This window comes from Chamaea fasciata, unplaced genomic scaffold, assembly GCF_029207755.1.
Source record: "Chamaea fasciata isolate MVZ Bird 193981 ecotype frontalis unplaced genomic scaffold, bChaFas1.0.hap1 SCAF_27, whole genome shotgun sequence".
In the NCBI taxonomy this organism is placed as follows: domain Eukaryota; kingdom Metazoa; phylum Chordata; class Aves; order Passeriformes; family Sylviidae; genus Chamaea; species Chamaea fasciata.
Window position 1 is genome coordinate 653 of NW_027094112.1, and position 141,074 is coordinate 141,726.

The 141,074-nt window shown below is 48.7% G+C and overlaps 5 protein-coding genes and 1 long non-coding RNA gene across 19 annotated transcripts; 2 read left to right on the plus strand and 4 right to left on the minus strand.

Moving 5' to 3' along the window:
• Nucleotides 1-7,371: 7,371 nt before the first annotated feature.
• MRC2 (mannose receptor C-type 2) lies at nt 7,372-33,281 on the minus strand. The gene is made up of 30 exons (XM_066205120.1): nt 33,129-33,281; nt 22,036-22,434; nt 21,587-21,760; nt 21,235-21,399; nt 20,949-21,062; nt 20,134-20,277; nt 19,733-19,921; nt 18,821-18,975; nt 18,440-18,547; nt 16,030-16,145; nt 15,758-15,906; nt 15,424-15,641; nt 15,061-15,203; nt 14,485-14,587; nt 14,256-14,394; nt 13,982-14,017; nt 13,332-13,492; nt 12,953-13,020; nt 12,599-12,699; nt 12,352-12,497; nt 11,803-11,917; nt 11,559-11,722; nt 11,238-11,346; nt 10,540-10,778; nt 10,284-10,452; nt 9,961-10,110; nt 9,565-9,684; nt 8,895-9,074; nt 8,463-8,489; nt 7,372-7,601 (listed from the first exon to the last, which is right to left on the minus strand). The coding sequence occupies exons 1-30, from the start codon at nt 33,241-33,243 to the stop codon at nt 7,381-7,383; spliced, it is 4,437 nt and encodes a 1,478-aa protein (XP_066061217.1). The 5' UTR covers nt 33,244-33,281; the 3' UTR covers nt 7,372-7,380.
• A 6,683-nt stretch (nt 33,282-39,964) lies between these two features.
• On the minus strand, nt 39,965-82,554 carry TLK2 (tousled like kinase 2). 11 transcript variants are annotated; one of them, XM_066205128.1, is made up of 24 exons: nt 82,195-82,554; nt 80,751-80,828; nt 80,264-80,349; nt 78,444-78,509; nt 71,635-71,706; nt 69,190-69,259; nt 68,141-68,184; nt 66,970-67,110; nt 64,181-64,348; nt 63,525-63,620; nt 60,648-60,740; nt 58,997-59,107; nt 57,737-57,873; nt 56,200-56,352; nt 52,747-52,813; nt 50,867-50,964; nt 50,402-50,483; nt 48,652-48,743; nt 47,516-47,605; nt 46,876-47,045; nt 45,312-45,450; nt 44,119-44,230; nt 43,097-43,204; nt 39,965-42,624 (listed from the first exon to the last, which is right to left on the minus strand). In XM_066205128.1, the coding sequence occupies exons 3-24, from the start codon at nt 80,342-80,344 to the stop codon at nt 42,451-42,453; spliced, it is 2,364 nt and encodes a 787-aa protein (XP_066061225.1). In that variant the 5' UTR covers nt 80,345-80,349; nt 80,751-80,828; nt 82,195-82,554; the 3' UTR covers nt 39,965-42,450. The 11 variants fall into 11 exon arrangements, with proteins under 11 accessions (XP_066061225.1, XP_066061223.1, XP_066061224.1 ...); XM_066205126.1 differs by having other exon boundaries at nt 80,264-80,352; XM_066205127.1 differs by having other exon boundaries at nt 80,264-80,352; nt 80,751-80,825; nt 82,195-82,213.
• A 2,507-nt stretch (nt 82,555-85,061) lies between these two features.
• On the plus strand, nt 85,062-88,753 carry LOC136301899 (uncharacterized). Its single transcript, XR_010723955.1, has 3 exons — nt 85,062-85,923; nt 86,036-86,148; nt 87,832-88,753. It is a non-coding gene; the product is annotated as an uncharacterized lncRNA (long non-coding RNA).
• Nucleotides 88,754-94,026: 5,273 nt separating this feature from the next.
• LOC136301898 (tRNA N(3)-methylcytidine methyltransferase METTL2-like) lies at nt 94,027-107,859 on the minus strand. Its single transcript, XM_066205137.1, has 9 exons — nt 107,764-107,859; nt 106,142-106,233; nt 102,117-102,478; nt 100,807-100,856; nt 100,122-100,182; nt 98,855-98,994; nt 98,000-98,106; nt 97,739-97,804; nt 94,027-96,066 (listed from the first exon to the last, which is right to left on the minus strand). The coding sequence occupies exons 1-9, from the start codon at nt 107,850-107,852 to the stop codon at nt 95,915-95,917; spliced, it is 1,119 nt and encodes a 372-aa protein (XP_066061234.1). The 5' UTR covers nt 107,853-107,859; the 3' UTR covers nt 94,027-95,914.
• A 5,648-nt stretch (nt 107,860-113,507) lies between these two features.
• Nucleotides 113,508-135,487, minus strand: ITGB3 (integrin subunit beta 3). Of its 4 annotated transcripts, none has more exons than XM_066205026.1 (16): nt 135,204-135,485; nt 130,132-130,217; nt 125,786-125,978; nt 123,590-123,842; nt 122,750-122,912; nt 122,006-122,167; nt 121,747-121,842; nt 121,484-121,573; nt 120,964-121,098; nt 119,891-120,320; nt 117,494-117,716; nt 117,124-117,224; nt 116,883-117,002; nt 115,936-116,071; nt 115,695-115,819; nt 113,508-114,856 (listed from the first exon to the last, which is right to left on the minus strand). In XM_066205026.1, the coding sequence occupies exons 1-15, from the start codon at nt 135,259-135,261 to the stop codon at nt 115,726-115,728; spliced, it is 2,340 nt and encodes a 779-aa protein (XP_066061123.1). In that variant the 5' UTR covers nt 135,262-135,485; the 3' UTR covers nt 113,508-114,856; nt 115,695-115,725. The 4 variants fall into 4 exon arrangements, with proteins under 4 accessions (XP_066061123.1, XP_066061121.1, XP_066061122.1 ...); XM_066205027.1 differs by lacking the exon at nt 113,508-114,856 and adding an exon at nt 114,967-115,050 and having other exon boundaries at nt 135,204-135,487; XM_066205024.1 differs by lacking the exon at nt 115,936-116,071 and having other exon boundaries at nt 113,508-115,050; nt 115,695-115,861; nt 135,204-135,482.
• Nucleotides 135,488-139,362: 3,875 nt separating this feature from the next.
• RPRML (reprimo like) lies at nt 139,363-139,698 on the plus strand. Its single transcript, XM_066204740.1, has one exon. It carries the CDS (start codon nt 139,363-139,365, stop codon nt 139,696-139,698), a length of 336 nt encoding a protein of 111 aa, XP_066060837.1.
• Nucleotides 139,699-141,074: the final 1,376 nt, after the last annotated feature.

A 141,074-nucleotide genomic window follows, 5' to 3' on the forward strand; every position in this document is an offset into this window, starting at 1 on the left:
TTCTTCATTTACAGGTCCTGACTCCGAGAAAAACAATTAAAACTCTCATGACCTTGGAATTCTACCAAGAAGCCTTTGTATCAAGTACCTTTTTCATTGTTTTTTTATACTCCTACTTTCTTCTACTTTAACTAAAGCTAAAACAAGTGTGTTTATGTGTCATGGGTTTTGTAAAGAGCATATTATTCTATTCCATCTGGGTGGAGCAGAATTGCTTATCTTTGCCCAAATGGGTCAGTGTCACTTACCAGATGGTGGAGTGCTACTCATCTCTCTTCATTGTTTCACTCCTTCCATGGGAATGTCTTCTGCTAATGGACCATTAAGAGCTCATCAATGACATTGCACATTACAGTGCACTATTGTAAGCTGCTCCACACAGGGAGGAGGAGCCAAACCATCTTAACCTACATAAAAAGCAGCCACAGTCCCACTAGGGATCCAGTTTTTCCACCGGATCCCTGGTGGCAGACCGGACCCATCTCACCATTACTGGACCCCTTTTCTTCAAGGGGACCATCTCTACTCCAACAGAACCACATCTGCCAATCCAGGAGGGCTTCCTTTGGACTGCTTCCAACACCCTGACCAACAGGGCGTCAGGTTGTATTTCTGACTCTGTCAGGGTTTTCTAGGATTTCTTGTTTGTTTATTTGTCTGCTTATTCTTCTGTATTACAACATCTGTATTTTTATATCCCTAGTAAAGAACTGCTATACCTATTCCCAAAATTTTTGCCTGACAGCCTTTTAATTGCAAATTTATGATAATTTGGAAAAGGGGGGAGGGGCTTACATTTTAAGGGAGACTCCAACCCTCCCTGGCAGATACCTGTCTATCTAAATCAAGACATTATGTCACACCGTCCTTTTTGAACTCCTACTGTTGTCTTTTAAAGTCCAAATGCGGGCAGCTAATTAATTCCAAAGATCACAGGTATAGGTAACTAGTAGTGAGGTCAATGGCATTTCTATTGATTATGTCCCAAAACTGCCTCATCTAATTGGAAACCGTTGGCTAGTAAGTTGTGTCTTTAACTAACTTCCTTAAACCTTCAAAATCACAAGCTGTGGAGATGCCTGTAGTCCCCTGATGTGTGTCTGGAGTCACATTTAACACTGACATTTTTTGCTTCTGAGGTTTCTTCTGATTAGAGTTTGAGCTTATAAAATGATGTGATCCTGTCCACAGCTTCCAGCCAAGAGGACCAGAGCACACCAGTGCTTTCTCTCAGCTGGAGTGGGATGAACATTCAGGAAAGTTCTTGTATTTAACATTCTCCAACAACTACCATGGCCTCAACAAAGGGGAGATTTTCCTTTGTTTTCTAAGGGAGAATGTAGGCAGAAGGAAAACAATTGCTCAGATCTTGACTTGAATGCTGACACACAGAGCTGAATCCATGGGAAGCAACTATGAAGTACAGCTCTTGTTTGGAAGTGAAGCTAGAAAAGAGACTGAAGACTTCACTGCACTGTACAGTGAGAAGCCTGGAGCATTTGCATCTCAGCAAAAGGATTGATCGGTGTACAAATTTGCTGTATAAATTCCTATAAGCTTCTTTTTAAGGCTCAGATTTGTACATTAACTTTCTGAATTCTTGCCTGATTTACATATTTGCTCAATTACATGAACTTGAAACATATTGCTTGATACATTATAATTCTTTTTACTCTGTGATGAGATGGTATAATTTTGTAAATTTTAAGGGACTCAATATCCCCTATGCTCCTAGTTAACACCATAATGGTTTTTGTCCATCACTGGAAACCTGATCCATATGTGGGACTGTGCTCACCAGCATTCACATTGGGCCTTCCAAACTGTGTATTGACTGCATGAATTAGAAGTAGAAGGTAACAAGCATGAACTCTACATGATAATTTGACTGGTAACCATTCCAAATGAGGAGCATGCAGCGTATTTGATTATTCCTGAACAAAATTACTTACTATGCAGACACTGCATTCACGGAGCATTGGATTCCTCCTCTATCCCACACAGATTAATACCTTCTAATCAAGCTTATGCCTGGCTTGTGGGAATGAGGAAACAAAAGCCTTGTGGTGACTTGTTTTGCACAAACTGGTTGTTTTCAGAGTAGTGGTTTTTACCACAGAGTGAAATGAAAACAGCTGCCAAGTGCAATTTGATTCAAAATGGCAGTGGCCACTGGCCACAGCCCAGACATGTCGGTGGCTCTGCAAACTCCTGACCTCTGTTGTGCTGCAGCCCCTCAGCACATTCATGTTCCTTAACATTTAACACTGAATTGTGACCTTTACAAGCACCACTGTGTTGGATCTGAGCGGCAAAGAGCAGCTCAGCCAAGCAGGCTCTGTTGTGGTGCATTTTGGGTTTTGCCAAGTTCTGCATGTTTTTGTTCCTTGTTTTAAAAGGGTTTGTCCTATGTACCCTATGTTAAGTCCCTTTTTGGTCTTTCCTGAGTTATGAGTCCTGTCCATCACTCTGCAACCTTCCGCCCTGAAGCCTGGAAGATTCTAGTGGGAATGTCATGTGAGTCGGCAGGGTCTCGTTTCTTCCATCCCCTTTTTTTGTATAGAATTGTCTCACTGATTGTCCTTTTGTCCTGGGTCACTCCCCCCCACTTTGGGATTGGTTCCAGACCTGTATGTACCCTTCCCCTGTTCCCACCCCAGTACTTAAGGTGAAAGAGGAGAGGGAAACTCGCTTTTTGTGGGTTTCCACTGTGGTGAATAAACCCCAGCTGAAACCCACAGGAGTCCACTCTTCATTCCTTGCCATCGCCACATTTCTGCCCAAGGCAAAGACCCACTGGATCTGAAAGGTATCTTAGCCTACTGAACTGTACCTTTTAATGTGAGCTCGGTGCAAGAGCTAGCCGGAAAATGGGATGCGAGTTCCCCGAAGGCAGCACTGAACCCACGCAAGACTCCTCACCCTCTCTACAGTCTGCCAGCTACAGCTTGTAGAAAAACCCACCACATGCCTTTAGTAGAGCTGAGCATGGCATGGTGGATTCTGCACTGCCTGTGCTGTTGAGCTCACGAATATATTAGAGTGCTTCCCACACACTGTGGACATTGGGGCCATCTCAGTGCTTGGTTACAAGTATTCAATGCCCATGATTTGTAAGTCCTAAGCAGCTCAGGTCTGCTTTTACCTATCAAATTGAGGGATTTAACCTCTGAGGGCAGGATTCTGCGCACCTGCCATCAGGTGTGATGTAGACACTGCAGCTCACCAAGCTGCCCTAGTCTCCTGTTTTTATTCAGAACAGGGAACTTTAGGTCACTGTTCACCTGACCCAGTTTAGATCTGCCAGCACCCAGTGAGTGCACCAGAGCTGACACAATGGGAGGCTCAGGCTGTGCTAACGCCCTGAGCTCACTCAGGTTTGTCAGATGAAGCTCAGCCTGGGGTCTGCGTGTGGTATGCTGCACTTACATGTGCTACAAACTGCTTCTGAAAATAAAAGGGACATTCCCCTTCCACACCCTCACATTAGCCCATGATCCAGGGCTGATCTGTGGGCTGAGGGCAGCTCACCTGCCAGGGACTAATTCAGAATGTCCTAGTTGCCTGCTTTGGAGGTGCTGCCTTCTCTCTGTCTGATACCTTGGTATTCAGCAGGGAAATTAAAGGGGATTAAAAGAATGAGGCTATTTTGTATCCTTCTCCAGATGAACCCATTCTGAACCAGTTCTCATGGAATTTTCTAATGAGTCTTTTAAAATGATCATGCTCAGTTCAAGTTTAGAAGAGTTGATAAAAAGTGGACATTCTTCATGCCCAAGAGAAAGGGCCTCTGGTTACTACAAACTGTGCTTTTCCCCAAAGGTCACATTTCTTTTAGATTAAAATATAAATAAACAAACCACATTTTGATCTTCACTGTTTAACATCAGTAGTACAAGATTTGCTGAGCTTCCTTTGAAGAGAAAACATATACCTGAATTCAGGTCAGGTCACTCACTCTGAGAGGGTTTAAGCCCCAGAAGGAAGGTGACTCCAGTCTCCTTTTCCCTGCTGCAGTGCAGTGTCGTTCTGCGTTATTTCTGTTGCTGTTTGCAATTAAATGGAGCAGCCCCTCTGAGATTCTCTCATCTCTTTGGTGAAAAACAATAGAAGAGTAAAATAATTTCTTCCTTCAAAGCATCCTGAGAGTTTCTGCTCCAGGTGCCTGTCCTGTGCTCTTCACCCAAAGACAAAACCAAATTGCCTCAGTAAACACAAATGAAACCTCACTGAAATTTAAGAGCTGTGTGGATGAGGCAACTGGGGGACATGGGTTAGTGATGGGCTTGACAGTGCTGGGGGAACGGTCAAACTCAATGAGCTTAGAGAACTTTCCCAAACAAAAAAAATTCCGTGATTATGTGATTCAGTGATTATGAAATCGCATCTCTCCCCAGCACAGTGAGAGAGCAGGGACAGTGCTGGTTCTGACACTAGGGAAGGGAGCGGTGGGTGTGGACAGCCCCAGGCTACTGAAGGGATGGGGCAACCCCAAAGAAGAGGGAGGTGAAAAAACTGCACTGAATGATCAGTGCAAGCAGGGGAAGCCTGGTGTGTGGGAGTGCCCCAGCCAACACTTCCAAACAACCAGTGGAGCAGAGACATCATTATCCATGGGACATCCAACCAAAAAACACAAGGAATGAATACAACACCCCCCTCACCTGGGCACCTTGGAACCTCCTCTGCTGCAGGCAGCTAAGTGTAATTTCAGGTTTATATTCATTACTTGTTGAGGACATAGGGGAAGACAAGTTTTGCTTTTCCCAATTAAAAGAAAGAGGGAAAAAAAAAATGGAAGAAAGAAGTGGGGAAGGAAGTTTTATTTCCAAGCTTCTAAAAGGATCTTACAAACCACAGAGAGTAAAAAAGGTGTGTGTGTGTGTGTATATATATATATATATATATTTTTATATATATATATATATATATGTATGTATAAAATTGAAAAATTGACAGGGTCCTGTTAAGCAATTCTTCACATTATCTAATGGTGACAGGAAATAGCACGTAACCACATAAGCATTTCCCTGTAATCCTGATCACTGCCAACAGTTCACAAAACTGTTCTCAGACAACATTTCTTCTAGACTGTACAGACTTCTTTTATCAATAGCAAAGGAGAAGGAAAAAGTACAAAGTAATTTGTACCAGAAGAAAGATAAAAAGAACACTCTCTTAAGCAAGGTCTTCCAGATTGGGCTGGGTGAGAGCCAAGTTTAGCAGCTCCCGCATGGCTGTGGGAGCTCCTTCCCAGTTTCTCCATGGCACAGAATTTCCTCCAGCACCTATTACTCCTCACCATCCCACCCATAATGCCCCGTGTTACCCTGCTCCCACCCTGCCCAGGGTCTCATCACTTCAAAGGAGCCCCAACCCTTCCCAGTTGCACCCCCAGCACTGCTCCTCCCTCACACCTGCCCATCAATCCTAACCTCAATCTTTATTTGCTAGGACTTCCTAACACCTCTGCCCATTCAGATGGAGTTAATCCTAGACCTCCATCCCCAGCAGCAGCACAGCTTCCAGCTCAGCACGCTATTCCAAGCAGCTCTGCAGCAGGAATTCCAGCTGTGGGGGATAAGATGGAATTCACGCTTGGCTTTTTAGGATCTAGCTCCCACATCAGGAAGGCATGGGCCCATGGACAGAACTAACTGCTCCAAACCAGAAAGGACCTCAGGAAATAAGAGAAAGAGAAATGGAGCTGGGGCAGGTCCATGTGCTCCAGATTCTTCCTCACCCTGAAATGTCATGGCAGCTTTTGTAGGTTGCCAAAAAGTAAACAAAAACCCAGTGGTACCTGGATCCCCCACCCCCCAACAGTTTCTTAAACACTTTATTTCCAGCTTAAGTGAAATCAACAGATTTTAAAATCCACACAGATGTCAAAAATCAGACAAAAATTTGCTTGTTCCTGTTATTGCAGCAAAACAAACCCCAACTCAAGCCTCAGAGGCAGAGGGCTAAAGGCAACGTCTCTTGTAGGGCTGTGTCACCCCACTCCAGAGGTCCAAGGGGCTCTTTGGATCCCATTCCTAGCAGGGAACCCTTGTTGGGGATCTAACAACTCTCACCGCCACCAGGCATCCTTCATCCCAGGGATGTTGCTCCATGCAGTTGATGGAGCATGGCGCAGCCCTGAGAATGCCCACTCCTTCCTGCACAGCTCAAAAGCCAGACAGAGGATTAGTCATACACTGCCTTCCCCCTTCTCCACCTCATCTGCTACACCCTACATGGGAAACAGGCAACCACACACACCCCAGCCAGCTGTGTGAAAAACGTATATATTCAGCACGCACTCAGTACAGTATAGCAACAAAAGCTACCACCATTTCCTTAAAAAAACCAACAAAACACCAACTTCAAAACAACCACCAAAACCTCCAAATCCTCCCCACCCTGCAGCATTGATCCTTGGCCTTCTGGGCCCAATAAACCACCAGTGGCAAGTGGCCCCAGCCCCACGCCATTCCTGCCTGGCAAGGCACAGAGGGTGTCCCCAGATCTCTGGCAGCATCTCCTGCCTCAGCATCCAACTCCTCCTGTGGTTCTGACGGTGCTCACAACCAGAGGGGCTGGGCCAGCAGTTGGCTGCAGTGCTCTCCCGTGCAGTTATTTGGGGGACACACACACCTAAGAAAATGGGACAAGCTCTGGCTTACAGAACAGGGAAGCTGCCACAGACTCACTGGGGCTGGACACAGCCTTAGAAATGGTGCAAGGGGGGAGGAGGAGGAGGAGGAGATTCTGTTGCTGATTCTGGGGGTCCAATCCTGGGGGTCCACGCTGGGATCACTGCAACAGTATCTCTGCTGCTTTCTGCCAGAGGCAGGGGATGAGGCCGAAGAGAGAGAAGGATCAGCACAGTGGTGGGGCTGGAAGCTGGCAGGGTCCTTGCCACTGCACACAGAGGGGAGGTAGATCAGCTTTGGAGACCTCTTGCCTGGGATGATGTCAGACACCAGCTCAGTTCCTGGGTGGAAGAGCCTGTTTGCAGGGCCTGAATACCTGTGCTTGCCTTCTCCCAAGGCAAAGGTGTCTTGGAGCCTGTTCATGCTGCTGGAAAGCTCTCAAACTTGTGCAGCAACTTCCCTCAAAACTTTTCACCCCTGAAACTGCCTCCACAGCTGCTGCAGGCAAAACCCCAGCAGCTGCGGACAAGCCCAGAGCTGACGGCAGTGACTTGGGGCAGGAGGGACCCTGGCTCCCTCCTCTTGCCCACCTGGTTGGACCCTAACCCTGACCCCCGCCCCTCTCCCTGCCCTGCCACACCAGTCCCACCGCCACCCCTGCCCCATGCACCATGGGGATAGCGTGTGATGCTCTCCATCCTCCCCCCTCCCCAGGTCCCCACCCCCAGCATCCCCTCTGCTGTTAGTCTTGCTGCTCATTCATCTCCATGTCCGACACCAGGATGTTCTTCTCGGCAGATTCACTGGGGTTGGAGGTGGTGCGACTATAACGAGCGCTCTCAAAGGCGCTGCGCTCTGCACTCTGTCGACGCTTGTACAGGAAGAGGACGACCCCCAGCACGGCGCACAGCGCCAGCATCGACAGCACAACCACTGCTATGGCTGTCGTGTTCTCCGGTAGAGCTGCAGGGAGGAAAGGCTGCTGAGAGGCAGACAGATGGCTCCTGTTCCTTCCTCAGCCTGCAGGAGAGGCTGGGGCTGGTGGGGCTCCAGCCAAACCCATGTTTCTGGGCAGGGTCATTTAATCACAGAATGTCCTGAGTTGGAAGGAACCCACAAAGGCCATGAAGTCCAACTCCTGAACCTGCACAGGACACCCCAAGAATCCCACCCTGTGACTAAGAGTGCTGACCAAACACTTCTGGAGCTCTGGCAGTCTTGAGGCTGACCACTGCCCTGGGGAGCCTGTTTCCCTCATGGTGGGTCAGAGGAGGACAGGACTGGAATGCGATCAGCTCAGCTGGTTGAGCATGATGCTAATAACACCAAAGCTGTGGATTTGATTCCCATATAGATCATTCACTTAAAGAGCTGGACTCAATGATCCTTATGGGTCCCTTCCAACTCAGCATATTCTGTGACTCTGCAAATCTGCTTTGCTGCTTTGGGGACATCTTGCCCCTGGCAAACCTCCTGGAGCTGGGCAGATTCCCTACGTCTTTCCTGGTGCATATGAAGACTTAGCAGCTGCCTGGGATGGATCTTTGGGATCCTAACAGAACACATGTTGGTCATTCCCCAGACTGACCAGGCAATGTGGGCACAGGATCCAGTGTGGCAAGCAGCTGTGCAGACACACACCTTCGTGGAAGAAAGGTTCCTGCTGCTCAGAAGTCCTAAGCCAAGGCCAAAGTCACTTGGGAATAGCATTCCCCACCCACAAATCCCAATCCTTTGGTTATTTACACAAGCTGAGCTGTAGCACTGGCTCCCAGTCCTAGTTTCCAGTCCCAGTATTGTGCCCAGGCTCATGGCGCCACTCACCTGCCCTGGAAAAGCTGCTCTCCTCCACTGCAATGGCAACACAGACAGGTGAGCGCATAGCCATGACACCCTCCCATCTTCCCACCACCAGCACCAATGGACCCACACCCTGCACTGCTCCCAGTCCTGCACCACATAGGCATTGGGTGATAAACAGCTGGGGTGGTCCTCTGGCTCTGCTCCACCACTGTCCCACCAGCCTCATCCTGCCCCAAGGAGCTGACCCAGCCACTGAGACATGCACAGCCCATCACTGAGCCCAATGGAGACCTGCAGACCCTAACACCAACCCATACAAGCCCCTGCACTGAAATTACCCAAAACATGTGTTTGGTGCAGCCAGCATGACATCTCTGCCATGCAGCACCCTGCCCAGGCCCCCAGTTCACACTACATCAGCCCAGAAGCCTTGGGCAGCAGAGGGGGCCCTACCTCGAGGGATCTTGCAAATGACCCCCATGGTTACGTTTGTGCAGGAGCCTAGATGCCACATGCCATTGCTGCTCTGGATCCAGTAGCAGCTGTTCTGGCTAAGCATGCTGGGCCCCGTGTCATGCTGGCCCCAGTTGGAGTAGTTCACGGCAGTGTTGTCATGCCAAACCAAGATGCCACCTGGGAAATGGAAAAATTAGGCTTGAGGAGGCTGAAGAGAATACTCCACTTTTGCCCCAGTTCAGAAAGTACAAGGAGGTGTGACAGGGCTCTGGGCAACCTGGTCCAGTGGAAGACAGCACTGCCCATGGCAGGGGGTGGGACTGCACGGGTTTTAAGGTCTCTTCCAACTCAAACCAATCTGGGATTCTGTGATTCTATGGTGGGGATGTGTGATGGGGAGGACCAGGGGCTACAGTGCACCTTCCTGAATCTGCAGGCTCCAGTGCCTTGGAGAAGGCTTTGGGTTTCCTATCCCACCAAGCCAGAGGAGGACAGACACAGTATGTTGAGCACAGTATGTCGAGATACTGGTGCACCTGGTCACCCTACGGCATGAGCCCTCCTTAGTGGTGCCACCACCAAAGGCTTCCTCTGCTCACTGCAGACTTGGTGGGAATTCATGGAGGTGTCTGGGGGAGTATCTCAAACCTCATTCATTCCTTTGTACCTTTGGGGTTGAAGGTCATGCCCAGCCAGGCCCCCTTGGAAAGGCCCTCGTATGCCTGGAGATGCTCCCACACAAAGATGTTCTCCATCTCATCCTGGATGGACAACACTGTGCCGCCAACTGCAGAGGGAAGACTGTCATGGAGGAGCCCAGAACTGAGAGGACTGAGTTAGGGAGCAGCAGTGTCCAAGAGGACAAAGTTGAGGACCCACCCGTGAACCGCACGGTGACTGGGGAACCCTAACACGGAACAGCAAGGAGACAATGGCTGACCAAGGCTGGACACACGCACAGGGACAAGGGAGTTCTGCTGCACCCACAAACATCCTGGGGATCCCATTCTCAACCATTTCCAAGGATGCATCACCCTACTTTACCACCCCAACCCTCTCATACCTTTCTGGCACCTCCTCATGGCGTCCTTCTGCCCAAGGGTGATCTCCATGTGGAAGGTGTAGCAGTGGTCCCGGAAGGGGATCCAGGATGAGTCCTCCAGCGATTTGGGACAGCTGCCACTGGAGCTCCACTTGTGTGTGCGGGGGTGACCTGGGGAGCACATGATACATTTAAAGTGTGGTGGGGCACAGGATGTTGGGGTCCCACAGCACACTGGGGCACCCAGACCCACGAGGACATGCTCCATAAAGTCCCTGGGGGGATGCCATTTCCAATCCTTGGTCACACCCCACTCAGACTACCCCAGGCCCCCTGGCCAGCACCTCTTTGGAGCTGGCAGATGCCCCCCTGCAGCTTGGTGTCACAGCCAGCTGTGCGCCAGCTCCCGTCCGTGTCCATGTAGGAGCACCCAGTGATCTGCTGGGGCTCCCCGTCCTGCCAGTTAGTGTAGATGAGGTTCTCCTCCGTCAGCCATGAGTAGCTCCGGCCTCCCTGGAAGAGCACAGGGAGGAGATGCCTGAGGGGCTGCTGTGACCCCTCTGGGGACCAGTGTCCCAAGTGCCTGCCCCCTTCCCTCACCTCATTGTTGGCCAACCCAATCCAGAGCGGAGCCCGCAGGCTACTGACAGCCTGCGTGAGGAAGGCCTGGCTGTAGGGGTTGGGGATGGTGGCAAGGGTGGCATTGAGGGTCTCGCAGAGCAGCAGCGCCTCATGCCACCTGAGGGGTTTCTGCAGGATGCGGTAAGTGCTGTTGTGGTAAAAGAGGGTGCCGGTAGGAGAAGGGGGGAATGGTGCCTGCGCAGGGCTCAGGGACGGGTCTGGAGGAGCAAAGACACATGGTCAGAGGGCACAGAGGACACTCCTGTATCCCAGGTGGGTCACCTCCTTGTCCATCCCTACCCAGGCCAGGCTGTCCCTGGCGATATTGTGCTGGTTGCACCTGGTGACATCCTGGTGCAGCTGGGGAGGGCAGAGGGACATCCCTGGGGATCACAAGCCAGTGACACCCTAGCACCAACCCCATCTGGGAGCTCTCCACCAGGATGCATGTCCCTGTGGGACACACTAAGCCAGGCTGGTGTGCACAGGTTTGGGGCTGTCCCACAAAAGGCTGGGACCAGGGACCCACCTGCCCAAGTTAAGTCTGTCTCCCCAACTCTCCCCAGGCTAAACCCATTGCTCCAAGCTCCCCAGTCCCACCACAGCAAGGGGCACCAGGATGGCAGTGGCAGATCTCCAGCCAAGAGAGCTGGGGCTGTCCCTCATACCTCTCCTACCTATGCTTTGCTGGCAGACATAGCCATGCTTCTCCTCCAGGCAGCTCCGGTCATCCCAGCGTCCCGTGAAGAGTGGGGGTGGGCCATGCCACACCACAACACAGTTGGTCTGCACAGCCAAGCCACAAGGTCAGCACTGCTCTTAGCACTGTTGTGCTACACCACAGAGATCCCCATGACAGAAACCCCCACCCTGCAGGGCTGCATCCTGCGCTGCCCTTGGAGAGCCACCCCAACCCACTAAATCCTTCCTTTTCCAAGGCTGGGCCTGGCACTGAGACCTTCCTGGGGGATGGGGGTGCTATGGGGAATCTCCCTCACCGGCTTATCACGGGGGCTGGAAGAGCTGCAGCCTGAGGGCTCTCCAGGTGCCCAGCTCACATGCCGCAGCGGCTCCCCCTCCACCCACTGGAACTCCCCCTGGGCATCGTGCAGGCCAATCCAGAGGTCAAAGGAGATGTTGGGCAGCATGGATGTGATGAAGGCTGCAAGTGACAGGTGAGATGCTGAGGACCACCCCTGGCAGGTAGAACTCTGGTGGAGTGGTGGGGCAGAGTAGACCTACCCTGCTCCAGGGGGCTGGTAATGGTAGCCAGGATGGCGCCCTGGCTCTCGCACACCCGCTTCGCCTCTGGCCACTTCACTAGCTCGCCTTTGTTGTGGCCATTGAAGCTGAAACACTGCACAGGCAGGGGCACAGAATGAGCCAGAAGGTGCAGCTGCCCCCAACCCTGAGCCCTGCACCCTTCCCACCCAGCCACCCTCCGCAGCTCCGTTCTGCCCCAATGGTCCTTCTCCCCTGCACACCCTCATGCCCGCCACTCCCCAATCCCTCTGGCACTCCCACATCTCTCCTGGCAAACCTATGCATACACCTCACCTTCCCCATCTCACAGCACATCTCCCAGCATCCCTGTAAATGCATCCCCCAGCACTCCCCACAAAACATGTGCAAGCATCCCTCTCCATTCTGCCATTTTACAGCCAGCCCCTCTGTGCCTCTGGAGGGCTCATGGAAGACCAGGAAGTAGCCATCACCTCTCCATCCTGCCATCCCCTCTCCCATCCTGCCATGCCCTCTCCCATCCTGCTGTCCCCCTCCCTCCAGCAGTACCTTGCTGAGGAAGGGCAGCCAGCCTTGGGGACAGCCCCCACTCATGGCAGCAGGTATCGGGGAGAGGGAAGGCTTCACAGCTGTCCCGTTGCTCCGCTTGCAGATGTAAGGCAGCGCCATCATGCACTTCTGGTCCCCCCAGTCCTCTGTGGGGAAGGATAGGCTGGGCATGACGCCCCTCTGCACCAGTACCGCTGCCCCAGCCCCTCAGAAACCCATGCAGAGCCCTGCCCTGCCCTGCCCTCACCTCGGCTGGCTGTCATGTACACACACTTCCTGTCCTTGCTGATGGCCCGAGGCTTGCCCGGCGCCCAATAGACAAAGTTGAGGAGGGACCCATCAGACCACCTGGAACAGCATCAGGAGGAACATGAGGCTGAGCAGTGACTTGGTGAATGGGACCACTTGAATGCCCTAACTGGGAGCATGTCCCACCACTGCCCTCTTGGGTGAGGAACCTCCAGCCCAGCAGCCCAGGATGAGACCCCTGAGATGCAGTTGCTGAGTCAGCACTCTGAGAGGTGGGGACAATAGTGTAAGGACATGCAGGGACATAGTGGTGTGGGGACGTCCAAGGATACAGTGGCCGTCTGTGACTTACTTGAACCTCCCGTCGTTCTCGTAGGTGTGCAGCCCAATCCACCAGTGCTGCTCCTGGCCCCTGGAGAACTGCATGCCCAGACAGAACATATCAGTGCCCTTCAGGGACTGGGGGATCTTTGGGGGCAACTGAGGCTGCCATGGGTATCAGAGACCCTTCCCCAGCTTACAAAAGCAAGGCAAAAAATATCACTTTGCTGAACCCCCAAACTACCCCCAGGTATCAGGACCAGCCACCACACAAGTCCATCGTGACCCCAGCAAAGCCCAGCACCCCCAGATATTGTCCCTCCAGAAAAGGGTGAAAGAAGACAAGGAAGAGCAGCCCACAAGGCAGCAGAGCCCACTGGTGCTCCAGGAAGTTCCTGTCCCCCTGGTACCTTCTTCAAGTTCTGGCCCAGGAAGTGCAGCTCAGCCTCACTGTGCACGGACGTCAGCTCGGCCTGGAACCAGCTGCAGATGCGCTGTGCCTGCAGCCATGTTGAGTGGTGTTCAAAGAACTTGTACTCGGCCTCCTGGTACTTCACCCACTCTCTGCTGCCTGCAGGCAGGGACCAGTGTCACCCTGAGGCTGACACCCCTGCCATGGCCACCCTGACCCTTGGTCCCTGCTTGTTGGGCTGCTTTGCTTTTGTCCCTCTCCTGCAGTGGAGCTGCAGCAGGATGCCTGGGCTCCCCTCCCCGCCAAAACCCTGCCCAGGCCCCATCCTCCTCCGAATAACACTGCAGCAGACACCCATTGAAGACATCAGGTGGTCTATGCATGAAGTGAAGTTGAGTCAGGAGAGGTTGAGGTTGGATATCAGGAAAACATTCTTCCCCCAGAGTGTGGTCAGGCACTTAACAGGCTCCCCAGGGCAGTAACTATGGCTCGAAGGCTGCTAGAGCTCAAGGGGCATTTGGACAACACTCTCAAGAACAGGGTGGGATTGTTGGGGTGCCGGACCAGGAGCTGGACTCAATGGTCCTTGTGGGTCCCATCCAACACAGAATAGTCTGTGACTGTGTCAAAAGGCTGTGGCCAAGACACCTTGGGTCGTGATCTCCGGCTCCTTCACATCGGCACCTGGAGAAGGGGCAAGGAGAAGCTGTCAGTGAGATGCAGGCTGGGATGCTTCTCCACAGACCATCCATGGGCTACAACAGCAGGATGCCCCTCCTAAATTCCCCCAGAAGTGAGAGCACCTTTCCTAGTCCCTGAATTAGGAAACACCTTCCCTCCTCCAGAGGATTCTACCACCCTACAGCCCATACTCCTCCAGGTCAGTCACAGCTGATGAGTTTGGGGACCCCTTTGCCAGTACCTTTGGGTAGTTTGCAGATCCAGTCCAGCTGGGCTTCACACTGCATTGGCATCCACTGCAGGGAGGCCAGATCCAGCACTGCGCAGCTCCGGATATCATCATCATCATAGTTACTGCGGTCAAAGTTGTGGTAGAAGAACTGGGGGGGTTGAGAGAGATGGGCAGTGTTGGGCATCACCACCAGCACCAGATTTGTCCCTCTCACAACTCAAATGCCTCCTGGACTCACCCCCAGCCCGTCGCTCCACCTCCAGCTCTGGTCACCAGTGGGATCCCGCCGATTCAGGCCAATCCAGAACCAGTGCTGCTCATGAAGCTCTGGTTCTGACTCCCTATGGGGAGCCAGGGGGACAGATGAGTACACAACTCCCTTCAAACCAGAGGGGTTCATATTTATATCCAAATATATATTTATAATCAGAACATTTTCTGTTTGTTTTCAAAGCCTGCCATCCCCACATACCTGAAGGTAGGAACTGGGATAACAGGCATGCTGTTATCCAGAGCTGCTTTAAATCCAAGCTCCATCCCCAAATTACACTGAACTTCCTGCGCATCTCCCACATCAAACACACCAACTGATGCACCTTCTGTACACCAGTTTATGCTCAGAGAGATCCATCCATCCATCCATCCATCCATCCATGCATGCATCCATGCATGCATGCATGCATCCATCCATCCATCCATCCATCCATCCATCCATCCATCCATTCACATGTGCCAGAGCAAGTGCCAGGAGGGCTATGAGCTTGTGTCAAGCGCACTTCGACAGTGGGACACACTAAGGCTGCTAGCCTCTCACCCAAAAATCTTGTTGAGGGTATTAGCGACAAAATGCTCCTCCTCATAGCTTCCTAGGCTGAGCAACTGGGCCCCCAGCTCCCGGCAGAATTCCTGCGCAGCGATCCATGTCTTCTTCTCTTGCAGCTTTTCAAAGCTGAATACCTGGGAAAAGAAGAACCCACAGCATGGGGGGCTCAGCAGCAGAACAGGAGCAGAGCACTGTTCCCACCAGCAGCCAGCCACATCCCAGCGCACAGTTCTGCCATCCAGCCCCAGCCAGGGTTGTGAGATGTCTCTTGCAAGCACCAAAATGTGCCCCTTCACTCCCCTGCACTGGGAAGGCACATGCATCCCCACACCGACCTATCCAACCCCCCTTCACCTTGTAGCAGTGACGGAGTTTGGGGTCGGAGCTCCATCCTGGGGGACAGGTGGCAGTGAGGCTGGGCGTGGGGAAAGGACCGGGCAGTTCAGGATTGATGGGGGTGCCCATGTTCTGCCGACAGATGTACTTGGCCTTGAAGGTGCTGCAGTTCTTCACCTCCCATAAACCCATGGAGCTGCCGGTGGCCAGAGCCACGCAGCCACCCTTCTTGTAACCTGGAGCACTCACAAGAGCAGGGGAGATGGCAGCCTTAGGGTTGGACTGTGCTGGGGGACAGTGCCAGCCCCGCCCTGCATGAAGGGGAAGTCCCCATCCCACCCTCATCCCTTACCGGGCTGGTTGCGGTTCCAGTGAGTGTACATAACCTCATCACCGCTCAGCCAGTGGAACGCGCCTGTCTCATTGATGTCCTGCAGAGCTGTCCAAAAAAACTCCCCATCCCAGCCATAGATGAGGCTGCTCACGTATGCCTGCTCGAACCTGCAGGGACAGGGACAGTGGGCGATATAGCGAGCCAAGACCTTGAGCTGCCCACGATGCTCCAGCCCCCACCTTGCAGGGCTCTTTTTGGGGCAAACCCACCACCACTGGCATGGCTCTGACCTGTTGGTGATGGTAACCAGTGTGGAGCCATAGTCGGAGCACGTCTTGCGGGCATCACTGTAGGGAACACGGTCCTCGCCCAGCCAGAAGCAGGATGGGCTGTGCCACTTCCAGCCCTGGGGATGGGTGACAGGGAACATCCACCACTGCCCACATGGACCTCCCCAGAAGGATGGGAGCAATCCCAGGGCATGAGAGCAACATCCCACTACTGCCTCTGCCTTCTCCTGGGAAGTTTCCTGCCCCCAGCTGCCCCAGCTTGACCCTGCTCAGCTTTGAGTTCTAACAAGCCCCTGGCCCCAGAAGACATGGTTAGAGGCAAAACAAACACCCAGGCAGCTTCAAAGCTGGGCTAACATCTCTCCCTGCCAGCATCCAGCCCCAGCCAAGGCGCAGGCAGAGGAACACAATCCTCCTCTTTACGCTGCAGGGGTGAGTCCAAAGCGAGTACCACTGCAGCCAGCTTTAATCCCCGCCTTGTTGATGTTGGAGTCTCTCCGGGCTGGAGACACAACATCACCTGTTTTCTGCCAGAGCAGGGAGCAGGGTGGCCCTGGGGCTGGCAGCGGTGGTGGCAGAGTGGGGAGGGACATGGGGGCTCATCTGCAAGAGGGGACACACACCCTTCACAAGGGTGAAGTGGCTCAGTCAAGGAGCCAAGTGGCCCCAGGCTCAGTGACCCCCTGGAAGGGGAAGCATCACTAGGGTTCTACTCCTGGGTCCGCCGGGCATTGGATGGACAGTGGGGGCACATGCTATATGCAGTATCAACAGCACAGTGAGAAGGGAAACAGGAGAGCCACTTTGGGAAATGAAAACAACCCCAAATCCCAGTTTTTGCCCCAAATTCTTGCTCCTACAGCCTTTCTCCGAAGCTGGCCAATCCAGGTACAGACCCATAAGCTGGGTCCCTCTGGAACAGCATGGATGCAACTGAACAGCCAAGAAAGGGGCCTGTCCTGGGACAGTGCAATGTCCCCAACCAGTAGCAGCCTCAGCACCTCTAATACCTTGGGGGTGCACTCCCACACACTAAGCACTACAGCGAGTCCCTGCGATCCAAAAGGGGGCCAGGACATGATCCCAACCCCAACTGTAGCCTCCAGCTTCCAATCCCAGTGTGCCCTCACATCCCTCTTCTGATCTGTGTTTCCCATTGCCCAAACCTCTATCTGTCATTGCTTCCTTTAAGGCTGCTCCTGAAATAAAGGGGATTCTTAAAGAGGGGGAAAAGCAGCAATGCCACCATGAAAAACCAGCAGGGTGGCTGGAGTGGATAGGACCAAACCCTTGAGCAAGATGTGCCTCCTCTCCACCAGCTGCTTCCTCTGGGTGGCAAAGGTCCTCATTGAGAATAAGTAAAGGAAGGATGGTTCTTGCTTCATCTGTCCCTTGCATTGGTTCATTGCTTCATTTGTCCCTCACAGTTTGCTTCCCAGTGCATCTCTGCTGGGCACCCAGGACCAGGATAAGACTGTGGCTGGAGAGCCAGGAGGGAGTTAAATCTGCATAGGGAGTCCTCAGGATTGCTTTGGGGACACACAGATGCGTGGTAGCAGAGCTTTGCCACTGAGTGTCTCATCCCCAGCACCTGTGGAGACTGGGGCTCTTCCAGCTGTGTCTGGCAGCCCTCAAATCTGGCTCTGCATGGCAGCTCTCCTGGATGCTGTGTTCCCCCGAGTTCTGGCAGAGCCAAGCAGCGTCTGAATATGGGGCAAAGACATGGGGGGAGCCCAGCAGCACCTCTGGGAGCTGGCCTGGAGCGGCTCCTTGCTAGTCAGGGTGCAAGCAAACAGGCCAGCTCTGAAAGGCTGGGAGAAGTTCAAGAGCCACAGTGCTGCCAGGCTCAGTGCTTGGAGGCTTTGCAGAGAACCACAAAAGTCACTTTCCAGCAAGCGTGGGAACAGGGCGGCTTCAGCCCCATGTGACAGCTGGGGAAACTGAGGCAGGGCACAGGCTGAGTGAAAATCCGCTGGTTTGGTGTCCCCAAAATGCCCATGGCCTGCCTGCAGGAGGCAGCCTGTCATCATGTTAAGGCATAGGGCCAGCAGCCACCTCCATCCTGCTAGGCTTCCACGTGTTCCTGTGTTTTGCCACAAAGAGAGGCAAGGGGGGAAAAATAAACATCCCTGCTGGCAGCCAAGGCTGCCTGATGGGGTGGGTCTTGGACAATGTGCACAGACGCATGTGCTTTGTATCCCAATTTCTTCCCATGGACTTCACCATAGCAGTGAGGGGCTCAGCAGCTCCAGAGTGCTCCAGCTCAGCAGCTCTCAGAAACAGACCAGCTGCTCTGGGTGCTGCTCAGAGGGCTCCCCAAAATAGTCTTAGGGATAGGTCCCCTGAAGCCTTGGGCACTGTGAAGAGCCATGGAGCAGCCAGAGCCACTGCTGCCCCAGGTGGCCCTCACCTTTCGGCACCCATGGTCATCCTCCTCCTTCTCCTGGCTCACCCGACCAGGCTTTTTGCAGATGGATGGCAGCGTCTGGTTGCAGGGGCTGTCGTTCCACCTCCCTTCCTGCAGGGTGGGAAGAGGAGTGGCAATGAGCCCATCTGACAGCCTGGGGAATACCCCAGCCCCTTTGCCCCTACCTTGGGTCCAAAGACTTTCCTTCCCCACACCAAATCCCCAAGGATGATGAGATGGATTCCTCCCATCCCAATGGCTCAGATGAGCTAGGCTGAACCCAGTTGGAGGCACTCCCTAAGAAATGTCTTCCTCAGCAATGAGGATGCTGCGGTGCTCCTTACAGAGGTGCAGGATAACCCCCCATCCCCTCCAGGTTCTCACCGGTCCCCAGATGGTCACACAGTCCTCCAGACTGTTACGGAAGTTGTTGGGCTCGAAGGGGTGCCAGTACGTGAACCTCACAGGCGTCCCATCTGACCACTCAAAGTTCATCTGCAGCTTGAGGTCATTTAGGCCAATCCAGAGCTCCTCCACATCTGCCAGGACAAGAAGGGAGGGACTGAAATTCCCTCCTTGTGGCTGACCCTATGCAGAATCCCCTGGTGACCTCAGCCCTCGTGATGGGACTGGTCTCTGCACAGCACCCGCCAAAACCCACTCAGGGCTCAGCTCTGACCCCCTTGTGCCAGTGGGCAGGACAGAGCAGGACAGGGCAGGGCAGCTCCTGCCCGCAAGGATGGACCCCCGGAGTGGGAAATACAAGGACATAGACCCCCAGAGCGGGAACACAGGGACATCTGGCTGCAGCTTTCAGAGAAGGGCTTGAAGTATGGGAGTAGAAGGCCAGGTCTGTAGGCTCAGGTCCAGTGAACTACCGGTTTTCAACCACTCCTTCCCTGCAAATCGCAGTCTGCTACCAGCCTGGAGACAGCAGTGTTTCCTTTCCTTCCTCCACTTTCCTATACCTCCTTGCTGGCCTCCTCCAGAAAGTCCAGCAGAAATTTTTTTCCCACCTTTTCCTACACTAACCAGCCAGGACTAGCACCATTCCCAGCTGCAGCTGTGTAGCTTTGACTCAGCACTGCAGGCTCCGGGAACAGCTTTTACATTTGCTGGATGGAGGATGCATCCAGATTATGAGCTCCTCCAAGGAACACAGCACCTCCCACCCTGGGGCCTCCACCCCCTGCACAACCACAAAGTGAACTCTACAGCCTCTCCCTCATCCAGGGACTTTTCCATGGAGTCTATAAGACAAGAAAGGGGCTGCTGGCACAGCAAGCTCCTCCTTACCCTGCTTGATATCCTTGGTGACAAATTCCAGCTCAGAGAGGGTGTGGATGCTGACCAGATCACCCCCGCTCCGCAGGCAGGTCTTCTTCGCCTCCTGCCAGCTCTTCTTCTCTCCTACCAGCCGGTAGCAGTTGGACTGGAAGGGCTGCCAGCTGGGCTCACAGTCCACCTTAACCTCGGACCACAAGTCTGGCAGGATACAATGGCACAAAGCACTTCCTGGAAATGTTCCTTGGGGATGACTTTTCCTAAATCAAGCCCTGCTCTGCACACCTAGGACAGCAAGCTGAGGACACCATGGGCACCTATATGGACAGCACCCCCTGACCATGCTGGGTTGGGAGCACACCCAGATGGGTTACAGAGCTGCCCATTCCCAGTGCTGGTCATCCCCTGCTCACCCATCAGGAAGGGGTCAGCTGTGGCGTTGGGCTTCTTCTTGCAGATGTAGGGGAGGGCGATACCACAGTCACGGTTCTGCCATCCCCCAGATGACTCGGTGCGAATCACCCCGCAGTTCTCCTCACTGGGGTTGTCCGGCTGGTCTGGAGAGTGGGGTAAGGAGGGGACAGGCTACTGAGGAGCCAGGACACAGCCACCAATGCAGCTCTGCCTGCTTCAACACCAGTAAAACTTCTTTTGTTATTTTGCATGATGAAGACAAGTGACAACATGCTCACGATTATTTACAGTGCCTCAATGCAGAGGAACCCAAAGGGTCACTGTTTTACCTGGAAATGTCGAGAGCAGTCAGGGGGTCAAAGGACAAGACCTGAACTCCTTCCACCTGTCCTCAAACCTCCTTCAAGGGTTTCAGTGTAGTCCCCCCAATGCCTTTGGGTGATGCCACCAGGCATGACCAATGGGCCCTCTTCCCCTTGAGTACCCCAGGGTTAGGGATGAGTGTCTGCTGCTGGAGACTACTCCTATGCCACACTCCAGCACTAAGCAGGGATGCAGCAATATGCCAAACAAGGAATGTCAGCCCAAGTTATCCACAGGGTCAATGAGTGTTTGCAGAAGCCCAATTCCCCCTCAGCACCCTGTGTCCCTGCTCCAGCTCCAAAGATGTCTCAGGCCTCTAGGGCTCTCTGTCCCCATGCAGCAAGGGGATACTCTGCAGCAAGCAGGGCCACCTCCCTTGTCATGGGGCCATCTCTGGTGGTCACAGGGTGATCCTCAGGCCCCATCACCAACATAACCTCCCCTGTCTCACCATTCTCCCAGTTGAGGTACTTGAGGGGTGAGTTGTCTGACCACTGCCAGCCTCCATTGATGTCCAGGTCATTCAGCCCAATCCAGAGCGTGGAGCTGTACCCAGTCAACAGACCTGGCGCCAACACAGCCGGAGGGGCAGAATCAGTTCCCCAAGCCCAGCTCAGTCCCCAGCTTGTCACCCCCCAAACCTGGGGCAGGCAGAGCAAACTGGCAGTGGCAATGCCCACAGTGCCATCAGCTCTGCCCTAGATAAGGAGTGCACAGCCAGGCTGGCAGAATCTCACCATTGATATAAGTCTGCTCATGGATCTCTGTGATGCTCAGCAGGTTGGCCCCTTGCTGCTCACAGCTATTCCAGGCTTCCCGCCACGACAGTGTCGACTGGAAGTTGAACTGGTAGCAGCTGTTTGTGAGGTGGTCCTTGTCCCAAAAGGTCTCACAGTCATTGCCTGTGGAGATGAGCAGGGTGAGCACACAACAGACACACAAAACCTCCAAATAACCCAGTAAACCACAATAACTTGGTGCTCTGGCACTGCAGAATGCTCACAGGGGGAGAGGAGAAGCCTGAAAGTCCCCAAGAGGGATTGGCATGGAGGTTTTGCTTTTTCCCATGGGATGTGCCGCTCTACTTACTCTTTATGGGGCAGAAGCCCCACCGCTCGTCCTTGCCATAGTCCTGGGTGGTGGCACACCAGAGGTGCCCGTCCTCCCGCCCCGTGCTGGTGCACTCGTGAAACCACTGGTTGTCGTACTTGAAGGGGATGGTGCAGGGCTTCCCATGGGAGTTGCCCTGGATGGTGTAAATCTCTGAGGGAAAAGAGGAGCCTTTGCTTGAGGATGTGCCTATCGGGACTGAAGGGAGATTTGGGGTGAGGGGTGCAGGTTGGCCCAGTGTGGGAGGTTATGGGGTGCCCGAAGGCTTCCCACTCCCCATCGCCCTGATTCTGTTTGGTTCTGTAGCTCCAGGAAACTGGGACTGAGCTTCCCAGGCAGGACCCAATTGCTGTAGCACCACAGTCTCAGCTCACATTTTGGGGCTGGTTTGGGTTACAGGATAACACTAATGCCCAAGGAGGTGTTACCAGAGTAGGGTATGGAGCACAAATCCTCCTCGGTGCCATACGTCCTCCACTGTGAGTCATGCACCTGGTCCCCCCTGTCCATGGAGGAATTGCCCAGGCGGGCACCTAGATGCTGCGAGAGCTGCTCCCCGAGCCCACGGCAGCTCCAGCGCATGTTGACCGACTCACGGTCACACTCGTAGGTGGCCAAGAGGTGCAGCCCCACCGTGGCGTTGGCCCCATGCCATGACACCCCCAGGCACTGCATGGCCCCCACACTGAAGAGGCGATTTCGGGAGACCCATTTCCAATGCTGGGCTGGGGCACTGGCGTTGCAGCCCTTGGCCAGTCGCACCAGTGAGTCCTTGGTCTCCAGGCAGCCCTGCACAGCCGTGTTGTAGATGAGAAAGACTTTGGAGTCTGGGGAGAGAACAAACAGAAAGGGTGCTGGGGATTCAGTAAGTGCCATGAACAGCTCTGAGCCCTGACAGAACATCCTGGCTCTGTACAAAGCAAGTTTTGGCATGCATCCCTGGGTACAGCACCTGGGATGCCGGGGACCACCGCTTCCCTTCAGCACTGATTCAGGATTTGTGCCAGTGCCCATCCCTGGTGGTGGGCTCTGGGCAGAATGACACAGGTGGGTGTCTGTATCCAGTGTGGCACCACCAAGGGTGGCTGTTGGGTTGATACAGCCAGAGCAAAGTGCTTGCCCACTCTAACTGCATCGTTAGAGCTGTTCAAGACAGACCTCCCATGGGCAGCACTTGGCTGCAGCATTCCCAGGGATTGCAATGATGCCAGTGCTGGAGAAGCCAATGGCTTCAGCACCAGCCATCTGCTCTGGGCAGAGAAAAACAGAGCAGGGAAAAAGCACATGCGTCACTGCTGTGCATGTTTGGGAACCTGCTAGAAACTGTGGAGCAAACAGGAACTGGTGGGGAAGATCTCCCATCCTGTGAAGGAAAATGCCTTCACAGCCCCAGCAAATACAAAATGTCATACCAGGACCCTCTGGAATCCCAGCCGAGGCATTGGGAGGCAGAAGCCAAGTGAGGGGAATTGCTGCCAGCAGACAGAGGTGCAGCCGATAAGAGAAGACAGGCTAAGATCAACCCCAACTCCACACATGTCCCACAGTCCTGCCTGCTGCCATGGGCCAACCATGCATCCACAAGGAAATTCCCTGCACCCCAACATCACTGGGGGTCACCCCACCAGGTGACTTTATCCCAAAACCTGTATAAACCAGTAAATCCCAGACGTTATGCTGGGACACGCTGCTACAGCTGATGTGTTGCGTTTGAAAGACTATTTCTTCAAATGAATGTTTTTAAGCTAAAAAGCCACCTCAGGGCTTCTCACTGCCTCTTCTTGCCCCAACATCCCAGCAAGAATCTTCCGAAAGCACCACATCAACACCACCACTTTTGTTGTTCCTTTTTTGTTATAAAACATCCTATTTTTTTCCACCACATTCACCAGAAGTCCAAGTGAACTCACGGGCCCCACTATATTTTGCTTTGGTTGCTTTGGATTTTTGCCATTGTATACATTTTTTGGGCTGAAAAGGTTTTCATTTCTTATTTCCCCACAACCTCATCCTGTCCCACCTCTGTTGTTACAGGCAGCTCTGGCACATTCAAGCAACAAACATCTTGGCTCACAGAACTTCTCTGCCCTGTGTATGAAACAGAAGTGGAGGAAGACAGACATTCCCACTTCTTTTGTGAGTTCCAGCATCAACCCAGCTCTGGGACAGAAATTATGTCAGAAGTCCCTTCCCCAGCCCAGAGGACATTTATTTGATGATGTCAAATAAACAAAAGTGTAGCTTGTTTGCAGGGCTTTATTTAAATTAAGGGAAACATTTAATTTCACTGAAAATATTTTAAAAATCATGGCAAGTGAGAAAAATAAGCAAAAATATAGATAAAGGCTGATTCTGGCTGGCTGAAGCTCAGGTTCCTTAGGCTGGTGCTGGTGTTTCTCCAGCTGGATCTGGCCTGATCCTGACCTGGACAGTGGGAGACCAGCTCAACCCCCAGCAAACACCTTCTCCCCATGCCAGCACCACCCATGCCACACCCAGCCCATTGCTCTCCCCTTCCCACCTACAGTGAGGACAGTGCAGCCCCTCCAGCACCAGGGACATGGGGGTCTTTAAGCAGGTTTGGGTGATGTAGCATCAGTACTGTGATTCACTGAAGCAGGAAGAGGCCTCCCTGGGGCACAGCCTGATGCCACAGTGGCTCCCCTGAAAGGAGCCAAAGACCAGTGTTTTGCTCCTTAGAAGAGAAAAAACTGCTCTACCATGAGCATCACCACAGGGAGCATCAGCAACAGGGCACCCCTCACTGTTACCTGTGAGCCTGGTCTTGCAAGAAAAAAATAATATGGGGTTGGAAAAGCCCTGGAGCAGGAATTGGTGTCAGGGTGCTCAGTGTCACATCAGGGATGGCAGCACCATGCAAGGGTCACACTCACCAGTGGCCCTGCAGTGGCACCGTGTTCAAGGAAGCCATCCAGACTGGAGGGGGCAGGCCTGGGGCCAGAGAAGCACAAAATACCATTTTATTCTAAAAACAGAAGAGCTGGAGGTAGGAAATTATAGGCTATGGGATTTGGGCAGCCCCTGCATGCTGCAAGCAGCTCAGCCCCTTGGTTCAAAGAAGGCAGGAGAGGCCACGCAGTGTGTGTCCCCAGTGTCTGCTGGGCCTGGAGGAACGGAAAAGCTCCAGCACCAGCTCAGCCCTGGCACCCCCACAGCTCTTCCAGCAAAACTGCTGTGCAAAGCCACTTGCTGTGCACTGCTGGCGAGGAGCTGGGGGAATAACCCACAGGAGTTCAACACAAGGCAGCAAAGCTGTGCTTCACCAAAAATACACCTCCCTTTCCCTTATTTCTATGGAATTTGGGGTTGACTGGGTCCATGGCGTCCATGACATTAGCAGTGGTGCTTGGATAGGTTCCTGGGCACTGAGAGGAGCATCCAGCATTCCTGACCCCAGGATGGATATGTAGTTGGGTGGGAGGAGGCAAGTTTGGATCAATGAATTCCTTTTCCCAAGGCGGTATTCTGCAGAGCAAACCCAATCCTTGCAGGAGGCGACTCCAGAGGAGTATCCCAAAGGGACTGGGAATGTCCTCGTCCCTTCCAGGGCCCGCTCTCCTGCACTGCCCTCAGTAGCCATGGCACAGCTATGGCTGACTCCTTTCAGAGATGTTCCTCAGGTTTTGGTATCCACCTGTGGACCTGAAATTACACAGGCAGAGCTTTCCAATCACCCCCCAGTTATGGAAACCCACTGATGGCAACACCTGCAGATCCTTCCCAAAGAGGAGCTGTCCTCTGGCACAGGACAAAGAGCTCTGGAAAACCCAATCCTGCTGGATGCTCTGCCTGGAATCACCAAAATTAAATCAGGGCTGAGATTTACATACTTTGTCTCTCCCTCCTGCATCTTCCCCCTTTTGAGCAGGGCCAGCTCAGAGTAGCTCTGACCCATCACATCCTGGTCCTCCTCCTCTGCGGATGACTTGTGAAAGCAAAGCAAAATCACACACACACTTCCATCAAGGATAGTGTCTTGTCCCAGTTGTGCAGCCACTGCGATGCTGCCTTCAGCCTACTGGTGGGATCACAGAAGCAGCTGGTGCTACAAGGCAGTGTGATGGCAGGGACAGGGGGGAGCTGGGACTGAAAGCAGGACACTGGCTCTGCCAGCAGAAACACTCTCCCGTGTGAGAAATACTTGGATGCTCATACCCGAGCACCACAGGAGAAACTGGCCTTGGTACTGGTGGCTGAACACTGCAGGGATGGAGAAGCTGCCATCTTTTGAGGCAGACCTCAAGGGAGCTTTTACACCCTGTGCTGGCTCCAGATTCTTTTTTCTTAATCAAAAAAAGCAAGTTCTTGGCCAGCAGGAAGCCTGGACTGAAGGAACTCAGCTCAACCCTTCCCACAACAGCTTTACCGCCCTCAAGCAAATATGGAAAGCTTCACAACCAGCAATTTTGGGGACTGTGGGCAGCACTGGATGAGAGAGGCCACAGGGACAGTAGACAGAGAAAGCCCTGCAGCATGACGTGGATGGGCATCCTTGGTACCACCCAGCCCCAAACACATTCCAGCTCAGCCACCCACATCCCTGTGCCATTGCATTTGTCATCCTTCCATCACCAGCAACAAATGCAGGGAGCAAACTCAAAAAAGGACTGAAGCTAGACCCCAAATCCCAGTTATTGTGGACTGCACCAGCTCCAGGGCTCTGGCTGCAATTACAACTGAAAGCAAATGCTGTCCCAAACATGTCAGTGCAGTGAGGCTCTGTTACCACATGCCTGTCAGCTCCTGCCACCTCTTTGGCTCCTCTGTGAGGCTGATCATGGCATCGTGTGATGTCAGAGCCCCTGGCAAACCTCTGGAACTCAGCCCTGCCCTGCAGCTGCCCTACCAAAGGTGCTCCCTGCCCTTGTTCTCATTCAAGGTTCCCCTTTATGTGGGCTGTCTCAAAAAACACAGCTCCAGGTCACTTGCACAGGAGGCTGAGCACACCCAGAACCACAGGGGTGATCCCTCTCAGAGGTTCCTGTGCTGCAGACACACCATGGATATGGTTTGCTCCAAACCACCCGGTAAAGGCAGCAAAGCCTTGAAGCCCTACCAGGTGCCCCAGCCATGCCAGCAAACAGGCCTCCATTGGTGCTCCGAGACTCATGAGCTGCCTCAGGGGCTGCAGCCCCCTGTGCTAACACCTTCATCTGGATTTGTGAGCCCAGGAAAAAGTTTTACCTGTAATGTCTGGCAGCAAGAAATCCACCCTTCACTCGCACGGAGCAGAAAGGAATCCCTGTTTCAGCCTGAACCTCCTCATGTAATGTATCTCATCTGCCAGCAAACAGGGCACACATCTCCAAGCCACCTACTCCAAACCACCACCTTTTCAGCCCATTTTTGCAGCCCAAAGGTGAGCAGAGGCTCTGAAACCCACATGACACTGATGGGTGAGAAACTGCGGGAAGCAGGAACTCATTCACGATAAGCATGGTGGGGAAGCACCAAGTATGAGAAAAAGATCAGCAACAGAGAAGAAAAATTCTCCTGGAACAAAAAATAAATAAATAAATAGAAAAAGATGACACAAAAATACAGACATGCTGGGAGAGCTGAGGATGTTCAGCCAGGAGAAGTCTCCAGGGAGACCTCAGAGTCTCTTCCAGTGCCTAAAGGGGTTCCAAGAGAGGTGGACAGGACTTTGGACAAGGGCCTGGAGTGACAGAACAGTGGCTTTAAGCTGGAGGATGGCAAGGTTACACAGCATATTGGGAAAAAAATTTGTCCCTGTGAGGGTGGAGCGGCCCTGACACAGGGTGTCCAGAGAATCTGTGGCTGTCTCATCCCTGGGACTGTCTAAGGCCAGGCTGGACGGGGCTTGGAGCAGCCTGGTCTAGTGGAAGGTGTCCCTGCTCATGGCAGGGTGTGAAAGGAGATGGTCTTTAAGGACCCTTTCAATGCAAGCCATTTTGGGACTCCACAGAGAACCAAAAATAGTTGCTCATGGAACACAGGAGTTTCACCTGACAAAGCCTCAGCTGGGCTCAGCTTGCACAGCCCTGAGGAGGAGAAGGAACTGCTGGAATGGGGGACCAGCCTGATGATTCACCTTCCAGTGACATTTAGGAGAGCAGGACTCCAGGACTGCTCCCCCAACCATGCCCAGACAGCTCTGCTGAGGGATACAGCAGGGTCACAGAAAAGCCCCAACTCCTTCTTGAATTTCATATTACAGGACAAATTACTCCGCTGGAGGAAAATCTTCTTCCTGGAGAGAAGCTCCCAGCAAAGCCCAGCTCCAGCAGTCAGTCCAGGCACAGCTAATGCCAACCTTACGTTTTGATGTGGAGAAGAGCAAAAAAGCATAGCCATTGCCATGAAGAGCACCAATTTTTGGCCCGACGAAGGAGCCTGTGCATCCTTGTGCAGGCTGGGAATGGGAAATGGTGATAAAATCATCAGCTGTGTCCATGGGAGCTCCCAACAGCCTCCCAGCTGCCAGCAATCACACGACACAAGAGCATTCCCAGCCTGCGGGAAGGACGTCATGGTTCTACCTCGCCCAGATGTTCTTGGCATCGGTAAATCCATGCAACTCCTTAGAGAGGAACTTCAGACTAAAAACAGACCTCACGGAGTAAAGGACCTCTTGCTACAAAGAAGAAAGTGAAGTTTCGGACAGTCTGGTTGGGGGTATGGAGCAGTAGGATGTGCACTTGGAGCTGAGAAACTCCTCTTGGCTGGCCCAACAGTCAGAGAAAAGCTGTTGTTTTAATGGTGGGAGCTGTAAGAGATGAGCTCCTTACTTGGCTGCGACGATGATGGCTACCTACTACCCCACTCACCCCTGCTGTCCTGTAAAGGTTTTGGAAGGGTACCACATACTTTGTTTCAGCCTCTCTGCAGACATTAAGAAGTCCATTCTCCCAGCATCCTGCCTGGGACACAGACAAATGAATGCATTTCAGAAGGGATACTTGTCCCTGGGCAGCCCAAGGAACTCACCACAGCAGTGGCCACAAGGGTGACAAGAGCCCCAGAATCTGCCCTCTGGTACTCAGAAAAGGATAGAAGAATGGAAATTTTCCCCAGTTGCTCCCTAGACTTGACACAGGCTCCAGCCCTGCAGCAGCTGCATTCATCCAGAGGTTCTGACTCCCAAGGAATGCAGGCAGATGAAGGCAACACCATCCACTGAATGGGCTCCAGCCAGGATGGAAAAGTGCAATGGACACATCAAGAGCGCAGTGGGAGGGGTAAAGGCTCCCTCCCAGGACACAGTGCAGCAGTACCCCAGACCCCCTGGCCAGCAAACCGGCCAGTGGTGTGATGTGATGTGCAGGACAGCCCTGACATGTCCTCGTACACAAGGTGCTTCCAGCACAGTTGGCTTAAGACTTATCAAATGTTTCAAAACTACTAAAGAAACTCCCCCCAAATTGATGCAAGATCCATAGATTTCTCCTCCCTCGTTTCTCCAGTACCACTCCTTATGTTTTTTTCCATGAGCAGTGGTATCACTGTCATTGGACAGGGACCCCCCTATTCACCAAACCCAAGAACATTCACACTACCATGAGCAGCCTCCAGTGTCCCACATATAGATATATTTAATTAGAATGATATTGACCATGAAACTTCCCACCGGATGCCCTTCCCCTGCCTCATGCCCACCACTCCCAGACCAGGCATTACTGGGGTGATGGGGCCACTACTACAGAGCCCCAAGCTGCTGTGTCTGGATTCAGGTGGAGGAATGGGAAAAGCTCCATCTGTCCATTCCACCTCTGCACCATCCTGTAAACAAGGCAGTTTCACATAGAAAATCCCATGTGCATCCCTATTGCAACAGCACGAGGTGCAGTGCAGGACTGAGCAGTGGGATGGAGATATTGTGCCCTCTGAAACAGCCAAACCTTTGCTCCCAGACTAAAGAGTGCTCCCAGGAACTTGCAAGTCAATTCAATAATCATTTTCTAATCCTTAAGAAATTACAGATGGGTTCTTTAAGAACAGGAGCATCTGCGTGGGTCTCTTTTGGGCTCCAAGCAATCTAAGGAATGAGAAAAATGTCGATGCTCTGCGAGCTGTGCACAGTTCAGATTAATTAAAATCCTGCTTCTCACTGCACATGAAGAACCAAATTTTACAAATTGCCTCAACAACCCTTCAGGAAATGTGGGAACTGACAGTGGTCAGAAAATAGATTTTAAGGCTTCAGGCAGTAGCTTGAGGCTGTGTCCCACTCTGGCCTGGGAAATCATGAGGAACCAAAATAATCCTTGTAGATATCCCTTTTCCTGACACCTGGTGTTTTTCCTAACTTGTTTACTTGTGAGAAATGGTCAAGAGGTGTTGCTCCAAACGACCAATAATATTCATTGTACTGAAACACTGTATAAAAGGATGTGCCTCTCAATAAACTTTCACTGTAATGCCTTCCGAAGAAACCAGAGTTTATGTATCGTTATTTGAGCCGCCCCGAACTGTAACGATAAGGAAATGCTGGCTCAGGATGGGCTGGAGTGGGTGGGAGGGCAGCCACCACTCCCATTCCCACCCAAGATCCAACTGCATTCATGGAGCTGAGCAGGGCATGATGATCCAATGGATAACACTGGGACCTCTGGCAGAGCTGGACCAAAGCCTTCTCTTCCCTGCTCCAAGTACCCACCAAGGCAACGGGACCAGAGCCTCTTGTGATGGATTTACCATCTGGAAAAAATGATTTAGTACAGAGGGATGATAACATCCTCGGCACACATTTGCTTTGATTTGGGGGCAAAATATTTCCTTGGAAAATACTTAAGGAAGTAATACTTAAGGAGACTGCCTCTGCCTGCAGGGAAAGGTGCAAAATCTCGCCAGAGAGAAAATGAAGCCAGAGAGAAAAATCTGCAACGTGGCTTTAACCATCACAAAGACCTGAAAATGCCTTTGCACATGCTCGCAAGGAGCACCTCCCCATGGGAAACCTCCTGGGGTCCCCACATCAACTGGGTGGCTTTAGGGGAAGGGGACAGTTTTGCGTGGAAGGTTAAATTAAATCTCTTCCCACTCTTGTCATTCTTGCATAAGCACCATCCCCAGCCCTGCTGCCACGTCCCAGCAGCTGCCATGGCTGCAGACAGTGGGGAGGTGAGGTCTCCACAGTTCCTTGTGCCCTGCCACGCTCCAGCAGCAGAGCACCTCTGACCCCTTTTCCTGCTCCTAAACAGTCTGAGGAAGATCAAGATATAATTTCTTGGGGCTGCATTTGCCATGCAACAAGGTATTTACATTAGGAAGGGGAAAATGGCAGGGGGAAATTCATGCAAAGGCTGCTCTGTTTGCTGTACAGGCTGTAAATTCTTTCCAGATCCCTTTTGTGTTCTCTCTTGTCCCACAGCCAACATGGCAGCACCTACACTGACCACTGGATAGGTGGGAAGTTGATCCAACACGAAGTCCTGGCATTGAGACAAGGACCTTTTCCTGCCTGCAGCCTTGGCAGGATGGCAGCTGCTGCCTCAGTTTCCCTGGGAAGGCATGTAGGTACCCACATGATGCAGCACAGATGGGTTAGCTGGAGGAGATATCCCAGCAAGGAGTCCCAAACCTCCTGCCAAGAGCTCTTGCTCCACCTTTCTGGCTGTCCTGGAGGTGAGGGTTTGGCACAAACCTCACAAGTAAGCAAGAGTTCCCCAGGGGAATCAACACCTGTCTTCTGGGCTGGCCCCCACTGAAAGTGTCCTTGGTAACAAGGAACTCTCAGGACTACTCTACCCTGATCCCAAACTCTTAGTGAGGATCCTCTCTGAGCTGCAAACCAGCCTGGTGCTGGAAGATCCTGGATGTCGCTATACTCTGCCCTCTGCATTCACAGGGTCTCAGCCAGGACTGATGCAGGGCAGCAGCCGCTGAAAGTCAGGATGGGGAGGAGAAAGAGCCGAGGGTGCTCAGCACCAGGAAGGCACGAGTGACACAGCCCTGCAGGCTGGCGGCCGCTGAAAGCTGCCTTGTTCCTCGCCCAGGCCCGGCATGGGGTCGGCTGCCACCGCGCTCCCGCCCCACAGCCGGGACAGAGGTGCCTCTGTTCTCAGAATCGCCAGACCTGGATCCCACTGACATTTTTTGGGATGAAACAGCCAGAATTGGCCTGTAAAGGTAGCAAAACCTTGCTGAAATGAAATAACCCCCTTAAAACCCACAGAAGGAGGAATTCACAGCCCTCAAGTAAATTATGGGGAGGTCTAACAGGAATTCAGCTGTGGAAAGTCCAGCTGAGATGTCTACAAACAACAGCAAACTCTGACCGCTCTTCCAAATGCCCCAGGGTACAGGGGTCTCCTTTCCCATTGCTTCCTACTTTCTCCATCTCCCAGCCAAGCAGTTTCTCCTCTGATCCCCCAAAACTGATCCCTTGATTGGCATGGGATTGCTGCCCACTGTCCATGACCCCATGTCTGCCCCTGGAGTGAGGCGGCTCAGCCCCAGAACTGTGAGACTGGGGGGTGAGAGGAAAGCGAGGGGGCAAGGGGAGGTGGGGGCAGGGGACGAGTGTGTTGCTGTGCTGCCACTTCCAAATCTGCTTTGGATTTGCTAAATGTGCTCTGATAAAATAGGCCAAGGGTTTACAGTTGTTATTTTCACTCAAAAGTAGCCAATTTTGCGTTCTTTTTAAAATTTAAATTTTTATCGATAGGGCCAAAATAATTCAAGGAAGCCCCCACAGCAGTTCCTTAGTTCTAGGCTAGACTATCCAGGAATAAAAAAAGGTCTCAAACGGCAATTTCAGGGGCCGTGCAGAGGAGCCTCCAGTGTCTGGCTCATAGTGCCTTCAGAAGGTTAAAAAAAGAAAAAATACAACCCGTTGACTTTATTGTGAGGATATACCAAGAAAAAAAAGAAATTTGCAAATACCCAGTCGGGCCCCGATACCGGGGGGCACTTTTTCATAGGGGTAACACGTCGGGAGAAGGGAGGGGGTCAGGATGGGAGAGGGCCGCAAGCTCCAACAAACCCCTTCGGCCCCTTCCCGACCTCCCGCCCCGCGAACTGCCCTCCCCGGAGAGACAAAGGGCCGGAGCGGGGCTGCGGAGCGCAGCGGGTCGGCGGCCGCCCCCCGGCCCTGGCCCCCCTCGCGGCCGCGGAAGCGTTTCCGCTGGCATCGGCCGGCGCTGCGTGGCCGCTCTGCGCGGGGAGTTAAACTCGAGAGCGATAAAAGGGAGCGCAAATGCGGCCGATCGGGAAGAAAACACGGCGCGACAAAACTGGAGAAAAGAAAACGTGGCGGAAGGCACCACGACCGGAGAGGGATGGAGTAAAACAAACCGTAGTAAAAGCAAGCAATACATTCCGCGAGGAAATAAGCCACAGCGATGCGATCCGCGTTATAGCGAGGCGGCCCCCTCCGCCCTGCGCGCCGCCGGGGTCCCGCCACCCCCTCCCCAGGGGAGCCCGGCCGGGGGGGAGTCCCCCAGCCCTGGTCTGTCTACTCGACGTGGTTTAGCCCCCACTTTTCCTCCCGATAAGAAAACTCAGGAAAGTGGAGGGAGGGAGAGCGCGGTCCCACCTGGGTGCGCAGCGCCGAGCACCAGCTGGAGCCCCAGGAGGCAGCAGAGGGTGCGGCGGAGCGGGGAGCACAGAGGGGGGCAGACGGGCCGCGGTCCCGCTGAGCCGCGCCCCATCCCGGGAGCTGCCCGCTCCGCTCGGCTCCGCTCGTCTCCTCTCCACTCCGGCCCCTCCTGCCGCTCCTGCCGGGCCGGGGCCGCGGATGAGGAGGGGGGTGGGGAGAGGGAGGAGAAGGAGGAGGGACGCGAGCGGGACAGGGAGGGAAAGAAGGGGGGAGAAAAAGATGTTACAAAATGAAGTAAGAAAAAACCCAAAGCGTGCGCGCCGTGCTCAGACACTGCGTCAGCAAACCGACGCCCGCCCCAGCGGCGGCAAGAGAGCGGGGCGCGGCCCGAGCCCGGGGGGGCTCCGCCCGCTGCGGCGTATCGCTGGGGCGGAGGGTCCGGGGGTGAAGCCGGGGAGCGGCAGAAGCGAAGCGCAGCCTGGCCGGGGCATCCCTGCCGATGGCTGGCTCTGCCAGCAGAGTAGCCACGCAGCCCTCTCCGCACCCCGGGTGGTCGCGATGCCCCCCCGGTACGGGGCGGAGGGTGTGGGGGAGATGCCCGCGGTGCCGCCAGTCCCGCGTCGGGTCCCGCTGCGGGTGCTCAGGGTGCGACCCCACCTCGCCGGAGAGAGGAGACAAAGGCTACTGTGAGCTCCCAACACGTATCGTTGCATGCACCTCTGGGTGCCCGGCAAAGTTATCCCAAGCACAGCCAGCCCAACTGGATCCTCTTCTATCCATATCTGTGGCACAGAGCTGGGCAGCTCCCAGTCCAGCTGTGGATGCTGAAGTTGGACAGAGCTCACCGCACCTTCCACCACAAGCCCAGTCCCTCCAGCTGTGGGGGCTGGTGCAGCTCTCCAGCTTCTGGTGCTCTGCTGAGGGCACGGGGCAAAGAACATCCACAATATCTGATGTAGGAATATCCCACATCCAGGACCTGCACATAAAAGGCTTTTAAAAAACTTTAAAAGAACTTTTGAACTTTCATCTTCACACCTTCCCTCCAGCATGGCTTCCCATGGCCCCAAAAGCCATCCAAAGAAGGCAGTATACACAGAAAACACTGGAAGTTGGCACATTCCTGGCTTTCTACGTCTATTTGGTGCATTTGGGTGATACTCATGGTGCCCATTCTTATGGGAGCATCCCTGAGGGTGTGGAAGCCTCACCTCCTCGAGCTCTCCTGGGATTTGAACACTGCAGGGAGGGTCAGTTAGTCCTTGACACACAGACTCTGCCATACAAATTCAGGGGAGATGATGCTTTTGATGAGACCAAGCTCATGGCAGAGCTCCCTTGAGCAGGGAGCAGGATCTGGCCCCGAGACGGCACAAACCCCTGAGGGGGTGAGGAACGGCGTGAGCCAGCCATGGTTTGGCTGTTCTTCAGAAAACAAAGGAATCCATTGTTTCCCAGCAAGGCAGGAAGGACCTTCAGGCTGGTGCCAGGATGGGCTTTGGGGACGCAAACCTTCTGGGGGGGCTAATTAAGCACGTAAGTATCTGGGCTGTTGGTTTTTCTAAAGCAGGGATTATTTTTTAATTGCAACAGCACTGAGAGAAAGGCCTTGCTGGCCTCCATGGCTGACACAGGAAACAAGAACAGCAACTCAGAAGGGAGGAAGGAGTCATCCAGATCCTTGCTCCTATCCCGAAAACTTGGAGGCCACTCCAGGGGGATGCCACCCACTGAGACATGAGTGGCTGGACATGATGGGGCTATGGAATCCTGTGAGTGGGATCCTCCACCTGTCCTGGATAAACCTGATATCCCTTTCAAGAAAGTTGAACCCATCCGAAAGAAGGAACATAGCAGAGTCAAAAGTCTTTGGATCCCATGGAGCATTGCAGCTTTCTGGCCTGGTTCATCCTGTGTTTTGAAGGTCCCTATGCTGCATATGATTAGAAGATAATTAGCACTTCTTATTTAATTTCGTCAACACAGGCCAACAACTCCTTACCTACTCTCCTCCTAATCCAGTTTGGTACCAGTTGTGTTGCTATTCAACCGAGCGGATCGGGAGGAAATGTGTTTTTCCCTTGGGGTGTTTCCAGGCTGTCTGACCCCTCTGCACTTAATGAGTTGCTGCCAGACAAGGAAAAGGGCACATGGCTGCATGAAGGGCATGGCCAACTGCACCTCTGGCCACAATCACAGGAGAGCTCCTTGCCTGGAGAGATCAACTGGGAACAATGGGCATATCCCAGGATTACCCAGAACTTGAGATATGCAGTGTCAGTAGCTGATTCCCACAGTCGAAGCATCTGTATCTGTCATTTAATTGGAAAAATAAATTCTGGGTTTTGGCCAAAACAACATCCCATGTAGGGAGTAGTCACAGTGGAGGGACTGCAGTGGGATGGGGTGAAACAGCATTGGCTCAAGTGAAAGTCATTCTGCAGAAAGTTTGAAAAACTTTTCTGGAGATAGACCCAAGCCACTTGCCCACCTTTGGCTGGCAGTCTGACCTGGTCAGGAGCACTTGGGAGAAAAAGGGTCAGTCAGGATGCTCAGCAGGTTGTAAAATACATCATCAGCAGGGAGTGGGACCCAAGGATAGAGGTGGCGGAGAAACCCCAGATTTGGAGCTGGGGCGCTCAGTGCAGTGAGGCACCCCATGACTTACTAAGTTTGCGGCTGTCATGGGGCATGTTTGGTGTTTGCTTGGGCCAGAGTCATCAGAGAAAATTATTTGGGGACCTGTGGACAGCATCTGTACCCTTCAGATTTTCTGAAGGAAGGGTCTGGCCACTTCTGAGGGTCCTAAGGATCTATTTATTGGATGACCAGGGAGGCAGCATGTCCTGCTCTGTTGTACTCATCCAAGGGTGTTCCCCCCAGCCCATGGCTTTCTGTGGGACTGAGGGCTCCAGGAGAGCAAAGCCCTGCCTGTGGGCGGCAGCTGTTGGGGGACTCTGGTGTCAGGGGCTTTGCTTTGCTGGGGACCATAAGTACCTGACAGATTCTGCCAAGAGCTCAGTGCTGCCTCGGCCTCATCCTGGCCCCAAATAGGACTGGTTGGGCCAAGATCAACACCCACCTGGCAGGCGCTGTGCTCTGAGGTCACTGCTTGGGGAAGAGGCCGTTTTGGCGTCTGCTGGCTCCTTCTCCTTTGCGCCGGCAGCAGCAGCAAGGAATGGCCACGTTGCTCTCTCTGTTTGAGACAGGCAGGAACAGCCAGTCCAGCTCCCTCTCCAAGCTCCAGGCTTTGCATTGCAGGGAGTGAGGGTGATTGGTATCCTCTTACTGGGATGTGGGGTTTGGTGGGGAACCCAATGGGGGTGCAGCAAGGGACTCATCCCCAAGCTTTGCATTTGCACCCTTCCCTTTGGGGACAACCCTGGGGACACCATGCTCCACTCTTCCACAGCCCCAGTCATTTTGGTTGTCATTGGGACCCCATACTGATGCTCCTGAGAGTTTGGTTTTCTTGTTAGGGTTCAATACTGCGAGAGTGGTCTCAGTGCTGGTGGCTGAGACTCCACCAAGCAGGGGTTGTCAGGGAGGCACCTACTGTTTGTCCTGTGCTCCTCCCCCAGGAGCTGAAATGCAATGTTTAGGATCATCTGGGGCTCTGCTGAACACTCAACTGCGGGTAGGGGGATCCTGGCCAAAATGAAGGGACTTTTCCCTGCCTCCAGCCCAACTGTCCCTTCAGCTGTTGCAAAGAGCAGATGGAGCTTTGCCAGGGTCCTTTAACGTGCTTGGTCAGCCCCATTCCCCCTGATCGACTTCCCAACTTTGCTGTCTCCCAGCAGTGCAAAGGAGTTCCTTTTGTGGAAGCCCCACATAGCTGCTCTCAGAGCTCTTTGCTGCTCTGCCTTCTGCAGCCCTGAAAAGTCAGGCAAGTTCAAGCTGCAAATAATTTATTAAAACCAGATGTGCTCACTTAGAGCTGCCATGAAGAATTTCAGGGCGCTCCAGCCTTGTGAGGGCCAGTGCTGAGATCCTGGCCTTCCGCTGCGGGGGCGAGACAGGGCTGGGGGCTGCCCAAGGAGAAGTGCTGCCTTCTCAGCCTGTTGCCTCTCCTTCCTGCCTGGCCTCCCCTGGAGGGCCCCTGGAAAGGGACAGAGAGGGAATTCCAGACATTTACAAGAAATTTTTCTTTTAGAAAAACACTTTCTCTGCATGACTCAAGAGCAAATTGGTGGAACTGGGCTGCTGAGTAGGGAGGGAAAGCAGCTGGGGAGTAGTGGAGGACAGCACATCCTGAACTGCATCTTCCTTCTGCAGGAAGCGGGTATGGGACCACAGAGCAGAGATCTCACCCTGTTCCCGAGCCCTTTCGAGAAAGAGCATTGTTCAATTGACCCCAAGTGCTACATTTCCATCTCTGCCACTGCCTTACCTCATAGCCATGGGCATGGCCCCTTCCACTTCCATTCCTCACCAGTGCTTTTAGCCTGGAGTGGTTTTGGCATCAGTCCCAGCCACTCTTCTGGGTTTGGGTGTGACTGCATGGATTTTCAGGATTAGCGTGAGCTGGGATGAGCCAATGCTGAACAAAGCAGGTTTGGAGTCCTGATCCTGATGCAGAGCTGAGCCAAGAGCAAGGCAGTTGCCAACAGGGCAGCATGTGCTTGTGGCTCCTATGCAGCCAGTGCCTTCTGTTGGGAGAGGACAGGGCTGAGCAGAGCTCTGGATTTTTTCTTCCCCTGGATGCAAAGCAGGGCCAATCACCTTATAACTTTGCTGCTGGTGTTCCCCAGGGCAGCCCAGGTGGGAATGGGAGATCTGGCCTGAACATGAGGCTGAATCTCCCTGTCTTCATCCTGTTGCTGTTCACAGCATCCCTGCATTTTTATCTTCATTCCTGAGCTTTTTATCTCCATCCCTGTATTTTAACTCCTTTGGGACCATGGCACTGTTCTGCACCATCCCTGCAGCCCAAGCAACAGAGGATGGGAAAGCAGCTCCTGACCAGAGCTGCCTGGGGCCTGGTGAGGCTCATCCTACTCTGGCGGGGCAGGTGATGGATAACCTCAATGTTCAGGCTTTCCTGAATCAGCTCGAAGCACTTGAGCCTCCCCTTCACTGAATGTGTTTGGAAATGAGTAGCAACAGAGTGAGTGAAACACAAGCTACAGCCAAAGGTGGAGGGAGAAGAAAGATTACAGTAATTCATCCCAAGAGGAGATGCAGGCTAGGAGCACAGAGGAGCAAGGAAGAGCACAGGGAGCTGGTGGCAGCATGAAGCTCCTCACCATCAGCACATGCCAGCAGCTTCTCCTGGCCTTCACACCTCTATGCAGCTAAAGGATGGAACGGGAACATGTCTCAGGCCCACTTTCAGAACAGACAAGTGTCCTTTTGGCCAAGAGCCTGCTCCTGTGTGTGAATGTAGCGAGGGGAGGCTGAGCTGCTCTGCATTTGTTTGGCCTTTTGCACTCACCCAGGGTGATGGCCAGGGGGGTGCCTAGCTGCCCCTGAGGGCAGCGCTGGGGCCAGGGAGAAGCAGAGACCACAGACAGACCCAAGTGCAGCTGTGGAAAATCAGTATCTCAGTGCAAAGATGCATCAGCATGTAGTGGCAAAGGTTAGGTCCAGGCTGGGTGGGAGTCAGGGCTGTGCTTAACTATGTTCCCACTCACTCCCAAGTCTCTTCTTCTCCTCCATGCTGCGAGGAGGAAGGTTTAGGTTAAGGCTGTTTGAGCGAAGCTTATGTAGCACCCAGAAAACAACATCCTCCAGCAGCAGACCCCAGGCAGACACTGGCAGTGGTTGCAAAACTCACATTGTGGGTTTGCCAGGTCACGAAATAAACTGGGACTGGCCCATTTAAGCAGAGGGAAGTTCAGTTATAGCATGACTCCCAACGGCGAATGTAGGAGGTGACAGCCCCTTGGTGAATCTTGATCCTGCAGGTGTCAATGTGTGTCCCCTGCACACATCCCTGCACGTGTGGGCTCTCACCTACCTGCTGCAGGACAACGATGGTGTTGCTGATGCTACTGAAGGACCATTGCTGCCTCTCCTGGCCCAAATCTGTGTCACATCATCTGAACTGGAACAAGGGGCTGTAAAATGATCAATTGCAGCGGCAGGGAGGGAGCCAGGCTTGCTCAGTGTTTGGTTTCACTTGCACTCACTGAGTTGGACTTCAGGCACAGTGAAGGTCAGGTCAGGTTTGCAGAGTAACCTGGAGCCTGGTGGCTGTTCACCTGAGGAAGCAGCTCTGGAGGCAGGCACGGCCCTGGCTCCTGGAAGATGTCCAGCAGAGTGGCCCCACATACCTTTGGAGGAGCTGTATGTGCCAAGGGCCCCAGCACTCCCCACTCCAGATACAAACAGACTCAGCATCTTCAGCTGCCAAGGTCCTTTTTAATTTTCTGTTGTGTATTTTTGTAAAGCTGACAAGGCCCAGCCCCAAGAAATTAAAGGAGCTGAGTTTCATCACTGCTCACTGTGGGTGACTGAGAGGGGCAACTTGGGTGTTCATGGGCTGGGGAGTGGATGGGGGGGGTTGTGACCCACAGATTTTCATGAATAGAAAAGGTGTTTATTTATGTCCTCAACATATATGGCTTCTAAAGGCAGCTGGTACCCTACAGGAAATGAGGGACAAACCCACCTCAGCTTTCTAATTTATGTTCCAGGACAAGATCAACACCAGTAATTAAGTGACTCAGTAATTTTCAGCGATTCTCTGATGCAGAGATCTCACTGGTCTGAGCTATGGAATGCACCCTTCCTCCATCCTTCCTCCTCCTGTCTTGCGTCATCCCTGTGCAGCCACTGCGAGAGAGCTCATGCCAATGCCAAGATCAGAAAACCAGTAAAAGCCAAGCAAATCAGTTTCTTAAAACTTATTTTAATATCCATGTTTCATTTGTTGGGTAGAGCCAAAACAGTCTGGCCTGGTTTAAGTTACAAATTCTTCATACACTTTAAGTAAATGAACAGTGTGGCAATAGGGTCTGTTATTGGAAGTGAAACCCATCTTAACAAGGGAAGTGTTGCAGCCAGAATTCTACCAGGGTTCTTCCCTGCTAGCAGCCCCAAAAGGCTGTCACTGTCCCCAGCCCTGGATGGGTGTCACACAGCAGGGACAAATGCTTCTGACTTAAAATTAATCACACCCACAGAGATGCACACACTGGCTGGCCAAGAAACAATGAGACCAGGATAGAAAAAACCCTTTTAGAATTCTTGCCGATGTGAACAGATACCAAGTCACCAGTTTTGGCAAATGGGATGAAGCACCAACCCTGATTTTTCCTGACAGAGGCTGAATAAACATGTTGAAGCTGCTTGCTGGACAATTAACTTCTGGCTTAGAGCAGCAGGCATGGAAAGGGCTAAAAGAGGATGGCTGAGGATTTAAAGATGCAGTATTTCTGTTCTTTGAAACACTACAGCAGTTTAGACACCACCTTAATGCAGCTGCAAGGGAGTAAATCCAATTAAAAGCCCAAGAGTCACTACAAAAATAGTAAGAAAAAATCAAAGCAGCAGAGTTCTCCACTTCCCTGGCCTGTTACTTAATTCCAACAGACTGCTCCATTTCTCAGTTAACAAGTTCCTGATCAGGTTTAAGCACAGTATTTGCAGATGGTGGCTTACAATAAGATGGACAAGAGGCAGTTCAGAGTGCATGATGGAGAAAAGCACTTGCCAGGAGATGCCACTGGGGTAACAGAGCCACCCAAACACGGAAACAGCTGCCACAGCTGTGGGTACAATCCTGGAGTTGTCCCACCAAGGATCCCTCAGCCCACAGTGGTCTAGGGACTGGGCTGGGAAGTGCGCACAGGGTGGTTTTGTTTTTAACCACCATCCTGAATTGCAATAGCACTCGCTTCCCCCCCAGGACAAACCCTGCTCCTCAACACTGCATCTTTAAGTATTTCTGGCTAAGAACTCCTGCCACATGTTAGGAGCACTCCAACCTGGCTGCCACATGTCCAGTTGCTGGGCTTTTTGTGTTTTCAGCTTTCCTTCAATGAGGGAGGGAAAAGCAAGCAGAGTGGGAGGCTCCCATTTCACCACAGGCAGATCCAGCTGAAGGTACAAGACCTCTGTAGGCAGATTACAGGAGGGAGACAATAATTAGGGTGTTTGCTCCTTTCAAGAACATTATTTCATCCCCTGCCATCTGAAATTGGATGCACCAATGGCAGCAAGTTTCACAAGTCAGCAAGTTTGAAGAGTGTTAAGTGAGAGAGGAAGCTTTGCTGCCAAGTCACCCAATGGAGAGGAGCAGACAATAGCTCCTCGTTCCAAGGCTTCAGCTTTGGAATGCTCTAACATGAACCAGATCAGCAGAGAGCTGTGTGGGCACAGATCACACCTGTGACACCTGAGCTGTGCTCCAATCCCCGCCCACTCTCTGCTTGCCAGCCAAGATCAGGCTCACAAGTGTGGAGAGCTTGGTATGAGCATGAGGGGCTGGATCTGCAAAAACAACAGCACTTCAACACAGCAAAAAGGTGCAACCGTTTTGAGGGCGATGAAGCAGCAGCTGAGACCTTGTGGCAGCCTGAGATGTGGCCCACTCTGATCACAGAGTAACACAGGCCTGTTCTCCCAGGGCTTCACAACTCTCTTGGGAAGGTGAATCATTCCTTAGAGGCCACCCCAAAGGAGCAGAAAGCTGCACCAGCTGCAGAATGGACACTGCCACAGACCTGCTAATATGGGTTTCACCGAGACCAGAAAACTGTTTTCTTCCAAAAAAATTGTTATTTTTAAAAAATTGAAATTAATTAGGGGTAAAACACTAACTCTAGTGCCATGAACAGGCAGGATCAACTTTTTTCCCCTCCAAAGGGCAAAGAGTCATACACCATCCCCAGCTGAACCTTGGTGCTTCGAGCTTTTCAGGAGATGTTACCTAAACTTTATTAAAAGAAAAAGAACAATGTTTAAATATCAACACTGGACTAGCCCAGTCTTTTTTCCAAAGTCCACATTCTTCATATGAAGCACACACGGCATCCTGGATTCCCCAAGGCTGCATGTTCAGAAGTTCACAGTACATGGAACCATGTCCTTTCGTATTTTTTCTTGAGTTTCCCCTCCTTGCTCAGAGCAGCCACCTTTTTGTGGTCACTGACTAGATAAACCTCAAGCCATTTCCTATCCGCATGGCTTGGCCTAGATGCTGAAGGTTTTCTTGATGAGAGTTGATGTTGTCATGCTCTATGGATGGAAAAAAGCAAGAGAAAAAAGCACCTGGTACAGGTTTCTTGAGACCCTTGTGGATTCCTCTGTTCCAAAGGTGTTTCTGAAAGTTTTTTGCCGGTTTCTCAAACAGTTTTTGGCCTATTACTCTGTCTCAGTTTGAAGAGCTGTTAGTGGATGATCCAGAGGTTGATGCAATTGCAGCTCCAGCTGGGCTGCTTGTGGATACAGATTTGCGGATGTGAGGCAGCAAGTAGGGGTCACAGGCCAGCTGCTGGACATCTATCCGGTCCTCCTTTCGATAGGCCAGACACCGCCTGATGAATGCCTGCAGCGCCCCAAAGCCAAAGCAAGAATTAGTTTTTAACGACAGAAACAGGAAGCTTTTGACTCTGGGAGCAGGGCCAACGTGACAACCCCAGTGCTGAAATTCCTTCCCTAGACACAGCCCAGTTCTTGCACTAAAGCTCACCAGGAGAAGCATGGGCAGAGGCACACACTGTTCAGTGCTCAGCCTGACAGCTACAGTAATCATGGAATCACAGAATAGTTTGGGTTGGAAGGACCTTAAAGGTCATGTCATTCCAACCTCCCTGCCATCAGCAGGGACACCTTTCACTAGACCAGGCTGCTCAGAGCTCCATCCAGCCTGGCCTTGAACACCTCCAAGGATGGGACATGCAAAGCCACTGATCACTGTGAGAGAGATAGATGAGCATTAAACACAGGACTCCTGTTGGTTTTATGGAAATCAGGAGGCTAGAACTGCCTGTTGCTGCCTGACCCTCAAGCAGATTTACCTTTGCTTCTGGTGTGACTACTGGCTTTGGAGGGAACTGCACCTCAGTAGCTTTCAGGATTGTGTTCTCCTGCAAAATATCCTGTTGCGACTGGTTGTGACCGAAGGGCTACCAAAAGAAAGAAAAAAGTTGTTAAAGGTTGGTGACAGGCATAAAAAACCTGTAGCTCTACTGTTTGTCATCACCTGACAGCAGCATTTTTCCAGGCAAGCAGTCCACAACTGCTGGGAAGGTGCTGCAGATACCAGAGGACCAGGACACATTGCTCCCACACTCAACTGAACAAAAGGGATCAAGCTGGAACATGTCTGGCTTGGCCAGTAGGGACATCCACCTGCTTCCAAACCTTGTGGGTCTGTTACAGCATTTGTCATCCATCTGAGCTGGCAGAGATTCACCCACTCGTCTCTGCTAGGCTAGTTCCACATGTCTGATGGACAGCACTGAGCAGCACACATGTCAGCCCCAGCTTCCACAACACTTGGTTACCAGGGACTCCTGAAAATTAGAGCCCATGGAAACCTTTCCCTTCTCCATCCTCTCTCTCCTGTTGTCATAAAGCAAACTGCCTTTTCTCATGATACATCACCTTTTCCTGATCCACGCTCTTCCCTTCCAAAAGCCATCCTAAAGACTTCTAAAGTGGGTCTTTGTACCTACTTTTTTTCTCCTCTAAGCATCTGCAGCCATTAAGACCAACAAAGTGTCACAGACAAGACCAGACCAAAAACCTCAGACCACGAATGACACACCTGTCCTGCCCAAAAGAGCCTCAGTGGGAATATGCCCAGTGGAAAGGGATGTTCTACAGAATATCCTTTCTGAAGGAAATGATAAAGGTAGAGCACAACACAGCCTAGTCCATGCTCCCCACATCCATTAGCATGGACTCTGCCCTGGGACTGACGGCAAAGAGACAAGGGAGCACATTCTAAGTCTGCGGAAAAGGAAACAGACGCCTGGGTTACCTCCCAAAAGGTTTGGGAAACATCACTAAGAAAAGGAATTAAATGCCTTCTTACCTTTCTGCCATATAGACACTGATAGAAGATGACTCCCACTGACCAGACATCAACTTTATTTGAAATCTTTGGAGGTTCTTTCCCAACCACAAAACATTCTGGTGGCAAATACCTGATTAGAAGGAATTGTTAAGTTATTACTGGCAGCTTCAAGTATTTTCCATGATTCCTTTTACAGGAGAAAATTCTATGATGAGACACTGGCTTGGGACTCAAGGGTCCCATTTTATCCTGGTGCATCTCTGGGCCAAGATCACCAATACCTACTCCTTCTGGGAACAGTGATTGCAAGGACTCTCCAGACACTCGTATTCTGTGCTAGTCAACACTGTCAGTTTCTTTTCACCAGATCATGCAAAACAAGCCCATTTCTTTTATCTTCAGAACTGGTACTTGCTGTTGAAAGGGCTTGGCCAACAATTTCACAATGAAAGCACACAGCCAAAATACGTATTTTTAGAAATACAACCCCAGATGACATGTTCAGTTAAAGACACTCAGCTTCACTCAGGGTACAGCTAGTTTCATTTTTAGGAACAGAACAAAGCTGTAAAACACAGAATAGCCAAACAAATGTTCTGTTGCCCATGGTGACAGTTTGCAGCTTCACTGACATCTAAGAGTTACACTCGGTGGCACGCACCAAGGGTCTGCTCTCAGCCAATGGTGATACAGTGACACTTGGCACAGAAGATAAAGAATTGCTGAAAACACAACATCCAAGTGAAGCTCTGGCTGTAGACAACACCATGAGATTTACATCTATTTCAAGAGCTAACTATGGATCTTCACCTTCTCATTTCAGAGGAATACTCTTTTCATCTCCCTGATGCACCTGAATTTCCAAACAGGTACAGTATTTCCCTCGTTTATGTTTAAGATGCAAGACAGAGCCACTCTGGACTGTGAAAGAGCAGCCAAGCCCCACTCCAGAGCTCGCTATGTCAGCAGCATATGCAACTTTTCACCAGCCTTTTGAATATGAGCTAGTTTTCAAACACTGACCTATTGAACAGTGAAAAACTGCCAGCCTCAAAAGGAGCTGTGTGACAACAAGAACAGTTTCCAGGGTCTCAAACCTCCAGAGTCAAGCTGTCACAGCCAATGGCAGCATACACAGAGCTGACACACTTCCAAATGTTCTTATAAACTGTTCTTGATCTTAACTTGCAAGTGCCCCAGGCATCACTTACCAGTAAGTACCAGCCCCCTGTGATGTTAGTTCCATGCCATCAACAGAGTTGTAGCTGTCATCATCCATGATTTTGGAAAGTCCAAAATCTGTGATTTTTATCTCTCCACATGCAGTACCATTGACTAGAAGAATGTTACCTAGACAGAGGAAGGAAAACAGCACTTAGGATACACACTTAGCAAGTATAAAATTGCATTGAGCCCTGCACTGCACAAGGCCAATGGACCCAGAGTGAGCTGCACCAGATGTTTTAACTCTAAAACCCCAGAACTTCAGAGACAACTTGTGGACCACCAAGTGCTAGAGCTGATCTGCCCATCTTGAATGACCTAGTGACCTTATATTGCTTGGAGCCTCCAGATCCTGAGCCCTGTTAGCCAAATGAGCTTCAGGCCCAGGCTGTTTTTACCTCTCCCAAAGGTCCCATTGGAAGAGCAGGTCAAAAAGGAGGATTAAGGAGAGAAGTATACATATACACTTATGACTCATTCTGCCCAGAAGTTCTGACTTGCTCTGTCTTCTCAACATGCCAGAAACTCTCTCCTTCCTGACAGTGCTCCCCAGTGACTTTCTAAACTCAAAAAGGACAATTACTGCTTAGGCAAGAAACTTTCATAAACCCATCAAAAAGTCAGATCATCACTGTTTTTCTCCAAGCCTACAATAAAGTAGCAGAACTGTGTGTGATGGCAGTGGATGAATCACAGCTCTAGGCAGCTGCAGGCAGATCTCAGACAACTTGGGAACAGCCAGGGAGGAAACAGGGTCACTACAACCAGTGCAACAGCACCATCTCCCGTATACATTCCTCATGCTGATGCAACAAACCACAACACAAACCAGTTACACAATGCTGATGAGGCGCCACCAGCATCGGGAGACAAGCCAGGGATAACTGCCCAAAGAGATGGATGAATTTACTGGACTAGGAAAAAAGCTATGTAGCCAATATGCATCAACCCAAACCAGAATATTTCCATTTTCCCCCTTGTAGCTCTGCCCCAGTGGTAGAAGGAAAATATACAACACCATTTGGGGAGGTACTTCTCCGTGGCAGATGTAACTGAATTAACTCAAAGGCAAACCTGAGCAGTCTGACTGTGTGTCCTCAGCTTTGGGAGCTGACACACAATATGAAAAAATGAACAATTCAACATTAGCTTTTGCCATCAATTTTTCAGCCAGATGATTACAGAAAGAATAAGCCAGAAGAATGGGAACATGAAGCGCACCAGTAATTGTGGGAACCTTTACAAAGCAATTACAGAAGCTCTCAAAAGTAGAATACAAGCAGGACATTAAGAAAACAAACACAGCCACTTGGTGGTTCAAGGTCGCATTCTTGAAGATGTTACACCTCATTTTATGTTGCAATTCTGGGAGACTACACCCTTTACACATTTTCCATATGTTCTATGCATTTTATGTTTTTTTCTTATTACAAGTTAGCTTTCCCAGACAGCCCTGTCTTCTTTTTGCTGTCTGATCAAAGGAAACTTCCTTGTGTAACTGGCAACCCATTACATTTCCTTAGCATCCTTAAGCATGTCAGCACAGCATACCTGGTTTAAGGTCATAGTGTATGATGGGAGGTTTGATTTCATTTAAGTATTTTAAAGCATTCACAATCTGCATGATAATGGATCGTGCCTCTTTCTCCGACATTAGCTTGTGCTGTTTCAGGTAGAAGTCCAGATCATTCCCCTCACAGTATTCTAACACTGTACAAAACCTGAAAGAAAACCAGGAGTAGTTGCAATTAAGGCATCTGATAGAAACTAGAACACTTTGCTACTGCTTGTCTGTAACTCACCTATTTGGCCAATACATTAAATTAAGAATCCTGCAGTCTATTAATCCCTTTCTAAAAGTAAGCTACCAGGAGCACAGGCCTCAATGTGCAACAGTACATAGGTCAGAGATCCCCCATTAAAGACCAAGAGGCTGAAAGCTGTATCAGCTGTGGCATTTGCCCAGGGCCAATAGCAGGATTTACCAGTTAAAGCACCACATCTGACACCACACTGGTTTGTGAGCTGGAGTCTCTAGAAAACCAGTGTATGCTGCAAGTACACCTCTGTTATCTCTGCAGTAAAGTCTAACATTGGTGTGGACACCTTCTGGACTCTCCTGGAAAGTTTAAATACTTTGCCTTTAGTGCATAGGTCAAACCACGGGAAAGGACAGAGCAACAGAACTTACGAGTCAGTATCCAATGAGAAGTAGTCGTATAGTTTAACTATTCGAGGGTGATCCAGTTCTTTGTGAATTCTGTACTCTCTACATGCATGTCTGAAAACAGTAAAGTCTACGCATTAGTCATACAAGTGACTTAATTCTAATTTCTCCGGATAGTGAATCCAGACATACCACACATCACCCAGCTTGAATCAAACCCATGCATGTTTCTCAGACAGCTTCAGAAAATTCAAGTGAAGGAAGAACTGCACAGAACAGCTCTTGGGAACCACAGAACCCAAGTGCAGCTCCAACCCTGGCAATGCTACAAAATAACTCATCTTGATTAATGGTACTGCTTGCCAGAATAGAATAACCTCATAAATCCTTAAGAGATCCAAGACTACTGAATACAAAAATGATCAAGTTCTACAGGAATTCCATGATGCTGAACAGCCTAATTTCCAGGCTTCAAATTCAGCTAGTTTGTCCCAGTGACTTCTTGGGGAATTAAGAACATAGCTTTATCTTGGAAGTCCTATGGAGAAGGCTTGGCTGTCACTCTGCAGAGTTATCTAACCCATACCATTAGGGAGCAAGAGTTACCAATAACAAAAGGCTTCCGGTATAGAATTTCTTCCTAATATTTAATTTAACCCTGCTCTCTGTCAGGCTGAAGGCATTCTTCCCTTGTCCTGTCACTCCAGGCCCTTGGAAATAGCCTCTTTTCATCTTTTTTTGCAGGCTCCCTTCAGGTAGTGGAAAACCACAATGAGGATCACTTATTCTACGAAAAAAAGGGAAGGAGGAAGCTTCCATAGAGCAAAACACAGGTGTGTACCTGAAAGATGGGCAGGAAAAACAATTTCCCATGGAACTGCTTGAACATTTCAAAGACAAGCCACTTCAGCCCTTTCCTCAAAAAGCGCTGATACTTTAAAATGTGAAGTCACAGGGCTTATACAAAACTCCGTGTGTGTGTGCACACATTTAAAGCATTTCTAATCTGACCAGAACTTTTGCAAGTAGCTACATGGACAGGAGGTGGCTTTTGAAATGTGGCAAACACAGGAAAAATTGGCAGCCTGTTCACGGGCACTGGATAACCAAATGCAGGAGGGATTGGGAAACATGGCTGTCTGCTTTACAAACTCACTTACTTGTGATAGTTTTCTTTCTTCTCATCCCTCCAGTTTTTATTTAACTGGTGTATTTTCACAGCTACATATCTCTGTTCTGTTAAATCAAAAGCCTGCAGAGAGAAGAGCTGAAAATCAGTAGGAATCACAGGCTCAAGTTAATACTGCAAAAGCAGACAAGCTCAAACAAACCAACCACCCCACCCAGGAAATCCACATTAAAACATAGTGAGGGAAAAGCAAACTCACATTTTGATGTAATAAGTTGCACTAATGAATTCAAGCAACTCTGAAAACAATTGAATATTCTTTTCTTTGATCTGAGCTTCCCCATGGAATCTAACTCATGCTGCATTGATTTTGGCATTTTACTACCAGAATTACAAAGGGACCAGGAAGACCAAATTACCAAAATACAGACAGTTTTTATACTGGGAAAGACCCTGTTATTATTCCCCCAAGTCCAAAATTTATTTTCTACACTTGGGTTAACAAAAAACAACCACCAAAATACAGAAGATTTTTCAATGCTTTGTTTCACACTGGTAGCTTAGCTCTCCAGCTGAGAGCATAATGTTTCAGCACATATAAAAGCTGGAGAATTCAACAGCAGAGCTGTGTGATCTTGTGCTTTATCCTTCCCTCCACTTTTTTATTATTTAAACAGTCCTTAAAGAATGGACCTCTGAAATGGCACTCATGGAGCAATGCAGAAATCTTCTATCTTGCCTGAGAGCAGCAACAATAATATAATGATTTCCAGGACAGGACAAAATGCTGTGGTAAGCAAACAGGCATAATTTGTGTTCACCTCAAAAGTCGTCTACTTAATTCTTAAGGCTTAATAGATTGGCCAAGACCGTGGAAAAGAAGGGCTAAGCATTTCTTTTTTTAAATAAGTTACAACTCTTAAGATCAGGCAGGTAGGAAACATTCATACCATCTTGCTTTCATCTGTGGAGCCAAAACTTTCTGCTTAGTCAGCAAAGCAGCTCAAAGTACTTAACACACAGCTCACACTCTTTTTTTCCCCCCTATGTGAGCAGTCTAGTCCCCTTAGTTTAGGCACCTATTGTGCTGCATCAAAATAATAAAGCACCATGAAGTTTCCAATATTTGCGTTGGCACAATTATTTCCATTCTAGCCAATTTCAACATTAATTCCAAACTTCTGAGTACAAACGGGGAATATTGAGAACTGGAATAGCTCTAAGTGTAACAGTCAAATAGCAAGCACCAAAGTATCGCAGGTCTCGGCTGTTGAGTGCTGACACACCAGGAATCCTCAGCTCTAAGGAAGTCCTAAAACTACACACACACACTGTCCCCAATTTGCTACTTCAGGGGGTAAAATGAAGGCACAAGAAACAAAGTCTTATACCCTCAGGGTGTACAGGCTTTGCTCTTATTATTGAAGCTATTTTCTCTTATTTACGAAGATGTCCAGACTTACTGCGCCATCTCAGTAAGGCGCAGCCACTTACAGGTATTTGTGCACAGCATTTGAAGAAACAAGTGGCTTGCTTCTCTGTCCTAACAAAAACTGAAGACTTGGTGCAATGATTTTTGACACACATTTGAAGGAAATCAGACCCCTGAGGACAAGGCCAGCACCTGAAAATCTCAACTCTTATGTCCAGTGCAAGTCAGATGCACCATGAGCTTTGTCCTCCCTTCCTCCCTCCATAACTCAGACAGCATTGGGAAAACAAGTGTAAAAACTCTGCTTCCTGCAGATCCAGATTACACAAGATTGCCACTTCCAAGTTACCTTATATACTTCACTGAAGCCACCTCTACCCAGAAGATGTAGCAACAAATATCTATCATTTAGCGTTGGATGGTCTTTAAATCTGGTGAGAAAGACACAGTTTAAGAAGACAGAAATAATGATATCCCTCTGCACAATAAATTAACGCTACTACACCGCTAAGAAACAACATTTTCACTTTCAGAGAGAGAAATACAATCATGTTAATGACTAACAAATTTTATACTATTTGATCACTCTGCACCTATGAAAGACTATTTAATGGTACCCTGATGCACCTGGAAGCCTTTGTCATAAGTGAACTTCAAGCTATAACTGTACCACCCACAATCAAGTGACTATTGAGTTATAACATCAATTTAAAAAGGATTAAGTGTTGCCCATTATGAAAAGACTGTTTCTTGTTACGAAGAGAACAAATAAAAAATTACTTTAAGTTCTTATCCCTGAATCCCATGTGCTTACTGTGAATTATCTTCATTGTGTATCCTTTTCAATTCCCTGATGTGCAGATTTCTAACCCTCTCTAGCCGTTCCAGCTCTGCCTGGATCTCTGCTTCTTCCTAAACAAGGGAAAACCAAAAGGAAAACACAGCACTCTGTAAGGTACTGCAGGTAGCGTTTCCACCTGATTTATGGAAACACAAATGCAATTCCTCTTTCGAAGAGGTTATTGGCATACAACTTGTCTGGGAGATCAGAGATGGTCAGAGTCAATTTGCAGTCATGTGACATGTAACAGGAATGAAAAGTGACCGGACAATTCTGTTCACACCTACACAGACAGAGGGAGACATATCTTTACACCTCCTTGTTTATAATATTTTCTGTAATTAAGAAGTCTTTTTGTTGTGGTCTTGCTCCCTCCCTGAATAAGTGCTATGCGGCTGTTTTTGAAGGGATTTCAGCTCTGGTGGGACAAGAGAAAGAAGACAGCCCTCAGCAGTAAGAGCAGGGATGTCATGACGCCACATGGGATGGGGCAGCATCCGGACAGGATGCGAAGTGTGAGAGAATAACATTATGTTTCACTAGTGGTAACTGCTCAAACTGGTCAGAGTGTTCGTCAATTCCATCTGGAAGCTCTGACGTAGTGTTTGTCTAGCTGGAAATTCTGATGCCCTCAAAAACAACACAAGAATTAACATCACTGTGGCCAGGGCTGCAAACTTCAATTCAGATATGCTCCCTGAACAGTACACTTCGTGTATGTAGCTCAGGGGACATCGTTACCCATCTGTCTTGTGACTCTGCTCCTTCCCTTTCCAAATGGTTCTATTTTTAGACACAAAGAATAAGGCAGTTTCCAAAAGTGGAGACGGGTAAGCGCAGCTTCAGACAACGCCACAATCCCAACACATTACTTCATTTTCCATTAAGGTCCATTTCCAAATGGATTCCTCCATTCCAGGGTGAAAATGTTACGTGCCAAGATAGATGGACCCGCAGTTAATCCCCTGGAGCAATGTGGGAGCTGTAGAGCCAGCACACCTGCAGAATTCTCCTGCCCGTATCACTTCTCTTTGTTCACAGGTCAATAGAGCATAAGAGGCAGACTGCCAGCAGATTCTGGGTGTGCAGTAACCTTCCCTTTTTACAGGAAAAAAACTAGATGCAGAGCTTGAGCACCACCTGAGAAGGGAAGCGGCACTGGAGCAAGACATTTGCTTCCTCTTTGGTTCATTTCCAAAGGAAAACTCCTTGGCCTTAGCAGAGATTGCACGTAACCAGGAAATGGCAGAAGACATCTATTTTTTTCCCCCCTAGTATTTCATCTCTTGAAGTGTCCCAGAAAACTTATTTATAGGTCACTGCAATCACTTTCAAGGTAACCAACCACTTATCTAAATATAACCTCACTTGCAGGTACAGTTCCTACTGAGGCCAAGGTATTTGAGAACAAACTTGCATTGCAGCTGCCTGAACAGGACTGGTTTCCAACAGCCCAAGAGATTTTATTGGACTGATAATGTTGGTTACTCAATATTGTAGAAAACTAGAAAAGTCAATGACTTGCAGTTTTTTTTTGTTGTGTTCTTATAGTTTTCTTCCCTTGGTCCATTCCTTACTGTTCCCTCTGTTATACACATTCAGAATCCAGCACCAGGCAGGTCACAGTGACAAGAAGACGTATCAGAAAAGAACTCTGCATGAAAGCCTAACTGTAAGGACACAGAGATCTATTTATTGAAGCAAAAAACATCTTCTTCTGTGAACACCAAAATCCTGGCTTATCCCTTTCAAGCGCAAAAGCCTTGATTAACAAACGAGTAGTGATCTCTACAGAGAAATGCTCTTGTTCACAATATACTGCACAAAAAGTCGTTGCTGTGACTTGTTCTTACCTTTTTAAGATGACCTAGTCGGAGTTTGAAGATTTCCTCCTGTTCATGGTACTCTGCTAATGTTAACCTGCAAAAAAAAGAAAGACTCAACACACTAGGTTTCCAAACATGATAAAGTGAACAATCTGCAGAATGCACACAGCCAGTGGAAGTGACAACTCCACAGAGTACATCAACAGCCAACATGAAATTTTTTAGATAAAGTCTGCAACCTATATTTTTAAATAATCAGTCTAAAGGAGAACAAAACCTTAAATCTCAACAATATCCATTAATCTCAAATTCAAGTCCCTAATAACACCTATCCAGGCTACTGACTGACTTTTAACAAAGACAGCTAAACCATAATCTAAATATAGAAAAGTGAAGCCCAAATATTCCACATCTTATTTTTCCATGTAAAGTTTGCTTTACTGAGTAATTTTCAAATTTTTCTTTGTAATAAAAGCTGGATAATTCAACCCAGATATTCACTGAGACTAGAAGCACCTGGCCACACAGCCACTGTAAACAGAGCAATGACCTGGGATTCAGAATTTTTTCCTGTTTCAGGTTCTGCTAAGTGGTTTCCAGGGAAACTTTGGGAAATTCATTTTATCGTATTTTTGACGTCACATGTAGTTAGGAGAAGCAATGGGATAAGGGGAATAATCCCTGTTGTGTTGATAGAAAATGATGTGCAAAGTTTCTCCTCTAGGTGGTTGGTCAAAAGAAATTTCATAATGTTGTCAATGTCTTTTCCACGCCAAGTGTGCCACATAGATCAAAGCACAGTCTTACACTAAAACAGTGACAGAGCCCATCACTAGTGAACTGCAATGACACGCTGAGATCTTTAGGATTAGAAAAACGAATCACTACATTAACTGTTTCATTACTACCAACAAGGAATTTGGTAAAAAACATCACATGTGAACATAAAGCTATGACACTCTTTATCAACTGCATCTTTTCACTCTGTAAACAAGACCTGCATGTGACAGCATACAAATATCTATTTTTAAACCTAAATTGAGTTCAAAGCATATCCCAGGAGGATTACTGCAACAACAGTTATGCTCTACACAGTACTTCACACAAGGTTAGTGCAGGAGGCCTCTAGAGCATCAACATCCAAACTTCTTTCAAGGTGGGACCGAGTCCTACATCTGTACAGGGAGACCTCACTCAGTAAATTGAGAGGAGAGAGCATTTAGCTCATCCAGTGCTCATCTTGGTATGTCTCAGCTTCCCTCTGTTGATAATGGAGAGTCCAGGTACTTGAAACAAGGCCTAAAGCAGTTGCTACCTGATAAACTTAATGGAAAACTCATAAGCCAAGTTCCCTATAAAAGAACCTCTAGCAGAAGGAACTGCTTATTACAAATTAAACATAGATATAAAACAAAACCAGTACCAAAAATGGCCACATATTGTCTCATTTCATATAAAACTCCTGAGGGCCCTGAGCTGGACTTGATGATCCCTGGGAATCCCCTCCAACTCAGGATATTCTGTGATTTTATGATTCTAATTCACACACATAGCCTGAATTTTAATTAGATGCAGATAATCTAAAAGGCCATCCCAAGAGTTTAGGTCTTTGTCATTCTGTGATTGATTGGCTGCTGTTGCTGTTGCTGTGTAAGGAATAAAGAGAAACTTGAACAAACCAGCAACAAGGTTTGCACATGTGTTTGAGCACAAATAACAAACACCATCAGTCTACTCATTAGGGCAGAGAAGTAACCAGCGCCACCAGGCTAACACTGACAGAAATAATTGTCTGTCACAGCAACCATCACAAAAATTAAGGGGGCTCTGAGACAAACACTGCCCTGTTTCACAGAAACATGGTGGAAACACCCTACCTACCTCTAGCGCAGCTGAAGGCTGCCCAAGCTTCTCTAATGAATCTCAACCAGCGCCAGGGGATTAATCTTCCTGAATGAAAACTCTTTTCTCATTCACAGGCTAGAAAACTCATTTTGGGAGAGCTTGTGTTTAAATTTGCATCACGGGACCCTCCTCTCCTTTTTAAGACACAGCAACAACCATGAACCAAAAAGGAACCAAAAATCAAAAAGGAATTCGGCTGTCTGCTTCTCATTCAACTTCTAGAAACATTTCTATTTAAATTGCCTAGAAGTCAGCCTCTCGAAGAGTTCCACAACGAAAAGCCTCCCTCCAGAAGTAATAAAATTTTGTTCCTGATGCACAATGGTCCAAGAAATGCACTTACTGGATAACTAATGATTAAGCAAGTAGACAGTTGCTACAGCTGACTTGCAAAAACCCCAGCGTTTTCACATAAGCTACAATGCTCCACATGAACCATATCCATACCCTGGCAAGCAGTTTTTATCTGTATTTTATCAGTATTTTATCAAGCACACGACAAGAAGCTTTTTTAAACCACGAAGATATCACCCTAAAATGTATCAGTGAAGAATGATAAACCAGCAAGAAACAGAGGAAAAGACTTTGGAGCCCAAAAGGCTTCCTAGCAGAGCATGGTAAAGCTGGATTTATGCCAAGGCAGGCTCACAGCACAAGCAGAAGCATCATAGACATGACCAGGATTCCCAGGGCACATCAGGACCTGTGTTGCCATGTCTTGAGAATAAGCCACACTACAGCTGCACCAGACTGCTGGAGAAAAAGAATCCCACAAAAATGGGGAAAGCTCCTCCTGCCCTTCGGAAGTGAAAGGTTGCCACAGTGAATAGCAATGTTTCAAAATATCCATGTACAGACATTCCATTTGCTTCTCTCAGCTCAAACCTGGCAATACAAAAGGATGACTTTAAAGTTTTATTTAGCTCTTTTCAGGCTCTCTTGGCCAGAAGGAGGGGGAAATGTCTCCAAACAATGTAGTTATTTGCAGGACGCAAGTAACACAGTGCTCTCCAAGATAACCCACCTCATCTGCAGGCACCTGTATCCCATTTTGGGGGCACACCAAGGGAGCTGAGGGTACCCTGAACATCAGGATTCACCCAACCTTGTGCCATCTCTGCTGAGACTGTGAAGGCAGTTTCTGAATGTGTACAATTTTGTTTCCCATAAAAAAACCACCACGAACACCCTGATACTGAGATCAATTCTGAACTTGCAACACAGAAGTCAGAGCCCGCTTTTCAAACCTGACCACAACAGGAATACTGAAAAAATTACTGGACTCATTAAAAAAGAAAAAGGGGAAAAAAAAAAAAAAAAAAAAAAAAAAAAAAAAAAAAAAAGGAAAAAAACTCATACAAAGTCTGGACTCAGCACTGATCCTTGTTTTACTTCAATGAAAACTATTTAGAACTGGAGCCAGATGTTGTTGGATGCCAGGCTAATTCCACAACATTCATTTGTGCATGCAGTGAAGCCTGGAGGCAAGGGTAAGATTCCATTTCCCAGGAGATATTTTGTGCTCTAATCAAAGCATGTGGCTTTGCCATGCACCAGGAAGGCCATAGAACCTACGTTTCATTTTCTGCTCCGTTGGTCTTGTTCTTGCGCTGCTTCTGCTCGGTGCTTGCTGGAGGGGTCTGGCCCATCGCCGGTGGCTTCCGCTTTGCTAACATTTTTCGTTGTCTTTCTATTTCTTCCCGCTGGGAATTTATCCTTTCCTGTTGCCTGGAAAGCAGAGAGGAGAAAAAAAACACATCACAGATAACTAAGGGTGTGCACTTGGTTGTCTTCAACATCTGTTCTTACCAAACTGGAGCCATGAACTTCAAATCAGTTGTACTTGTAAGATTTGTAACAAAATATTTTTGTACAGAAAAGGGGGATGTGCCAAACACGATGAGTCAGAGCTTTAAAGGTATTTTTACATAAAACGAGATCCTTTTCCTGGCTCACAGAAATCTTTCAGTAAGTGAAAGGTTTAATTCATGCAAAGGACGTGCAAAGCAGTTGCTAACCCCATGGAAACCTAGGATCCATGGCAAGTCACTAACTTTCCACACACTTTTTCCTAGAAGCCTCTGTTTGAAATCCCAGATTTTCCTGTTAAAACTATTCCCGAAGTCTGGCACTGTCTGAGAAAGTATCTTTACACGTCAAAAGTACAGTTGAGTTATCCTAAATTCTCTGGAAAATAACCAACATCATTCCTGATTTCACTAAGGAACTGTCTCTACTCCAACAAAAAAAAAGACTATCTTGAAGCATTTTACAGTGATAAAAGCACTCTTGAAATTTCAAGTCTAAATGACCTAAGCACTTGCATACCTAATTCCCTTTTAAAAAGGGACTGCAACTGCAGGTAAGTTGTTGTAAAAATCCAGAAGTATTTTTACCATGTCCTTAAGTCTTTAATCTGTGCCTAACAGGAGCTGCACCTCCCTATCAGAGGGAGACTACAGAGAAGTGATGTGATTTTGAAGGATCACACATAGCTCCCTAGTGCAATTATTTTGCCAAGTCCTACTTAAAGGTCTAGGCCAGGTGGGAATTGACTGGGTGTTTCTATTAACATCTGGCATAAAGGGTCTCTAATCTCCATTTCCAGGTTTCTGCAGCCCCTTTGATCACTGTTACGAGAAGGCAAAACAAGTTAAATAGTATGGATTTTCTCTTTCAAGCATCTCCACTTTCTACTTAAGGGGAGGGGGGGGAAAAAAAAAGCTAGCTAATTAGCCTCCTTTGACTAATATATGCAAGGATGTAAATCAAATGGACTGACTCACGATACAGGCGATATTTTAGTCCACCCCTCCACCCCAAGCAGTACACAGTTGGGTGGACGCACTGAGAATTCCCAACATGTAACAACAGTTGGCCCAGAGGCCAACTCAAACCATTTCATTCCAGTTCAGGTCTCTGGAAGTTTCAGTGGAAATGGGTTTCTCACTACAGTGTGAAAAAGTTCCTCATTGTCAGGGGTTCCTATCTGATCCTTCCATGCATCAGTCACACCATTCTCACATTCTGACGTGCAAGACATCACACACAACTGTTAGGGTTTTTTTCCATTTCTGCCTCTGAAGGTAAAGACAATCCGTTTTGTCCTCACTTGATGAGGTTCTGGAAGGCATAGCCATCTGTCCACTGCTCAGTGAAGGATGCGCCGTGCCGCACTGTGGTGAAGTGCCCCAGCCTCAATCGATCCTGCATGCTCTTATCTCGGCATGCCATCTTCTCCTGCTTTGACTGAAAGCAAAATAAAGCCATGTAAAAATACAAGCCATAAATTACTAGCTAAAGGCTGTGCTGCATTTTAAATCACCACCAATTCTTACCACTTTCTATTATTTCAGTTCTGCTTATCTGAAACCCAGCTGAATATCACTGATTAAATTATTGCCGGTGCTACGCACTGGTCTGGCAGGCATTTGTTCACCTCCATCATGACGTTTCAACCTCACTCTTCCCTCCTGATGTCTGCCTGGACAGCTCACCCACCCTATGATCAGCTGAGATCAACCTGGCAGTAGGATTTAAACTACTCCTTTGTATCAGTAGCTTAGCTAGACTGCAGCCCCAGCTCTGACCAGGTCTTATTCAGGAGATGAAGAAAGAAAATGGACCTTGAATCATTAAGACTAAGATACAGTGACCAGCCAGTTCAGTCCTAGTCTTACACCATGTCCAGAAGTGACACCACTCTGGAGAGGGGAGCCCTGTTCAACCAGGAACAGTCAGCTCTGTGACAAAATCAACTCAAACAGACAGCATGTCCCAGCCAGCAGCTGGGTAGCTTAGACCATCCAGTGCCCACAAACAATGAGAGTAAATGGCCAACAGGTCAAAAAGCAAACAAACCCCCACCGTGTTTAACCACCAGGAAAGCTGGAAATCTTTCAACACTGAACCAGTCTGAATGCTGGTGAACCTGGCACTGTCCCCAGTGTGTTGTTTTCAGTGCCACACAAAGCAACGACCTCCAACTTTGTCACTTGAAAGACGGAAAATCACCTGTTCATGTTCCACAGCCCACAGTGTTTTTGCAATTCCACTGCACAATGCTCCTGCATTCCCAGAGCTGCACAGAGTTACTTTTCAAGTGTATGGGTTTCCAAATTAAGCAATGCCTGCTGCATTTAGAGCTCTTTCATTTAAGCAAGAGATCACTCTGTCACTGCAAAGTGACCAATTTTGAATATTCTGAACCACCTCACTCTTTGGATTACATTCCTGTTTGCTGAGAAATAATTCAAGACAGAATTCCAATTATCTTTTATCACTGAAACAACAGGAACAGGTTTTTACCACTAAGAAGATAGAGATGCTTTCAAGGATATGAACTGTGACTGCAGAGATGTCCCCTGCTCACCTTTTCTATAAGGAGCTTCTTGCTCATCGTTACACATCGATTCAATCGTTCCTTGTACTTCTCCAGCATCTTTTGCTGCTCATCTATCTGCCGTCTCAAATCACAGTTGGCCTAAAAGTGAACAGAGAACAAAGCCTGTGACTTTAAACTACTCAGAAGAGCCAAACTAAGCATCGCTTAGGAAGAAGTTTCTCCAGCTAGCTGTGGAGATCAGATTAAAGTCAGCAAACCAGCAGGATAAAAGAACAGCTTTTGTTTAACAAAACATCCAAGACGAACTCTTAAGTTTTTAACTCACTCGCATCTTAACATCCCTCTAGAACAGGGAAGTTCTGTCATCTTGGTTTACATGTACGGAATTAAGGTACAAAAGAGACTAAGGACATAAAAAAAGGTTTTTATTTTAGTGGGGGGTCTTTTTGTGAGTTTTTTTTTTTTTCTTTTTTTTTTTGGTTAAACATTTAAGACCTTGCCACAGCTATGAAGTCTCAAAACAGCTTAGTCATTGCTCGACTATCCTCCCTCCTTAGCCACAATATTGGCAGAGGAAAAGGATGGGGGAACTCTTAGTATTTTCAGTTAAATCATTGTTTGAGTCACTTTCCATCAGCCCTTCTACACAGACTGCTCCCAGGGGCAGCTGCTGCTTCACACCACCACAGCATGCAGCAGGATTGTATGTGCAACCACTTTCATTAACAGAGTTAAATGTAACCATTTTCCTTCCTGCTAACAGTCTGGTAAAAACCAAAATAATAATAATTAAAAAAAAAAAAATCTATTTCCTGCTTCATGGATTGTTTCCCACAAGCTCACATGTGCCCCATGTCTCCAATGAGCTTGACTGAGCTCTTTCAGCTGCTGAGACACGACACACACAAAGCCTTCCCTCTACTCCTTTTAATGTGCTTTCTAATGCTTTTCAACACTTCACAAGAACTGCCTCTCCAGCTGATGAAAGCTAAGTCAATTAGAACTCTTCCATTAAGACATGATTCTTGACTTTAAGGGATTTATCTTTTACTGAAGAATACTAATGGGTTAAGAGCTTTTGTCTTTTGGTTTGGCCAAAGGATGTTCTCATCTCTATACAGGTCTCTGATTCTCCTGAATGAGCATTTCAGAACATGGCTTCCCAGGCTACTGAGAGGCTTCTGGACATGCTCACAAACATAAGGCAGAGTCAGCTCGTCAGGACTTAGAAGAGGGGAGTAACTGGGTGGAGGGAAAAGGGAGTCACCATCCATGGAAATGTTAAAAAAATCACTTGAGGACATGGTTTTATGAGAACATGGTGGTGGTGCTACACTGATGGTTGGACTTTGTGATCTTCAAGGTCTTTTCCAACCTTAATGATTCCATGATTCTGTGAATAAATCAAAGGGAGGCCAGCACTGCTGAGGACACAAACAACTGAGCTACAACTCTGCACCTGTACAACCCCAGACACTGCTTAGGTTCAAGCAGCCTCAAACAGCATCCACAGGCCAGACAATTATCCTGCTGGTAAGGGACCACTGGATTTGTTTTACCTTGCAAGTATTGGTTCTACAGCTGGTACACAAGACCCTGCTCTGCAGCCTAGCTGGCACAAGCATTCTAAGTACCTTTAAATACCTTTTAAAAGAGTTGTCTCAATTTAAATACTTACTCTTAATAAGTCATCTATCCTCCCCTCCTTCTTCTCCAAGTCAGAGTTCTTACTGTTTTCTAGTGCAGATATTTTTTCCATTGTGAGGTCAGACTGTAGGGAAAAATCACCATAAACCATGTTTAAGACAAATGGATAATGTTTCGAATAGTCAGCACTAATGTTCCAGTGTAACTCCCTCTGATCAGAACTGCAGGGTCTCAGATGAACTGATCCCCCACATCCTGGCATTCAGGGGAAGAATATTCTCCATTATTCCTTTTGTTGCTGCATGGTGGGCTTCTCCAGCACAGGAGGTGCAGTGAGCCAGTAGCTCTGAAGAGCACAGACTGGTAACTCTCTACAGCCTAAAATATCCTCTGTGTCCTGTGAATTTTACACTTATAGTTGAGTTTTGCACACTCATTAGTGGTCTCTATGCAGGAGAGCTTTCACAGAAAAAAGGCTTAAGAAAAAAAAACCCACATCAAATCCCAGCCCTTAGTTGGAATATCAAATTTCTGATCTTTCATGAGCACAGACAGCCACCTGCAGACAAAGTCAACACCTGTGGACTCTAAAGTGGTCCTGACAGAAAACACAGGTAATTAATTTTAAAATACTGTAATAGACTGACAGCAAGAGTATTGGGTACAAGCTTTTGCTTCTGATAAACTGATGTATTAGTACCCAATGGGGACAGGAGCTTTATAGCTCGAGTGAAAACTATCCAGATAGTTTTATGGGGTGCAGAACATCTCAAATATCTTCAGTGAAGCAGTGAAGTGAGAGTTATATCCAGGAAGAGAAGACACACTATATTCTTTGAATATTTCAGATTCAGCACTCCAATCAAAGGGTGGGGAAGAAAAGGGAAAGGAGTCAGTATGTACATGAACACAGAATCTGTAACAGCCAAGTCAACACAGAGGAAACTCCAGGACTGCACATACCGATTTCACACTTGTGATTAGCAGGCACCTATTCCATTTCTGAGAAGAGATTGCAGAGACTTACCTGTGGAGTTATAGAACTGTTCTCCAAATTTCAAGCTTGCCTGGAAGCCAACACCATGGAATAACTGTCTGACTGTTGCTTCCTGACATATGCCCAGTATGGAAAAGCTTAAACAGGGCTCCAGCCAGCATGGCACATCAAGCAAGATGGGTCTAAATCCCAAGAGACAAAGAGGCAGCCTGGGCAGGTCACCTCACCTCTGACTCAACTTGGTTCATGCTTCCTTGCCTGCAGGAAAAGCTTTATCATGGGAGGCACCATGCAGGATGTCTGTGGAGAACCTGGTGCAGCTGCTGGTCAAACAGCAGAGTGTTTCTTTAGTAAGTGACTGTTATTTCACTTAGGTAAGTGCACAGACATGCTTGCCCTGTGTCAGATGAAATCAGAATACATACTCTTGCATGTGACTTCACCTCAAGTCACCTCAGAGCACTCGGGCCCTAGCACTAACTGAAAACGCTGAGGAAATCACACCATGCTGATTTGCTTTTGGCACTGCCACAAGTGATTCAAGCTGGGAATTGCTGAAGTTTATCTATTTTTTAACTCTACCAACTCCAAACAGGCTTAGAAGGGAAAAACCAAGAATGGGTACCAAGAGAGCGTTTTCATCATGCCACCAAACATCTTCCTAGATTCTTTCCTGCACATATATGCTCCACCTAGACCTCTGGGGAATATAATGAAGCTGAGCACGGGCTTGATCAGATAATGTCTTGCTAAGAACATGGACCTTTGTGGGCATGTTAAGCACAGAAGAAAATAAAAGCACCTTGTTTCCCTCCAGGCAGGACCACTGTTTTAAGCATGGGTGTTGGGAGAGCAAAGATTGACATAGTATCTGGCAGGTTCTTGAGTTGTGGCATTATTCTCACACACAGACCTCCCCATGCACTGTCAGGAAACAGGCATCTTCCCAGACCAGCATTTTAACAATACAGATAACAAATGCAACCCTAGTGACACAACAGAACCCAGACTTGAGCAAGTGAGTACTCCATAGGGGGGATTGCTGCTCTTGGTGAACAGAGAACTTGTATCACCTGCAGGGTTAATGGAGAATGGACCTTCCCAGCAACAAAATCATCTCTGACACAGACTGGTGTGAGGAAATGATTGTTTAAAAATTGCTCAAGGGAAGACACAGAGATCTGAGATGAAAATCCAAGGAAGATTAAAAGCAGGCTTGGAGAAGAAATAAACCAGGTGCATTGCAGATAAAGCTGGGTACCCTGGTAAGCAACAGAAGATGACACAGCTGAAATAATCTCAGTAATTTAAAAGGTACCAAAAAGTGCAGTCAGAAGAGCTACTCCTCTTCTTGACTCCAGGTCAGTGAAGTTGCTGGGAAGCACTTTCAGGAATACACCATGTTCCACCTTGACAGGACAAACTATTCCGTGAGTGGACTCTGCAGAGGTCAAAGAGCTTCCAGCCAGACTGTGACTATTTGTACTGTAAGCAATGTGATGGACCCATGACCCAGCGCTTGAACAGAGACATTCATAACTATCACTCAGGTTTCCTTCTCACCTTCACTTCAGAGTGAGGAAGAACATTGAGGATACAACAGAGCAGAGGTGTTCCTCTCCCAAGCACAATCATACACAGCTGATGAACTGCCCACAGCACTGACACAGAAAAGCCTCAGCAGCAGATTGGACAAACTCCAGCAGCAGCAACTGAAAATATTCTTTACAGGATGACGAACAAAGCTCAGAGCAATTAACTTCACTCAGTAGTTACAGATGGAGTTGGGAATACTGGCTCTTCTCACTGGAAACATCATGTGCACTACCAGTGGCACCCTCTAGCACAGCAGACAAGCTGCATCAAGCTTCAACCTCACATCCAAGAGCTATGTTGTCAAGTGAGCTATACCTGTGACTGTTTGTGCTGGATGGAAATCTGTTTTTGGGAGGTGCAGGAATGCTCAGTGTTCCCTGATCCGGTAGAAGATGGGCTGCCTTGCTGGGCCTGTAAAAGAAAGTTGTGTATTGTTACATGTCCCTCAGCACGACCACCAGTGCTCATGCAGAAACATCCACCTCCATATCAGAGCTGCAGCCTGGCCTGCACCACACTTCCATGCTCAGGTTTAAAGATTCTTTAGAGATTCAGTTCAGTAAAAGCAGAGTCAGCTTCCTCCAAGAAGCCTGGCCCAACCTGCTGAAGACAAAGCTTTTAAAAGCCTGATATAATTCACGGCAGCTGAGATTAAGCAAGGCCAAACCAAAAACTTCTCACAACAAGACTATACTTCAATCTTTTGCTTTTTCGCATCTATCACATTATCCTCTCAGATGACAACTTTTTGATCTACGTAAGATTTTGAGCTGTTAACTTAAAACTCACACCATTTTATTAAACAGCAAAAACCTGGGACCTAGAACTCTTCACAAGGAAGATGAACTTACCAGAAGGTGACAGACTGGGGTCAGCAAAAACGAGCCTGCACTTGGGCAGAAAAGCCTCAAATTCGCGATCCCTTAACTAGACACATGCCTTAGGATTCAAATCTTTTCAGAGCTGCTCACCGAGACAAAAGTAAAACAGAGGCCACCTCCCCTCTGTGCCAGCTGCTCATTCTCTAGCCGCTGCTTCGCCAGCATCACCGACATCAGCGTTGGCAGGGCAGAGTGTTCCTCCTGCGGCTCCTTGGCTGTGCTGCCGTCTACCCCATACAGCGGCTGCTCCACTCGCCGCTGTAACACAGTCAAAAAACAGACAATGAACTACTTTTTTTTTTTTTAATTAAAAAAAGCTATTCTCTGACTCTGCCAAAACTGTTGTCAGCGAAGCAGCAGCTCAGGAATGAGCAGGCAGCATGGTGAGGATCTGATAACTCAGATAGGACTCCTGCAGTGATTGTTCCAATGAAAAACAGCAACAAGGAAATAAAGTCAACAATTGAAAAAATCCCTAACAAATGAACACCCAGGACAGAAATCCTTGTCAGTTAACATGTCCTCTTCCTTTGTAAATACATGTGCTTCAGAGTCAGTGAAAGTCAGGGGCAAAATAGATTGCAGATCCAAAAATCTACACTGGGATTTTGGTCAATGCATTCACAATTTTTTTTTTTTACGTTTCTTAAGGGCTCATTTTCAAACTGCCAATTTCATGATACACTGCTATTCTGGTACACTGAGTCAGAACTGCTGAATGGCAGCAACCGAACCACGTCTAGGACCCAGACATCAGGGTAATCTCACTTCTGTCATTACAGCTGGGGCCTATCTCCCACAAGGTAAGCAAAGTACTGATTCATTCCCAAAATCCTTTAAAAGGTCTGTTACATCTCTTAAGGACCAGCTTCTTTCTCCTATAGTAGATCAGTTTTCCAACTGGTGGAGGAACAGGGTTTAATAACAAGAATCATCTGAGTTACACTGATTATGGCACACAGCAATTCAGTGCCCTGGATTCCAAAGCCACACCATCACTGCTGAAACTTTGCAATCTGGGTAATAATCATCCAAGTCCTTCCAAGCTGTAACTCCAGGCAAATGCCTCCGAGAAAGCAAACAGTCAGGTCAGGCTTCAGTTTTTCTTAAAAACCTGAACTGCAACCTGTTTTCTGGTTAAGATTACCAATATCAAGAGTTTGCTTCCTTCCCCAAAAGAACGCTTGTGCCTGAGAGCAGCCTTGTAAGAGTCTCAAGACCTGCAGACCATTCTAATCAAATGAGAAGCGAGGCAATTCAAATCAGCGAAGAGATTTGAAGAGAAGTAGTAACATCCTGAGGCCATTACAATTCCTCTGCAAGTTCTGACTGCAGAAATTTTCCAGTCCAGTACAGATTAACTCAGGTCTGGAGGAGGTTTGCTTCCTTCCAAGATCACACTGACACCTGTAAGACACTGTGTGTCCTCCAATTTTCACTCACCCCCCATTTTTTGGGGTATTAGATCAAATCATTGACATTCAGTTTGTAAGAAGAGAACAGATCTTGCAAAGACCCAGAATAGTTTGTTATGAATAAGTGAACATCACAGGTTTAGCTGCAAGAGTAAAGAACAGAAGATAAGCACCTGTGTAAGGAGAGGGACAAACTGACCTGGCTGAAACTAACTGCGACATCAATATTCACCGGAAACAGTTTGTTCAACTTTTACCAACTCAACATATACAAGGGTAGAAGAAAACCAAAGGAAGAATCCACTTGTCCCATTCTGGGTTATCTAACCTCCTGGATTAAGAATTGTCCCTAATCCCTCATACATCTGCAACATTGAGAAACGCTATTTCTTCATTAACTACTCTTTAACAAGATGTATTAGTGAATTGATACATGATAGGATGAAATTCCATTCAATTAATAAGATGCATTTTGATTTTTAGAAACATTAAAAAGTATCTAGAAGCATATGTGAATCTCTCCCTTCAAGCAGTATTACAAAGCTTCTGAAATCTAGCAACACATGGAATTCTGAGCCATGTTCAGTGTTGGGGTTTAGTTCAGTATGTTCAGGAACTGTGCAAAGGTCTCTGCAGAATAACCACCAAAGACTTCACATTTAGCTTTGGGAATATCAAACTTTCCCAAAATGTCTCTAGACTTCTGTGACACTCAACGAATGCTGAAAATCCTTAAAGAGGGGTCCAGCCAATGGTCAAAACTAAAGCTCAGGCAACAGAGCCTCTGAATACTGCTTTGCTAGTTGCAACAAATTTTTTTAGCTGCTCTGTCCTAAAATGGTTTAAAAACACTGGTTACCTCTTCACATCCAGACCCTGCAGAAATGCTGCAAGTAAAGTGGAATTACATGCCAAAAACAAGCACCAGCAGCGCATGTACACACACTTCTCTGCAAGCTTTTGCTAATACCCCTTGCAAGTCATGTGCATACGAACAAAAGTAAAAGACCTTCCCAAAATAACTGTGGTGGGCACATTGTTCAAGATACCCAAGGGGTCCAATCAAGATAAGAATATCCCTGACTAGTGGTGCACAAATACATGACATACTCCCAACTCCATGGAGAAGTTCATGTGCTACAGTAGAATACAGGGTAACTAACAGGTCAGTTCCACTGTCATTAAGGACTGGCATCTGTCTGTACCCACACAGCATGTTAGAAACATTCATCCTGTACAATTTAAACTCAGATATTTGTATCTGCTACAGATGGACTAGCCACTGTCCCAGGGTCCTAGAAATGGCTTTGCTCTCACAACCCAGTTTCAGATTTAAAATGGAGAACAAGCCAAATCACTCATCAAGAGACACTTCCCCATCCAGAACCTTGTATTACCTGTCTGAAGCATGGCCACCAAGTTAACTGATGCCAGGCCACCAGCTGTGTTCCCAAGAACACTCACCGGCAAGGGGTTGGACAGGGAATGCTGTGGAGAGGATCTGGCGACGGGCGGCACGCTTCTACCGGGACTGGTTCCTGGGCCACTGCCCCCAGCAAACTGGGCACGCAAACAGATTTGATCATCAGGAATTCCACAGAGATACTACATTTAACCAAATTTAACACAGACAGAAGAAACACATTTAACTTAAAAATGAAGCCTTATAGGCTGCAGGGAATAATTTACATAAACTGAACATAAATTAAGAGGAAAACCTTAACAGTTCATGAAGTTATCAAAATAACAGAAGTACCTAAGACAAACACTTGTATTTGCACCCAGCACATTTTCCTTTGTAACACATGAAGATATCAACCTGCACACTTGGCCACAGATCAGTTATTTACTCTCTGGAACTGCCCATACCCTGTGAGAAGATGTGTCTGATGGGCACCCAGGAGTGGTAGAGAATGTTCATCTCCACTGAAGCACCTGCACCAGTCACTGTTAAGAGCTGGGACAGGTAAGCAACTGGGCAACTGCTCCACTTGGTACAGAAACCCCTACAGTGTACTGCTCATAAAAAAATTTACCCAGGATAGAAGTAAACACTAATAAGCACTTAAATTTTGACTCTGAGTTACTCTGTAAAATAAAGAACAAACTTAAGAGAAAAGCTACCACTCTGGATTATGCAGACCTAGAAAAACTTCACATATTATGCAGAGCAAAAAGAACACTGATTTTTAGAATGTCTATCACTGTTTTGGGGAGGGGTTTGGCCCCTATGGTGCCAGCCTCCCATGGGAAGTTTTTCTTAAGAGGGAACCCTGTCACAACTTCCCACTCCAATCAGCAGGATTGTGCAGGTGAGCTCTTCTGCAACACAGGGCGCTTATCAAAATTGTTTGCAAACCTAGATGTATCCTGAACCGAGATACAGGTTCCAATGGAAATCAACCTCAAACCTATACTTAAGTGAAAAAAATGCCCTATCAACTGTTCAACTAATTGTTAATTTAAAAATCAACTTCCTCATATCCTCTGCCTAATCAGATCTGAGCATATCAGGTTGATATCATCAATCCATGATCCCAATGACGGATCAAGTAACACGTCACATGACAAACTTCCATCTACAGATTTAGCAAAATGTGAATTGAGGCAAATTTGCCAATGAAAAGATTCTTACCTCAAAATAATCACTAATTTTATGTCCTCTAGGAGTGCCTTTCCCTAAAAATGAAAGCAAAGGATTAAAAAAAGAATTGTACTTTTAAGAAGAGAAGTTACCATGCCATTCTAAAAACCTCCTCCTACATTTTGACACTCCTCTTCCTGTTCAATGCAACACCTATCAAAACAAAGCTTCTGCACAACAAAAGCCCACCCCAGGGTTACAGCCCCTGTGCTGTTTTTGGGAGGCTCTACAGTTGACAATTCAATTAACTCAATTCCAAACATGTCACATCCAAGCAAATACCATTTGCACTTGCCGAAGTACTCAGCAAACACTAAAGGTCTTGACTGTTGCAGAGGTTTTCCAAAATTTTCTTCAAGATAAGGAGAGAGCAAAGGGTATTTTTACTCCTCCGCCTTCACATAAATTACTGCATATTAGATCTCTCATAAGCATTCCTGTAAGAGTTTGAGAGATAATTAGCAGTGGCTTAACATCAGCTCATTAAAACCTAGTCCTTTTTTCTTATTATCAAAGCAGTTCTGTCAACACAATTCTCATTACTTTCTTGTTGAAGAATGAAAGAAATCAAAATCTGCCCCTCTGCCCATTTGTGAAAAAATCTGAACTTGGATTGAACATGCCAGGTTTTCCACAGCACTCAGGACAGCACTGCCTGCTTGGGCACAGCTTGTTCCTGATTTGTCATGGCGAGAACTTGCTCTAACAAGGCAGCACACATCTTGGAAAGCAAGGAATAGAGTACAGGCTGTATTTGTAGTGACACAGGACCAAAACAACAATTCAGAGCAGCACACAAAGCCTCTGGGCAGTCTGTCCCATAAAACTGCAAGAGTTTGTGCGAATAAGCCAAGTATTTTCTTGCCAATAAGGATAACAAGGATCCCAGAAGAGAATACACTATCATGGAGCAGTTTACAACAAGCTGCCTGACACACCCTTGGGAAGAGCCATTGGTTTCCTAGGACACTGCCTGTGCACGTTGTGCCCGAGTTACCAAGCATGAGGCAGTCCTGCAGCGGGGTCGGAGCACGGATTACCTTGACTGGTCTCGTAGGCTTCTGCTTTCCTCTTCCTATTCCGCTGGTCATTCTGCTTTTTCTCGGGAGTCTGTTAAACAATATTTCAAAATTAACGTTACTGCAGTTATTCCAAGATTTAAAGAAAATGCCTAAACACAATGATCTGTTCCATATCCCCAGTGGCCGCTTCATTTCTCTGGTGCATGTGTTTCTGCTGTTGGTACAACTGCTCTCAACGAGTTGCTACCTTTTCACAGATGTGCTGCAGGAGGAAGAGCATGTGGTTCACAAGGAGGTAAATTTATTTTTCTATTTCAGCTGCTGCAAGCCAGCCTCCACTATCCAGTGACCTCACAGGGTTAGCAGACCAAGCTCAAACATTTATAAAAACCTATGTAAATCCCTTCAAGGTGATCATAGTACTGGTACAAGGGGAATAATGATGAGAGGTTTAACTATTGACATCCAAATCTGCAGTCCAATCACAGTCTCTCAAGCCAATTCACTTTGCCTGCAGGTAATGCTTCTTTTCAAAGTCCACTGCAGTGGCTACAAGAACTATCCCAGGACATCGGCAAGGACAAAGCTGTTACAGATGCAGCAATTCACCTACACTTCTGTTTGCTCCTCACCTGCCCTCATTAAGGTCAAGGGTAAGTTGCATGTGCCATTTCTGTGAGCACCCAGAAACCTGATGGGCAGCTGATCAGTGGATTTCAACACAATCAATTTATTTATGCACAGGCACAATATAGAGCACAGTTGACGGGCCTGAGGGCTCCAGAAGCCTGTAGAAGGCTAACAAGCCTAAACATGTGAGAATGGAGAAGACCCTGGCATGGTGCCTTCCCCACCACCAGGGTCACATCTGTGGCCAAACCTGCCAAAGACATTGGGAAGCACTGCTGGAAGCAGCTCACTGAGGCTGCTGGAAAGAGATGTCTTGTCATTCCCATTACCACTGTCATTTTAAAAACACCTCTTATCGCAAACTGCCCCAAATAATTCCCAAGCTGTATGTTCTCCAATCACTGCAGCCACCACTGAACTACAGCCCAAGGGCACGGGAAAAAACCACTGTGCAGAACACAGCTCTGGCAGAGGGAAAGCCGTGGCCAGAGAGTCTGTGGTAAACCTAAGTTTCCTGCTCTTTAGAAACTCAGATGTCAAGTAGCCTCTTCAAAGATCTCTACCAAAAGACTTACACATACTAAGCACAGAAATCAATTTCCCTCCTTTAGCAGGATAAAAAGGATGAAGTTGAATCTAAACCTGGCTGTGACCCCAGCGGATGCTGGACATCTACAGCCCCATGTTACCAGCTGGACACTCACAGAGAGAGTGTTGTTTTCGTAAGAGGATGGAGGGGATGTTAAGACAAAGGTGGTTATTGCGTCTGCAAGGCACTTTTTCAGAATGAGGGGACCGAAAACTCCAAAGCTACCTAGAGACTTGCTGCTCCAGCCCCTGTATGTATAAAAGTCAGTGACATTGCCTCCTCCGTGTGTAGTGAAGAGCAGCTCCTGAATAGCGTTGGAGTGACTGCAACACCACAGGCTCCATTACAGCCTCCATGGAGCTGTGAGACTATTAATGAGAATCAGTTCAAGTTGTTTTTCCATTCAAGTACTTGCATAACAAAAATGACACACAACATTATCTGCTACAAGACTGCAAAAGTAAGGAATGGGAGATTCGAGCACGTCAGCTTGGTGAATTTATATCTCTCCACAAAAATTAATTTAAAAAACCAATTAGAAGAATGAATACAAAGATTTTCACTATTAACTACACTTACTTTATGGAGTTTAAGATACTGCATTCTCAAAAGCCCCTCACATCAGTACTGCCATATAATAGAGGGAAATACGATCCAAAACTTACCTGGTAACTATGGGGGAAATTCGTAAGAAATGCATTAAAAATGCACTTAAATCTGAGATTTTGGTTTATTAACATAGAATTTTAGAATAAAAATCCAAATACAATTCATTTTGCTGCTTTAATGAGCATTTTGAAATAGTTAATCCTAAAGAAGTGAGACTAACCAGGGACATAGCATCAATTTCATCTTCCCACACTTCCACAGAGCAACCCACAAGTGCTCCGCCTTGTACAGACTTAGGCAAACTCACATATTTGATAGATTCGGCAAACTTTTCCATTAATGCTATCTGCTTTTTTATGTGTATCCAAAAATGTATTCCAATGAACTGAAAAAATTTCCCAAGGTGAGCTTTAGAAATGCTGTGTTTGGGATCGAGTAAAACCTGCCTGGAATGGTGGGACGCTTCAAGGAGGAGCTTCAGAGAGAGGTCAAAAGCCTGCAGGGTCAAACTAAATACTTCCCTGGTCCCTTTCACTCTCCCAACTAAGACTCTGACTCACACAATTTCTTCCATGCTTTGCGATTGATCATGTTCACCCTTAACCCGACCACCCTGAGCAGTTGTGCCTGCTTACCTCCAATTCTTTATCACTCAGAGAGCCCACGCTGCACAAGCTCTGGTTGGAAGACTCGCTATTTAATGTACCCTAGTGAAAAGCAAGCAAAGACTGTTAGAAACAACTTCCCTACAAGGCAGACCCATCCTAACAAACACTTAGTCTCTGGGCTAACTATGGTTACAGCAGCACCATGGGTCAAACTCCCAGACACAGGATGGTACACTAAGAGGCTTCAGAAACCATTTGCAGCAGGACAGCTGGATTGTTCAACAATTTTTTCTCCAGATAATGATCCAGCCTTTGGAATATTTCTGCATCAGTTCATATCGTAGCTGGTCTATTGACCCACATCCACAAAACAGCCAAGGTGGTATTTATAGAAGCCTAAGGCTTAAGGAAGAAAACGTGGTTTGTTGAGTAGCAGGAGTTCCAAGATCAGCTCTCCATGCAAGCATCTGCTTGACCCTCAGCTAAGCATTCAGAGGCATCTTTATCTGGCAAGCCAGCTATTACTGTTATCAGATGCTGGCTGTACCACTGATTTAAATGTGTCATTTTATGCTTTTTTTAACACTAGGAAAGTGAACAAGTGAAACTTGTGTACACAGCAGTACCAACACAGTACAACTGGTACCCATAATACAACCTTTCCCACTTGGTTATTTTATGGACCCGTGTGTGACCTGCCCGCAGAGCAGCTGCTCCCACCAGACCAAAGCAGAAACTCAAGAGGCCAGAAGAGATTTATTAAAATTACAACCAGCTACCTCAAGAGTCTGCTGCATCTTTGCAGGCTCTGCTGGATACACAGCTGCATTTTTACATATCTAAGCAGTTTGAAAATTTTAAGATCTCTAATAAAATTGGTTTTAAAAGGAAAAAGTGAATCATGCAAAGTCACTGTGTTTTATCCTAACACAAAAGTATCCTCCTACAAATCTAACTTAAGAAATGAAGACAAATTTGACAAAGATGTAAAAACAAGATTCACAATTAATGATGGAACATATTAACAAGAAGAATGACATGATAAAACCAGTTCTCCATTAATAACTTGTGAGCATCTTTTCCCCAAGGTGCATTCTATTTTAGCATTTTTAACTTCGCAGTAACCACTTCCCACCAATCACTCCTCAAAGCAAAGCCACTTCTCATTATACACTTGAGCAGAAGACTCAAGTGGTCGCGTGGGGGAGAAGGCTTAACACCATAGAGAAATGCCACAGTAATTAATTTTTGAATAAACCAGTTCTCCTTGCCCTGTTTAAGGAACAAACACCACTATCAAACTGTAGTAACTGGCTATTACTAACCCCAATTCCCAAGCAGGCATGTGCTGAAAGTAGTTTACCTTCTGTGTTCACTCTGAATGTTAAATATCAAATTCGTTTCTCCTAAAACGACATGCTGAATTGCTTAAACAAAACAAAAAGTAAACCCCACCAAAAACCAAAAAACCAAAAACAACAAAAAAACCCAAACCACAAAACAAAACAAAAAAAAACCCAAAAAACCCAAAAAACAACAAAAACAACAACAAAAAAACCCCTCCACCAAAAAACAAACAAACAAACAAAAAAAAAAAATCCCAAAAAAGAAAACCCAACACCTGAATAGCTCAAGAAGCTAACCATTTAGGATTCCCTTAAGAAAAAAATTGCAGAAAAAATTCTTTAAGCCATACCATTATCCCTTCAAGGGATCACACATATAGCTCAGGACCAAAAAAACGTTTCACCTCATCTCTTCAGCAACAGTTTCTTTAAAGCAAAGCAACAACCTCCTCACTACCCAATGTGATGGCTCACAAATGTTATAGGTACAACTCTTGGTTATTCCAGGAATTTACTCCTGGGCCAACAGGACTTAACCGAAGTGCCAACACTAACCTTACCTACATCCACGTTAAAGTCTCACTGTTAAAAATATTGTAAAATTTTATGGCAAGTGGCAATAGAAAGTGAATCTTTTCACTCATAAAAAACCTGTTTATAAACTGCATAAATGCTGCCCTCCAAAATCTTTCCATTCTGTCAGGAATTCCAACCGCAACAGCACATCTGAGGCACCAATCAACCTCCAGGTGAGAACTTTGTGAGATACAGGATCATCTCTCCAAAACAGCATTTGCTGCTCTCGCACTGGGGTTCTGACATGATGAAGATGAAAGTGAAAGTTGTTTCCACATTTGCTTAAATCTCCCTGCCTCCATTTTGCAGATGGATAGCAAATGACAGGAGCAGCTGTTCCAAAAACAACACATTTGAACTTCCCATGAACATTATGATTGAAGGGGAATGCCAGTGGCTTACACAGGACAATTCTTCTGCAAGGCCCCTGTATTCTGGGATCACCTGGAGAATTAACTGATGGGGCCACTTACAGCTAGAAATGATACTAACATTTTTTGCAGAAATACAAGTTTATCTTATCCAGTACAAGAAATCCATGCAGTTTGTACCTGAGTGTAAAGTTCTGGGACGCAAGCAGCTGGAAAAATGCCTAATACAAAATCCACAATGTTTTTCTTAGTTTCAGTATTACAAGCACCTGTACTGACTACCCTGAGTGGGAAATTTTTAGCTCTACAAGCTGAAATCAAAACCATTTCTTGCATCAATAAAAGAGGAGTGTGATGCTGGTCAGATTCTTGAACAACAACAACAACAAAAAAATCCACTTTTTTTTTTCTTTATTTTAAACCTTCCTCTAGAGCCTACACTGATGACACGGTACAATTCAACTCAGTACAATAGTAGAAAGGATGAGAAGGAACCAACTTCTTCATTATGAAACTGGAACAGAACAGCTTGTCATTGTCTAAAGGTATCCAGTAATTTCACTGTCACGTGTATTGGTTTGTGAACAAATACATAATTAATTATTTGTACACGTTTTGACCCATGCAATGGATCAAATGCATGACTTTCCCTTTCCCCTGCTTACATTTGAGACGACCTTTCATTGACACTTTTCTTACTCTAAAGGATTAGACCTTTACAAACAAGCGCTGAACTTGGCAAAGTCAGCAAAAAGTCTTGTTTTGAGGCACTCTGGCTACGGAAACTCAAACTCTTCATAGAACGCACTGTACTCAAAGCAACAAAGATGCAATACCTAGGATGTTTCAGGAACGTGACCTTGTGCTCAGTTGTACCTCTTCTCATGTAGTGAGTCAAGAGAAAGGAAAATGTTCCTGATTATCCAGATAACACGAGGCTGTGTGTGAAATTAGGTATCAACTGCTCATGGCAATAAGTTTAGGCATGGATGTGGGAAACCATACATCTGAGTTTCTCCTCTCAGCTAACAGTCCGTGAGTATGTGTAAAAAAAAATGCTTCAAATTTATATTTTATCATTCCTGACTGTTTATATTTAACTCAGCAACTGACTTGGGATAAATGTTCAGTACTTAATTTAGCATACCATTTTAAAGTGGACTTGACACAAAAGGAATTAAAGGAACGAATGTGAATTTTGAGAAGAAAAACCCGAAGTAAGCAAAGAACATTAACATGAGTATATCGCCAGGGAAGTAGCAGTGCGGAATAATACACATGCAACAGTCTACACAGGAAGGGCTTATGAATTTTATTCCAGAAGTTATCTGACTTTTCTAGCATAGACCACTTTGGGACAATACTGCACTCTCTGCTTTCACTTCTAGCCATCCACTGTGCCCTGTCAAGGCAATTGGTGATGCGACTAAGCAAAAATTCAAAATACGTGGGTCATCTGAAACAAGCTAATAGTTCCTATAGTGTTTACCCAAATTACAAGCACAAGAACAACACACACTTCCTCCTCCACAAGGAATTTCTCTCCAAGATAAGCTGGCATGCTTTTTCCCTTGTGATTCACCTATCAACTGCTGCTTCGAAGTCTGTAACCTACCTATGCACAATAAAGCCTCCATATTGAGAACTGGATGCAACAGCAGCAGGCACTCTGATGACTCCTACTCAAGAGGCAAGAATTTAAAATCTGGCCACTCACAGGAGCTGGTTAGTCATTTCTTCCTTTGCCAGAGCCCCTGGAAAGCCCACAGTGAGGCGTCAATGGGTGAGACTTCAAAGGAAACAACTTATCTAGGTAATAGCTCCCACCAGATCATCTAGAACAACACCAAGCTGACTCAGCCCCCTTTACCATCTCCTGCCTCCCATGACTTGAGCATTTCCACAGCCTCCCCAAGTTCCCAGGCATGATCCATCACTCTACAACCCAAGCTGGGTAGTCTCCATTTTGGGCTCGCCAATTCTTCATACTGAAAGGGAGCTCTAGGAATTCCAGCTGCCTAGCCAGAGTCTCCTAGGCACTGCAAAATTCTCTTGCTGTTTAAATGAAGGAGACATGGAGATAGACATGCTTCATTACCTTAAGCCAGGATAACCCAAGTTCCTCTAAATTCTGTAGCAGATCAAGAGATTTCAAAGGCAAAGAGTCAATCCCTAGTTCCATTAAAGGTTAGTGCTGACTCCACGCAGGTTTACACTGAAGTGAAATTGTCGAATGGTTTTACAGTTACTCTGGTCCAGTGCTACTGTGTCAGGTTTAATTAACATATTCTTATCTCATTTCAAGCATCATGTAAGTATGAGAATTACAACCTGCTTCTTAACTGGACTTTTAGAAAAGCTCAGTATTACTGCTGATAATGAAATCCCTGAATCACTCAGGTCTTTTTGCCACGAGAAGTTAATCTACTCTCAGATGTTCACGAGTAAGCCCCACTCTATCAGATGGGCAAGGAGATTTGCAGCAGGATTTGCCTGGTTTCCATCATGCCTCAAGAGTTCACTCTGGTTGGAAATATGGTATTTTTATTTTACTGATGGCAAACTGGACAGAAGGGACACGTGACTCATCCTAACCCTCAGCTCAGGAGCAGAAATAGGACTGAGATCTGACAACTACTTCTGGGCTCCAGCAGCCAGACAACACATTTGAAGTAATGCTGCACACAGAAACATCCAAACAATTTTCAAGTATCTGGCATAAAGTCCTGGCACATTCTGCAGCAGCTGCTAAATTCAATTCTAAGTTTTAAAACTACTATTAACTGGTTCTTCTGATGGCCTATGACACCTGTTGGGGACCACCACTGTGCAGCATCACTTCTCTCCAAGGAGGACATGATTATCCTCAAACACAAATTCTCAACATGGTAGATTTGCTGCTAAAACTGTAGCTAAGTACATCACAGAACTGGGGTTGTTGAAGCGAGCAAAACTTCAAAAGTTACAGAGAATAAGTAAAAACCAAACTCATACAAGCAAATACTGTTCTTCATGAACAATTTTTTGGCAGCATATATTCTGCATCACTACCTCAAAGCAGGAGAAAAGGGAGCACTAGCTACCACCAAGACCAACACTCTTTCAATTCTGGTACAGTCAGATGGATCTACAAGATTCCTACCACTCAGCTACTCTCCCTAGAAGTACTTCAGCCATTTTAGCTTAACTATAAAGACAGCACACAGAGCTTGGTTCAGAGATCTTTTGAAAACCAAACTTGTAGAAGATACATGTGCTGCTGTGAGGACCCACCCTGGTTAAGCCTGAGACAGGCTGTGTGCAAATACAGACTCACCCATCACAACTACTAGTTCAAATTCTTATCCAGGAAAAGCCTGTGAAAATTACACAAATCCCTTCAAGTTAACCCACCTGATATGTTAAAGGCAGCATCCAAATAGGAAGAAGGGAGGTAGAAGATGAGAACAGACTAAATGAAACAATATTACCTAGATATCTACAGGAACAACTCATATTTTTTCTCCTGGGCCTCCTGACCCAAGGATGATGTCTAGTCAGGACAATGCCTAATGAGAATGCACTTAACTTTCCCCAGTAAGTAAATAAAACAGGAGCTAAATAAGCAAGAACAGTCTGTGTCAGAGTGTGATGTGTTAATTCAGGAACTTGCCCTGGGAATGTGGGGAAGAATGGCACTTTACCATATGGCAAGGATAGGTATCTAAAGCATCACCAGCTTTTTGAACCTATATAGTGGCATGGGTGAAGCACAGGAGTATAACAGTTGCCTAAAACATTCCATGCTCATAAATTTGATTCAATGAATTAACCCCAAGCTTCTAGTGAAATATATTCTTCAGCTACTAAGTAAGAAACTCCATCCTAGAGTTGCAACAGAATTTTGAGGCTTTTGGGGCTGCAAATGACCTCGGTCATAGGGTTGCGCCTTCAGCTACCAAAGGAGGTGACAAGCACACAGCTGTTTCCAAAACATTTTAGGATTTCTGTCCTCTACTGTTCTTACTGGAAAGCTCTTCCAGAATCCCATGACTCTGATGACTAGAAGCCTTTTTCTCATTTCTAGCCTGAAAGCTTATTCTAGATCAGCTTGCTCTCATTCATATCTCAAAACACCTAGAGTTGTTATTTAATAATGCAGAGGAACTGTGGGCTGGAAGCTGAAGTTGCATTAAGGTATAAACTACTACTTTCGTTTTATAGAGGTCCAAAGTATGCACTGTGTTTTACACATTAAAGAAAGAAGCCATACATAGCAAGATACACCCAGTGGGAGGAAGGCAGGAAGCTCAGTATAACTGCCTGCTGCCTTCACCCAATCACATCTGAGCATCTGAGATGACATTTCTTCCTTTTATGCAATAAACAGCACCAGATACCTTCCATCCCAGGAAGATGGGCCAGGCCCTGTCCCACTAGATGGCACTCACTTACTCCACAGTCTGTTCCTTAAACATTTTATTGGAGCCAGCTAAAAATCTTAGCTGAATCACACAAAATTGTATCACTTTCCCAATATATTCCCTTTAAGACAGTGACCTACCAATGCCAGTGCGGAGCATGACGGACGGAGACTTGGGGGGGTAGGGAGGGAATTTGAAGCACCAACCTGGGAGGGAATGTAGTAGCTGAAATTAATATTGCAACCAAGATTTGCTGCAACATAGTAGAGTCATGCTAATTTATATCAATGGTTGGCTGAACTATTGCAAATTAGCAAGAATGCAAGTAAATAAACAAATATATTGTTTGCAATAAGTGTAATGCACTTTAACAGTTTACTGACTAGTACAAGGTAAAACTGTATAACAACAGGTAAAAATAAAACTCCATAACAGAACAGCTTTGTTCCAAGTGAGGACTCCAACAAATGAGGCTTTTTTCCTTGGATTGCTTTAGAAATAAGTGTTCAATATTCACCCCTACAGAAAAGGGCATGTACTTTCTGCTCCAAACATATTGGAAACAAATTAAGATTTACTTTCCTGTATCTTTCAAAGGTTATTCCTTTAAAAGGAAGAGTTGCTAACATTCTTAGCGAACACTGAGTACATTGGCACTGCTTTAACGTTATACCAGTGTCTGTGCTCTTAACTATTCTAGTAAGATGTTTGGGCTATCTGTACTGGTACAGCTAAAGATTCTAAAGTGACAATATGGGGCAAAAGAGGCAAGAAACAGGTGATAAAGTACACGAAAAGTTGTAAAGTTGTATGAGACAAGATTACAGTACAGAAAAAGCCATCGAGTTTTATGCAAGAAAAAGACGTTAATATGTTAAAAGTCAAGTGTAGGGGAAAATATAAAAACATCCCCACACTCTTACTTCAGGAACCGAAATTGTTACCTCTTAACTTCTAGTGTTAATCTCCCTTACTACACTTTCTTAAAGCTGAGCATTTGGCTTCCTCATGCTCTCTTCTCAGACTCAACTTTGTCTGAGAGGCAGAGCAGAAAGAAAAGTGAGAACACAAACAAAACTCTTTCAAGTTCTGAATCACTTTGTGTTTTTCTGAGAAATGCTTCATCTACAATGTTTTTTCTCAAAATAATTTTAAGTGGCTTCAGAAAATCATCTAACCATGTGTTGCTTCACCGTCTACCTTGATGTCGTCCAAAACTCAGTATCTCCCTCAAAAACTAACTCATTATCCCTGATCTAGTTTAAAATGAGTTCTGTGACCATTTCATTGTTCAGAAAGACTGACATTAACAGTAGCAACACCTGGAGAACTCACAGCTTAATGCCAGGACACCAAGCAACCACACGACATTGTTACTCAGGTGCCTTGCTTTAGATAGCGCCTGACCAAGTGGAAGCTGTACATGAGGATGAAGATGGGATTTTATTGGTAGGTTGTGGATCAGACACAGGAGAACTGCCCTGCAAACACTTTTTGTGTGTGTTCCATGTGATGGCGTAGACAATTTTAGCTCTTGCACCCCCATGTTTCAGTCTGATTATGTTGCATCAAACATACAATACTTGAAACTGTATCCCACCAGCAGCCAAATTCAACTCTCAAAGGTATTCTTGGAGAAAGAGTGAGCCAGATGAGATTCCCACTTCTACAAAGTTGGCATGGAGTTTTTTGGGCGTACAAGCTGCCTTAAGATGTAACAACTCCTAAGAACTTAATCAGAGCCCAAAATCTTCTGTATAGCATGACATCTGCTCACAGAGATCCCATTTTCATTCCTCTCGAACATACTTCACACAAATTAACAGGTCAAAACACAACACGTGATGCAGAATCTGTTTGCAAAGCAAAGTTATCCATGTAGAAATTAAAAAACCCAACCAAAGTGCAAGGCAGGATGGCTGAGAAAGTCATACCTGTCACCACAGGTACTCACACTCACCTTGGCAACTCCAACCCCAGTGAACCTGGCCTCCAGGAGCTCCTGCCTGCGTGGGTCCAGGCTATGCAATTCTTCCATCATTTCTGCTGCTATGGAAGAATAACACTCAGATTATGCAATGCAAGGAAAGGAGAGAGAGATTTAATATTCCGTGCCACTGACAAGACTTAAAAGTGCCTGTTCTGCAGCATAACCACATACAGAGCATTTTCTTGCAAGAGAAATGCAAGATTACCATGTAGTAACAACATGACTTTGCCACACCATATTATAGTATTTAAACCATAACCCTGCTGGAGTTTCCTCTCCTCTCTTCTGTTGTACCAGCCATTTCAAGATCTCTAAATCCAAGAAACCAATTATGTCACATTCTCCCACTGGATGCTTTATTAAAGGGAAAACATGGGACAAGAGTGTTATGACTAAAAGCTTTAAAGCTTTTCATCTGTGCTGCATGACTAGGAGAAAAAAAAGCAACATTCTTTACCCCATAATTTATTTTTGGCCAATCCTGGAAATACTCGATCTCCACGAACTCCAGATTTCACTGATAACAGGTTTGCTTCTTCCAAGCACAGAGTGGGATTATAAGAAAAAAATAACGCATGATTAAACCTTTTAATTTACAAGGTAAAGCATCAGATAATTCTAAAATAACAGCAGCTTCTACATCCTGGATGTACCTGGGGTACCTCTTGGCAATCCAACACTGTGGATGCCTTATTTGAAGGGTTAAAAACCTACCCAGCATAACTGAGTAAACAGGTTAAAAATCGGGAAATACATAATTCAAATCCTGAAATGAGAAAAAATGGGACAAAATTCACTGTTCATTATAACTGTGAATCACATCTTCCCAACTGCACCAATCAAGTTCATTTCCAGAAATGTCTGTTCCAGTTTCATTTTCTGGACTAAGGTAGAAAAAAAAAAGGCCAGAAACAGAAGATAAAGATTTGCTGTGTAAAGAGCATATGCGATGAAGAAAGTTCTTGAAGGGCAGCAAGTGCCCTCTAGAACAGGCAGTGCACAATTGTTCCTTTTATGAACTATCCATTTTGTCCCTGTCGCTTCCTCCAAACGCTGCAGCTCCAAGTCACAGGGGCAAGGTAAAATCCATCCGGGGGCATTCTCAACTGCTCTAACAAATCAGTTCCAAGCCTCGAAAACTAATGGGATCCTAAACGTGGTTTAAATAACCATATTTCTGCCACGGGCTCTAAAAGCTCAACAAAGCTCTCAGCCCAGTTTTCAAAACAGGAAATCTGAGCAGCGAGGAAAATGACAGACAAGCCGCAAACGCCAAGATGTTCAAGTGCTCCCAGGGCTCTAGCCCATCATGGGGCGACCATCCGCAGGGAATCGCATCCCCACACCGGGACGCTCCTCTGGGGAAGAGGCTGACATAAGTTACCCCCGCCGGGGGCTGTCCCGGGACCCGTTACACCCCTCCAGGCAGGGCTGGCATTCCCTCCTGTCCTCCCGGGAGGGGATTTCCAGCACCACTCTCCTACCCACTCGGGAAGCAGAGGCACCAGCCTCCGAGCGAGCAGCCTTGCCTCGCTGCCAGCTGCTGCACCGCCTCGGCCTCTTCCTCCTCCCCTCCAGCACCGCCTCAACCCTCAGCCTGAACCTCCGCAGGCCGTGCCCACCCTCCACCGCCCCCGCGCTACCCCCAGCTCTCACCCCCGCCAGCCAGGCCGGGCCGGGCCGGGCCGGGCCGGGCCGCGGGGCCTGCGCTGCTCCGTGCCCGGCGAGGGGCCCAGGCCGCGCTGCCGCCGCCCTGGGGCTCAGGCCGCGGCCCTCTCGCCGTGACCCGGCCCGGGGTACCAGCCCCCGCCACCGCCTCCCCCGTGGCCGCCCCCACCCGCTCTCGGGCCAGGCGGGGACGAGGCGAGAGGTGTCCCCGCGCTGCCCCCGGGGGGTCTCACCTGGCGCTGCCGCTCCTGCCGCCGCCGCCCGGCCCAGCGTTCCCCGGGCACCGCGCGGATCCCGCCGCCGCCGGGGGCAGGAGCAGCAGCAGCAGCAGCAGCAGGAGGAGGAGGAGGAGGAGGGAGGGAGGGAACCTGCTGCGGCGGCGGCGGCGGCGGCACGGGCGGGAAGAGGAGGCCGGGGGCGGCTCCGCGGCCTCCGCCGCGGACACCGGGGCTGAGAAGGGCGGAGGGGAAGAGTTGAGGGAGGTGTGCAGAGGGAGGGCTCCTGGCTGGGGGTAGGCCGCGAATCCCCGGCCTCGCGTGAGCGGCCTGGCCGGGCCGGAGCGCGCACGGGCCGGCAGCGTCAGGACAAAGGCCTCGCGGGAGGACCCGGCGGCCAGGTGGGGCGGGGGGGGCGGGGGGTGCACGGGGCTGGCGGGCGCAGTGGGGCCGGGGCAGGTGCGGCCCCTCGTCCCTCCCGCCCCGCTGCGCTAGGCCCGGCCCGGCCGATGGGGGCACACGCGCTGGGGAAACCGCGCCGCGTCTCGCGAGACTTGCGCGGCGGGAGGGGGAGAGGGGGCGTGGCCTGAAGAGGGGTGGGGCCTAAGGGGGCGGAGGGAGGGGCAGGGGGCGGCAGGTGGGGGGGGTCAGTGGCGCCTGGGGGTCAGGGCAGGTCGGAGAGGGCGGGAGGAATGGGGGGGGGGTCACACCGGTCTGGGGGGGCAGCAGGGGGTCAACGGCCTATGAGATGGTGGGGGTTTGCCTGTCATTAGTACCTGGGGGTCAGGGCAGGTATCACACAGGTCTGGGGGAGCAGCAAGCGCTCACGATGGACCATGGGGTCATGGGGTTTGGGGGGGCTGAGGGAGCAGCAGGTTCAAAGGCAGGTCAGATCTAGTTTCAGGATGGGGACAGGTCTGGGAAGCACTGGGGAGGGTCACACACGTGTGGGGAAGAAGCAGAGGGTCAAAGTCCCGTGGGGTCGGGGGAGGTGGGAGTGGTAGGCACAAGGCGGGGTCAGAAGGGCCTGGGGGCCAGGGCAGGTCTGGGGGATGCAGGAGGTATGGAAGGTGGTCACAACAGGGCTGGGCGGCAACAGAAGGTCAAGGTGGACTATGGGGTTGTGGAGGGATGAGGGGGCAAGGCACAAGGGGCGGGGGGAATCGGATTCAGCGTTGGGTGAGGTCAGGGCTCACGGTCAGCTAGGCCGGGGCAGGGGGCGATCACAGGTGGTGAAGCAGCAAGGGTCAGGGTCCTAGGGGGGCCAGAGGGTGCTGGGGAGTGACAGGCACAAGAAGGGGGTCAGATCCAGCCAGGACATGGGGGCAGGGCAGGCCTAGGGAGATGTCACCACCAGGGGAACAGAGACTGACCTACCCCCTGCCCCAGAATACCACAGAGAGGGAGTGCAGGTATGACGTCCATGCACCCCCTCAATTCTTCTCCTCTCCGGTCTCCATCTTACATGCCCATGAGCAATCGCACACCCTCATTCCCCCGAGGGAGGGTGCAAGGGCACCTCAGCACCCCCAAGTCACCCCTACTCTATCCTTGCCCCTGGGGAGCACCACCTGGAACGGACCGGACCCCTGGTACAGGGCTGATCCAACATGTGTGAGACACCATGTGTGAGACACAACCCAGGTGCCTCAGCAGCCCCCATGACACACAGTCCACTGTTGCCTTTCCAAGGCCAAGCTGCCACCACAGTTGGGAAAACAGCCCCCCAAATTAACAAAGATCTGGTTTGTCCTGGCTGGAATGGAGCAATTCCATCCCAGTTCATTCGGCTCATTGCAGATGGTGGGGGCAGGACCCAAAGCACCGCGAGTGCTGCACCCGTTCGCTCCAAGGCTGAATCAGCTTTTAGAAAAGCAAACAAACAGGAGAGGGTTGTTGGGAAAGGAAGTGGCCAGGCCTGTCCAAGGGGAGGCAGGCGTGGATTAGCAATGGGAGTGGAGGTTCCTGGAGCTCGATAAAGGATTTGCCAGGGCTGAGTATGCTGAGGGGCATCCGTCACCTCCCCTTCACTGTGTGACATCGAACAATTTATGACCGAACTGGAACTGACTAGTTTGGCAAAAGCGATGTGGAAAGGAGCCGGTGTAGCACCATGGAAAAACTGCTCCTGCAAGGCAATAGGGGAAGTTGTGTTATTTTAAAATTGCTAGTTTATCGTACTTTGTTAAGTCAGTGCAGCAAATGGCTCTGGGAGTGCTGCCTGCTTGTGCAAGCTGCTTCTCCTGTACTTTAATCTGTTTCTTTTTCAGTACAAGAGCCACTCCAGCTCCTGCTCTGTAAGTCACATTTTCAGCATGACCGGTGGTAGAACTTTGTAAAATAAATAATTAAATAAATAGTGGTTTGTGTCTGTATTGGGTTGTGGGTTTTTTTAAAAGAAAAAATCCTCGAGTAAATATACCGTCAGCTAGTAGTTAATTAAAGCCATTTAGGGAACGTTAATTAGGACCACTTGCAGTGAACAGTGTTCAAGGAGGTTTAAATTTCATTTGTGCATTTCAGTTTGATTTTGGGTGGAGAGAAGTTGTGGGAGCTATTACACCCAATAAAGGGACTGACTTACTGAACCTCCCAGCTCTTCTGGACTCCACTGCCCTTAGAAACACCTCCAACCGCAAAGGGAGCAGTGCACTTCCTCAGAGTGCTAGGCAGGAATTGGACACCAGTAACACCCAATCTACGGTACTGTCCCCCACCTTTGTGCCTTAGGGGTGATGGAGGTCACTTTGGTCTAATTTTTTGGACAGCGCTTGATGGGGCACTTCCTTCTTCTTCTCCATGCATTGCCAGGGACTGCATTGCCAAGTATCACAATGCCATCAGTATTTCCATGTAGGCCACCAGAAGAAACTTTTGCTGTCACAGAATCACAGAATGGTTTATGTTGGAAGAGACCTCAAAGTTCATCCCACCCCACCCTCTACCATAGGCAGGGACATCTTCCACCAGACCAGGTTGCTCTAATCCCCATCCAACGTGGCCTTGGACACATCCAGGGATGGGGCAGCCTCTGTCACTTCCTGGTGGTCGTTTGCTCATTGTCATTTTCACTGAAATCACAGACCAATGCCCCTCTCTCCTCTCCAGCAGGACCAAATTCCCAGGGAGAGCCTTCTGGAGAATCCACTGCAGCCAGGGATGTTTTCCTTGATGGATCGCTGAGTTCCAGGCCTGACAGAGGACCCATGGCCACAGCCCTGGGCTCTGCTGGGTCAGGCTGGAACAGGAGGTGGTGACATCTGATAAGGAACAGATAAACTGAGGTTGCACCATCTTCCTCCTGTGACTCCTCCTCTCCTGCTCTGCATTCCTCTGAAATAACTGGGGTTTCTCTTCTCACTTTCACATTCAGGACTGGGGCACATCCCCTTCAGCACATTCTGGAAATGTAGCCCTTGTGTTTTGCAGTCCAAGGGCTCTGCTAGCTCAGCTCTGCTTCTGGATGTCCAGCAGCTCATCTTCTGCTGTAGTCATGTCCTTCCCAACGCCCCTCTGCTGCACACTCAGCTATGGTCCTCTCCACCTTCATCTTCCAAAAAGCAGCTCAGAGCAACTCTTCCAGCTGTAGTTTCTTTTCCAAGATGCCAAAATTGCACCTCACACCAGACATGGCAGTTTTGTGGCACAGAGAAGGAAAGAATCAACAAGTTGTAACTCTATTTCTGCCCGTAAGCAGTAATTTCAGAGCAGCCTTTAATAACCCCACTTGCTGTCAGTAGAGTACAGGTAGGTACAGGGGGTTTTTGACAAGTTTGTCAAGTAACAGTAGAAGCAAGTTACTGGATAAATTTCCCAGTGATCACTGATCTCAGAACTTCTTCCTCCTACACTCCATCAGGACACAGCTCTGAATGGGGAAGGACTGCACAGCCCAGACTGGTACAACCCTTTCAACTGTGCTGTGCCAGCACATCTGAGATTGGGCTCCCTGGAACAGCAAAGATCTCTCAGGTAAAAATTTAATTATCAGTGTTGCTACATCATGCTTGGACTATTTTTTATGACATCTTCTCTGCTGGGAGCTGATCCCCCAGGTTTGGACTCAGCAGATATTTGGTGGACTATTTGTTTTTTTAATTGTTTGTTTTTTGTTGTTGTTTTTGGTTTTTTTAAAATAAGAAAAGCCACCTTGTTGGAATGTGTTTCTGGTCAGAAAAGGTCAGTTTGTTTCTGTTCTTACAGGAAAAGGTTTGCTCTTCAAAGTGGCAGGAATATGTAAATAGTTCATCATTTCATACAGGAATTTTTTTGAATCAATTAAAAATTCTGTCAACTTCTAGGATATTACTTCTAAAAGCTTATAAAGCCTCAAAACTAAAGCAATGTAAGGTTAGAAATCAAGATTCTGTTGACCTCAATTTGATTCTCCCCATTGTATTACAGTTAGGGAGCAATTTTTGTGTGTTTCACATTCTGGCCCAGGAAGAGAAGAGACTATTTGGACCTTGAAGAATTCTCATGCAGGAAAACTCCTCCTTCCAGCCCACACCTGAGTGACACGTGAAACTATTCTGTTTTCCCTTCTTTTCATTAACTTTTTAAGAGCCCCTGAGCTCTGGTCCTTTCACAGGAGCTGGTTATGAGCAACAAAATATGTACATAGCTGACCAAACATTATCTCATCCATGAGGACAAGCCAGCTCTCCTCCACCATCAGCTCTGCCAGATCACTCCTGCGCACATCCTGCTCACCAGGTCTGCCATCAACCAGTGTTAGTGCCTCTGACTGCATTGCTGTGGTAGCTCTCCTCTTCTTGTCTCAGCCTCCTTGGACGCCAGCAATATCCCTAGTACACAGTACTTGTATCATGTTTTGAAGAACGACTCAGTTGCCACAGCCATTTTGTCACTGGATTCGACCAGAGCTTGGAGCTCCCCTCCACAGGCACAGCATGCTCAGCAAAACAGCAGCAAGCCTTGCCTTCCCACCATAGCCTCTCTGCTAACCCACAAGTTAGATTAGATCAAATTTAGGGAAGATTTTATACAGATTTTAACAGAGCACATAACAAGTTCCTTCTGCCTTCAGTTTTGAAAAGATGAAATGTCAGAAGTCAAGATTCATATTTTGAATGTGTTTTTGGTGACTTTTCTTTGCCTCTGCTTTCCAGGCTTGTGGAATACACTAAATGCATTTTCCCAAGCATTTTTGTACTGCAACAAGGTCTAGACATCTACTGATATAAGGTACACAAAAGAAGAGCTGAGATTCTTCAGTGATACTGGGACACAGGCAGCTGGGGATTAGGAAAAAACCAACAATTGGCCTGAACCTTTAGAACGTAAAAGCTGGCATGAGTGATCTCAAACCCAAAAGTTTTATAGCACTGGGAAAAAAAAAAAAACAAACACCAAAACCGCTAACCAAAACCCACAGGAGTACAACATTCAACAGGCTTTTTAATATTTTAGCACCAGGAGATATTGTCATCTCCAGGCATCACATCCTGAAGAGGCCAATCCTGGTCTGCACACCAGATTCTGTTAGACCTAATGAGGCATGAGCTGCCAGTGAAGATTTTTCTAGGTTTGGGGCATTCAGAACACGTCACCCTTGTGCAGATTCTTGTCTATTAGGGGTAGGGCTTCTGCCATACTATGAACACTAAAAGTGTCTTTCCTCATTTTCCTCAGGAAGAAAACTGGTATTTGAGCACCTCAAAGACAACATGCCACTGCCTGACTCCTTCCTGAGGCCATTCCAAGAGCCTCCACCCTCCCACACAACGGAGTTTATCTCTGAGGTTGTTCCTGCCCCTCCCTCTGTCTACACCTTCAGGTATCCCATCAGGGAGGCTTTGATACCCAAACCCAGTAGGAAAGCATCCAGGTCACTGCGCCTGCACAGAAGCAGCAAGCCATGAGCAGCCTCAAAGCCCTGATCCATGGCATCCCAAGGTGTGTCCTGCTGCTGGAGGAGGAAGGCACCTGTGTGCAGCCACCTGGAATCGTGCAGCCACCTGGAACTGCACAGCCATCATGGCCCAGGCAAGGGGAAACAAACCTCACAGGTAAGAAAGGAACACCTATGAGATCGGAAGGCACACAGTACTGGAAACATCCACTGGTTCTGCAAGCACCTGAAACAATGTGATTCTCCAGAATGTGCAGGCAAGTCCTTCCCTGTCCTTGCTCACTCCCCGATTCCCAGAATACAGGAGGACTTTATTCTCAACCTGGTTTGCCCACTGCTTCTCTTTCTCCTGCATAAAATGGGCATAATTGTGGGAAGAGATGGGATGGAGTTGAGCTGCAGGCTGTGGCATGCACCTGCGGAAGGACATCGGAGCACAAAGAAGCACATGGCCACACAGAGAGGCTTGTCTCCACCTGACCTTGGGGACAGGAGGTGCCACCAAGCAGAGCCCTGCAGAGAAGAGCCTGCCTGAAGCTGACAGGCAGGTGAACAGCACATATCACCCCATAGAAGGACATTAGAAAGCATGTTGCTGATGTGGTGATGTATGATAGGTCGCTTAGTGAGAATTACCATGTAAGGAAATACTGTGCCTTGAAACAGTGTATAAAACCAGCTCCTTTCTTTGAATAAACAATTCAGATTCCCTGCTGGTCTAAGTCCTTACCTTATTTGTTACACATAATAACACTACCTTACAGGGCTTTGGAAGGCCTTAATTAGATAAACTACCTCTGAGATTTGTGTAAGAGGAAAATTAAATCAACATCTCATTGTAAAGCCAGAGTTACTGCTCACACTTTTTTCCTAAATATATTCAGCCTCTTTGTGAATGTCTGCAAATACATTCCAACGTTCCCAAAGAGGGTCAACTCAGTAGGGAAGAAGTCACTTGCAGTTGTGGAAAAGCCAGATTTAGTTTTCTGTGTAACTTCCATTGATCTCTTCACATCCACCACTGGCACCATGAACGTGGAAAAAGCCACGTGGCTGTGTAATTACAGACTGCAGTGAGGTGGCTCTCCCCAGGTGAGGGGGATATTGCAGCATCCCTTGAGCCTGGTCCCAGGGATGAAGGAGGAGTCTGAGGGGAGATCAGGCAATTTAATTGCCAAATGAGGAAAGCCACATCCAGTGACCCCAGGGAAGGGTGGCACCTCCCTCCTTACACCTGAGCAGACCCCCTCGTATTCCACACAAAGCAAGTGTGAACCTGGCCCCCTGTGACCAGGGACTGCCAACAGCAGCTTCTCGCCTCTCAAGAGCTGAAAGTAAGTTTCGTATTCCAAAGATCTAGCAATCCCCAGAACTCCCTAACATACACATAACATGAAATTGCAAGAGCTACAAGGATCTTTTGGACAGCAAGACAACCTGAATACAGCAGTCAAACTCCACCCCAAAATCAAGATGCTGTTCCCGTGCTATGTTGGTGCTTGCAGTGAGGGTTTTTTGCGGTTAACACCGGAGAGCACAGTTTAGAACAGCAGGGTCCAAACATCCCTAGGATTTTCTTCTTTCCTGGAAACAGCCAACAGGCTGGGAGCTGCTGGCAGGTGCTGACATGTAAGGCTTGCCAGTGAGCTTTGCCATCACTGCTTTCCAACCACTGCCATTTCCTGCTCATCCCACTGCAGGTCAAAGACCAAGAACAAAAGCCTTCATTGGCATGACAACTGCCATGCCATGCAATCCCTGGGCAGGAGGAAAAAGCAGAAGCACACATGACTCAGATTCTCTTGCCTTTCCCTGCCTGTGTTCCAGCCAAGTGTCCAGGCCTGGCTCATGCTTTTATGGCTCATGCTGTACCCTATTTATTTCAGATCAGCACTCAGGCCTGCCTACAAAGGTAATTTCCTGCAATGTGTCCCACTTTTTAAGCAACACAAGCTCCCATTCAGCCAGGCAGTTATACACAGGAACTTACTGCCTTCAGTGAGAGCTAAAAGCATGAACTCCAGAGCTTTGCTGGTTAAGCAGAGCTGACGACAACTTTTCCTCCAGAGCACCTCACTTTGCAGGACAGTTCTCCAAAAAATTCCTCCTAATCCTTGTTTTTCTGGCAATTTCTATCTTGCCCTGAAACAGAGATAAAATCAGAACTTCTGTTAAAGTTAGTGTCTAGGGACGCTACACACAAGGATGTGTGCCAGGCACCCCTGTCAAGGAAGAGGAAGTTACAATAGCAAAATGATCCTGACTGTGTCATCCTCCTTCACGGACTTATTTTCCTCAATATGGCAACAAACGAAAAATGGTGGCACTTCCCTGACCGACAAATCAGATCCTGCTGACTAATCAGAACAAGGACTGCATGACTCAGTTTCCCTTCATCTGTGTTTACAGAGATGGAAGGATGGTCCCCAAATCCTGTAATAACTTGATCCCTGCAGCCCCATCCTCAATTCTAGGCAGTAAGACCTGTGCATCCTTTTGCAGTGCTCCAGAAAAATAGTTAAGTTCAGTCTGGGTCTGCAATTCCTGTGTAGAATCCAGTGGGGACAAGCCAGGGCTCATCCCAACACCAATGACAGCAAGAAGCTCTTCCAGCTTTTGTTACAATGCAGCGCCTCTCTCATATTGAAAATAATCAGGTCTCATTTATCCCAGAGTTCTAGAACTCACTGCAGATTACAAATGGTGGTGGCATACCTGAAGAAGGCAGAGCAGAATAATTTGGGAGAGAAGGCAATTGTGTCTGATCTCACAAGCCCCTGGTCAAAAGAATTTGATGACCACTGTTTTAAGAATCCAAATCACTATGGATGACTGCTGTTCTCACTTTGCTGTGCTGTCAGGAAGATCCTGTGGAAGCTGCGATTTCCAGTGGAATTTACAGTTTACTTAATTTTGAAGTGACAGCATCAGAAATACTCCCCAGCCCCTTGCTCACATCACCTCCCCTGTTCCCTCCTGCCTCCTAATTCATAGCCTGTCTGTGAAACCACAATGCTCTGAGAATAATTATATACCTGGGGAGGCAAAAGCTTCTTTGCCGTTCACTGGAGCCCTCAGCACCACGGCTGGATCAAAGTCCGTTCTGAAGGACTAGCTCCAAGTCCAAATCCAAGTCACAGGCTTGATGGCATTATCCCTGCATGAAAGGATTATGTGAGGGGTCACAATAGGTGATGATAAAGTTCCCTTCCAGCCAAAATGTTCTATGAATCTCCAAGGAAATTCACCATCTTCTGGCAAGAGCTAGGATCAGATTTTCTGAAGTGTAACAATGCCTGGCTCCAAGAGTGCCGGGGCAGTGCATGTGAAGAACTATGAAATCATCTCGTCTGCTTGGGAGGTTCATCAGGCCACGCTGGCATTGCCTGTAAGCCACAGACCACAAGACTTGGAATGCTGGGAACAAAACCAGAGCAAAAACGCCCAGCAAGGCTTAAGACTTGACGTTACTCTGCTAAGGAAGAGGAGGAAAAAAAAACCCCAAAACACTAATGGCACTTAACCTGTCTTTTCAGCATGGTAAAAGTCAATTTGGAGATCTCCTTTGAACATGCTGGGAAGCTGGAACAACCTGGCCTGCTGAGCAGGCCCAAGGTGGGAATGGCAGGAACTGCTGCAAGTCAGGACCAAGGCACTTGAGCAGAGCTGTGTGGGAGGCAAGGCCTGGAGTGGCAGGAGAGCAGCAGTTTCTGAGAGAACAGGAGCTGGCAGGGATTAGTTAAGGAAGCTCAACCAGCATCTGTAGGAGGCCTGGCTCAATTCAATGCCATTAACTTGTTGCTTTCTGAACACCACCAAGAGGACAGGAAAAAAAGCACATCTGTCCAGCATGGGCCCTGCTGAGTGACTGCTTAAATACCCCAGTAGAACTAAGAGCAATAAGAGAGGCAAAGAGCCACTTCAATGGCTCCAGACACACAGGACTACAATTTTTTGCTTCAAGCCCAAGTTAAAACCAGGCAACTGGAATATAACCTTGAAAACACAAACAAATAAGCCTTCATTTTCTCCCATTCAGGAGTTTGAATTTAAAGGGGAGTCCATCAACTTAACATAAATCATATTTATAATTAAAAACATATTTTTCTGCACTGCTCATAAGCCCTTGGATGATTAATAAGACATTTTTCAAATTACTTTAATTCATGCTAATTATGCTGATTGTGTACCCCAATAATTTTTCTTTCAGGGAAATAAAGCTATCCTGGGAGGAGGTCTTCCTTAAGGGACCAAGAGAGAAAGGATCCCAGGGAACTGCCTGAGGCCCCAGTTACACAAAGGAGGTCTGTCACGGTTACACGAGTTATGTTGGGTCCAATGCTCACAGGGCTTTAGCTAAGCCTGACTCTGTGCCTGGATAAGCAGCTTGCTCACCTGCTGCCAGAGGACTTGAGCTGTGTTTTGCCTAGACCTCGCCTGAGGCCTCAGCCTTGCCGGGGAACCAGATTTTGTAGGTTTAGCATGAAAACACAGCAGTGACTGCAGAGCTTCTGGGGTGGGTCAGGCTTGTGCTCAGCAGAAGACAAATGTGCTTCAGAAGAGACATGCTTTATCTCCTCCTGTTTCATTTGCAGATGCTGGAAAGGTTCTTGGCTCTTTAGAAAACACACTACAAACTGAACAAGAGTTCTCTTCCCAGTTATTTGACTTCCATTCCTCTCCCCCACCAAAATAATTTGATTTGATTCAACATTATTTAAAAGAAATATATACAAAAAAGCAACGGTGCATTTCCATTCCTAGATGATGTGAATGGATTCCCTGGGTTACCTTTCCCAGGGAGGGCTGAAATGTCCTGACCCAAAAGCCTTCAGGCAGCAGACAAAGCAATACCTGCAGGATGACACCGTGACATGGAACTTAGGAACTCATCATGCTGCCACAAGCCCAGCAGGAAGTACTGCCCAGTCCCTTCCAATACTTCCCAAATTAGGGAGCCCCTGGTCCATCTCTCCAGGGCTCCTGCAGGCTCTCCAAAACCAGCAATGACATTTCCTCAGCTTTTTACCCCTTGTCTTGGGTTACAATGCAGGATGTAATCAAAAGTATGTGTTCTATCACCATCTTCGTAAGCGGTTAAAACCAGGTAGGACAGCGTTCTTTATCTCTTCCATGACACATCCCTGATAACTCCCACTGGGGGATACCTCTCTGTTAATGAGCCTTCAAGGCCTTACTGCAGGACTCATAAAATTACAGCATCCCACTGTGAAATGCTCTGCCCAGGGGGAGGAACCAAGCATTCCTACCAGGATATAATCTGAGCTTTGGAACACCACAGGCAGTCCTTATCTACTGAATTGCCAGAGGACAAGAGCTCCATAACTACCATTGGACCTTCAGAGGAAGACCAGACCCTTCTACAGGATCACTGCTTCAGGAGAACCACATCTGTCACTTCAGGATGTGCAGCCACCATTTAATCGGATGGCTACCACCACCCTGACCAACAGGGTTAAGCCAGGTTAAACCAGTGTTTCCTGCCTTTATTTTAATTTTCCTATTAGATTGTAGTTCTGACCTGGGATCTCCCATTGGTTTGTTTTCAAACTAGCACACCTTCTCTCCTCTGGTTCAAGATCGCAGCTATTACATAACCTATGTGGTTCTAGAGGTGACAATATCAAGCTCCAAATACAAATGTCTGGCTAACAAAATACACAGGAACTGCACTTCAGCCAGCAGGACACACACAACACATTTTGATGCTTCATGAACTAAAAAAAGGCAAAAAATACCAGCCAAGGCTTTTTATTCTACAACTAAAGGGCAGGCACTAGTGAGACTTGTAATAGGAGAAGAAAACTGTAGTTCCCTAATGGTGACCCAGGCTCACACAAGCACCTGAGGTTTTTGCAAGCCTGATTTATATGAATCAAACCACCACTGAAAAGCACAAAACTTATTCTAATACCTGTCAAATCACTACCTGAAAATAAGAGAAGAAAACAAGCTGAGATAAAAGGTATTTACTGTCAGAGACACGGAAATGCCTTTCAAAAGCCACAGTGCTGGCTTCCTCTAAGAAATTAAACAAGAGTGCAACAATTAAACATCCTGCAGATTTCTGATCAAACAAAGTGTCTCATCTGCTTGGGTTTAGCACATCACCATGTCAGGGCAGTTTGTGACCCGAGAGCTGCAGCCAGTAGAAAAAGCAGGTAATTATTTATAAACCCTGGTCCTGTTAGCTGCTTTTGATCTGCTGCACTCAGAAGGTGCCCCAAAACTGGCATCAGCAAACTTTTGAAAACCTGAACCCTACCTGAGAGGAATTTACAGCACCTGAGCTATTGTGTACTGGTTCCCTGGAGGACATCCCTGTGGACAGTGAGGGCAGAGCAGCAGCATTTGCTTTCTCCACAGGTTTTATCTCCACACCTTGAGGCATCCAGGGAAAGCTGGAACAGAAAGACTCACATAGTCTCAGTTGCTGCCCTCAGATCAATGTATTTTAACTCATGGATTGGCACACACCTGAATGACTAGGAAATAGCTCCACAAGATAAGCTGGCCAAGGGATTCGTATCAGTAAGCAGCTGCAGAGAGGAACAGATTTGTCCTTCCTATGTATGTTCCCAAGACGAGAGTACACAAAACAGAGATAAAGTCAAGAGCTCTCCTGTTTCATGTGGAAATTTGGAGTATGAACAAGTTGCTACTCAAGTTGCTCACTTGCTGTAAGACATCATGCCTTAGGTTAAAACCATAAATAATTTTTAAAACTCAGACCAGTAGCATGACATTTACATGGCTCCCTTCTCAAGCCTGTGCTCTTCAACATCCACATTAATAACCTGAATGCAGGACTTGAAGGAATACTAAGTAGGTTTGCTGTCTGCAGTAAACTGGGAGGAGCTGTTGAGTCTCTCAGGGGCAGAGAGGGCCTGCAGAAAGACCTTGACAAATCAGAGAAATGGGCAATCACCAATCATGGGAAGTTCAAAAATGGAGAGTGCTGGATTCTGCATGTGGGAAGGGGCAACCCTAGATGTGTGGATGGACTGGGGAATGAGGCTGGCAAGCAGCTACAGGAAGGGACTCTGGAGTCCTGGTCCATGGCAAGCTCAACATGAGTCAGTAGTGCCCTGGCAGCCAGGAGGGACATCTGTTTCCTGGGAGCATTAGGTAAAGCATTCCTGAACAGGCAGGGGATTGTCCTCCTCCACTTTGGGGCAGCCTCACCTCAAGTGCTGGGGGGAGTTTTTGGCACCACAACACAAAAAAGACATTAAGCCACTAGAGAAGGGCCATGAGAACGGCGAAGGGCCTTGAGGGGAAGCCATATGAGGAGCAGCTGAGGACACTTGTTCTCTCCAGCTGGAGGAGACTGGGGTCAGACCTCAGTGGGATCTTCAACATCCTGAGGGACAGCAGAGGGGAAGGAACCAATCTCTTTACTCTCCTGAGCAGCAATAGGACTTGAGGAAATGGCTGGAGCTGTGTCCAGGGAGAGTTAGGCTGGATATCAGGAAAAGGTTCTTCACACAAAGGGTGGTTGGGCACTGAACAGGCTCCTCAGGGAATGGTCATGGCCCCAAAACTTTGAGAACTCAAGGAGGTTTGGACAACGCTCTCAGGCATGGGGTGGGATTGTTGGGATGTCCTGTGCAGAGCCAGGAGCTGGACTTGATCTTCATGTGTCTTTCCCAACTCAGTATGTTCTGTGATTCTGACATCTAAAATACCGCTTGTTCTACTCTCAGGGCATTTGTTCTTAGAAAAACTCAGTTGAAGTGATGCCAGGCATGGAACAAGGCACTGAGGTCCTAGGTGTGCAGAACTGCATCACACACGTCACCAGAAGGAGATGAAGAGGCTCTGGCCCAAAATCCACATGCCTCATGGCTGGAGGGCAGTGGGCTTGCAGTACTTGCACTGGATCCACACCCGATACATCGTCATCTGTTTCCCACGGTTCACTTGCAATCGCCGATCAACCAGATTCTGGATTTTCTCCAGCCCAGCTGTGGTGAACAGATTATCTAATTCATCTGGAAGCAGAGAGAAGGACACTGAGGAGACCATAGCTTTTCTCTAACTGATACCTGCTCACACTGAGGGCTAAGCTAAGCTGAAAATGAGCCAGAGGAAACCCATGGTCTCACCCTGGCAAGGAAATGATCAAACAAGACTCAACTACTTTATTGGGGAGTTTAACATCACAGTTTCTCAAGTTTGCCTTCTAGCAAAGAAGAAAATAATTATCTGGAGTACATCTAGAATTATAGAGACTTGACAAAGAAAACAGTAGCACTTTCAAATATGGGTACTGCTTCTAGTAACCAAATAAGGAGCATCTTCTGGCAAGCTGGACAGAGCCACTCCTTCCCCCCCGCCCAGAGGAATTTCAGAGTCTGCAAGGGCAAAGAATAGGATCAGACCTATGCTTTTAAACAGTGGCAGTAAGATCTGTGCTGCCAAGGCTGGAGGGGAATGGGATTCATTAAGGTTAAATTTGGGAAAGAAAAAAAAAAATCCTTAAAACCCACACCCTGTTGGGGCCCAATTAATGCACTAAGAGCCCTTGAGGCTTCAACAAGATCATTGGCAGGTATTCCTGACTAAGCAAATAAGTCTCACAGTGCCCCAGTCCTGCGGAGGAAGAGAGCTTACTCCCAAAGCACGTGGTTTGTCTGAAGTTTCTGTAGGAAAAGTATGACAGGTCTCAACTTGTGCTCCTTTATCGGGTGCTTTCCATGGTGAGGTGTTTGCCAAACATGCATTAAACATTAATTTTGTTGTGCCAAACAAAACTCGTGCAGTGGGGAACAATTCAGTTGTGCCACTGCTCTAGAACTGACTAGAAGCGCACAGAGGCCTGTAGTGGAGGGACTGGAGGTGCAGCTGGTGATAAACTGGGAGAATAACAACTGCTGCTTACAGCAAGCAGCAGCAGAACTGGAGGGGCTGCCTCAGCTCCATGCTGAACTGTGGATGCAGCTCCATGCTGAACTGACAGCCAGGTCAGAGAAGAGATTTTTAAATATCAGGCAGCAGCAGAGTTTGTGGGAAAGCAAGCCACATAACTTTCCCACACTGGAACTGTGAGAAGGAATTAAAACAATTTTTGCAACTGGTGTTTTGAACTAGCTGTTTACTTGCAAGATGTTTATGAAGAGACATTATTTATAATTAGCCAATAATGGTGAGGTGTTGGTTTGAGGACCAATCATGTCTTGCTCTCTCAAAGGATGTGATGTACAATAAACGAGGCCTAGGCTCCTGAGAAGCGTGTCATGTGTCGTTATTTAGCCAACCCTAATACAATAGCAACACTGAACCACACCATTTTGATTTCCTTAGAGGAGAGCAGGAAAATTAAGGGAAGTTCTACTAAGTGGTATCCATTTCCCTCCATCATCTGCAGCAAATATACAAGGAGAGCTCCTCCAATCCCACCCTTCCCAGGGTAGCAAACACACCTCTTAACAGACTCTTCCTCTTAAAGGATTTTCCACTAAGAAATTGACCATGCCATGCTTGTACCAGGAGCTGACAAACCCAAGCCACTGTTTAATTGGTAGATACTTAACATTTCACAGTGTTCCAAGAAAGAGGCTGGAAAGATCTAGTGGCCAAACTGGAGGGCACAGGGACAAGAAGCAGTGAGGAGAGTCAGAAGGATGTTTTTCGATGGTCAGAAGCATGTTTCTGGCCTCTTACCTTGTGTAAAGAAGTAGACTCTGGTGCCATCACCTCTCACATAGAAGTTATCAGACAGACATTGTCCTAAGGGCAAGACAGATATAAACAGTTACCAGTGATCACTTAAAAATCAACAATTGCCATCCAACAACAGGCGCTTCTCCAGCACACATTGTGCTTTGGGGAATTAATGACCTGCCTCCAAACAGGGCAGACACAGCTCCAGAGAAGCAGAATCTACTAGTGATAGGGCAAGAGTTCTCAGCGAAAAGGAAATACCTTTCTTAAACCGAAGTTGGGCGAGATCATAACGTCCGTAATCTCGTAACAAGATCATTCCCCCTGGTTTCAGAAGGCGACTCAGTCTGGTCACAATGCACTGCATCCTGAGAGAAGAACAAACCAGCAGTGCTCAATATGCTGCAAAATCATGCTTGTTTCCTTCCAAAAAGATGGAATAAAGTTCTACATGTTTCAGCTTCATATAGAGAGCTACCCAAAGTGAGCAGCATTCTGAGCTCTCCCAGAGCATGGTGGGTTGATTTTATTTTGCCTCTATTTTTTGACATTCCCCGATTTTGCTTTTTTTCCTACAAGGATAACATCCTGCCACAGCAGGGATTAACTGCTCTCTATTACTGATTACAAAAGATCTCCACTGGTTTCTGTAAACCAAGTAATAAGTGAGCTTCAAGAGAAGTGTTGTGAAGTAAAACTAAAGGGAACAAAAGAGACTAGTGCAGGTTGTAACAATTATCACACTAAGACCACAGCATTTTACTTACCTTTCTTCTGAACCTGAACCCTTCCGTCTTGCCACCTCACATGTGAGAAATTCAACTACCTTCTGAGCCTGAAAATCCAGCAGAATACTTTCCAAAGTGAGTGCTCAGTGTGGCTGGGACTCAGAACAGTGACCCCAGCAACAATCACCATTAGCCCCTTAAAGTCACCCTATCCTCTGCCAGAATTGGTTACAATAGCAAATACCTTCAAATTTCATTTTCTGAGGCTTCATGGAAAACTGGACCACAAATAGAACAAACTTTTAATTTTCCTTGATAGGAGACTATTAAAGAACTCCAGCTGTAGAAGAATTATCTTCTGCAATCAGAAGGAATTATTAAAACTTACTTCTCTGGGAGAATTGCTGAGAGGACAAAGATAAGAATAACAATGTCAAGACTCTCTTCTGGCATTGGGAAAGGACTTTGGTCATTGCACAGGTCATGGACAAATGCAAAGCAGCGAGAAGTATCATATTCTGAACTGTTCTGTATTTGAGGGAAAAAAATTAAGAACATTAGTAGCAGACCCTGATCTCAGTATTAGCTGGACTACATGATTAGTATTACATGGAGTATTTTAACTTTCACATTATCAAGAGGTGTGTCCAGAGATCTGGTTCAGCCTCACTGGACTTCTGTGTCAGGTGCGAAGTGTGAAAAAATATTTACACACAAGAAATTTACAAAGGGTTTTGGTCTCATTACAATCAGCATTGAAAAAAACCTGCCAAACTGATATTGCAATTTTAAGATCAGAATTTCCACTAACTCTCACTAAGAAGTGAGAGATTTATACCGATAAATTGGAAACTTTTACGTAAGTGAGAGCATCAGGGCACCTCTCTGCATCATTGAAATCAATATTCATTCTACCCAGAAGCAGATATTCCCTATACCCCAAAAATCAAACTTGGTTGCCTAAAGTTACAGTCTTAAAAATCAGATTTAGACATCTTTAACAAGTTGCATACTTTTCTAAAGCTGCTGCTACAGATTGCAGAAGCTTCTACAAACAGTGCTTGTGTCACATCCAGAGGAGGAAATGGATGCTGTCTTTGGTGCTGTGCTCCCCTCTCATCTCAGGAAGTGACTGATTGCATTTGATACTTCATATATTCTCAAGAACTGAGAATATTTGTCCTTTGACTATATTCCAGCCTCCTGCTTGACAAACATGACCTCTCTTCAGCTGCCTGTGCAGAAACAATCAGGTCATGTTCCCAGGACTGTGGTGACAGTAACACACACACACAAACCAAAAACAGCTTCAGTTAAAAAATAGCCTGAATGTTTTCAAGGTTCAAGTTTGTTTTCAAGTTACTCAGCTAAAAGAACACAGTATTGAGAAAAGTACTGCCAACCACAGGGGAAGAAAATCTGGCTGACTTGTTTGCTGCCAATGTGACATTTCGAGAATTTTACTTCCCTAATTTCTACAGTCTTTGATGGCTCATTTTCCAGATTTCCCAGTGCAAGGGTCAGCGACAGGGCTCGCTAAAACCAGAAAGTTGCCAGCGCAGCCAGAGAGTCACTGGCAGCTGGAATAGATTTGTGTTAATGGGTAATTGGCCCCAGATACTTCCCACATTTTCATAAGTCACCAGTGAGATTACCTGGACAAGATCCACAGCTGTTGTAGAAAAATCACAGCAATAAACAAACAGGCCTGGGTCACTGCAATAAATCAAAGAAACTCATCATTTGTATCAAGGAATTAAGGAGTGTTTCAAATGCACAGAGCCCAGAAATCCTGGGCTTTAGTTTCTGTGCAAAATCTGATGGATTCCATTGCTCCCTTATGCCCATTATTCTCATATGGAACAGACTGCTTCCTTTTCTTTCTGGATCCAAAACCAAGGGCTTCCAAGTTCAAAACACAATGACATGAAGCTGCAGATGGCAAAGATACCATTTGCATTTGGGTTTTCTGAGACTATCTAAACTAGGAACACATGGAACATTCTTCCAATTCTTTTTCAGAGGCTGGTATCTCATGCAGGTAAAAACCTACTGAGAATTACTTCACAGAATCCCAGAATGGTTTAGGGTGAGAGGAACATTAAAGATCATCCAGTCCCACCCCTGCCATGGGCAGGGACACCTTCCACTAGACCAAGGTGCTCCAAGCCCTGTCCAACCTGGCCTTGGACACTTCCAGGAAAGGGGCAGCCACAGCTTTTCTGGGCAACCCATGCCAGGCCCTCTCCACCCTCACAAGGAACAATTCTTCCCAATATCCCATTTAGCCCTGCCCTCTGGCAGTGGGAAGCCTTTTCCTCTTGTCTTGTCACTACTTACTTGTTGGTTTGTAAAATTGGGAAGACTGTATTCCCAGCCCCACAGCCAACCTGCATAAACAGAGCAGATGTATACAGTGAAAAAAATTCCTTCAGCACATCATGCAGGTAATTTTCAATCATCTGGCGACAGCCACAGAATGAAGAGGAATTCATGAGTAAAGCTGAGCATGGCAGTGACCATTCTTAAGTGTCCCTGCAAGATCCGAGCGTGTTAAGGTCTGAGGAACAAAATTACATGTGTTGGAAAACACTAAGCAAGCTCTTGTTGAAATCTTAATAACAAGCTACATATTATTACTCTTTTGGAAGCTGTTTTTGCTGGAAACCCAAGCATAACAACCAGTATGAGTCACTGAAGCACTGGCAAAGGCCATGGATGAGTTACATTCACCTCCACAGAAAATCAGAGCAACAGAGAAGTTAAGTTTGCTTAACTCTAATTACTCCTTCTGCTTATTCCCATTTGAAGAGATGATTGCTCATACAACTGGGTTTGGAGAACTTGCCTCTGAATATTTAAAAAATAAGTGAAACTGAAACAGACTGAGCAGGAAACACAACAGAAGATTTGCAATGACAAATATTAGTTAAACTGCTCAGGTGAGATAGGAAAGGCACATTGAGAATACCAAAGTCTGAGGAAATCTTAAGTGTCAGATTAAATTCAAAAATCAGAAGGACAATTCATACTAACTCTGCCTGGAAGGGCAGGACTTTCATATAATACTAAGTATTAAACAAATCCAGTAATATCTACAGTGAACAACTAGAGGTGGTAGAGCAAAAGGTCACAGCCAGCTGTCTGCAGTCCAAAATTAATAATTGCCACAAACTTCTCTGAGGTAAAGCCTGTATCAGTCTGGGATTTCCTGTTATCACAAGGCCCCTAAGGAACAAACCCAAGAGCATCTTTACACTTTTGGCTTCATTGCTTTGTTTCACACCTCCCAAGGCAAACAGGAGTCAGCACAAACATGCAAAAGATAAGTGACAAGGGAAAGCTTTATACAGAGTAGAAGAATGAACTTCTTCAAAAGATGACTTTAAAATGCTTGTTTGAACATCTGATAGCAATAGTTTGGCTTTTAAACTTGTAAACTTCTTATGGTCCTTGTGCTCTGCCAATTCAGCGTCTGAGCCAAAAGAATCCCAACAGATAAGTTCTAAACTATCCTCTGATTTTTGCATTTTACTGACTGAAGGCAATCATCTGCTCCCTTGTTGTTTGGCAGTGATACACATTTTTATGTCCCAGTCACACTGACACAAGGCAGGCTTTGATGTGTGACTTCAATTTACACCTCTTACCTCTAATATACGGTAAGATGCAGCTGCTCCTGGGTAATCCCCATCACTCTGACTCAGCTCACGGCCTTTCTGTGCAGCCAACTCCTCTGTGTGGCCTGCAGGTGGGCTTTTTATCAGGTTTAACTGACTCTGTGTCCTGGTTTCCAATGAGCAACGGCCATTTTCACAGCTTCCCAGCCCTTTATTCTTGGATTCTTCTGTGTTACTAAATCCTTGCACAGAATCTTCATTTTGGCTTGAGCTCCTGTTAGATGCCAGCTCAGGAAATTCAGTGAACAGCCAGTGCCTGTCCTTGAAGAAGCCATTTTCATGGATTTTATAGAAGTCATCCCAGTATTTCTTAGCATTCACCTCATATTCCTCTGTGAACACAAGCAAAAATAGGTCTCAGGGTTTAATCAGTTCAGAGAGTGAGGGATCACTGCAGATATCTATGCACCAACCTGTGTAATAAGTGAGATTATTGATTGGAAATCACCTTTTAAATTTGCAATCCCACATAAACACTCAGCCTCACGGTCACTTCATTAGGACTTAAAAAGTGAAAAGAGAGGAGACTGGTCTCCTGGTAGGATTCAAAGGAACCTGGCAACAGAAAATGTCTTTTTGAAAGAGACTGGAATGAAGAAATCTGGGGTTTACTTCCCTCTACAGCACTAACTTTTTCAGTTCATTGGAACAACTAATTTGGAGCCTGATGACATTAAGTGTCGAGCACAACTCCTGAGGAATTTTGTGAGAGCTGCCTGGTGCTGAAAGCTCCTATCTAACACACTGCTCCTATTTTCAGGTGGAGAAACACAAAAATTAGTCAACACTCCAGGCTTGGCAGGAAGCTCAGTTAGAATTTATAGAATTCTCCAGGTAACAGGACAGCATGTTTTCCACATTTTGCTGCAGTCCAGTCCACGTAACTTTGCTTTCCACAGTTCTTTGCATGTCAGAGCATCCCACATTTATGAACTAAAACAAAAGAATGGAGTCAACAGCGACCACTGCATTAAAGTACCAGTGGACAGGCTCAAGACGAACACAATTAATTTGAGCAGCAGCATTTTCATATCAAATCGGTCATTCCAGAAGTGAGATGAGTATTACAGGAAGCTGGAATAGCTCTTATAAAGCCATGTTCAAGTAAAATTTGAGTCACCTGCAAACTTATTTCCACACACTTCCACAGACTTCAGATCAAGTACAATCTTGGGGAACTATTTCTTCCATGGGAAGCTACAAATCCAAGCAACTTTCTATGACTTCACCAAAGTGATGAGTTTTCTGTCCTGGGAATTAACACCTAATTATAGCATCCTATGCTTGGAATCATCTAGAGACATTAACATCCATGGCCAGAAATCCCAACTGCATTCCAATAACAAGTAATTCCTCAACCACCTCTGCACGGCAACAAGTGCATCACTGAATAAAAATGATTGGAGGGCATTATTAGCTGAAGTTCTGCTTATTTTTTAGTCTTCATGAAGAACATAAAACTGTTTCAAAGTGAGACAGTAAAGTGAACCCTGGAAAAATATGTAGCATCAGCCAAATATAGACAAAAATGGCTTTAACAAAGAAGCACTAATCAGTCATACGTCTATTTTTAGTATGATCTATCCCTGCAGCACAAAGAACTATATATAAAAATAATCTCTTTACCTCAACTCCAAGGATTTTCTCCTTGTAAGAAGCCTAGTTCTTAAACCCCAAGCTGAAGGAAACTTTAATGTCTGATATTAGACACAAGCAGTAAGTTTGTAACATGATTTCACCTGAAGTCACAGTGAGCAGGGCCAGGTCAGTTCACTATTTGCATGGAAGAAGTCAATGACTGCTAATGCTGGAAGAAGTGCTATTGATCCAAACCTGGCATGCTCTGTCCTGAACTGCCTTTCTCCCATGTAGTAGCAATATGCAAGGCTTCTGGGGCTGAAACGCTCCTTCACCTAACAAAAATACAAATCCTGATTCCTGCCCACCTCCAACAATTCCACGACAGCCCGACTGCAGTGGAATACTTACCTGAGATGATGGGACAAAATTCCAGCTCAGCCATTTTGCCACATTACACTGGTGAACAAGACATTGGGTTCTTCCGTTTTTACATCAGTGTAAAATTCTGTTGGATGCTATTGAAGAGCTGTTATACTGCAAACCACATGTGGGGAAGCTTTATTTAAAGCTCATTTACCTTGGAGCCTGGTGTTTTCAAAGGCCTGAATAAAGGATCAGTAACAATATAAACACAAAAATTCAAGGGCCAGTGGACAAATATTATACAAGGAATGTATTTAAGTGAAAATATGACCATGTTAATTTTTCAGTAAGACTTCCAGCCAAAAAAGTTCACATCACACATGTTTCAGGCCCTTTTTGGGGTATTAACTCACAGTGCCAGCAGTGTGCAAGCCAGATTCCTCCAAAGACTTTCCTGAAAAGGACTCCTGAGTTTCTGCTCACCTTTGAAAGCACACCCCCAAAGCCAAGCCCAGACTCATACCTTCAGTTTGCAAAAGAAAAGCAAACAAAAGTAACTGTTCACAAAGACTGAAGAGAATCAGGGACCTCCTGAATTGCAAGAGGGGTAATTATGGAGCCTCAAAAGGAAACCAAGAAACTTGGACTTCTTTGTCTTTCTTTTCCCAGCCAGAAGACACATTTTCCACATACCCACAGAGTTTCCCTCCTTCTTCAGAACAAATCCTGACATCCCCAAGAAGTCCACAGAATAATACAGCCATAATGACCAATACTCTGCCTTTGTTCTCCTCTTCGGACATCCTGATTCTCAAACTACCAGACCCTTCAGGCACGTTTTCCTGGGCTGCTTTCCCTACTTTTCAGCCATCCCATTGTCTGCACATGCTTCCCAGTGAATAGCAACCATCAACAGTTGACTGGCCTCCATTGTTCAGTCTGGGAAATACATCATGGAGCTCTGACAAACTGCTCCAACAGCAAATTACTCCACAATTTCCTAGTTCCATATAGGTTCTCAACGCATGACAGACAGCACCCTTTAATGCTAACCAGATTTTAAAATGAACTCGACACAATGGGCATCACAATGGAAAACTGCTGGATACTTCAAGGAGTCCAAGAAATTAGGAGGGTTACTCTTTGGTGTAATTAAATTTCCTATTGTGAATACAACTGGAAGTGTCTCAATAGTTCCAGTAGTGCTCAGTATCGTCTTACGGGTGACACATGATTTAATTTGAACAAAAGGAGCAGATCCACCCTAGAGCTCGGCAGGGTATAACAAGATCATGATCAGACAGGTTTTTTACCATACCAAAGAACCATTTCACCATCATTTGAGGGATTGGATGATCTCTACCAGGTGTGGAGGAAATGCATTATTAACCATCTCAGAATGACTTCAGCCATGACTTAACTACAGCGCTGAGCACCTTGAGCCTGATTCAGAGACATGTAAACTGTACATTTTGGATTGATAAGTATCCTTTAAATCAAATAAAATAAAAACTTTGGAATCCCTTTGCTGTCTGTCTGAGGATAAACAAACAAGATAATTTTTCTTCCTCTGATGAAATAGTTCTCACGCAGTTTGTTTACTCTGTAGATACAGATATGGACACTATGTTATCAGACCCATTAAAGAGAAAATCAGCTCAAGGCTCACTCCACAACAAGCCAGCAAAAAGAGACTGCCTACCAGTAGTTAAGCTTTAAAGAGCAGAAATAAGCACAGGCAACAACTCTATGCTTGGAGGTTTGCTGACAAGAAAACTAACAAGTATTTAACATACCCAACATGACAAAGAAGCTCAACCCAATCTGACTGCACCCAGCCAGGAGGAGTGTCTAGTGAAGGTGGAAGAGGCACAGAGAGGTAAATTAAGAACAGAAAGGTTCTTCCTCCTCAATTTCCCATTATCAAACATGTGTTAATGCCTTCTGAGTGACTGGGAAAGGGGGAAGGGAGGAATAGATGATGCTCTGACCAGACTGTTCCATTCCTGGCACAAAGCCAAGACTTGCATGAAGACACTCTCCAAAGGTACCTTGTTTATCTTGTGGCAATAGTCGTGAGCTGTTCTCTTGAACTTTACTTCTGGCACTGGCTTCCTGCTCTTCTGACCATTCCACATTATCCCTGTTGTGAAAAATAAGATGAACTAGAGCTAAGAATGGTAGCACAAAGACACAGGGAAAGGTCTGGAGAGCCCTCCAAACGGACAGGGGTGCAGGTGTGGCCCCCAATTCCAGCCCAGCATCAGCACAGTCAGCACATGTGTGTCCTAGTCCTGAAAGAGCTCATGGAACTGCAAATAGAAGCGACCCTACATCTGTCCCATTTTGCATGCTCAGTCAAATTTAAAGGGAATAGATCCTTGCTAAAACCATGAGGGCACTCAGCACAAAACTACACAGCCTTTCCCAAGTTAAAACAAAAAAAGCAGTTGGGTTATTTGGAAGGTAAGTGTTAAATGAAATCAAATTATAAGAAAAATATGCAGGAAGCTTTAAAGCATAGATAATTATTAATTACTTCAATGCACATACACAGCTATGCAGTAATTAAAGTGATTTGCCTTTTTTCACTAAAACAAATGAATGGAAGGCAGAATACAAGGCCCACGAACCAGTTCTTGTCTCAGAAAGAATTAATCTTTTGATTTTAACTCATAAAACAAAGACTTAAATGGTAAGTCTGTGAAAAAACAGATGACTAAGAATTTCCACAGGAAAACAAAGGATATGCTTCTGTAACATACCTTTTGTATAGAATGGTCCCAGAAGGAATAACAGGCTGACACATATAAGTATCACTTAATTACAAATTAAATACACCTGATTCTTAACAAGGTATAGCAGCCAGAGACCAAAAGTGGATCTATTTACCCCAAAAATACAAAATACCTTCAGATCCCAAAAATAGAGAATATGGATGTTTAACTGACTTAAAACAACTTCTGTACCCCAGTAAAAAGCTCCTGTTCCAAGCACACACCTGGCACAACCTCCCTGAAGAAATGACAGGTTATGGATTTCTGACAGCATGTTATTTACCTTTATTAACCACAGCAATAAAACAATTGCTACAACCGCAGGAGCCTGAGAAAGCTACTGCTTCAGGAGAGGTTGAAAATGGCTCAGAAGTCCCTGTCGATCAGTCCAGAAGGCTCAGGACACCCTGGGGATCAATCCCAAAGGATAAGGAACTCCCAAAGGATCAGTTCCCAAGACTCAGAACCCCGCGGGGAGCAGTCCCAAGTGCTCAGGACCGCCTGGGGCTCATACCCGAGAGCTAGGAGGCCCTGGGACCAGCACTCCCGAGCACCGCAGAGGGCAGTGCCATGCCCTGGGATGCTGCTCCCCGTCCGGCCCGCAGTCGCTGTCGGGCCGCCAGCCCCACACCCGCGGCTCCCCCAGCCCGCTCCGCGCCCTGACGGTGTCTCTGGAGGCGCGTCCGGAGAGGAGGGCGGTCACCTCGGTCAGGACCCCGTGAGGCGGCGCGGATGGGCTCGGGCTGGCCCAGGTCCGGCAAACTGGAGAGGGGAGAGCGAACCCAGCCCGGCCACCCCCACCCCAGTGCCGGGCGCGGGGCGGCACCACGGGGCAGCAGCACCCCCGGACGGCTGATGGGGGTCCGGAGCGGGCAGTGGCGGCAGCCGTCACCCACCAGGCATTGTGCTGGAAAAGCCGGGCGGGGTCGGTGAGGAGCCGCCTCCCGAAAGGCCGCCGCTCTCGCGGCTCGATGGGCGCCGCCATGACAGGGCGGGCAACGCCGGAAGCGGAAGTGGCGCCGCGATCCGACCCGAAGGAAGACTGCGTGTGGCGATCACGTGGGAGAGGTGGTCAGGTGGGGCGGTGTCGCGGGAAAATGTCGAGAAAGGTCCCTGAAAAGGCCTTTCTGGAGTTTATCCCGCTTTTCAGGCTGTCCCGGAGTGGGACGGGCTGGAAGGGACCACAAGGGTCCGTCTGGTTCAGCCTTCCTGCTCCAGTAGGGTCATTCCAGAGTACAGGTCATTCCAAAGTACAGAATCGCAGAAAGGAAGGGACCTTAAAGCCCATCCTGTTCCACCCCCTGCCATGGCTGGGACACCTTCCATTAGCCCAGGTGTCTCCAAGTCCCGTCCAGCCTGGCCTTGGACATTTCCAGGGATCCAGGGGCAGCCACAGCTGCTTTGGGCAACCTGTGCCAGGGCCTCCTCACCCTCATGGGGAAGATTTTCTTCCCAATATCCCATTTAACCCTACTCTTTCAAATTGAACCCATTTTCGCTTGTCCTCTTGCAACAAGGCATAACAGGTTCAAATCCAAAAGATTTGAATGGATTGTCCAGGACTGCCTCCAGACAATTCTGGAGTATGTCCAGCAATGAAAGCCCAACACCCCTGCGCAATCTGCTCCAGTGCTTGGTCACTGCACAATGAAGAAGTTCTTCCTCGTGTTCAGATCCTGGGCATCAGTTTGTGCCTGTTGCCTCTTGTCCTATTGCTCAGCACCACCAAGCAGAGTCCAGCTCCATCTTCTCAGCAACCCTTAAGACATTTATTTATTTGGCCTTCTGGGAAGAGAGGGAAGATGAAGGAGGAAAGAAGGAAGTTGAGGAGGCCACTAAGGTGATCCAAAGGAGAGAGCACCACTTGTACAAGGAAAGGTTGGAAGAATTGGGATTGCTCAGCCTGGAGATGAAAAGCTCTGAGGTGACCTAATTGTGGCCCTTTCCAGTACCTGACAGAACCTGGGGGAGAGAGACTATTTACAAGGGCCTGGAGTGACAGGACAAGGGGGAATGGCTTCACACTGACAGGGGGCAGGGTTAGATGGGATATTGTAAGGAATTGTTCCTTGTGAGGGTGGAGAGGCCCTGGCAGAGAGTGTCCAGAGAAGCTGTGGCTGCCCCTGGATCCCTGGCAGTGTCCAAGGCCAGGCTGGATGCGGCTTGGAGCAGCCTGGTCTAGTGAAGATGCCCCTGCCCATGGGGGGACTGGATAGTCTTTAATGTCCCTTACAAACCATCCTGGAATTCTATAATTTTGTTCACAGTGTGCAAAGGGAAACACAGGGTGACCCACCTCTTTCCAAATTTTGTGGGGCTTCTTTCTGCAACACTTGAGGGAGCATCCATCCCTCCATCCATCCATCCATCCATCCATCCATCCATCCATCCATCCATCCATCCACAGTGGATGGTGTGGTCCCTGAGCTCCTGCGGGTGGCAACCGGAGGACGAAAGAGGGCGACATTGGCTCGTGAAACAGCCCAGCCCCGCTCAGCACCAGCCGCTGCACCCACGGCTTTGGAGGGACCTGCTACCCGGGGGGTTTAAACTGCACAGGACTGTGACATGACCGGGGTGGCACTCCCGGCAGTGCCTTTGCAAAGCAGATGGCAGCCGTGCAGATGCTTCTGGATGTGCAACCAGATATAAAGCTTTTCTGGAAATCTCATCTTGGGGCCCCTGTGTTTTGTGTATGTTGTTATGTAAGGCACAAATTCCTCAATAGAGAGGATCCCTTCCCTCTCTATCCCACAGAGGCAACTCACCTGATAGTCTGAAACAATTCTCTGGGGGAAGAGTTGCCAACTCCACCCATTCCCCAAATACTTTGAGGCAGAGGATTCCTCTGGTAATTGAAACTGCCTGAGCAATTTTTCCTACGGGCTGAAGAGGAGGAGAGTGGTCAGAGCTGTGACAGAGCCTTGTCCTGCTTTCACTGAGGTCAAAGGGAACAGAGATCCCAGCAGCCTTGAGAAGATCTGGACAAGTTATACCATGGGGATCCATCCCCATTTTTCACAGTGCTGGTTAGGTGTCTGGCAGGGAGGACAATTCACTGCCATTTATCATTAGCCAGAAAAGGTAAAGTTGACTCTTTCTCTGTCCCATCTGGTAAGAGAAGAGCTTGGCCTCTGCTCTTGTAGCCAGGAACATCTGAAACAAACTGGAAAAAGGGAAAAAGTGAGAATCTGGACTAAATCCGGGGGCAGAAATCCCTATCATAGCACGATGACTGTGGCACCTGGAGGTACAAAAAATAAGGTATTAGACTCTGCTGAGACAGGGGAGGACGATTTTACTGCTGCAGGACCCATCAGTCCCTCACCACCAGAGACTTGCTTCCATGTTTATCCCATGTGGGTGGGAACCACTGCAGTATTTTAAGGGAATTAGTTGCCTCATGTTAACATCACATTCTTGTCATCTGACAAATACCAGTACAGGCATGCAGGAGGCTTTTAACTAACCTGTTGGTTTCCAAAGATTTCTAGGTTTCCTCCAAGGAAAAAGACATTAGATATCTAGCCTTACCTTCTTCTGTCCTAAGGCTTCCAGCTTTCCTTGCTGGCCAGGTGAACCCTGCTGGCTGTGGAGCCTGGGATGGAGCTGAGGTCCTGGTTAGTGTCACTTTTGTGCCCTAGGGAAGCGCCCAGGCAATGTTTGAGTGCAGCAGGAAGTGTTGCCAGCAGCTGGAACAAGCTCTCCAGGGAGATTTCAGGCTTTGGGAGTGATGGCAAAAGGGCAGCTGGAGAGACTCCATCCACAGAATCCAGACTTCACACCTCCCTTGGCACTGGGGTCAAGTGAATGTCCTCTGTGATGAGGTCAAAGCCCAGATTATCCACAATGGTTTTGCTCTCTGTAACAAGAAAATGTTGGGAAACTCCTCTGCCTGCTGGCAGTCAGCACAGAGAAACTTGCCAAAAAGAGGTTGTTAATAATAATAATAGTAACTCCTTTGCCTTTCACCCACTTTTCCATCTCAGGATCTGAAGAAATGTAACCATAATAATGCAATGAAACTCTGTCTCTCCCAGAAGGGTTGGATGCTGAGGCCAAGGCGGATTAAAGTACCTTTCCATGGCCACTCATCACCCATCACCTCCTTCAATGCTCCCCCAAATGTACAGACACAGCCCCTTCTCCAGTGCCTGGCTGAGACACACCGAGTTCACACTTTGCCTCTCTGCTGTGTAATGCAAAGCAAAGATTCAAGCCAAGCTTAAGGGGAGAGCAGAAATGGAGAGAATTTAAGCCGTGCTGAGTGCATGGTGTGTCCCATGCCAGAGTGATCCAAAGAGCATTGCAGAGACCCAGCAGCCTCCCTGTGCTTCTGTCATTGGGCTGCTTAAGGACAGGCCAGGTACAAGCAGGGAGCAAGGGGAAGGCCAGTCCCCTCCTGTGGTGTGTCCTGAGCTTCCTGGAGCTGGCTAAGGGGATAGCTGGATATTGTGGATGTCAACTATGTCCCCAGGGCTATGGGGGAAGGTGGAGTTAGTCAGTGGGGTGATATCATAGAGTCATGGAATGGTTGGGGGTGGAAGGGATCTTAAAGACCATCTCATTCCACCCCCTGCCATGGGCAGGGACATCTTCCACTAGACCAGGTTTCTCCATGCCCTGCCAAACCTGGCCTTGAACCCTTCCAGGGATGGGGCAGCCACAGCTTGTGTGGGCACCCTGTGCCAGGGCCACCCCACCCTCACAGGGAACAATTTCTTCCCAATATCCCATTTAACCCTGCCCTCTGACAGTGGGCAGCCGTTCCCCCTTGTCCTGTGACTCCAGGTCCTTGTAAAAGAGTCTCCCTCCATCTTTCCTGTTAACTCCTTCAGGTCCTGCAAAGCCACGATTAGGTCACTCTGAAGCTTTGTTTCTCCAGGCTGAACAATTCCAATTCTCTCAGCAAATACATTTGAGGAAGGGGAGCCCATAATACAACCTAAATTATTCTTTGATTTTGTGCTGAGAGAAATACAGCATTTTGTTTTTGGATTCTAATTCCAGCTCTTTCTTCTCTTCTTCTCCAAATCATAGGTTTTCTGCTCAGCGGATGCTCCAGATCCTGAACTATCGTGAAGTGCCGATGTACTCACCATCCACAGCCATATCCTTCAGTACCTTCTGAAGATTTTGTTCTGGAAAGTGGATTTCCATTGAGAGTGTTGGGACTTCAGCACTCCAACATTGACCTGCTTCCCTAGATTGAATGGGGAGATGTATTTCATTTCAGAATATTCCCTAGAGACCTAGAAAACCCCGTTCTGGTTTATAAATCAGAAAAAACACACATTTTGTCATCTTCTGGCTGCATTAGAAGTGCTTTGCTTATTTTTGGCGTTCATTAAGAGAAAACAGTTTACAACAGGAGCTGATGTGGTCCAAGGAAAGAGAGCATTTCAGCACTTCCACGAATTAAAGCAGCAGTAAGAAGAATCCCGGCCTTAAGTGTTGCTGTAGGAGCTGTGTAAATGGGATGGGTTTCAGGGTGTCCCCACTCCCTGGAAACCTCTGTGGGGCAAATGCCCCTGTCCAGTGTGGGAGATGATCACTCAGCAGCCCAGAAGGTGGAAAGCTTGGGCCGAGCACATACAGACACCACCACCTAGTGGTGCCGGGCTCCAACGGCCTCCATGCAGCCCGGAACTGGCATGTTCCACAGGGTTGGAGCTACTACCACTCGCAAGTGGCTTCTCCCAGCAAGCTGAGAGCAACCACGAAGTCCACGCCCTGCCCCAGGAGGGACCTCCGGCTGCTGCCTCTCCTCTACTCTGGCAGGCACAGCAACACTGCCTTGATTTTGGGGGGAAAAAAGCCACTCCAGACTCCCAACATCTGCTCCTTGTGGTAATGGGCTTGATCCTGCAAATACCCATGCCCCTGGCACCAAGGGGCAGTGAACTGGTATAAACTGGGGTCTTGCCTCCTCCCACAACTCCATGGGAAATGGAAGTCTCTTGCCTGAATGGCATATGTGGAATTGTTGGGGTTTCTCCAGTTGAAGCAGCCCCAGGTAGCCTGGGGGGGCTCATCCTGCTTCTCCATGTTGCAGCCAGGCTCTGCCTTTGCCTCTGCCTTTCCCTCAGCCCACTGGCAGACAAAATGCTCCTCTGTGGCCAAACCCAGCTGGCCCACCTCGACCCAAGCCCAGATCCTACCTGGGTGCTGGAATCACCCACTGAGCCCCTGCCTGGCACAGCTGGGGACACTGAACATGGCCCAAGGTGCCTGAATGCATCTTGTGTAGGTGCATTCAGTGTGGGTTGGGAGCACCCAGTACCCCGGAATGTGTTTGGGGTGTCACAGAGACCCAAGCAAACAGGATGTGGTGTGCTGGGGTTCACTCCACCTGAAAGGGAGTGAGGTGCTACCAGTACCATAGTCTGCAGTGGGCTTTGGCCCACCCTGTGCCCCCCAACTTATTATTGACCCTGAGGAGGGAACCAGTAACAGAGCAGAGACCCCTGTTGGTGGCCCACAGCCCTGCTTGCCCTGGTTCTGCCATCCCTCAACCCATCTCATCTCAAACCAGCTCCCCTAGCTGTGCTGGCGTGTCAGGGGCTGCCCTCAGGGCAGAAACCTGGGCACAGGCTGGGGACGACACTGATAGTAGTCGGAGTGTTTTTTGGTTTTGGTTTTTAAAAATATTATTATTATTTTTATTTTTGTGATGTGAATCACTGACACTCTGGTGCTGCCCTTCCCTGGCCCCCCTCCAGGGCTCAGCCCCACCCAGCACCAACCCCTGCCCCTGCTCCCACACTGCTGGGACAGGCCAGCCAGGGAACAGTGACACAGGGCCACTGCCAGCTAAGTCAACACGCTGCTGGGGTCATTGGGGCCAACCCTACACCAGGAACAAGGTCACTGTTGCTTTTTGGGGCAATTGAGGGGAATTGAGACATTGTGCCCTCGCAAGGCAGGGACCAGGCAATAGTATTGTCACAGCCCAGCACTGCCCCTGAGACAGGTCTGTGTTTTCCTCCATGGGTGACAGACAGCTTCAGGCAGCAGCCTGCTCTTCCGGAGCCCTGAGCCACACAGAAGTCCAGGGGTGGTGCAGTTAGACAGTCCAAAAAAACACAGAAAGGGCAACGAGGTGGCCAGGCTCAAAGGATATCAGGTGTCATGACCCTCCTGAAGCAGGTGCTTGCACATCCATGTGCACGGTGGCTTGGGGACAGTGGAGGTGGACAGAGGGAGCTCAGCACCATCCCAGGGGCTGAGCCAGGCTGCAGCTGGTACCAGCACAGCTGATATTACAGAGTTGGCAGGTGGTATAGACTGAATGCACTGGAGGGAGTGAGGGAGGGCACTGTTATGTGGGGCACAGCTTTTTACCACCCTGGGTCACAGCAGCACCAGTGTCATATGACTGAAAGAAGAAAGGAGCTGCTGGGTTGTTCAAGGAGTGTCCTGAACCCCTAAAAGCAGTGATGACTCCTGCCTGCTGGCAGCTGCCCTGTCCTGAAGGAGAAGGTCCCTGTGCCCAGAGGGACTGAGGCCAGTGCAGAAGGGGACTCCAAGCGGGGAAAGCTTCGCCAGCACAGGCTGTGGAGGAGAGCACGACTCAGCATGTGGTTCAAGCAGCTGCTCCTGAAATGCCCTTGGCCTGATGAGCACCGAAGAGTTCACAGACTGACAGAGATCATCCCATTTCTCTGTGTTCAGTGTATGGAGGGGCTGCTGGCTCTGCGAGCGACCCACTGAGGTAAGGACTAAGGTTTGCCAAGGAAAGCACATCCCTGCAGTTACAGTGGGGTGACAGGCAACAGGGGTTGGAGGCAGTCAGGGACTTGTTAAATTACATGCAGTCATTCACACAGGCGGACACAAACAAGCTCTTCTGTAAACTGGGTTCCAGGAGATCTCACAGATCCTCAGCTGATCCCATGGCCAGTGCTGGATGTGGCATCTTTACATGTTCCCGCGGTATGTGATGTTGGTGAAAGTAGACGTGGCCTCTTTATATAAAGGGTTATGGGTCTGGAGGAAGAAGGAGGATGAAAAAGAGCATCATCACTTTGTGCTTGGCATCAGCATTTGTTCTACTTAACATCTGGAGTAACTGAGGCACTGTCTCAGCATGGAGTGGTGGATCCTTGTCTCCACCCAAGGCTTTGGATGAGCAATTTAATGGCTCCCCCTAAGGTTTCATGGGGGAGAATAGCGAAAAGCTTCTGTGGAGGAAAGGAAAAGCAGCAGCTCAGGAGGAGAGAGACCTCTTGAAAGAGCATCCCATCCCATCCCATCCCATCCCATCCCATCCCATCCCATCCCATCCCATCCCATCCCATCCCATCCCATCCCATCCCACACCATCCCTTCACTTTGTGGGGGGGTTAGGAGATGGAGGAGAGGTGGGGGAGAGGTACCAGTGCTGTCCCAGTCCCCTCCCTTTTGCTCTGGGTTCCTCAGTGCTTTCCAGCATCCTGTGGCAGGAGCGACCTTCTGCCTCACTCACGGGGTGGAAACACTGATGTGAGCGGTGAGTAAGGGGGTCATGCTGCTGACAAGTGCTTCAGATATTCTGGAGGTGGGAAAATCATCTAGGACATCTTCTGTCGCCTGTGCACAGCCCCTGGGACCACAGCAGGCTCAGGGAGGTGGGGTCTCAACTGGCAGCGTCACCTTCAGTCCTGCCTGGGACACTGTCCCAGGCTTTAGAGAGGAATGGGACAAGCTGGTCCTTAAGGGCCACATCATGGGACCACAGACAGCAGCTGGGCTCTCATGCCAGGAGCACAGGGATCTGGATCCCTCAAACCAGGAGCCGTGGGGTTTTGGGGCTCCTGCCAGACACACCCAATCCACTGCCTCTCACCGTGTCCCACTTGGCCCTGGCCTTCTCCTCCTCAAAACGGGCGAACTCGCGTCGATCGTGGATGGTGATGAGGAGCTTCCAGATGAGCAGGGCAGCAAGGCCGATGAGCAGGATGGCACCTGTCACTGAGAGCAGGACCACCAGGACGTCTGGCCCCTTTGGACAGTCTGGAGCAGATAGGAGGGCAGGGTTGAGGGGGATTCAGCACCCCCAGGGCAACTTAAAGCAGCTCTGGGGCTACCTGGCCACGGGCATACAGAGCTCCTTTGGTCTCAGGAGGGCATCATCCTCCTCTGCCAGTAAGCAGGCGCCTCCACCCTGAGCACAGCAGGCTCTGTGAAGGAGGATCCCATCCGTGGGGCACCTGTGCCAAAATACTAGAGCACCTGTCTGTAGGGTGGGCGTCTGCACCCAAGCCTGAAGCCAGATCAGGGGCATCACAGGTCCCACCCACAGTGGGAGATGACACTGGAGACCAGATCCTTGTGCCTGTGGAAGTTTGCCCCAAACCACCAGCCCACTGACACCCCACCCCGGCCTGTGGCCGTGTGTCAACACTGAATTGGCAAATGGAGGCAGTGAGATCCATTGTGAGCCTCCGCAGCTCGTGCTCCCCCTGCACACCGCCCAGGGCCGTGCGGGCACCCCAGCCTTTGCCTGCCTTTCCTCTCCCGTCTGGCTGTGAGGTTGGGGAGTGTGGGCTGGACCCTGCCCATGGCAGACAGCTGCAGTGGGAGCTGGTGGCTGCCCTCACGGCCCTGCTTCTGAAAGATCTGCAGCCACACAGCCGCAGGCTCAGCTGAGGTCAGTGGAGACCCCAGGGCTGCTGATGGGAGCCTCCTCTTATCTGCTTCCCAAGAAAAATCACCCCCACAAAGTCACACACAGGATTAGGGCGGTGGGAAGGTTGAACACCCATCCTTGGCCTCAAAGAAGAGATGAAATAACTTAGGAAATGGGATGCCCGAGAGGCAGGAATTCACGGCCCCGGTGGCACTGAGCAGGGAACAAAGAAGTTCTTTAATCCCTCTCAGACCCCCCCCCACCCCTCCGTATGCCTGGCTGGAGTGGGAGGTACAAAGGGCACACAGCATTCCTGCCCCACCCCTCAGAAACCCCTCCCCCGCACAGAGACCCAGCACAGCACATTCTGCAGCCCCCAGCCTAAGGGTGGCAGCCGGGTCTTACCAGGCTCCTCAATGACGTAGAGGATGGACTTGCCACTGGAGTCCTCGTAGTACTGAAACCTCATCACACAGTCATTCTCGTCCTTGTACGTGCAGTTCACGGCATCCTTGCCCCTGTCACCTGCCAGAGGGAGAGGCTCAGAGCCCCCATGCTGAGGGGTACACAGACAGAGGGAAAGCGTGTGGCATGCACAGCCCGCTGGATTTCCACGTATTAGGGCAGGGGTTGGATCTCCTCTTACTCAGTTCCTGCACCGTCTCGATCTCGTCACGGCACATACGGCTGCAGGACTGCTGCTCCTCTAGCTTCCCCCGCCCAAACTTCTTGCATTCCACGCAATCCCTGTGGAAGGGGAGGGAGGTACCATGAGCTTCTCCATGCTCTCCTCAAGGAACTGGCACACCTTTCAGTCTCAGGCTGTGGAAATCACAGCAGTCCCAACCCTACCAGGCTGCAGATAGTGAAGTGCTCCTGCCACCAGTGCTGTCAGCTCCATGATGGGATATGACCCTTCCCAGCTCTCTGCCAGCTCCCCAGTGGAGTATGACCTATCCCAGCTCTCTGCCAGCCCACAATGTGGTATGACCTGTCCCAGCCCTCTGCTCTCTCACTTTTTGATGGTGCAGGCGTCTGGGCAGGTGGGGCACTTCTCGCAGGTGTCTCCGTAGGAGCCAGGCTGGGTGCACTCGCAGCGGCCGCACACGCAGGAGCCGTGGCCACTGCACACCAGCCCATTGTTGGACATGCAGGTGTCAGTGCGTGTGGTGCAGTTGCAGTAGTCGCCTGTCCAGTCTGAGTTGCACAGACAGTCCCCACAGCTGCACTGCCCGTGGCCTGGGGACAACCAAAAAGCACCAGAACTCTAAGTGTCTCCACAGAGCCTGTTAGCAGTTCCCCATATGGATGCCTACGACCAGGAGTGACAGCTCACCCTCTGTGAGCACAGCAGGGCAGACCAGTCACCTAGAACAACTCCTAGAACAACTGCATTGTCCTTGGGGTGGGACACAGAGCAGCTCACACCAAACCCAGACCTTCACCAGGTCCCAACACTCCTCCTATCCCACCCAAGCAAGGACAAACTCCCACATTTCAGGCTGAGCTGCCACAGCTCCAGCAGCAGCAACTGGAGATGCTCCATCAGACCTGTCTCTGAGCAAGTCAGGTTCTGGCTGTGACTTTGAATTTTGGATTGAGTCAGGACATCTGGTCAGAGCCCCCAGCTCTTACTGCTTGGGAGGCTTTGACCAGAAGGGAAAAGCTGACTGCTGGGAAAAGCCCAACATGCACTCACTGAGACTGGTTTAATCAGACAGACAGACAGGCGTGCTCAAATCCTGCCAAACCCTGGAGCTATTTGGATTGTGGTTTGATTCCAGCTCAAAGACGAGACACAATAAGTGGTGGAAACACTGTGGAGGTGCATGTGCTGATCTGTTCTAAGCCCTGAGCACAGTGGGACACATTGGGAATGCTGCTCCCTGTGGGGGGTCGGCTGTGCACTGTCCTGGCCATGCCCTTGGAGACACCAGCATGTGAGATAAATGTGTAACCCCATTAATGAGGAACTAGGTCTGAGTCACAGGAAAATAATGCCATGCTGGGTGACAAGGCATGGAAACAGATGGGTAGGCTGGGGAGAAGTGTCTCAACAGGGTCAGAGAGTTCAGGTTAATTAACAGCCCACCCTGCCCAGGGGCAGCTCTTCATCATTGCCCTGTACTCATCCTGGGGACCTGCAGCCCTTGTTCAAACAGGAACAGGCTCCTAGAGAACACTGACTACTCAAGGTGGGATAAACCTGCATTTCCACCTCCATTATCAGCAGGCTGTTAAGATAAAGGATCAATCTGAGCAGCGGAGAGGTAGTTCAGCCATAAAGTTGGCCTGGGGGGCAGGTGAGGTCCCAAAAATTCAATTTGGAGACATCAGGAAGCAAGAATGGAGTGTCTTCTGACCCCAGGTTTTGCCTCACCCAGGCTGGGCCCTAGTGGAGTGGAATCAGCTTTGGCCACTAATGTTTTCCTGGGGATTTTGGGGATTTCATCAGGAAAGTGATGGCTTTATTTTGGCACTCTGTTAGCAGCTACCTATCCTGGGTTTATAGAGGGGGGCTGGGGTTAGGAACAGGGGTGGCTACCCCTCTATCATTACCCCCTTGAATCAGTTTTGGGGTGCTCTGCTCCTGGAGAGGATGGACCACAGTTTCATGCCTCATTCCTAGGCACTGTCACCTCTCTCACATCCCTTAAATACAGGAGATGGGCCGAGCACTGCAATTCACTCAGACCTTCAGTGTTTATTGGAGGTGTGAGTGGAAGGAACCTTAAATGAAGGGTGGGTAAGAGGCCCTGGCATATCAGGACATTTGGAATTGCTGTTGGTGTGGGTGTTCTGCAGGGAGGGCTTCTTCACTCGGAGGATAACCAGAGAACCCAAGGACCTGGTCCTCTCTTCCCATTACTGAGAGCAGCTGGACTGGAGAGGGGGAGTCTGGTCGCATGTGGAAGAGACAAATATTCAGGAGGGGAGATGCTGTAAGGCCAGGGAGGAGGGAGGATTTACTTCCCCAACACTTTTGCCACTAGGAAGTCTTGCAGAACTGGGTGGAGGATAAAATGCACCCTCCCCCTCCACCCTGGGGTTTCCTCCTGCAGAGCAGTACTTCTGAGGTCTTTGAGCTGTGGTTCTAGCAAAGTCCTTTCCCTGTGCACCCCAGAACTGCTTCTCTTGGTTCCCATCAGCCCCACCAGGCCTCCTTTTTAATCTTCTAGCCCGTCCCTGCTCCCAGCTCTCAGGCACAGGAGGTGGTATCAGTGGCCAAAAAGGGAGTAATTCCCCTGGCATCACTTCAGACCATGGCTAATCCAGGGAGATCCACAGCTGAACAAGCCAGAGGTGGGGACAACTCACGGGACAAGCACCAAAATGACTGATGTCTCCCTTGTCCATGATCTCAGGCAGCCTAAACAGCCCCAAGCTGCCTCCCTGCCGAACCCAGCACTCACCTGAGCACATCTGGCCCCTGAAGCGAACGCAGGAAAAGTCGTCACACTCACAGTACTTGCCCGTCACCTTCCCAAAGTCGCTGCTGTGGCACACGCACTGCCCGCAGATGCACTCGCCACGCTGGCTGCACAGGGGCTGGCCCGGCCGGGGGCTACAGTTGTCCTGCTGTGAGGGGTTGTACTCCTCCTCTGAGCACTCGCAGTGTGAGCCCAGGCGCCCAGGGTTGCAGCGGCACACGCCGCACTCCAGCGTGCCATTGCCGTGGCTGCAGGACGGGCTGTTGGCCTCAGCGTGGCTCTCACAGGAGCACTCACAGTCGAAGTTCACCACCACTGTCAGGCTGTCCTTGAAGCCCACAGGTTTTATGGTGAAGGATTTCTGCTGCTCCTGGGGACAGCCCCGCACTTTGGCCTCGATGCTGAAGCTCACCTGCAGGGCAAAGGTGTGTGTCTGGATGTAAGTACCTGCTCCAGTCCATGCCCCAGCTTAAAGGAGCTCAGAAATGGGACCCACCAGGCTTCTTTGGGCTCATCAAAGCTTATCAAAGCTGTCCCAGCACAGTGTAGGCCAGAGAATGTGCCTGCCACAGTAACCAGGCAAATTTTAGATTCAATATCAAGAAAAATTTCTTCACTGAGAGGTTTGCCAGGCACTGGCAGAGGCTGCCCAGGGAAGAAGTAGAATCACTGACCCTGGAAGAATTCAAAGAACCTGTAGATACGGTGCTTAGGGGCATGGTTTAGTGGTGGACTTAGAGATCAGTTAGTGGTTGGACTTGATGGTCTTAGAGAGCTTTTCCAACCCAAATGATTCCAGGTTCCCATGCCCTGTGGGCAGCAGCCCAGGCTGAGCTGGAGGGATCACAAGAGTTTGCATCCTGCAGATTCAAAAAAACCATTTTCTTCCTTGCACCCACCCTGCTGGACCTCTCTCTCTAGTGCTGAGATTCCAGGGTCCGTGTCACCTGGGAGGTTGTGGGACAAGCATCTGATGCTGGTGCAGAGCAACAGATGATCTGGCAGTGCTGCTACATAGAGGGGAGAAAAGCCAAGCCCATGAGCAGAATCCTCACCGTGTCCCCGATCTTGAGCCCCATGCAAGACTTGAGCCCAGGAATGATCTCATTGTTAAGGCAGGTTGCATTGAAGGTCAGGGACAGCTCTTCAGGGAGGTCACGCACCTCCAACTCTACTTTGGAGCGGATTTTCTAGGGGAGGAGAGAGGACTGATGAAGACACAGCAGAGGCTGGGCAGGGCTCAGCCCTGGGAGGGTCCTCCCCTGCCCCAGCACCACAGTGATGCTCCCTCACACATGGGAAAGGAGCCAGGTGCCCCACATCTTTCTCAAGATTCAGCTATGTCATTCTCTACAGGAAAAAGTCTTCAAGACAGGAAGGGACAGGCGGTGAACAGTGGTCTCCCAACCCCAGAGTGCCTGCACACATGGGTTGAGGCAGATTCTCACAGCTGGTCCAAGGAGGATGCTTGGGGTTGGAGGAGCTGAAAAATCTGTGTGGGTTGTTGGCAGTGGGAAGCAGTTGCTGTTTTGTTAGGGAGAGTGTTGTTGTGGGGCCATCACACTGCACACTCACCCCATAGGAGTCCACTATGAGCTGCAGAACATTGCTGGAGTCTCTGGACAAGGTGCCCACAGTTGTGCCTGGGATCAGCTCACTATAATTCTGGAGGAATATCATAAACAGGGTCTGTTTGTGATGGGTAAATGTGCCATGGCTGGGCCAAACCCTGTCCAGGCACATGGGAGCTTTGATAGGACAGGAGACCACCAAGCCATGTCCAGCCACCCATGGCCCAGCAGCCCCTCAGGAAGGTGGCTTTGCACAGAAGTTGGTACCTGGTAGAGGCCAACAACTGTATCTGTCACAGCAAAGATCAAGTTGATGTTCTTCTGTGAGAGTTTCTCAGTCATCAAGCCCAGAGAGGGATAGTCCTGGAGGAGAGGTATAGCGTATAGTAACATGTACACCCCCCTCCCCCCCCCCCCCCTTGGTCCCCATCATACTCTCCAACCACGGCTGAAACACCTTTCCCATCCCACGGGGGCCCAACAGGAGCGCTGGGCTCCACAACCCCATGCCTGGGTCTGGCTTTACCAGTGTCGTGGTGGCAGAGTAGAAATTTTCCTTGTCAATGTGGCACTGGGCATCATTGGGCTGCACGATGCCAGCCAGCCGCCCGTCCAGCGCAATGTGGGTCTTCGCATCCGTGGTGAAGACAAGCAGGTGGGAAGCATCATTCCTCCAGCCAATTTTTTCCTGCAGTGAAAGGCAGTTCCCAGTCATGTGTCAGCACATGCTGAGGGTAATCCCATGTGCCTGGACCCCACTGCTGCCTTTGTGCCAGGGGTTCATGGCTTGGCCTTAGAGACCAACCTCTGCACGGGGAACCAAGGCAATTGCTCTCCCAGAGAAGTGCTGTGGGAGTGTGGGGTCTGGAAGGTGGGCATGGGCTGCTTGTAGGTGAAAGATGAGTTTTAATTGGTTAGAGTGTTAATCAAGATGGCTAATGACTCAGGGATGCAACAACTCCAGCAAAAGCAAGGTGAAGGCACAGGAAGTGTTGTCACTTCTGGACTAGTCACTGCAGGGCTGACATGGTTCCTGAGCACCTGCTCTGCTCCTCTCCCCTATCATGAACCCGTGGGAGTCCTGCTCTTCCCTTGGCTATTGGGCTATAAATGTCTCGCTTGAATGTTCACTCTCTCCAGAAATCAGTCACACAGCAACTCAACAAGGCTTGTGATCTTGTCCCGGAGGGATTGGTTGGTCCCTGCTAACCCACCTGGCCCAGCCTGGTGACCCTGTCCTGACCCCAGCCAGGCCTTTCTTGCCCCTTACATCGCACACAGTGGCCTGGATGATGGCATCGAAGCCACCCTCCGGTGCGTCGCGGTTCCGGGAGACGCTCTGCTTCCGCACCTCCTCGTTGAAGCGAGTCACCTCATCCGTGAGCGACAGGACGTGTTTGTACCCGAACATGGGCAGGCAGGTTTCCCCGATTCTGTGGGAGGAGAGCACTCAGGGCACAGGGCTCATCAGGCTATTCCAGCTCCATCCCTGCCCCACAGCCATCCCACATCCCATGGTTCTGCCCAGGATGTGCTGGAGGGACCCAACCCCCCCAAGAGCCTGAGGCTGGTGAGGGGCCTTTTAAATAGCATTAATTTCTAGGGATGCTGAGCTCAGGTCAGCTCCCAGCCTCAGTCCTGCTGGGATTTTTAGGAGTCATTTTCTTCCAGCCTCAACATTTCTTTTGAAAAAATTATGCAAAATTTTTCCCTCGAGAGTTCTCCAGTGATAATGATATTTCTAGTTTAGACCTGCTCCTCTTTTCTGTGCCAGCAGAACACAGATTACACAAAGGTTTAAACCCCCAGTTTCTTCACTCCCCTCCTTTCCTCCCAGGCTCAACTTCACTCCTGCCTACCTAGTAGCACAGGGGAACAGGGAATGGGGGCTGAATTCAGTTCCTAACACCTCTGCCATTCCTTCCTCCTCACACTTTCTCTGCTCCAGCCTGTTGTCCTTCCCACAGGAGACAACCTTTCAAGAACCTCTCAAACACATGTCCTTTCTGTGGGCTGCAGTTCTTCACCAGCTGATGTGGATTTCCAGCCACGTTGTGGTGGTGTCCCAACAACTTCCGGCCCTTACAGGACTCCCTCAACCTGGACTTACTCATAGCAAGGGTTCTTGATGGCTTCTGGAGGAGATATGTACATGTAGGGGGAAATGGGTTTGTCCACAAAGGCCCCGAAACCGATGCGTAGGTTGCTGGTGAGCTTGCGCATCTCACTGGCCAGTTTTGTGCCCAGGTTCTGGATGTTCCTCAGATCATCCTTCATTGAGTTGGACAGGTCCATCAGGTAGTAGATGTCCACGGGGTAATCCTCCACTTGACGCACTTGGACATGAAAGACCTGGGAGTCATCTGCAAAGTGACAGGGCAGTAAGTAGAGTGAGAGGTCATCTCCTGGAAGGGGGAGGAAGGCTCACCACAGGATTAGGGGGGTCAGCAGGAACCCAAGGGGATGGTCAAAGCTTTTAGGAGGAGAACATCACCCTTAGACAGCAGGGCAAAGCCCTTAGTCAGGTGCTTGCACAGGAGATGTGCTGTGCACCCCTTTGAAGTGTCTAAGGGCAGGTTGGATTGAACTTGGAGCAACCTGGTCTAGTGGAAAGTGTGCCTGCCCATGTCAGGGAGTGAAACAGCATCATCTTCAACGTCCTTTCCAAGCCCAAAACCATTCTGGAATTCTACGGCAAACCATTCTGGAATTCTATGGCAGATGGGGGTTATGGCTCCTGTTCTCCTAACCTCTCAGTGCCAGGACGTGAGCACATCTTCCTGTCCAGAGCTGACCTCCCAAGATATCCTACAGGAACACCTGGATGGAGTGAGGGAAACCCAAGTGTGTGGGCAGCAGGTCTTAAAGGGGCCACAAGGCAGGCAAGGCTGCTTCATACTTCTCTGAGCTTCCAAAGACTCTGACCATTTTCTGTGCCCTCTCTGATTCCCATTCCTTTCCTCTCCTCTTGGCTCTCCCAGCTTCTTCTGAGAAAATTTTGCCTAACATTTTCCATTGAAACAAAAATCTCCTTAGAAAGAATCTTCTGGGAAACATTCGAGTTTTGGTGACTTTTGCACTTAAAAAAAAAAAAAAAAAAAAAAAAAGCTGAAAATGCTTAGGGTTGACCTTTTCTTTCTGCCTTTTTAAGAGACACAGGTCCTTTCTTCTGATCTTTGAAATGGTTTCTTTGAAACATAAGCTAGAGCACAGCTGCAGCCTTGTCGGAACATTTCAAACGTTGAGAAAAAAAAAAAAAGGCCTTAACTAAGCTTAAATTTTTATTGTTTTCACATTTCCATCTAAATCTGCACACCACGTTCTTTCAGGATGAAGAAAGATTCAAAATTTTTGACAGCCCAAAAAGCTCCATCCCCTCTCCATCTGTGTTGAGACCCCACCATGGAGACAGGTGTCCCATTTTTGTGCTTAGAAAGCAGCTGTTTGTCCTCATTGAACTGAAACCATGAGGATTCTGAGCTTGTGGGATGTGAGCTGTGACCAGTTCTGCTTTCGTCCTTCATGATTTGGTCTTGGTTCATGTGTCAAGGCAGATGACTTATGCCAAACCTTCTTGGTTCAGCAGAGATGGTATCAAGCTGCGGGTCTCTCCTCTTTATTCCAAGGAACAGGGAATTACAGCACTCAGCAGCACACTCACCTACCTCCTGACAACTACCTTTAGACCTAAAGAGAACAAAGGCTGCTTAGTAGCTCCATGTCCACACTGTGTGGGGATTCCTGTGCCTGCTGTCCTTCCAATGGGACAGGGCTCCTCCTGGCTGTGCCCAGGGATGTGCAGAGAGGCCACGTGCCAAATAGTTTTGCCTCCTGCCGGGCATTCTTGAAACTCCTGGATGCTGGCAAAGGACCAGAGCAGTTAATTGGCTCCAGCCTGCCTGACTGAGCAGAGCCTGGGAAATTACAGGGATCTGGTGCCGGCCCAACCCTGCCAGCTGCTCTGCGGCTCGTGAGATATGAGCTGACTTCCACCTGGGAATTCTAAGCACAGCAGCAATGCCTCAGGTCTGAACGGCTTTATAAAATACCCCATGCATTGTTGAAGTCGCATCCTATCCCGTCCCTCAAATACCTCAGGAACTGAGGCAAGAGAACAAACACAGCAATCAGACAGCTCAGCTGCCCACCAGAGATGTCCTGGAGGATTCTGTGCTGCTGCCAGTCTGGCCTTGGCCCTGAAGGACCTGAGACCACCTTGGCCAGAGTGATGGCTCACTCAGTGCCTGAGCCCTTTGGGTTATTCCTACTGCATCCCCCATTCCTACAGAAGTCTGGGGGATCTTACCTGGCCTCAGGTTCAGCTGTATTCTCTGAGGGCTCATCTGGGTGGTGGTGGACCCCCCCGAGCCCTTGTTGCTGAGGGGCCGGTCCTCCAGGATGGTGACGCTGCTGCTGGGGAACTCGATGTGGTCCTGCCTGCAGCCGTTGTGCAGGAGGTTGGCATGTAGGTCACAGCGAGGGGTCGACTGCGCCCAGACCTGCGGGGAAGGGACATGGTCAGGAGCCTCCCAGGACTATGCTGGGAGAAGGAGGAAGGCCCCCACCTTTTCTCTGGAGAGCCCCTGCTTTATCACACCTAATGCCAGACCAGGATCAAAGACTTCTTGTGGCACATGGTCTCTGCCTGAGGAAGGCAGCAGATAAAGAGGATTTGGGATCAGTACGTCCTGCTGGGGTTCAGACCAGGAGCCCAACAGCCCCTGCCAAGGAATGATGGATAACACATCCCTGCCAACCTCCTCCTGACCCCTGGCAACTGGAGACTTAGGTTTGGGTTTTGGCAGAGCTAAAAGGAAATCCTGTTTCTCTGGGATGGCTAGAGGAGGGTGTGGCAGGATGTGAACATGGCAAGCTGGGTATGGGCCATGTGGGACTTTTAAAATTACTTATTACTTTGACAAAAGACAAATCACCTTTCCTCCCCCAGTTTTCCAACATAGGCCCTCAGAATTCCTGCCATGAGCAAGGAGCATGTCCACTGTGGGTGAGCTCATATCACAGAGCAGTGCTCAGTTCCTGTCTGGAAGTGGATCAGACCTATCTCCATCTCTCCAGCTTCCTAACGGATGCAGCCGACTGGGGAAAGGAGTGCCAAAAAAGGAGTGAAAGAGTGCAAAGGCACTGGGGCTGCGGGAGAAGCCTTGAAGAGCCTGTCAGGGGCAGGAAGCACAAAGTGTGGAGTCATGGTGACTCCGCTCCAGCCCTGTCCCTCCTTTCTTAAAAAGCTCCTGGCTCCTCATCCTTATCACAGAGCATTCAGGAGGGTTCTTATATAGTTGGTTGCTTATGAAGACAAATATGACGAGAATTTCTCTCCCAGCCGAGCACTGCTGTGATCTGCTGCCTCATGTTCCTGCTCAGGAGCACCCACCCTCCCCTCCAAAGGGATTCTTTATCTCCCTCCCTCAGCCCACATCTTTCTACATTGGTGTCCTCCAGCAGACGACCACCACAGCCTCTTCCTGCAGCAAAGGGAGGTGGTACAAGTCCTGGTGGTGCTGGTTCAGTGCCCTCCCTGCTCCTGGGATGCTGGAATTCAGTGCTGAGCCTTCCAGTTCTGGAGAGGTTCCCATGCAGGATATCAACTGTCCTGGGTTCAGGCTGGTTGAACCCAGGGATGAATTTGTTTTATGCAAATGAGTAGAAAAACACAAATGGTGTCAAGCGGCCCTGGCTGGCCCACAGCCCTCTGGAAACAGTGGCCAAGTGATAGCCAAAAAATACATCAGCAAGTGTGTTCCTACCCAGCCCCTACCTGGACAGTGTGCTGACAGAGAGGAAGACAAGTCATCCCTTCAAATTAGCTCCCTCACACCCACCCACCCACAAGCTCACTCCACAGGGCTCCCTGCTGTGGGAGGGGGTGGCTGGTTCACTCCAGATCCCATCAATCATTATGTACATTACTGTCACAGTCAGAGAAATCACTGGAAAAATAGGAGGGTGAAAAGCTGGGCAGGTGGGTTTTAACCGTGGTGCTTGGTGATACCTGGACATCCTAGGGAGCTCCCAGGACCCCAGAGACCTCATGGCATCTTATGGGATTAGCAGCATAATTCCTGCTGTGAGATGGACAACTGTTTAACCTCAGGGCTGGATCCTTCCCTTTTGTTTGGAGCCCTAAATATAGTGACTGAATCAAGACTTACAGGAACCTCCCTAAAAACAAAAATTACCTCAGAAGTAGTTTGGACATTTGGCCACAAGGCCCTGGCAGCCCCCAATCTGTTTTTGTCCCCAGGCTCTGCCACTTTGCTGACTCAACACCTGGGGCACAGCCCTAGTTAGGAGTGACCTGGAGACAGCCCAAGCTTGCTGATGAGAAACTCACAGCACAGGGATTCTATCCATGAGAAACCCATTCCCTGTCAGCACAGCCCTGACGGCATCAGCTCCCTACATGGAGATGTGTGCCCCCTCTCCAGCCCAGCTATCCACAGCCCTTCCCAGAGATGCTCACCAGCTCTCCCTGCCCTCTGTCCCACTGCAGAGTGGACATCCGCTCAGGCTCCCTTCAGAATGGGAAACCTGATTATTTTATCCCAATCACTGCCTCTAGAGCTGATTAGTGAGGGCAGGGTCAGGCAGGGCTCTGGCAGAGCCAGTTCCATCCCTGAGCTCCCAGGGTAGGGGCCTGTGGGAGCTTGCGTATTCCCCAGCGCATTTCCGTTTTCATCTTTGACACAACCACATGCAGCATCAGTTTCTCTGCAGGAGAGCCCTTGGGAGGGCTCAGAGCACAGATACCTCCACAAATGAAGCTAAAACCTTCCAGCAGCTTCTCTAAAATCCAAATCTGGTCCAGTCTGGCCCCCAAGAAACCCAGCGCAGGTGACATTTTGGGTGGGTGAGACCCTGAAGGATCTGTCACAATAATCTCCAAGGGGATTTTAGAGATACATCTCAGTGTTACAGCTTGGCTGGCTTTTCCAAAAAAGCAGATGAGTACATCTATTTGTTGGTAAGAGTGGTCAAGGTTTCTGAAAAATAAATAAAACTCAACTCTGCTCTGCATCAATGCCCAGGGGGCGGTCAGTGATCACAAAAAACTGCAGTGAAATCTTTTTCCATTCCAAAACCAGGATGGAACAGGAATAACTCATCACCCCAGGCTCCTTGAGAAGGCAGTGTGTGAGTGGAAAAGGGCTGTAGTGGGAGCAGGAGCACAAATATGGGCACTGTCCCTTTAAAAACAGGAGGGATGCAGTATCAGAGACCTCCCACACCCCAGGGAAATTAAACAAACCCACAGAAAAAAACCTCATTTTCTAAATTAAGACAGTGTAGTCCAGATGTTGGAGGCAGAGTTGCTGAGCAGAGTGCACAGCCGGGGGCTGGGTCTGGCAGCAGGATGGCTCCCTCACTCTTGTCGTGTCTGCCCAGGAGCACAGCTTGAGTAGCACTGGAGATATTTCCTTTTTTGGAAACCTTTGCTGATCTGAAGGAAAAAAACCCTATCACGGCTCCCACTGCATCGTCAAGCTGCCAGTGCAGCCCAGGATCAGCAGCCGGGAAGGAGGAGCCTAGCCCAGCCAGCATTCCCCCTCAGAGGGGGGATGGAGAGGGAAACCAGGCCCCTTATCAAGCTGCATGTTTCAGCCACTCCTTGCGGGAGATAAGGTGGGCACAAACATCTTTGTTCACACCACATGCCAAGAGTCGTATCTGACAGGCACAGCAAGCCAGACGCCTCCCCTCCAGGTATGCATTGATCCCAAAGCATTAGATCATTGCTGGCATGATCCAGCAGCCTTTTCCGGCTTGGATCACTTTTCCCAGGTGTTTTCCAAGTCCCAGTGGGCACTATGGGCACAGTTGCAGCTGATAGAACTGTGGGTCTTCAAGGATAGGGAGGAAGAAAGCAAGGAAAGCCTAAAGAAGATTTAATCACCTCTCCCAATCCCTATCACCTCCCTTGGCTCTGCCTTGGGGCTTCTCTCCCATCCCCTTGGGAAACTCCCTCCTCTTACCCAATGGATTAACCTCCAGGGCAGCATTTTTTTGAGGGGAACGTGGCAGATCTTCTTGGCTCTCACCTACCCAAACAGGATGATTTGAAAGCCACAGCTCAGCACTCACATCTACTTTAGCTCAGTAACCAAAACCAGGCACCTCGTCTTCTTCTCCCCTTATTTCTAATGAAAAAAGGCTTTAAAACCCAGCCCTTAACTTGTAATGAGTATTTTCAATTCCTCCTTTCAGGCCTTTCAGGCCCCCTTTTCTCTTCAGCCCTTCCAGGAATTAGGCTTCTTCAGCCAGAGCTTTACAAGAGGTTTCCAAGAAGCAAACCAAAAGTAAACTATGTTTTTAAATGTACATTATTTGAAAGATAAAGTGAATTCCTAGTGGAAACACCACGATTTCCCAGCCAGCTCAATGTAGCTCCCACCAACACACCCAGATAAGGGGCATGTTTTGGGAGCAGGGCAGAAGCAGTGCCCACTGACCCAAGTGCCTTGAGCCGAGGTCTGAGCCAGGTACCACCAAGGAATCTGTTTAGATACAGTGGGAACAGATGGAGACTGAGCTTGTGGCTGTAACCTAGACTCATCCCAAAGAGTCTTCCCTTCCTTTGCATCCCCTGCCCTTCTCGGGGATGTACTTCAGCCCTGCCCAGTCCCCAGCTCTTACCTCAGCAGAGCACCAGGCACATAGGGGACTGACAGCCAGGCACTGCTTGCAGGAGTTCACCCCACGGGTGGTGCAGATGTTGCCCCCTGAAACAGCAAAACAGAGCAATTACAGCCCACAGAACCCAAACTCACGTGTGTGTTCAGCCACCATGTTCTGAGCAGCCAGAGCCCCACCAGGGCCCTTCTCTATCCCTTTTCCCACCCACAGACCCTGGATGTTTCCTCTTTGATCTCCCCATCCTGGTATGAGCTGGTCTTCATCTTGCCCAAGGCTGATCATCATTCCCTGCCTGCCAGCTCCTCAAAGGGTCCTCTCACTCCTGCAGCATCACATGGGTGTTGGAGTGAAGCCCCCTGGCAGGGGGTTCATCTATCCTTGTGCCTCCCTGCAGACACTTTGGGGCAGCAGGATGAAAAGGATGAATTCCCAGGGGTGCAGGGGTGGTACCCACAGCTCTGCCAGGGATTGGCTGCCTCTTCCCACCACCTCAACCAGGGGTGGTTGGTGCCACCTTGAGAAGACACTAAGCTCGGTGGCTGGTCTTGGCTTGGCTTCAAATCCCAGCGAAGGAGGGGAGTGAAAGGGCACTAGTCCAGAAATGTGCTGGTGGTGCTGTGTCCCAGGCAAAGGGTTGGACTCTGTCGGTGCCCGTGGGGACTCTGGGAGACACGTGCTGCTACCAGTCTTGAAGATCAGAAGCCAATAAGCCTGTGTGGGGGAATTAAAGGGCCACAAAATGCCTGTGGAGCCCAGAGGCAGGAGGAGCTCCTCTAACACAGACCAGAGTGGGTGGCCCTGCGTTTCCTGCTGTCAAGAGCCAATGTGACAAGTGGCTGGGACACTGTTGTCATGGTGTCACTCTTGGCTCTTCTTCCCTCCTGGGCACAAGCATCTCAGAAGTTTTAGGATTCCCCAGGCAGAGAAATTGCAGACAAGTACCCACTTGTCTGGGACATACCACAGCCTGGGGAGCCTGGGGGATGCTGGCAGGGAGCAGTGGGCACTAGGGCCTCCCCTTTGCCCTGTGTACCCCCATGGTCACCCAGAGCTGTCCCAGCAGTGTCCCACAACCACAGGAAATGCAACACAAAGCAGAAAGAGGAAATGGTGAAACATCCTCAGATCTTTGAGCAGAACCAGAACCACAGCACCGTGCACTCCTGCCTGCGGGCATGTAGCCAGGGAGTTCACATGTTCACACCTGTGTGTGTGTGTGTGTGTGTGTGTGTGTGTGTTTGTGAGTATGTCTATTCGAGGGTGGTGTCACAGGCTGTGGCTGTCCCAGGGGCCAGCAGCTGCTTGGTGATGTGCCCCAGGGTGTTCCAATCACACCTTTGACACCTGCAGTTCCCACTTGTCCCAGACTAAACTAAAGGCTGAGCCCAAGTGCCTTCCTTAGCACCAGTTTTGGGGTGGCACTGATGCCCAGAGCTCTCATTGTACCCTGAAACACCTGGCTCCATGTGAAGATGGGGCAGATTTTAAAGGTAATGTTGCCCAGAAGAGTGACAACTTGGTCTCCAGTGCTTCCTGCACCCAGTGTGCCAGCAGCAATACTGATCCTTGGGTTAGACAGGGCTAGGAAGAGAGAAGGCAAAGGGCTCTCTGGAAACACCAATGACAACACCATGTCCTACATCTCTTGCCAGCTCCTGCTGCATTCATGTGAAATCCCTCCTGGCCTGCCAAGTGCCGGTGGCTGCAGCCAGAGCACATGCCATGGATTTGTGCTGTGCTGTGCAGCTGGGAGCCAGCTCAGTCCTCTGGGAAGCAGGGAGGCACTGCCCAGACAGTCCTCAGGGACAGGGACAGCCCTGGCAGCTCCAGGTTCTCTGGATTAAATGCTCAGAGCTGCCAACCCCAGGGTCACTTGCCTGAATATGGAAACAGCTTCCAAATCTGCAGGTCCATAGGGAACCCTGGTGCTTTGCTACCTGGACCAGGATGACGCCCTTTGCTCAGGGATGGGGAGAGGTGCCAAGTACCCATCTGCCACATGCCAGGAGTATCCCTGTTTTCCACTCTCACATCCCTCATGTAGTGGCTGTGTCCAACTCCTGGCTCATGACTGTGGTTGCTCAGCTCTGCTCAGGCAGAATTGCAGCATTGAGTGCCACCAGCAACACTCCTGGTCCAGGCTCCTGTTTAATCCCAGTGTGGGGTTTGTCGCCTCATGCTGGGTTTTACCTGTTTTTTTCACCTGGCTCTGCCCCAGCACCCACCCTGCTCGGGAAAGGCAGAGCTGACAAGGGCTCCATGAGGGCTCTGGGACATGAGACTCACCAGTCCAAATCCTGCCTCAAACAGGTTTTCTCTGTGACTTGACCCAGTCCCTTAGCCACTTCCTGCCTCAGTTTCCCATGTGCAGTGAGTCTCTCAATGAGACCAGGTTCCACTGAAACTCCATGTGGAAGATTCCAGGGTCATGTCTGCTGGTAGAGCCCCAGGGTGCCTCCTCATGCCATGAAATCTGATCTTGGGGCTAAGGAACCCGAGGACCCTCTGAGCTCATCTGCTCCTCACCACTTGGTACAAATTACCTCCTGTCTGTGTGCAGCCCCTGTACCCTGGTGATTTCCTTCCCTCTCCTTCTGCTGCCACCCCTAAGCCCAGGGGTCCTTTATCTGGTGTCCCCTTTCTTTGCTGGGGATGTAAATCCAGTCTTCTGGTGGATTTTGGAATGAAGGCCACAGACCCAGGCACAGCCGTGTCACGGCTGGGGAGCTGCACAGCTCAGGTGGGGCTACAGCTTGGGAAGTCCTTGTGGGAGGGATGCTGCCATTCCCAAGGCTGCCCTGGGGTCTGATGTCACATCGTGCCACCGTACCATTGCTGATTGCTTTGCCTCAGGAGTCCCTGGAGGTCTGTATCTGCCCCCAGACTCACACAGCCCTGTGGTCCCTGTGGTGTCCATCACTCCATGACCAAGACACTTTCCTGGGGGTGGAGGACCCTTCCTTTCCCTGGAATCAGTCTCCTGCACTGTACAGCGCCAGTCTTGGCTGCAGTTCCACCAGGCTGGATGGAGCAGGGCCTGGGCAGTTATGACCATCCAAACATGAGGCTGGTCCTGCTGTGAGCAGGCAACTGCACACCCCCACCATGGGGAAATGTTCCATTTTTGGCATTCCCAGCACTGGTTGCATGGCTGGATGCAGGGATGCAGTCAGTGTTGGGAGGGTTTTGTGGGAGGAGGGACCTTGTGAGGATGTCGGAACAAAAGCACAGATGGGCGGAAGTGGAGGATGTGAAAGATGGAGAGGATGCAGCAGCTGGAGTCCCCTCAGGTTTTGGCCCTGTGAGTGCCTGGCAGTCCTTCCCAGACTTGGACACTGCCTGGCTGTGAGCAGGTCAACATCATCTCAGTACAGCCCATACTAACAAATTCTATATTTTTAGTGACTTTTTCTTTCCATCTTTGGAGCTTTTTTCCCTAGTCATAAAAACTAATAAACCAAAGTACAAAACCTGCATTTTTAAACTATGATAGCAGCTGCTCTCACACAATGAGCTGATCCTAAAGAGTCCAGCTTTTGGGAAAAAGTCAAACCTGAAATACAGGGAAATGGGAGATAAACTGTGCAGAATGATGAGAACCACCCCCCTGGGGCTGGGCAGAACTGTGGCCCTGAGAGAGGTGAAAGCAGGGTTTCAACCCAAACCCAGACTGGTTTGGGTTGAAAGTGACCTTAAAGCCCATCCAGTTCCACCCCCTGCTATGGGCAGGAACACCTTCTACTAGACCAGGTGGCTCCAAGCTCCATCCAGTCTGGGACTGAATTTAGGGAAGTGATGTACTTGAAACACTCCAGACATCTGTGGCTTAGCGTCACCCTGTCCTGACTGGAGAAAATTACTCAGTCCCAGTCTGCACTTGAAGTAACCTCTGTGTGGTGCAGGAGCAGCCACACACTTTGTTTTCCCACTGTGCCAATTTGAGCAAGAATGAGCACAGAGAAAACCTGATAAAGACGTTTGATGAAGGTACAAACTACAAATCTTGATTAAGGTACAAACCACATCCTCTCCAGCCTTTCTGTTTGACTAAGTGATAAGGATCTAGGCTTTCTTGGCTGATCCCCACCCTACCATTCTGGGGGTGTTTCTTCTCTTGAGCACCTCCCTTCCTGACAGCATCTTCCCGGGAATGGGATGCCCCAAACTGAGCACACGCACCAGAGATATCATATGCACAGCCCCAAATTGCAGCTCTATGAACTCAAACTCTTGCAGGGATTATCCCATGTCCTGTACTGATGACAGCTCCATCCGGCAGCAAATCAGAGCCTCAGGTTGTTCCTGGGAATTCACCAAAGTCTGGAATTCTTTAGACAGAACAATGTTGCCCCAAACCCCAAGTCTGGCCTTGAAAAAATGTTTATTTATAAATCACCATATTGTGGTTTCAAGATTTCCTTTGAGCCCTAGGAACACACCTGGGGAGGAGATAATGCTTTTCGAGGCTTTTCTCTACTTCTGACATTGGAAAACATTTTAAAAATGCAAACTACATTTATCCCAAGATCATCTGATGCCAGAAATCAGATTTCATAAAGAAAAGCATCAAAATAATATGAGAAAAAATTATACAGGACAGCAATGCTGACATAAATGCACACACCCCCCCCCCCCCCGCCCTTAAAATGTACAGATACAGGGAGGGATTACCTGACATGTGAATTCTCCCAGTGAATTTTCTGCTTATAAAGGATGAAGCCCAAGTCACACCCCAGTCCTTCCATTACAAACCAGTAACCAGAGCCAAACACAGAGTAGGTGGGGGTTATAAACTCATCACATCCAGTAAGAATGACCCACCAAAGTTTGTCTTGCCCCCTTAACATCTTGAGAACTTCCTGGCCCCGACCCAGCCGAAGCCCAACCATCCTGAGCTGCGCTTCGTATGTAGGAACGCGCTGCAGCTCAGGCTGCCAGCTCCCCCTCCGAGTGATTTTCCCATGAAATCACAGACCTTGGGAATACAGAAAGTCCTGGGACTTGTAGAAGTAACAAGCAACCTCTTAACTAGATGGCTTTAAGCAGTGACAGAATCGACAGAGTAAACCTACCCCAGCTGCCCGTAGTGCAGAGCAGGAGGATCCCAAGTGTCACGGAGAGTTGTCCCATCTTCTCTGAGCCCTGGGCTGGGGAGACTGCTTGGACCAACCCCACCACGAGTGACGGGCAGCGGCTCTGGAATAGCTGGAGGTTTTTAGCGGTCGAGGAGATGAATCACAGGGCTGGGTGAATGACACACGGCGAGTGGAGTGGCCGGAGGAAGCTGCTGCCGCGTCACTTCGGAGTCCGGAGTGTCCCCGCCCGCTCTGCCGCCAGCTCCTTACGAGGCTTTCACTCTCGGCTTAAACAATGAACCGTGGCAGGGAGTCCTCCCTCGGCGCTGGTGACCTGCAGCCCCGGGGCTCGGTACAGGCTCTTTCGCATAGGCTCTTTCACATGGCTTTAATTCCTTACAAAATCTTGCTCACTCCTTCCTTTTATTAACTCTTGAAAGGTATCTTGTTTTAAACCCCTTCTAAAGCAGAGCTGGGAGCTGAGGGAGACCCAGCCAGGAACCAGACCTGGTGGAACCAGCAGTTAGGATATAAACCTGGACATCTCAAAGTAAGGGAAGTTCAGCTTGGAGTCATGTAATTGGGACCTGATTTCCTTCTCACTTATATTGTTTTTTTCCCCTCTGTGTCCTCAGGAATTGATCCTATGTTGAGCAAATCCAGGGATTAGGATCTGCATAGGCACTGTGCCCACTGAAACATCACAATTGCCTGTGGGCACCTCTCAAAGGGGTTTTATAAACCTCTTGTTCTCCTGCAATACTGGGGAAACTGAGGCACTTGGCATACACCTTAGGAGCAAAAGGGAGAGAAGGGCTGGAGTTATTTCCCTGGGATGCTCTCTCCCACTGGAGGACAGAGGTTGGGGACAGTAATAACATAACCCTGGGCCCAGACAACCCAGCACACAGAAATACCAAGCTGTGGAATACAGGTTTTTGTGGGTGCCAAGAGCTGCAGGCGCATCCTGGAGGTGCTGGAGGCTACAGACAATGTGCATGGAGCTGTACAAGAACCACAGCCCCATGCTGGGAGATGGGGACAACAGCACTTGTCCCAGAGCTGCTAGCTGTCTGCAAGAGGTGATGGTTCTTGTGAGGATGAGGTAGAGACACAGATTCTGCCTCAGAACCTAGGAGCTTTCCTTGGCTTTAAAAGAAGTTTTGGTGCCTCTTTGCTTCTCCACACAGCCCCACCAACCTCAAGGATGCTGCTGTCCTCCTCCATGGGGATCATTCTCTACCTGGGATCCAATTCCCTCCCCAGGGCTTTTTAATGAGGATTTGGCAAAGGGGACAAGGAGAAGCCCATCAACCATCATGCAGTTTCAAAAAAGGCTGTACCTTGGCTGAGACATCAATATGAACCCCAAACCTATTTTTGGGCAGCTCCAGTCTCGCCCTGCTTCACATCCTGGAGACATGTCTTACTGCAGATCCCATTTGCCAGTTTTAGGGCATCCAAACTCCTTATTTTCCTGCCTGGACACACTGCCTATACGGCCTTTCCCATCATGTGGAGCTTTCTGCCCACAAGGCTGTGCTGTGTCATCCTGTGACTGTGTCTGAGTGTTTCATGGAAAGGAAGATTAATCTTAATTGTCTAGAGAGGACTCTGACATCCTGTTTGGCTCTGCACACCCCCAGACCCAACCTGCCATCCATCTCCCAGGCCCTCTTCACCAGGGACTCATCCCATCCAGCTCCTGGTTGCCCAAACTAGCAAATGCTTCTGCTCCAAAAGGACATGCAGCTCTGTGTGTCCTGGAATCCCTTGCTCAGTGTGGGCTGTGATACTCTCAGCATGGTGCAAAAACACTAAATAAAAAGGAAAAAGTCACAAAATGAAGTATTTTACCTGCCTTCACCTTCCTGGGCTGGTCCTGCCTGACGACAAGGATGGAATGAACTCAATCCATCATGTTTGGGTGGAATTTCTCTGCAAACTGCAAGAAGGTGCTTCTTGTCCTGAAAACATCGCTGGGATGTGAATGTCCCATCCCTGGAAGTGTTCAAGGCCGGTTTGGACAGGTCTAGCAGAAGATGTGCTTGCCTGTGACAGGGGGTTAGGATGACTTGAGGTCCCTTCCAACTGAAACCATTCCAAGATTCCACAATGTTACCTCCAGGCACTGCATAATAGGCAGTGTGATGCTCCGGATTTTGGGGTTGCTGGTGGGATAAAGGCAGGAGCCAGCAGGGGAATGTTTGGGAGCCCTGGCTGACCCATCACCACAGGCCGTGACCCAGGAGCAACGGGTGCAGCCCAAATCCATGCTGGGGTGTGCTGGGAGATGAGATGCTGGAGCTGGAGCCACCAGAGGGAGCAGAAACTCCTTCAGTCTGGGAGCCTGCAGGGGGAGAATCTCCCACCCAGGCTGGGGCACTGGGAATACCCTGATTTCCCATGGGATTTTTCCTAGTCCTCACTTTAAACACAAGCAGATGCTCGTTGGATCAGGGTTTTCCCCTACTTCCTGCATAACTTCTACTGCAACTGCCCTAGCAGAGTGGGCAGCAACCTGGAGAGAAATGCCATATGCAGAAAAGGAAGAAAATGCAACAAGTAAACCCTTAACTGGACAGTTCTGAGCTCCTAAAGTCACAGCAGCAGAGCAGGGGTTCCCAGCTGCCCAAAAAGAAGATCACTTGACACTGTCCCTACCAAGCTGCCTGCTACTCTCAGCCAGCCACATGCTCCTGACTTTGGCTACAACTCATCAATCCTCATTTTTGTTTTATTAAAATCCCTTGAGGGCTGGGCAAAGGAAACAAGCCAATATGTACACAGATAAATCAGGGCAAGGTCCTCACACTGTGCTTTGGGGTAGATCTGCTGCTCTGGGCCATCCAGACACATTTCCAGGCAAATGCCAATGGGCAGATCCAGGAAGCTGGGACATAGCAGTCCTGTGGGCACAGGCCTGGGGTGAGCAGCAGCAGGAGTAAGCCTGATGAGCTGGACACCCCGACTCGTGGTGTCACGTCGGGAGCTTATGCAGACAGAGAGAGGGGAGCGATGGTGAAACTTCCCCTGGGATTGCCTTGGTGAGGCTGAAGGGCCTGTGATGCTCTGGTGCTGGATGCTGCGGTGACGCTGCCGTGGGACGCAGAGCTGGTGACCGGGCCGAAATCAGGGTGCAGCACTGCAGAGCTCCCCTTCGGAGGAGCAAAAGTAGGAAGGTGAGGAGAGGGAGACCATGTGCCCTGAGGAAGAACCCCCCTGCCAGAGGAGCAGGATGCAGAGAGGGGCTGGATCCAGCCCTTCTCTGGAGACATAAGACAGGCATCACGAAACAGAGCTGGGGGTGCACTGGCTGGATTGGGCCATGCTGCTTGGAGAAGGAGTGGGTGGCACAGAGCAGCAAGGGGAGATCAGTGACAGCAGTGCTGACCTGAGGCTTACAGGAGCCTTCGGGGGAACAGGGACCTGCCAGCAGTCTGGGATGAACACTCACCATGCAGGATACTTTTGAGAACAGGTGGGAGGGCTGGAGGGAGGGATGAGTTAGGTACCACTCTGCAGGGCCTTAGGGGTCAGCTCCCACCTGGGGGTAGCACAGGGGTGGGTGTGGGCACACGTGGCTGGGCAGAGATGGGGTGTGCAGTATGGGGAAGGGGTGGGCAGCAGGGTGAATGTGGAGGGGGAGGAAGGCGGGCCTGGGGGGAGGCTGGAAGGGGGTGGAGTTGCTGTTTTTCCTTTGAGCACGGTGAAGACTTTTAGCTTGTAACTTGCATTTGTGGAGCTCCCAGCCGGCAGACGCCAGCTCTCCCTCCCGCAGGAGAAACCCCTGGATCCGGCAGCACTGCTTCTCACTTTCGGGGGCAGATTGAGAGGGCAGGGAGCATGGGGTGATCCCCGGCTGCCATCCTCTCCCCCAAGTCTCTTTATTCTTCTCTCTCTCTCCTTTTGATTGTTTGGGGGCTTGTGCTAACGCTCTGCCAGGAGGGATCTGGGATCCAGCCATCCGTCAGCTGCACGGACTGGCTTCCCACCTGCTCACAGCCTTGAGGAAGTTCCCTCTCCATCCCGGACGCTGAGAGAGGAAAGGCAGGAGGGGGCTTGGAGCTGCCGAGCCCTGGCCTGTGGAGGGTGGACAGGGGGACAACAAGCTTCCCTTTTACCTTTCCTGAAGATTTGGGGTCACACATAGACCATGAATGGATCCTTTTTCAACCAGACTCTCCTGGAGTGGGCAGCTGACCCCAACAGGACTCAGGGCTTGGGGGTGCTCATGGCCTGCTGCAATGGGACCAGCATGGTGCTGGCGACTGATGGCGGCTCATTGGTCCTGGCACCCGATGAGAGGAACCTTTTCATCACAAGGGTGGTGCAGATTGCTGTCCTCTGCATCCTCTCCTTGACTGTGATGTTTGGCATCTTCTTTTTGGGCTGCAACTTGCTCATCAAGTCTGAGAGCATGATTAACTTTCTGGTGAAGGACCGAAGACCTTCCAAGGACGTGGGCGCTGCAATCATGGGACTTTACTGAAGCCACCAGGCTCTTATAGGCAAGTGAACTGTCTGGACCTGGTGTTGAGATGCACATTGCCATGTGTTTGGGGCAACTGGGGGGAGTGGGGCAGGGGGAGGGATCTTTTAGTCTGTCTGTGTCTATGGGAAAGCAAACGTGCTCTTCCCATTCAGCAAAATGTGGTGGTGAATGGGTAAACTACCCCAGGGCTGTGAGAAGCACAATAAATCACCAGCATTGTGTTGCATACAGAAATGGCTTAAGTTTTGCATGAAGCTTGCAGAAATAGTGATAATACGGAGATCTGGACTCTTTACTGCTGTTACCTTGGATACCGCTACCTGGGATTTAGGGATTCAAAAAAAAGGCAAATAAGTCATTACAAAAAGAAAAAAAAAAAAAAAAAAACCAAACTAATGGGAGACCAAAATACAGGGCACAGACCTTGTCTTTGAGAGGGGCAGGGGAAGGCAAGCATCATGTGGGTCATAAAACAAAGTCTGCATGCTAAAAAATGTCAGTCTGTTGTGTTTTGGACCTCAAGCATGCATCTTCTGGTAGTTTTGTAACAGGGCAAGCATGTTCTTCCTTATTTTCCTGAGCTATCCTGTTAAATAAACTTGTACTTTCTTCTTTCACACTATGGTGGAGGAAGAAAAGGACCCAGATAAATATAAACCCTTCCCCACCCCTACCACAAAAGCATGCTTGTTTTTGTACACACCAGCCTCTTTTTCCAAGTGCTGCACTGTTACAGTCCTTGAGGTTTTGTAATTTTTGAAAACTGGTGAACATTCAGGAAAAAAAACAACCTGTTTCAACAGAATTTTGTGTTGTCTTTATTATTTCTGTATCTGTGTAGTTCAGGAATTTCAATCCTAGTTCCAGATATAATTGTCTCACCCTGAAGTGTAATTAGAGGTACTTCTTTAAAGCAGAAACCACTATAATTTTTCACAGGCAAGTATCACTTTCCACTAGCAAATAAATTCATCAAGAACTGTGAATTCCAGGCTTGTGTTGAATGCCTGCACAGTGCTGAAACAGAGACTCATACAAATGCTCTGACTGCCTCTTGCAAAGCAAGATTTCAGCCTTTGAGTTAAAACCTCTAGCTCTTCTGATCCTGATGAGCGGTCAAAGATGAATCATGTGAGAGGAGGAAGACTCCTGACCTTTGTTCTGTGAGGGAAATACAGCTCTGGCTGTGGGTGTGAGGTAGAAATAATTTGTGTTTTGTTGCACGAACAATATTCCTTTTAGGTTCACTTCTGTAGTGGGAAAGGAATCCTGGAAACTGGAGGAGCTGATGACCTGAGCTACTTGGATGTAAATATAGAGGAACAGATCTCTGCCTTTCCCAGAGGGAAAAAAAAAACATGATTAGAGAATGT

Excerpts from the sequence above, each read along its gene's own strand:
- MRC2 (XM_066205120.1), bottom strand. The coding sequence starts at position 33,243 with ATGGGGCGCGGCTCAGCGGGACCGCGGCCCGTCTGCCCCCCTCTGTGC. Across the intron at positions 21,761-22,035 it reads GTGCTCCATACCCTACTCTG|AGATTTACACCATCCAGGGC; the intron begins GTAACACCTCCT and ends CTTTTCCCTCAG. Across the intron at positions 19,922-20,133 it reads AGCTGACCCCTTCCTGATGG|ACTTGTGGTCCGAGGTTAAG; the intron begins GTGAGCAGGGGA and ends GTATCCTGCCAG.
- TLK2 (XM_066205129.1), bottom strand. The coding sequence starts at position 80,344 with ATGATGGAAGAATTGCATAGCCTGGACCCACGCAGGCAGGAGCTCCTG. Across the intron at positions 68,185-69,189 it reads AGCCTACGAGACCAGTCAAG|GGAAAGGCACTCCTAGAGGA; the intron begins GTAATCCGTGCT and ends TTTCATTTTTAG. Across the intron at positions 47,046-47,515 it reads TTCTCATTGGATACTGACTC|GTTTTGTACAGTGTTAGAAT; the intron begins GTAAGTTCTGTT and ends GTTTTCTTTCAG.
- RPRML (XM_066204740.1), top strand. The coding sequence starts at position 139,363 with ATGAATGGATCCTTTTTCAACCAGACTCTCCTGGAGTGGGCAGCTGAC.
- LOC136301898 (XM_066205137.1), bottom strand. The coding sequence starts at position 107,852 with ATGGCGGCGCCCATCGAGCCGCGAGAGCGGCGGCCTTTCGGGAGGCGG. Across the intron at positions 100,857-102,116 it reads CATCTTACCGTATATTAGAG|GTTGGCTGTGGGGCTGGGAA; the intron begins GTAAGAGGTGTA and ends CTGTTTATGCAG. Across the intron at positions 96,067-97,738 it reads AGTCTACTTCTTTACACAAG|ATGAATTAGATAATCTGTTC; the intron begins GTAAGAGGCCAG and ends CTCTGCTTCCAG.
- ITGB3 (XM_066205024.1), bottom strand. The coding sequence starts at position 135,261 with ATGGGACAACTCTCCGTGACACTTGGGATCCTCCTGCTCTGCACTACG. Across the intron at positions 125,979-130,131 it reads GTGCCTGGTGCTCTGCTGAG|GTCTGGGCGCAGTCGACCCC; the intron begins GTAAGAGCTGGG and ends CCTTCCCCGCAG. Across the intron at positions 117,717-119,890 it reads CAGGGGCCAGATGTGCTCAG|GCCACGGGCAGTGCAGCTGT; the intron begins GTGAGTGCTGGG and ends GGTTGTCCCCAG.